This window comes from Kogia breviceps, chromosome 1, assembly GCF_026419965.1.
Source record: "Kogia breviceps isolate mKogBre1 chromosome 1, mKogBre1 haplotype 1, whole genome shotgun sequence".
Classification (NCBI taxonomy): domain Eukaryota; kingdom Metazoa; phylum Chordata; class Mammalia; order Artiodactyla; family Physeteridae; genus Kogia; species Kogia breviceps.
Window position 1 is genome coordinate 195,412,242 of NC_081310.1, and position 141,223 is coordinate 195,553,464.

The following is a 141,223-nucleotide window of genomic DNA, read 5'->3' on the forward strand; positions in this document are numbered from 1 at the left end:
CCCTGTGGCCTTCTGTGCTCCGTTTGAAGAGGCGGGCATCAGGTGGCCAAAGTGGGACCAGGACGCAAAAGCAGGGAAGAAAGGGTGAGGTCTGTGTCCACGCCTCCCAGGGGACAGCCCTGGCACTGGGGCCTGCTCCAAGGGACGCTCACTGCACAGCTGTGCTTGGGCTCTCGAGGTTGGGTTTAGACCCTGCCTATACCAGGGGAACATTCCACCAGCTTTGGGTGCCTGCAAGGTGCCCTGAAGTCAGGGCCACGCCGCCACCCCAGGTGGGCTGGATGCTTTGGAAATTGGACCCCCACTCCCGCTCCACTCAAGGAAGAGCAGGCCTGGGCTGCACGGGGGGAAGCGGCAAAGCCGCCGAACAAGGCCCGTGGGCCAGTGCCAGGGCCCCCGAACCCGCTGGGGCAAGATGAACTCCAGCGGGAGGCAGGCTGCTAACCAGTAAGAAAGTTGTAAAAACCCAACTCAGACACAACATCTGGCGCTGCTTCAAATAGTTCTCTGTCTGAAGCTGGAGTTGCTCGCAGCCCTCCAGTAAATCAAACCATGCGCAAAGAGGAGCCCCAGGCCGACCTGAGACACCCTGCTTGGCCCCGTCCCAGCCTCGCCCCCGTCTCTCTTGCTCTTTAAATAGCCCCGGGTTCGCATTCCATTTCCTTGTAGGATCAGCACAAGCGGGGCCTGGCTGGAGAGGCTGGAGGGATGCGAGCTGCCTCCCCGCCCCCCACCGCCGCCATCCCAGAGAAAGATGGAGGAAAGTGGGCAGTGAGACCCCACGGGGAACTTGGCACTGGGGCCTCCCATCCCTGGCTCGGTTTCCGATGACCCCTGAGCAATGTCCACACCTTTCCAGACCTTGCGACCCACCCGCTCACTGTAGCTGGTCAGAGGGAGACCCAGAGAGAGGGGCCACATCCTCTGTCTGTGGTCACGCTTCACGTTCTCTCCACATCCTCTGTGGTTTCCACACACAGCCTGGGCACCTACCTCACAGAAGACATCCATCAGTTCCAGAGCAGATCTGCTCTCGTGGGACTGGCCATCAGAGGCTGGGACAGGGGGGCCATGGTACCGTAGCTAATAATTCTGGGAATTCTTGCCTTTTTGGAAGCGCCCGTCACAGGTCTGACACTGGGCTGTGTTCCACCTTCATCATTGCATAAACCCCCATGGTCATCCTATGAGCGGGTATTATTATGAACTCTGTTCTAGAGAATGTGTGTAGACGGTTGAATGGTAGAAAGATAGGTCCGTGTCCCAACCCTGGAACCTGTGCATGTGACTTTATTTGGAAAAAGAGTCTTAGATGCCATCGACTTAAGGATCTGAAGATGATTTCATCCTGGATAATCCAGGTGGGCTCTAAATCCAGGGACAATTGTCCTTATAAGATAGATACGGAGACACAGAGGGGAGAAGGGCATGTGACAACGGGGACAGAGATTGGATGGATGCAGCCCCAAGCCAGGGAAAGCCTGAAGCCACCAGAAGCTGGGAGAGGCAGGAAGGCTTCTCCCCGAGAGCCTGCAGAGGGAACACGGCTCTGTCCACACCTTGATTTTAGACTTCTGGCTTCCAGAACTGTAAAAGAATAAATGTGTGCTGTTTTAAACCACCCAGTGTCTGGTGGAGTTTTGGAGGCTGTGGCAGCCTCCAAAAACTAATACAACGTGGACACTGGGGTCAGAGAGGGTGAGCGAGACCGCACAGCTCGTAACTGCTGGGAAGCCTGCCGCCCCGATTATGAGACTGGTTTTTACAAAAGTGACCTCACTTCCATCCCGAAGGACAGAAGCTCCCAGGCCCAGGCAATTTCCCTGCAAGATGCCCTCCCGGGGAAGTCTCGTTTCGGACAGCAGCTTCAGGAGATTCTGTAGCACAGACAAGTCTCTGGGTGCCCCAGGCAGTGCGCGAATAATCACATCCGTTGCTTTTACTGACCACTTACTATGGGCAGGGAGGGCCGTGCTCTAAGTTTTTTACAGACGCACTTTAAAATGGTGAATTTGGGACTTCCCTGGTGGCGCAGTGGTTGAGAGTCTGCCTGCCGACGCAGGGGACACGGGTTCGTGCCCCGGTCCGGGAAGATCCCACGTGCCGCGGAGCGGCTGGGCCCGTGAGCCGTGGCCGCTGGGCCTGCGCGTCCGGAGCCTGTGCTCTGCAACGGGAGAGGCCGCAACACTGAGAGGCCCGCGTACCGCAAAAAAAAAAAAAAAAAAAAAAAAAAAAAAAGGTGAATTTGATGTTATGTGTATTTCTCCTCAATTTTTTTTTTTTTTTTTGCGGTACGCGGGCCTCTCACTATTGTTGCTCCCCATACGCCGTGAAGAGACAGGGGTGGGTTGGGGGGTTGCCGGTCTGGGTGGGCGCTGAGCTTGTGGAGAGGAGCCGAGAGCATCTCTGGGGTGTCCAGCCCTTATGGAAGGCACAAGGGCAATGGCGCCTCTCAGCTCCCGATTCAGCTTTCCAGGGGCTGATTTCCCTGGGGAAACCGAGGCTCAGGGGCCGAGCCCGGGCCTGAGGTTTCCCCGCCCCCCACTCTGGTGCTGCCCCTTGGACCCACTCCGTTCACTCCCCAAGACAAGGGCCTCTGCGCCTGGGGGAGCTCTCCGGGGCTGTTGCTCCCCCTCTGAAACAGTGGGTGGAGCTGATTCCCATGGAACCTTCCACACCAGTGCTGGCCAGGCTTCTCTGGGTCACAGCCCCTTGCAGGTCTCTGAAGGAAATGAGGGCCAGCAGGGGGTTCTGTATGGGTCCAACTCTGCAGGAAACTCTGCGGCCCCAGGGGGACAACGTCTCAAAATCAGCTACAGGGTGTTTCAAGATGCAGATTCCCAGGCTCCACCTACTGCCTCAAAGTTTCTGAGATTTTTGCTTTCTCCCGAAGGTCACCTGGTGATTCAGATGCAGGAGGTACTTGAACTTCAAGTTAAGGTCCCCAGACTAGGTCTTCTTACTCTTGTGCTTCTCTAAAACACATTCTTAGGGGCAGCTGGAAGGTCCACCCTCAGAAGAGCCAGGGAAGGGATTCGTGAGGCCTTTGCCTTTTCTGCTTACAAAGTAGACCCCAACAGGCTGCCGCAGGGCTGGATGAGAAGACAGACCGGGGGCAAGGTCAGTGCCACCTTCCATCTAGCCAGCTGCCCTCGGCCTGGACTTTTCTGGCAGGAACATCCCCTCTGCCCAGAAATAGCATTATCAGACGAGCAGCTGTTCTCTGGTCCAGGAAGAAAAGTTCCAGAGAAGTGTTAGCTTTCTCTTTTAGAAAGAAAGAAAGAAAAGAAAGAAAGAAAGAAGGAAAGAAAGAGAGAGAGAGAGAAAGAAAGAAAGAAAGAGAGAGAAAGAAGAAAGAAAAAAAAGAAAAAGAAAGAAGGAAAGAAAGAGAGAGAAGGAAAGAGAGAAAGAAAGAAAGAAGAAAGGAAGGAAGGAAGAAAGAAAGAGAGAGAGAGGGAGGGAGGGAGGAAAGAAGGGAGGAAGGGAGGAAGGGAGGAAGGGAGGGAAAGAGGAAGGGAGGAAGGGAGGAGAGAGGAAGGGAGGAGGGAGGAAGGAAGGAAGAAAAGAAAGGAAGAAAGGAAGAAAGGAAGAAAGAGAGAAAGAAAGAAAGAAAGAAAAGAAAGGAAGGGAGGAAGGAAGGAAGAAAAGAAAGGAAGAAAAGAAAGAAAGAAAGAAAGAAAGAAAAAGAAAGAAAGAAAGAAAGAAAGAAAAAGAAAGAAAGAAGAAAGGAAGGAAGGAAGGAAGAAAGAAAGAAAGAAAGAAAAGAAAAAGTCAGAACCCCTTGGAGGGCTCGGAGGGCCGAAGCTGGGACAGGATTCTGCTGAGTACACCAGGAGGATGCTCGGGCAGTCCTGCCCGGCGGCAGCTGAACCCCAAGAAACCCTCGGAGTGTCCTGAGCGGCTTCCTCCAAGCTTGCTAGGCCAGGACATCATTTGTTGATTCTAGAGCCCAATCCCTAGCTCATGATTTCCTCCCTGGTTGCCATGGCCCCGTGCAGAAAACATAGCAAACTCCTGGCCCCAGGCAGCTCATTTATTTCAAATATTCCTTGCAGCTGGCCTCCAACCATGTTTGGGTGTCTGGACTGGAGCATGAACTAATTGCTCTGTCTTCGGCCCCCTCCCCAGCTCCCCCTGCATACTTTATGGTTCAGTAAATCCACATTCCTCATCTCGCCGCCGCAGCCGAGGAGCAGGAGGGAGGGCGGGTGGGAAGCCGCGTGCAGGGGATGGAAGGCAGAAGAAGGGGGCAAAGCCGAGAGCCTGCTACCTGCTCGAAGGCAGGCTATTAATTACAACCACATGGGCCAGTCTGCACGATGGTTTTATTAAGACCACTCCCTTCAACACAAAACCCTGCTCCCCGAGAAGTCTCCCGGCAGCACAAAGGCCCTTATTTTCCCTGTGCTTCTCCTACCGCCCCCCCGGCCCGCGCCCCCGCCTCACCCTTCTCCTCCCCCAGCCATCCCCTTGTAAGCGAGCCGGAGTTCCAACCCAGACATGAACTCCAACCTAAAAATAATTTCAGCCCCCGCTTTTCCTCCAGCTGCATCTGGGGAAGGCACCTAGGGGTCCCTTTTCTCAATACGCACCTTGATCTTTGGAGACTTTACCTGGGAAGAAAGAGTATTTGTCAGGAGGTTGGCTGAGGCATGTTCGGTTCATTCTCAGAGACCAGTTCCAATCCGGGAGCTGCCATTTTGCAGACGTGCAGGAGCTAGGAAGGCATTCGTTCGCATGCTTGCTTATAGGCCCGGCCCTGTTCTAGAGCTTTATTTCGCTCTTGCTACCCTCCTCCAAAGTGGGCTCTACGGTGACTGTCATTTTGCAGAGGCTCATCTCAGGTCACACCGCTGGTGAGGGTCAGAGCAACACTGGAGCCCAGGTCTGACTCAGGAGGCCACGTGCTCCTTGCAGGCCCAACCCAGCCACACGCCGAAAGAATTTCCCTTTACCCTGCAACTTTTCCAGAGACAGGGCTGACACAGTCGCCAACAGTGGTCTCCAAACCCTCGTACACAAGGTCACTTGGGGAGTTGGAGAAAACTGCACATTCCTGGGCCTGGCCCCAGAAATGTTGATGCGGTCCATCTCAGGCAGGGCACTGAGACGAGCATCTTAACAAAGATGCTGCTGGTGCAGGTGGCCTGAGGAAAGCTGGCCAGGAGGCTCCCAGAGGAAGGGACACGGGACCTTGGTGCCGGGGGTCCTGGGCCCTCAGACCAGGGTACTTTTCCCAGCACCACCAGAGCCTGACATGCCTTTACAATTTAAAGTGCCCACAGGGAGCTGAATGCAGAGCCTGACATGCCTTTAGAATTTAAAGTGCCCACAGGGAGCTGAATGCACTCGTTAATTCTTTGGAAACCAGTCATGGATCATATCTAGTAAACCTCTTGACTCTTCACTTTATCACTCGCCAATCCTCTAAGCCGGAATTTCCTGTCTTCTCTGCTGGGGTGTGGAGTGGGGGGACTCTGCCCACAGCAGCTGGCAGAACGGGTTCACTCAGCATCCTGTGCACTTGGCTCTGGGGACACAAAGACGAATGAAGGACCAGCTCCCCCCACTGAGTGCCCAGCGCTTGGGCTCCGAGCCCACATCTGGGCTCCAAAAAGCCCAGTCAACTCAACGACAAGCCAGAGGCGCTTGCTGAAGTGCAGAATCCTTTCTACTAGGCCAGCAGTTCCCTTACTCTGAGCTGCAGGCTCACAAACTTCTGAAAAAGGGTGGGGATGGTCTAGGATCACCCCTCGGGGATTCTCCTCCTCCTCCTTCTGGCATCCCACCCTCTGCTAAGGGCTCGGGGGGAACCACCCAATTCTCTGTTGAAAACCATGGACCCCTGGGCTTCCCTGGGGGCGCAGTGGTTGAGAGTCCGCCTGCCGATGCAGGGGACGCGGGTTCGTGCCCCGGTCTGGGAAGATCCCACGTGCCGCGGAGCGGCTGGGCCTGTGAGCCATGGCCGCCGGGTGGTCCTGCGCGTCCGGAGCCTGTGCTCCGCAACGGGAGAGGCCGCAACGGTGAGAGGCCTGCGTACCGCAAACAAAACCAAAACCAAAACCAAAACCAGAAAAAACCATGGACCCGCCCTTTTCCCTTCCCCCAAAGCATACAGAGGGATTTCAAAGTGGCTGTGTATTTTAATAAACTTTCCTTTATTAGGTTACTGACTATTATCAACCATCATAAAATAGAATGGGAGTTTCAAAACTGTACAGGCCACAAGGCTCTGGGCTGAGAGGAAAGAAGGGTGGGGTCGAGCGAGGTTCAGGGAGCTGGGGGGCAGGAGGTGCAGAGAGGTGACAAAGGAGCCTGGTGATTTGTCCAGCGTCTGTGGCAGACGGCTGGGTCAAGGCGATTAGGCTGGGATCTGTATAAGTGAGACCCTCTCATGTGTAACATTCATCAGAACATGACCCACCCCGAAACAGAAGTGAGGAAAATCTTTAAAAGTCTTACAGGTTAGGTTCCCCCCACCCGCTGGGGGAAACAAAACCTCCAAATAATAAGGGGGTAATTTACATTCCTCACCCAGTCTTGGCACCAATTTTGTGCTTTAAAAAATATACTCCACTGGAACTTTTTTTTTTTTTTTAAAGGTACCCTACAGCAGCTGTTTAAAACATAATTCTTACAGACAAATATATATGCATATATATTAAACATTTTAAACAAATAAAGTCATGTACTGTACCTGTACAGAAATGAACAAAAGGCAGATTCTAAGAGAGTCGACTTAAAGACATAAGAAACGGTGACTGTGGCGGCAGGTGCTGGGGTCTGCTACGTGGGGGAGTTGTGCATGGGAGGCTGCGTGCCTCTCCTGCTGGCTGCCCGCCCCGACCCTCTGCCCCACCTCACGGCTCTGGAGCACCGTGATGAACCCGGACAGGGGCACCAAGTGGAGACCTGCACTGGCTCCTAGGACGCGCAACTCCGCTCTGGTCTCCCCCACCCCGCCCTGCCCCCGGCCTCTCGGGATGGAGACTCACTCATCCTCCCGTCTCGGTTCGGGTGGTCCTCAGGGAAGCTAGAGCTTGCGAGGATGCACGTGGCAAATCTCAGGAAAGCAAAAACAAAACCCAACCCACACCGAAAATCCCCACAGAAGACTAAAGAAATAAAACCACGTGCAAAGACGGACGAGCCCTAGCGATGGGTGGCTGCCTGGAGAGATACGGGGAGCTGCCACTGCCCGTGCAGACGGGTCCCCCGAGGCACTCATATTGCACGTGAGGCTGATGTCCCCTCAGGGGCCCACTCGGAGCAGAGCCCCCGGGAAACTGTTAGGTCAGGGCACCCAAACAAAGACACCCCTGTGCCCACGCAGGGACACACGACAGACACGACCCAGCGAAAAGGTCAGGTGAGGCACACACATCCCAGGAGGGGCAGGTGGAAGGAAAGCGACAGAACACTCCAGAGAGCGGTGACCCGAACAAGGTGTCCTTTCTAAATGGAATAAATAAATGGCTTTTGTTATTGTTAACGGAATAAATACAGGGTACGGGGGCGCCGGCAGCCAGGACTAATGCTGGATGCTCACGGGCCTGGGGAGGGTCCAGGTTTGCTTTCTGCCTCGGTGGCCGCGGTGAGCTTCGGACGTCCTGAGCTTCGTCCGGCGCGGCTGCCCCGCCGGGCGGGCGCCGGCCCTCATCTAAGCACCCCCGGGACCTGCTCTCGGCGCCGCGGGAGCACCCAGGCCACCCCGAGAGCAGGTCGGCGCCCAGCGTAGGAGTTCATCCTGTGTGTCCTCTTCCCAGGAGGGGCTTCGATGCGGCGCGCGGGGAACTTGCGCCAGTGTCCTCAAGGGGGCCAGAGGGGCCCGTGTCCAGAGCAGTCTGTGTCCGGCGGGGCAGCCGGGGAGGCTGCGGAGGAAGAGCAGGACTCCCAGGCCGCAGACGCCGCTCCGGGGCGCGGGGCGCGGGGCGCGGCGGTGGCTCAGTGAATTGGCACCGGGGGTGGGGGTGCGGGACGGGGGCGGCCGCGCTGGCGGTCCGGCTGGGGCGTCACTGGTAGTGGAGGTAGGCCTTGAGGGAGGCAGGCAGCGGCAGCGCGTGGATCTCAGCCAGGCGCTCCTTCCCCAGGGCCAGGCGCACCGAGCGGCGGCAGAGATCCATGAGCGGCAGGGGCTCCGCTGCGGAGACCGAGGAGAGACAGAGGACGCTGGGTTAGCACAGCTCTAGGTGGCTCTAGAACGAACAGCACTGACAACGGCAATATAGCATCACTCAGACGAGTTCTAACGCCCAGATTAGATGACTCCAGACTGACTCATTTTACACTGTAAATGAATTATTAGTCGCTAGCACGGAGAACTCGCTGGACCAGGCCCCTCTGTAAGCCCTCATTTCATCCGCACAGTGGCTTGTTAGGAATGGCTTGATCATCACAGGGAGATATGCCATGACCATCATCCCCATTTTACCGATGAGGAAACTGAGGGACAGAATCCAAATAACTTGCCCGGGGCCACACGGCTGGTAGGACACAGAGCAAGCATTCCAAGCCAGGCCGTCCCTGCTCCAACCCATCAAACTAGCGGCCCCCTCAGTGCACGTCCATCCGGGGCACACAGGACGGGCTCTCCCCTGCACGTACCCCCAGCACCAGACCCCACGCGGGCCTCTAGGAGGGCGGTCGTGTTGTGTTCACGCAACTGCTCACGGGGGCTGTTCTCCAGTCCCTCTTACAGCTGCGGGCGCTCAGGCGCAGAGGAGACCGAATTGCCAGGGCTACAGGCTGGGATCCAAATCCCGGCAGAGCTGCTGCCTCAGGAATCTGGATTCGAGAAGGGCTTCTAGCTGCAGCCCGTAAGGGCACCTCTGTCCTTGTGTCCCGGAGGGCCTGGGGCCTAGCTTCCTGCAAGAGAGGCTCCGTGCAGCCCGCACCTCAGATAAATTCTCAGCTCCAGAAGGAACGGGAAAGTCATGCCCTCCAAGGCCCTGGAGGCTGCTGGGAGCACGGTGGGGCCCTGCTCACCCCGGACCTCTTGGAGCTGTGACTCCTCCTAGCCCTCGTACAGGTGAGCACACCGAAAGAGCCTGGGGTCCCCCCACGGCGTCCTGCACAGGCAAAGAGGTGAAATGAGGGCATCTGTGGCCCCATCCGCGGTCTCCCCCAGCTCCTTTGTGAACAAAATAACGGTCAGACCAAAAAACTGAGAAAGCCCCCACCATTTCCCTTGAGATCCCGTTCCACCAAGAAAAAGTGGACGAAAGTTCTGTAATATTCACCAGTGCGTCTCACAATATTCAAAATAACATTTAAAAATTCAGTTATTGGGAGATCCCTGACGGTCCAGTGGTTAGGACTTGGTGCTTTCACCGCCGAGGGCTTGCCTGGGTTCAACCCCTGGTCGGGGAACTAAGATCCCGCAAGCCACGTGGCTCAGCCATAAATAAATTAAATTAAATTAAATAATTAAAATTCGGGGACTGAAGACCAAATCCTAAGGCCGGGGGCGTTGGGGGAAATGGGGAGTGACTGAGTAGGGGTTCCCTTTGGGGTGACGAAAGCATTCTAAGATGGCCCGCGGCAATGGCTGCACAGCTGTGAGCATGCGGGAGACCACGGCATCGTGCGCTTTAGTGGGTGAAATGTAGGGCATGTGAGTTACATCGTAATAAAGCTGCCATTAAAAAAAAAAAAAAAGAATACATCTTAGGCTTGATAGTGCATTTACTAAATTCCAGGCTTTAAAAGAAGACAAACAATGGCTCTTCATCTCCCATGGGCAGTCACAGGAGATGGGATGGAAGTAGTAAGTGTTTTTCATGGAAAGCTTTGAAACGGGGCCTTCCCTGGAGGCAGGAGGATGAACTAAATGACCTTCCATCTTCGTGGGTCAAGGACTCCACAGACCTGGTGGGTTGGGCTGGGATCCTCCCACCTGCCAGCCCGCAGAGACCTGGGTCTCCTTCACTGGACCTCGACCTGCCTCGGCGGCCCCAGATCTGGCCCCCACTTTCACCCCGCCCAGCAGCCTGGCTGACCTCAAGCAGACGGCCCCCTCCACCCAGGCCTCAGTTTCCCCAGCTGGAAGATGAACGATGCGGACCAAATGCCCCCCGGAGTCCTACGGGCCGAGCTCCTGAAGGCCGGCGACGCCGCGCGGCTGCTCTCGGCCGGACCCGCGGTTGAGGAGTGAGTGGTCCTCTGAGCCAGGGAGGGGGCAATTCATCTCCTCTCCTCCACTCAGAAGCGCTCCTCCATCCTCCTCCGGCGCCTCCTCCCACGAGGATGTGGCCCAGCGCCCCCACTGGGAGGCAGAGGGGCTTCGCCTGGCGGCCGGAGGCACTTGAGAAAGCTTCAGGAGCCACTGCCTGTGGCCCCAGGGCCCTGCCGGGCTGGGGGAGGGAGGGCCGAGAGGGAGGGCCCATCACCGCCTCTTGGCTGAATGGCTTTCGGGTCAACTTACCAACACCCCCAGGTCATTCCCACCCCACCGCCACTGATCCTGTGGGGGGCAAAACAGCGATGGCCAGGGTCACGGTCTGATCGCAGGGGACCACGCGTGAGGCTACAGAAACGGACGTGGGCACGGTGCCAGGGAAACGGTCTGTCCCACAGATTGTGCTTGGTCGCTCACAGGACCCAGAAGGCCTCCCCGACGACCTCAGTCCTTTCGCCTGGGGGGCCGCAGGTTCTGCATCCGGCTCCATCCACGTGGCCGATGCCCGCCGCTCTTCCGCGGGGGCGCGAGGGGCCGCTGGCCGCCACGTCCACCTCTGGGAAGCCCGGGTGCCCGCCCCTGTGCACGTCTTATATGAACGAGAAGGGCTGGTGCTCGGGGACCAGGAAGCGAGGCCGGCGCTGTTCCTGGGAGAAGGTCGAGCAACTGCACGAGGCCACGCACCCGCGTCCACATCTCCCGGAGAAGCGGCCACCTGGTGGCCTGTTTGAACACGCACGGCCGGGGCCACCTCCCAGTTCTCCGAGAGACTGCAACCCAGCCGGAGCCCCAGAGCCCGGCGCTGGGTCCAGTTCACAGGCTGTGAATGAACTTCGGGTCTGTGAGGTCAAGGATGAACGGCTCAAGTCAGGCAGTGCCCGGTTCAGCGACGTTCACGCCCGCCGCCTTCACAGCGGCCGGGACTGGCCCTACGCTCCCTCCTGCAAGCAGCTTTTGCTGTGGAAACGCTCCAGCAGTGTTTTCTAGAAAGTCGCGGGTGGAGGATGACCATCCCGGGACCTGTGTGTATTTTCCCTTTACCTCAAGGCGTTTTTACAAAAAAGAAGCACAATAAAACACCAACTCCTTGTCTTTGCCAACTGGGGAAGGATGCCTGACACCCAGTCAGGTAACATGGGCACGCTTGGTTCTCCGCCCCCCAGTTCTGAGAACCTGCTGTCCTCATGTGACCTCCCCCCCCCCCACAAGGAAGCCCCTGCAGGTCAGCGTGATCAGTTCCCCCGACGAGGAGCTCGCCCAGAGCCCAGCTGGCATGGGGGAAGGAAGGAGCCGGCGTCAGGTGTGGGCATCCCAGGAGGCTGGGAGGACACCAGGAGGAGGTCACCGAGGCAAAAAGCAGGAAAAGAGGTGGGCCTTCCCTGAACCCGCAGTCACGGCAAACCACACCAAATGTATCTGGGAGCCAAAAAAAGGGAGAATTTGAAAATGCTGAACTGCAGGGCAATGCTTCCTTAGGGGGAGGCACCATTAAAAGAAGGAGGGAGCAGGGAGGGAGGACCCACGGGTCAGGGACTCTTCCTCGTGTGACGGCCAGTCTGTTGCTGGCAAATAGGCCTTTTCCCTCTTGCATCTCCAGGGAGTGTGCTGGGCAGACCTAGGGGCCAGGCTGGGCCGTGTCCCCCGCCTACAATGACCATCGCTGCCCCTTCACCCCAGAAAAGAGCAAGATGGCGCAGCAACCCCTCTGGTTGCAGCCTTAGCCCTGGAAGTCTTTTTTTTTTTTCCGGCGTTACGCGGGCCTCCCACCTCTGCGGCCTCTCCCGTTGCGGAGCACAGGCTCAGGACGCGCAAGGCTCAGCGGCCACGGCTCACGGGCCCCAGCTGCTCCGCGGCACGTGGGATCCTCCCGGACCGGGGCACGAACCCGCGCCCCCTGCATCGGCAGGCGGACGCCCAACCACTGCGCCCCCAGGGAAGCCCAGCCCTGGAAGTCTTGAGCCCCTAGAAAGAGTCAGAACAAGTAGCCTGTGATCAGAGGTGGTTGGACCGTGGTGGAGGTCACATAGGGACACGCTGCCTTTGCTCTGGCCTCGGCCAGCTCAGCCCGTGGCCCCAGCACTGGGGCAGAGACTCTGCGGGGGCGGGTACACCTGGTGTCCCGGGGAAGGCGGGCTGGGAGGACAAAACGCCCAGCGCAGCAACCGGGGTGGAGGGGAGGGGGCCAGGCACAGGCCTCTGGTGACTCCGGCTGACCTGCTCCGCGAACAGCTGCGCCCTGCTGAGGTCAGGACCTGGCAGCCGGCGTGGGGTGGGGCTGGGCCGGGAAGGAGGGAGCAGACTTTCCAGACGACGCACGGAGCACTAACAGGTCAGAATCACCTCCAAGGCTGTGAGAGCAAAGCCCGGCCCAGGCTGACACCAGGAAGATGTATCTGGCCAGACCTTCCGCCTGTCACGGCCTGCTCCCCCTGGGTGGACCCGGACATCCCTCCTTCCTCAGCTGCAGTGCAAAGCCAAGCAAACCCTCCCGGGCAGAGGGCTCGGGTGTCCACAGACACTCCGCCATCTGAGCGCTGGGCTCTGCCTGTCGCCGCCTCGTCTCCCCTGCGGGCGGTAGCACAGGGAGGGGGACGTGCTGTGGGCGAAGTGGCACCGCCCCTCCCCCCACCCACCAAATTCAGGACCATCTGGAACCTCAGAATGTGATCTTATTTGAAACAGGGTCCTTGCAGATGTGATTGGCTAAGCAGAGGTCACACTGGAGCAGGATGGGCCCTGCCTTATAAGAAGAGGACAGATACAGAGGAGGTCACGGGATGACGGAGGCAGAGACTGAGCGATGCGTCTACAAGCCAAGGCGTGCTGACGAGGGACGGACTCTCCTCCGAGCCCTCAGGACGAACCGACCCTGCCCGCGCCTTGGTTTCGGACACCTGAACTGGCACAGAACACAGTTCTGTTGCTTTAAGCTGCCCAGCCGGCGGTCGTCTGTTCCTGGGGCCCCAGGAAATGACCACACCACCCTCCGCCCTCCGCTCCTCTCTACACCAGCCCCTCCCTCGGGCTTCTGAGCCCACCCCATCCTGAAGACGCTTGTCAAGGTCACCAGTGATCGTCTCATCGCCAAAGCTGACGGACAAGTCTCAGCCGTGAGTGTACTTGCCCGGGCCTCACCGTGTCCCTCCGGAAGTATCCTTTCCTCCCTGGGTGCCCGGGCCACTACCCTCCCCTCTGGCCCCACGGCTATTCCACGTCTCCTTCCCCATCGTCCGCCCGGGGACGCGCCCCAGGGCTCGGCCACGGCCCTCTCCTCCTTCCTTTCCTTGGTGGCCTCATCCAGGGGTTGCAGGTTCTAGCTCCATCCCCGCTGACCAATGTCCTGGACCCCGTCTCCAGACCCGCAGGGCCACCAGGATGTCTCCCTTTCCCGCAGCCACGGCCCCCACCCTGGCCCTCACCCCCATCCCCTCTCCCCTGGACAACCGTCAGGGCTCCTCCCTGACCTCCCGGCGGCCACTCTTGCCCCACACTGTGCATTTCTACACAGGAGCCAGAGTGACCCTTCTAGGACATGAGATCTAACATCCCGAGTGGCTGGGGATCCTGCCTCACCCTCACGGGGTTTCCCGTCCGGATCCTCCAAAGTCCGCCAGCAGTGCACACTGGGGCTCTTTCATGTCTGACCAGGAGCGGGGAGGCGAGAAGCCAAGGGGGCCCCGGCACTGCCTGGCATTGTGGTGGGCAGAGAGGGGCGTCCTCGTCAGTAACCAAGACTGTCGAGGGGGCCCAAGCGTCTGGGCACTCCCAGGTCCCCCCGCCCCCCGGTCCAGCCCAGGGGTAGCCTCTCGTAGCGCAAGTCCATGCTACGCCCCTCCCCCTCAACCCCCCTTTAAGTTTCCCAAACAAGAAAAATTGCGAAAGCATCTGACCTCCCATCTTGTGCAGAGCTAACAGGGCATCTACTGATCACGTCGTTCTGGGCCTCCAGGACTGTTTCCACAGAACTGCTGCTGAACCTTGTCCTGACTCGGCAGGGGGACAGTTCTGCTTGCCCGTGCCCCGACGTGCCACGGGGATAACAGGCCCCAGCGCCCTCCTAGCCGCTCCGGGCTCTGTGTTCTGCCTTGGAGCTGGGCACGTACACAGGGAAGCCGTGTGAACCCCCGGCACGGATGGACTTGTTTCCGCAGGGGACGGGGTTGCCCTGTTCTCATAGAGGCCGACAGTCTCAGAGGCCAGGCAACGAGGCAGCGGGCCCAACAAGTCACCCATCTGTCGGCACACGATGGGCATTAGACTCCCTGAGGCCGTGGTCACTCTCTGTCGGGAAGAGGGAGACGGAGCTGCAGGCAGGGTCCCCTGAGACCCTAGGTCCTGGGGCTTCCAATCCCTGTCCATCCCCACACGGGGCACATGGGGCCGTGGACCTTCTACCCTGTTACCTGGAGAGACGAGACTCACAGCCCTCGCCCTGGGGGTCCCCTAGACCAGGTCTGAGGTTACTTCCCCAGAGAGGTTACCTGCCGGATGCACACCTAGCCGGCCTTGCCAGGAGTCCCAGGACCTAGGGGGCTGGCTGTACAGGTGAGGCAACACCCCGCCTGGCTGTGGGCTCACTGTCCACAGTGGGCTCACTGTCACGGCCCAGCCAAAGCCTGAGAGGGGCAGCGAGGGAAGGAGGGGCGGCGGAGGCCTCCAAATAACAACATTTTAAGAGTTCGCTCTGACTGATGGCCCTGGATGTTTTCTCTGGAATCTTCCTGAGACTAAAGCAGGGAAGAGGAAGAGTGGGGGAACCTGAAGGTTTGGAGGCTGCAAGACCAGAGGAAGCGTCTGTGCTCCTCGGCCTCCCCCATGGCTCACCTGGCCTACAGGTGGGGTTAGATCTCAGGTGCCAGGCCATATCCGCCCCTTAAAGAGGTCAGTGCATGGATGGACGAAGCTTTCCAGCCCACCCCCTTTGCAAGGCAAGATCTGCAGATGGTAGAAGCGACTCCTGAAGGAGTGGGGGTTGAGCATGGGTATGGACGGTTCTGGAACGCTGGGGCCTCCTGCCGCCATGGGCTCCCAGCCACAAAGTCACAAAGCCCTCCGCTTCCCAAACCGGGGCAGTGCTGCCACAGGTAGGCTATTTTCACACGTGGTCTGAGAAAGGCCACTCCCTTTTCCAAGGGGACAGGTGGAAATTGCTGCTGATTCAGCCTGTTTCTAATCCATGTTCTCCTCTCCGAAGGCCTCCTGACATCATAACTGAACAAACCCCAGGAAAGCACCTAAAAAAGGAAAGCACCAGGAAAGACCCTAAACCTGTCTAATGAATGAGAGGCCATTGGCTTTCATTTATGTGAGACGCCCTAGTACCCCCAAAGCTGCAAAACCCAGCTCAACAACATGCTGGTTACTGTGCTAGAATGTGGTCAACTGCAGATCAAACCTGGAGGCAGGTCAACCAGAAACAAACCATGTTTATCAAAGACCATCCATCCGCCCATCCACCCATTCATCCATCCATCCATCCATCCACCCACCCATCCATTCACTCCTTTAGTCATCCATCCACCCACCTATCCATCCATCCATCCATCCACCCACCCACATATCCACCCATCCATCCATTCATCCACAGGTGCTGCCATGTAATCTGCAGACTCTGGCTAGAAATCCTCACTTAACCAGAGGTAGGCAAGAGTCGCCTCTGAGGATCTGAACACTGGGATGTCTACTTAAAGACATTTGAATTTCAACAACTGTAAACTTCTAGCTGGGCCCAGCGAGGACCAAAGGGGACACAGGGAGTCCAGGGACACTGCCACCTCGGACAGAGCAGAGGACACTTACGGTCAAGTCCATTCAAGTAGCGCATGCGGATCTCACAGTGGCCCCAGACGGCACTCACTACGGGATAAAGTTTTTTGCCCTTGAGTCCCCGAAAAGCTACTCCCATGTACTGTCCATCCACAATGAAGCTCAGGGTCCCGTCGTCCATATCCAGGGCCACCAGGAAGGAGTCAGGGACAATGAACGTCTCGTCCGGCTCCAGAAAGGCTGGGTACGTTTTGCTCGGCTGGTTTTTGCCGTCATGGTAGAGCCGGTTGCGCCCCAAGTCCCAGCCCCAGGACTCGTGGTTATTCCCCACGAGCGTCGTGTACCCCACGGAGTGCAGGGGGGCGTCCGCCGTCGCCACCCCCACCACGGCGTGGGTGCCGCGCTGCCTCATGGCCCACGTGATCTGCCACACGTGCAGCCCGCGCGTGTACCCGACTTTGCCCCTGATGGCGTCCGTGCTCTGGGCCACCGGATGCCGGTGAAAGATCAGCTTGTCGTCCTCCTTCACAAAGACGTTGAGCGAGCGGTCATTGTTGTTCCAGGAGTGGAGCAGCTGGACGTCGTAGGACACGGGGGGCATGTCCAGCAGCAGGTCCAGGCGGGTGGGCTTGCAGTAGTCCAGACCCTGGAGCTCCTGCTTCAAGGGCCGGTACGTGGGGTCCCTCATGTCCACCGTCTTGATACCTCCAGTGACCTTCTGACCCATGTCGGCCTCCCGTTTCACCTGGTCACCAGCGCCCAAGGCAAACTCATCAATCACGGGACCTCGTCTCCAGTTTTCCAATCAGGCCCGGACGGCACTCCTAAGGGAGTTTGCTGGGCGGCCTCTGCCCGGTGTGGAGCATCTGGTACTGCCTAGTGGATGGAAGGAGAGACAGGAGGCCAAGTGAGCAGGAGGTGCGGAGAGAAGGGGAGAAAGTAACTGGGTTCGTATCACGCCGGCATGTCCCAGCGGTCTGCCTTCCGGGCAGGCCAGAGCCTTGGCACAGAGTGAAATTCCCTTCTGTCCCCGCAGCTGGGTTGGCACGGAGGAGGGAGGCCGTCCACCTGACGGTCTGCGTGGACACGCGGACTCGGGGCGGGCGCTATTCGTAACTGTGTCGGCTGCCCAGCCCCAGGCTCACCAAACACCTCCTCACGGTTTCTCAGGGCAGAAGGCCAAGGGGGCCCGATGCCGAAATCAGCCCCACGCGGTGGGCGTCTCTCCCGGTCGAAGCAAGGGGACGCTTACTCCCTGCACCCGCTGTCTGGAAGGACGGTGAACGCCCGAATGGCAGCATAAGCTGTCGGAGATGCCACCTCCCGGGCCCTCCCTCTTCCGGCGCGGCCACCTCCGAAGACGAGCCGCCGGTTCACACCCGGGAAGGGGACCCCGGTGCGCATAAAGCTCCCGAGCGGCCGTCCCTGAGGCCGCAGCAAAGCCCCCAGAGGGCCCCGCGCCGGGCGGGCACAGAGGCTCTCGGCCCCGGTAGCTCGGGACCAACTCGTAGGCGGCCACCCCTTCCGGCCCACGCTCTTCCGCTTCTCCTCAGCCCATCTGGGGAGGAAGTCCGACTCCAAGATGCCTCACTCCCGCCCTGGCTACGCCATCCCTTGGCTCCTTTAAGGGAAAGCGGAGCCTTGGGCTGGAGGAGAGATCTCAGCGCATCGTCCGTCGTCCTCTGCGTCAGCGGCACCAGGAGGAGGGGCTGAAACGTGCGACGGACAGGACTCCGGCCATCCCTGCACGCCTGTCCCCGGTGCCCGCCTTGGAGAAGGGACAATCACGAGCTACTTGGGTTTCCCGAGCCTCACTCGAGAGAGAAGGTGGTTCCCGCCGTCAGAACCCCAGCCCCGCCCCCGGCCCGCAGAAGGGACTCTTGGCTGCCTGGTCTTGGGGGGATGGGCTCCCAGGACCGACCAGACAAGGGAGCAGGCAGGCTCCTGGCTACATAAACACGACCAAACGAGGACACAGAAGAGCTGGGCGAGAGGCCATCGGTGCCTGGCCGCTGGAGAAGCATCACAGGGTCACTTGTTCCAAGGAGCACGATGGTGCCTGGGACACGGAGAACACAAAGGAGCCCAGTGTAGGGGCTGCGGTGGGCGTGTTGCTGTCCCACTGTGGCAGAAGACAGAGTGCCTGCCGGGGGACGAGGGCAGGGACGGGCTGCAGGAAATCTGGGAACCTGGGGCCCCTGGCCTCCCCGTGGGGCGCCCGGGCGCCCGCAGGGCCAGGAGGAGGGGCGGGACCTGCGCGGCGCCGGACGCCGGTCTGGTCTCTGGCTGCCCTGGAGACGCCTCCCTCTCGGCTGGGAAGAGACCCCGTGAGACGCCGTCCTCGGGGTGGCCAGGGCCCCTGGAGACTGGCTCTCGGCAGACACCCGAGCGGGAGCCCTTGGCGCGGACCCCCTTACCTCAGTGGCCGGTCACCCTTCTCGCCCTCCCCTTTGCGGTGTGGAACAAGAGGCTCCCTCATGGGCGCCGCTTCAGAGAGGGGCTGGGACCCCCCGTGTCAAATGTTTGCAAAGCTGTACAGAGCTGAGGGGTCCCTCGGCGGCCGGGAGACCACCCTGGTTCTGGAAAGTTCTGTGGATGTGGTGACCTCACGACCTAGAACTCCCAGAACAATCCCAATTTCAAGCCTTCGAGAGCCATCGAAACCTCCAGGACTCCCCCCGGGGTCCCGCTGAGCGAGCACCCACGGCTCTGGGGCCTGATTACCAGGACGCGGGGGGCCTGGGTTTTGGTGTGGAAACGCGGTCCTGGGAACTGCAGAGACTGGCTGCTTGGCCTTCCCCGGCCCCCCCTCTTCCACGCCTCCCCAACAGCATCTTTCTGAGCCGGGGGGAAAGCTGGTCCAGGGCAGATCTCAAAGTCAGAAGCACCCACACCCATCTCTGTCTGGATGCCCCCTCCGGCTGGTACCCAGCAACCTCTCTGTGCAGGACCCCGTGGGGACACAGGTCAGCTCTCTGGGAGGACAAGGAGAGAATTAATATCTGAAGAGAGTTCATTTCACCGCTTCCGGGAGTGAAGCGGTCTGTCGCCGTCCTGTCGGCTGGCTCTGGCCTCACAGCAGGAAGGACCTCTCTCTCTCTCTCTCTCTCTCTCTCGCTCGGGATCTCACGGCACTGAAGGTCCCACTCTCCCCACGACCCGTGGGAACAGATGGGAAAAGTGACGGGGAGGCTGGGGGTCGGGGGAGGGGAGACCCAGGGCAGGTGTGCTGCGTGTGAAGGGAAGGTGGTGGGGAAAAGTCCTGCTAACACATCAATTTAACATACCTGGAGAGAAATGGGTGGGGGCGGAGAAGGACTACCACAGGGAGGCTTGGGGACAAGTCAGAGGTTGGGGGCCGGAGGGTTGAAGGGGTGGGGGGGACGAGAAGGGACGAGAGGGAGAGAGGTGCTCGTGGGCCAGTAAATCTGGGCCTGTGCACACAAATAACTCCTGCTTCAGCTGGACCGGGACCAGTAAACTCTCCCTGTCAAGGGCTGGCTAGTAAACGCTTTAGGCTTTGCGGGCCCAACAGTCTCTGCGCAACTACTCAACTCTGCCTGTGGCACGAGAGCGGCCACAGACAATGCATAAATAAGCGAGGCTGGCTGAGTTCCAATAAAACTTTATTTACAAGAACAGACCAGCAGGTAGTCGGCCAACCCCTGAGCCAGACGAAGGGCCCTGCGCAGGGATCACTGCAGTGGGAAAGCAGAAGACGGAGGCGAAAAGGAATCTCATGGCAGCAAGGTCAGCCCAGCCTCAGAACAGGGGGTCAGAAAAGACAACGTAACCTCACGGTGACCTGTCGGCTGTCTGTCCAGGTCAGCTCCACCAGCTCTTCCCCTTCTGAGATTCTACCGCCTGGCTGCCAAGCACGTCTACTTACATGGCGCTTGTGTTAAGCTCCTACCCTCCTGGTCCCCCACGTTGGGAACCATCCAAGGCGGGGGAGCCCTTCTGGCCCCTGGACCACGTGACCTTGAGCACAGGGGGGTCCCCGGAGAGGGGGCGGAGAGGGCAGGCAAAGACGCCTGCAGCCTCTCGGGACCACTCCCGCACAAGGGCACCCTGGGGCCTAGCCGGGGACGCGAGCCAGCCCTTCTGCTGCTCCTGGGCCGTCCTGCCATCTGAGTCACCTCCCAGGCTGCCGATCACTGCGGCTGCCCTAGGGCCACTCTCGACTCACCTGTCACCTGCGCAACCCCACCCTGTGTCCAGGCCAACACCTCCTGCTGTCCACACACGGCCACCTCCTTGCCACGCGAGGCCACTAAAGCCATCCAGCTGCTCTCCACTTTCCGTCCACCTCCAAACGTGGCCGCAGGGATGCACTAGCCCTCTGTGTGGGGCCTGTAGCGCGGCGGGGCGCTCCCTTCCAGGCTCCGCCCCAACCTCGCCGCCTGCCTCTGCATCGTTCCCCCAACAGCCCTGCACCCCCAGCTTCCAGTCCTCGGCCTTCTCTGCCTAGGATTCGTCCTTAGCTTTCCTGAGCCTCAGCCTGCTCCTCTCTAAGACGGGTGTCCCACGCTTACCGGAGACTCAGCTGAGACAGGGTTCCAGAGAGGACCTGGAAAACTGGCATTTTCACTTTTTTGTTTTTATTTTTAGACCGTGCTCCGTACACCAAACGAAGATCACCGTTAGCCATCTTCTTAGTCACCATACCTGGTCCTACAGATGGACGCTGTCTTTGGGCCAGACCCAAGTGCTTGGAATGCTGAGCTAGAGCAGATCAAGTGTAGGGTCCCTTCTAAGCTGGGGCCAGCAAATAAGGCGCCAGATGGTAAATATTCTAGGCTTTCTAGACAATATGTAAGTGAATGGGCATGGCTGTGTTCCAATAAAACTTTATTTATAAAAACAGACAGTGGGACCGGATTTGGCCCAGGGGCCATAGCTTCCTGATCCCTGTTCTAAACCCCAGCAAAACTGCCGACACTCTCGCTAAAATACCTGGATGTGAAGGTTGGGGGGTGGGCAGGGGGGAGGGGAAGTGGGTTCCATCACCCAGAAGTGCCAAGTGATGGAGATGCTGTTTTGGCCCGTGCAGGTCCTGTTAATGCCGGGCCAAGGCGGGAGTCCCCGCTGGGCAACAAACTTCGGGTAGGAAGTGGGGGAAGCGGTACAGGCCCCGGCTCCGGGAGCAGCCCCCTTTCCTGCGTCTGAGCCACAAATGCGGGTGTCCAGGCTTTGCAGGGCCTAGAGTTGCTACAGGAGTGTCAGGGCCTGGGCTGGCTCAGCAGGTCCTTGGTGAGTCCCCAGGAGGTGGGGGGACCCAGCCCTCGTCCCCCCCACCGGGGGGGAAGCAAAGCCACAGAGGGGGCAGAGGGGGTGGCCGTGTATTGCCCTGCGGGGCTGGAAGAGAGAAGTGGGGGACAGAGGTGGCCTTGTGGCTGCCACCACTCCCCACCAGTCACGCACACACGCGCGCACACACACACACACACGTGTGCGTGTGCACAGTCAGAGCTCCAGCAGCTGTGGTAGCATCAGGACTAACGAGTGGGAGGGAGGCGAGGAGGCCCAGGCAGCGCCGTGGCCAGCGGCCCCCACTCCCCTTCAGTGCCTTGACGGCAGTGCTCTTTCCCAGAAAGCACTGCACGTTAGCCACATGTTCCTGAGATCACATCCACCCGTTCCCCCTCAAGGCTGCCTCAAGCCAACCCTCAGACAACAAAGTCCTGCCCCCCAACCTCTGATCGCCCCAATCAGACACTGTTCTCACTGTCCTCAGTCCCTGAGGCTGCAGGGACAGGTTGCTGCAAACAAGGTTCCAGCGCCTGGTGCTTCCCAAAGACCAATGACATACCCGGGAAGGGGTGAGAAGAGACACCAGCACGCCCCGGGCTCCGGCGGGACAGGGGACTCTCGTGCTTGGTGGGCGGGTCATTACCCTCGTCAAATACAGCAGGACGAGTATCTCAACCGGGACTAAGGCTACGTGTGTACAAATGAGTAACACACACACACACACACACACACACACACACACACACACACATCCTAGAAGCTTGGCAAGGCTTCTCCGATTTTGCATTTACTTTCAAAAGAGTGAATGCACACACATCCTCCTCGCCGGGTCAAAGGTCAGCCCCTGGTTCACTGTGAAAGGGGGCGCCACGTGGACCCTCTAACAGGCAAAAGCTTTCCATGCAGTGTTCCCAAGAATCCACCAGAGCCGCCCGTCCGTAAGGGAATTCTACGTGGATGAACCTCCTGCTGCTGCCACCGGCAGCCAGTTCAGTGCTCTCTGCTCAGGGTCCGGCGACCAGTGCCCCTACCCCAGAGCCCTGCTTCAGGGACGGTTTGTTGGGGGCCACAGCTCTCCACCGGAAGGAAGACCAAAGCCTCACAAACCACCTTCCCTCTAGTTTCTTGGGCTCCTCCAGGTGGCCTCTCTGTGCCCTTGGAGGGAGGGACAACCAGATCCAGAATTAGTAGCCGTGCAGGGAAGGAAGCCCAGGACTGGACAGTGATCCCCAGAGGGTGAGGAGGAGTAAGAAACACCCCCGAAGCGTACTGTTTGCGGGTCTGAACAGTGGGCTGGGTGAAGGGCACCCAGCTTTTAATGACCTAAGGCAGTGATTCTCTCTGAAGGGGGAGGGAAGGGCATGCTCCTATCCGTGTCTCCTGGGCACACGTGGTGGAGAACGCCTGTTGGATACACCCATGGCTTTCACTATGCAAGTCACAGAGAAAAGTGACGCTGGCAGAGTTCTATGGGTGACGGGGGACCAAGCAAGCCTTTTGGGATGCATAGGGTTAACAAAGGCTCAGGGGAACTGGAAAGGATGTTGGGAAAAGGCCATTTGTGTACAGGTGTGGGCGTGTACCCCAGACAGACCCCAACTGGGACATGCTTCTTGGCGTGCAGGTGCCAAGTGGAAGTTCCCCATCCAGGTGTAAAATACGCCGCGATCACCCACCGACCCGCTTCCCAGGGGTCTGGTCTACAAAACCCTACGGCCCTGCCCAGGGACATGTGGGCAAAGATGCTCACGGCACCATGAACTCCAGCAGCCTCGGAGAGAGGGAGGTAGCCCCTCAGATGTGCTGATGTAACACAAAATGTAACACGACGCTGTTAGATTTTAAAGAGCAAATCGGAGAACACCACGCAGAGCATGATCCCATGCCTGTAAGGACAGAATTTTTGAAAGATGCTATCTGTGCGCGTTTGTCTGTAGGCACAGAGAAAGGTTTAGAAGGATAAACACCAAACCTTCCACGACGGTTAGTCCTGGAGGGTGGGGCGGCCGGAAAGATGCGTTCACTTTAAGGACTTTTTGAAATGAAAAAAAAAAAATTTTAATGCACGTATTCCCTTTTGCAATGAAAATAACGTTTAAGCAAAGATAAAAGGCTGCAAAATACTGACTGCACGCGCTACAGTCACAAGCACAAGTTGTCCCCAGAGCAATTGTTCCTACAGACTCTCCACGTGTGTCACTTCTTATAAAGCAAGCACAGGATAAATGTTTAATCTACCCAGGAAGATACACATGGAGGCAGTAGGGCATTTGAAATAAAAGGACGAGAATTCCCAGCTACGGCTCTGGGGCCATCCCCAAAGGGGACAGTCTTTCTATAATGAGTTCTCCTAAGACTTCCAATTACACTGTTTCCACATCACAAATTTTTAATTTTCCCAGCAAAAATGGGGTAGCTATCTGTCTCCGTGGGCCCCAAGCAAGAAAAGAACTGCTCCGTGCTCAGACTGGAAACCCAGCCCTGGCAGCCGTATGTGATTCTGTGCCCCGCCAAGGCCAGGTGGGGAGGTGAGGAAGGAGGACCTCGGCAGGGGTGGGGCGGCGGGGGGAGCAGAGGCTGGAGAGGGCAAGAATGCCAACCTTGGCTCAGCCGGGACAGCTCACTCAGCACCTGCCTGTAACTTGACGCTGTCCCTTCAATTAAAGCCACAGCTCCGCAGTTCCGCCTTCCAGAAAAGCACGTTCGGATCAATCGGCCCTGGAACTACTAAAAATTATCCTTTTGTTTTGTTGTTTAAAAAAAAAAAAAAAAAAAAGTTTGTTGAACGAGCAATGCCCTCCGTTGGAGACACGTCCAAGGTGACCGGTGACAAATGGACGGAACAGGGGTGGGGGGCGGGGGACACACAGAGGCAGCCACTGAGGAAGGGCAGACGTACACTCAACCCCTTTCAGCTCAGCTCCCCCTCAGTGCGCCTGACTGACCCCAGAACAGTAAAACCATTGTTTTGACCCAAGATGGGGAAAGAACAAAATTCAGGATGTGGAACAAGGTGACCTATTTATAAAGCCTCCTTTCACCTGCAGATCAAATAAGCTCCCTCCCTCCCCGCCTCCCCACCTCACACATCGCTGGTCGCAGCCCAGGATTTTGCAAGAGAAGCAGGCCCGAGCGATGGGTTATTAGATCGGGATGCCACTTCTGCAGCCTGCATATTAGGGTTTTGTGCTTCATTAGCCGGGGCTCCGGAACACGTGTCGGCGGTGGGGGCGCCCAGGGTGGGCGTGCTCCGTGCAGCCTGGCCACGGAGCCCCGGCCAAGGTGTCACCAACCAGAGGACAAGAGCCGTGTGGTTACCCTAACCCTATCCATCCCACCTGCACCCTTGAGGAGGGATGCCCAGGAAGACCCAGGAAAGCTCTCTTCTTGCTCAAGCAGGGGCGTAAAAGTCAGTGTTTGGCCCGAGAATCAACCAAAAGTATTGGACCTTTCTGGAAAGTTCTGACGAGTGATTCTGGAGAGAAAATCCCACACGGGCCGGAGCTCTATCTAGCCTCTGACTTCAAAAGACCAAAAAATGCACCTGCTGTAAACACCTACGGAGGGACCCAGATTACTCACGGCACTTTCAGAAAGGGCTCGAATCGGTTGAGCCTTGTCCCTGGGAAATAGCATCAACATTCATTCAGAGACTAAAAATTTAAAAAAAAAAAAAAAAAAAAAAAAAAAGTCACGGCTGCAGCCGAGTCAAGGTTATAACGGCAACGGCCTGTGCTTTGTTCAGATGAGAAGCTCTGCTCTTTGGAGGGAGCTGAGTGACATACAATGACACACAGCGACCTTCCTGAAAGGTTTCTGAGACAGCAGCAGATGTGCCTTTGAGTAGAGGCAGTGGGAAGGAAGTCTAGACGGTGACCCCCAACCTTGCTCAGGCCGGGTGGTCCATCAAACTGGGCCTGCCTGGTGCACGCGGGGGCTGGGGGGCCCGTGCAAAGGGGGCAGGAGGGCAGCACGGAGGACAGTGCCACGGCCACCTCCGAGGGAGAGCCCACGGGTGCCCAAGGGGAAAGGCTCGGGGATGCGGGTGCTTCCTCACCCCACCTGGCTGGTGGCGGAAGCCTACGATCCCCGCGCGGCCTGGTGGCCCCAGTGAGCTCACTCCGGTCCCGAGAAAAGTGGGCCTCACCTTCCCCGAGGTGGGCACCTGGAGAAGGCTCTACAGGGCAAGGCTCTACGGGGTCCGCTCTGGAGGCCCTGGCCTCCCGCAGGACGCTTGCCTACCGGCTCACTCCTCTGGCCGCTGGCCTCCATCAGGGTCCCTGGAACAAAGTCTGGCCACGCCCAGGCTTTAGGGCCCGGAGGCCTGAGTGAGAGCAGGTGACACTCTGGCCGCTTTCCGCGGGATGTGCCAACTGGGAAAGGTCACCTCTGAGGGTGATCTTGTGGGTCACCGCACATCCCTTCAGGAAGAATGAGCAGGAGGGAGGCCAGGGAGAGATGTCAGGCCGCGAGAGGAATCAGCTCACAGGGAGGCAGAGGGGCCCGGGTCCCCTCATCCCACCCGGCAGACCCAGGTGACGCTCTCAAACCATGCGGGGGTGTAAAAGGAGGGGCGAGGGCAGCACGCAGGGTAGCTAAAGCACTCAACACAGCATCGGGCGCACACAGTAGGTGCTTAATACATGCTGCTCCCTGCCCCCCACCCCCGCCTCCTTTTAACATGAGGAGATTTAAAAAAAAAAAGGACAGAATCTTGAATGCCAAGTGCAAGACAGCACTCAGCCAGGGAATACCAAGACAGGTGCGAGTTAAGGCCTCACAGGGTGGCCCAAGTCCCATCGTGTGAGACCACCGCTCCAGCAAAGCCACCTGTGGTTGTACAACCTCTAAAACCCCATTAAATAACGTAAACGCTTTAGGTAGGTCAAGAGCAGGGGCGGAAGTCCCGTAAAATGTCTACAGTGGGGAGAGGCTGTAGGGATATGCTCTCTTGCAAACAGGTTCACGGGAGTGGTTCTCAAAGTGGGGTCCCCGGATCAGCAGATCAGCGTCACCTGTTAGAGACGCAAAGGCTTGGCCCCCACCCCTGACCTCCTGAATCAGGGATGCTGAGGATGGGGTCCGGCACTCTGCATACTAATGAGCCCTCCAGAGGATTAGGACGCTGCTGGTTTGAAGGAATTATAGCTCAACATTTTGGAATCGCAAATCCACATTAAGTGAGAACTGACAGGCTTGGATTGATGACCACAATTTTTAAAAATGTCTTGTTCTATCTTGATTTGAAATATTTCAAATGTTATACATGCTCATAAGAAATCTCTAAGAAATGTATACAGTATAAATTAAAGCGTCCGCCTCCCAGTCAAGTGCAGATACGGGGGCCGTCTACTTATAGCAAAGGATCACACCACACACACTTTTTCCAAGCCATAATATATCAGCTCCTACATCAATTTTATGCGTTAGTAGCTGCATAATATTCCATTATCACAATTTCGGTAACTTTCCCTTATAGAAGGACATCTGGGTTGTTTGACTGTAATGATGGTCATGTGTGGGAGGTTAAGAATTTCTCCCTAACGAGCTGGCCTTAGAGCCGTTTCTTTTTTCTTTTCTTTTCTTTTCTTTTCTTTTCTTTTCTTTTCTTTTTCTTTCTTTTGGCCACGCCGTGTGGCTTGCGGGATCTTAGTTCCCCGACCAGGGATTGAACCCGTGCCCCCTGCAACAGAAGCATGGTCCCGACCACTGGACCACCAGGGAAGTCCCGTGTTTCTTTTCATTTTCACAGCCACCTCTCCTCTCATCACCCTCAAAATCTTGGGCCCTCAGAACCCCCCGCCCCCACTGTCCATTTTTTGAAGAAGAAAATCAAACGTGAAAGGAACCTACCAAAAGGCTTCCCGACCTTGGAACTGACCGTGGCGTCTGAAGGCGCTCAGGAGTTTCTGCACAACTAGTTGGGCTGAAGGTTTGTCAACTGGACCTTGAATGGACCGCAGCCAATGAACTTGGACAGGATTCGAAAAGGAATGGGGCAGTGCGTCTCCTAGTGCAACCTAATCACCGCAACCTGGGTGGGATTTCACGGAACTCAACAGGATGCCAAGGGAGAGGTAAATCCCTGGGCCTCACAGGCCAGTTGGTGAAAAAAAGGACTTAAATATCCTTTAAAGTCACAACAGCCTGCAGGAACTTCCTCTTTTAGGTTGCTGGTCTTCCTCCTCCAATCCTGTCAACCTGGAAAGTCCTGAACACCTGGGCTGAGGACCCGACAAGGCGGGGAGGAGGGTGCTCAGCAAGCCCACAGGTGGCGGATAAATCCACCCCGAACCTCCAGGCAAGTGGAAGGGTCCGGGTGCTCGATTCCCACGGCACCAGCTGGTCACGTGGGGGTGACGCGAGGAGGCAGGAAGGGGGCTCCGCAGTCACATCTATGGAGATGGACACAGCCATCCAAGATGCTAGCTGAAAGGACCACTCTTTGAGAGGCACGGAAAAAGGTTTGCTATCTTAAGTAAAAGGAAGGACACAGCTGTATCTGCCCTAAGAGTAAAATCTAGAAAAAATTATACAGGCACATGCAGGAAAAGAGATGAAAAGGAGGGTGGAAACATGATGTTTCTCTGTTTAGAGTGATGAGCTTATGAGTTTCCCTTTCTTTCACATTTCCTTGCTGTTGTCCTATTGTTGTTACAAAACCATAAATGGACGAATCCAAACGTCCATCAATGCATGGCTGGATAAACCAATTGTGGAATACGTATTCAATGGAATATCATTCAGCCATGAACAAGAATAAAGGACTGATGACACCTGCCATAACATGGATGAACCTCAAACCCCGTATATGCTGGTGAAAGAAGGCAGATATAAAAGGTCACCTAGTGATGTTTCCACTTTTATGAAATAGCCAGAAGAGGTAAATCCATAGAGACAGAAAGCGGATTGGTGATTGCCAGGGGAGGGGGAATGGGGAGCGGTGGCCGATGGGTCAGGGTCTCTTTTGCAGGGGACGAAACCATTTCAGAACTGGATGGAGGTGGTGGCTGCAGGACATCGTGAATGTACTATATGCCACGGAAGCGTCCTCTTTAAAAAGGTCACTGTTATGTGAATTTCGCAACAAATAAAAAAACCTAAATGGACGAAAACCGTGCACTTCTCCAAAATCCACATGGCAGGAGGCAAGTGTGGAAAGCGGCTGCAGAGCAGAGAGGAGCCCAGAGCTTGCAGAGACCTGGCGGGCAGAGCCAGGCCCATCAGCCAGGCTTACACGCGGGAACACAGCTAACGATATTCATATGTGGGGAGCGTGGAGCCTTCTAGAGCTGAGTTCTCTGCTCCCCGCCCCACCCCCCTTGTCTTTCCTCTGACAGAAAAAGCGCAGAGCTGTGGTTTGGCAACGCTGCTGCCTTGAGACGGCACCTGTAGATCGAGTTTCTCTGGAGGAATCCGGAGCGCGGGCCTGCATCCTCACGCGTGCACCCGAAACGTGGTGCAGGCGGGGACTGACCGACACACCCGTGCACGCCCCCCCGACTCTGGGTACAAGGCAGGGCTAGGATTCCCAGGTCCCAGCTTTTTCACCGAGCAGGTCAACACCCCGAGGCCAAACTGGCAAAGGCCGCGCACTCCGTGTTATCAGGAAAGCATCCCAGACGCTTCAGCCCCTGCTCACGCCCTCTGTCAGTGCCCGTCTGCCAGCTAAGACACCACGCCACGGGGCTCTGGCTCGGGCCAGCCGGGCCCCAGGCTAACGCACAGTGTGACCGGACCTGCTGCCAAATGCAAATCTGTTCTAATGGGCGCAGCTTCTGTGTTCTCGTGAGGATCGTCGCTCAAGACCTGGACAGACCCCAGCTTCTCATGCCAGGTGCTACCATCTCCCACAGACCCCTTCTGGCCAGACTTGCTCGTGGAAAACATGGAAAGTGGGCCGCCCCAAAGGGCCATGCTCAAGGCCTATGTGTATACAGTAGGTGCTCATAAATACCTGAGTTGTTTACTTACCCGTCCCACAAGCACCTGCTAAACCCCAGTCGGGGAGCATGGGCTTCCCGAGATCCTTTCTTTGTTCCTTAGTCCCCGAGAACCTCAATGAAGTGGATGATTCTAAACTGTGGGCCACAGATGGTCGGTGTCTGGGAAAGTAGGAGAATGTTCCACCTACGCTCCCGGAATGCATCTTCCCCAGGTGGAAACCAGCAAAAACTGACAAAACCTACAAGATAGACACCTGCAGGAGTGATCCAATCTGAGAGGTGGTCTGTAAATGTTCAGCTGATGAGTGTTTGGAAAACAGCCAAGTCCAAATAAGGTGATTTAGGGCTGGAATTCATTCCAAAAATATTTATTAGGCACCTACTATATACCTTATGCACATACATACTCTATAGGTAGAAATCATTGTCCCCATGGAGCTTACAGTCGAGCGGGGGAGACATACAGTCATCGTAACAATCACTTGAACAATCAATGCAAGCTTCAGGGCAGAGATTTTTATCTGTGTGTTCACGGTGGGAGCCCCCATGCCTAGAATGTTGCCTGGAACAAAGCAGGTGCTCAAGAAACAAGTGTTGACTGAATGAATATCTAACATAGGGCCAGGTAATAAGTGTTAAAGAAAAATGAAGCAGAGTAGTGAGGACAGAGCAAGGGATGGGAGAAGGTGGTGAGGGAAGGCTTCTCTGATACAGTGATACATGGACAGAGACCTGGGGGAAGGGGAGGAGAAAAGCATGTGACTATTCAAAGGGAAGTGTGCTCTGGGCAGAGGGAACAGCATGTGCAAAGGCCCTGAGGTCTGAGCATGCGTGGCATGGCAGGGGAAAACCAGAGATGCGGTATGGCCAGAGCAGAGAGAGGAAGAGGCTGAGGAGACAGTGCAAGGTGTGCAGAGGACAGGCACACCAGGCCTTGAGGGCCACAAAGAAGGGCTTTGGATTTTGTCTTCAGTGTGACAAGAAACCGGCAGGGGGCTTTGTGCAGGCAGAGGGCGCAGTGCTTCCCTACTAACAGAATCCCTCTTAGCTGCTGTGTTGAGAAGAGGCTGTTGACAGCTGGAGACCAGCTAGGGAGTCAATGCAAGGATGCAGCTTGGACCAGGGGGTGGTGGAAGTGGTAGGATCCAGAACATTACCCGAACTAGCTATAATCCCATAGGTGAGATCATACCTTGCCTGAGCAAAGGACTGCTTAAGCTTAAAAGGCGGTGGTGGGGCTTCCCTGGTGGCGCCGTGGTTGAGAGTCCGCCTGCCGATGCAAGGGACGCGGGTTCGTGCCCCGGTCCAGGAAGATCCCACATGCCGCGGAGCGGCTAGGCCCGTGAGCCATGGCCGCTGAGCCTGTGCGTCCGGAGCCTGTGCTCCGCAACGGGAGAGGCCACAACAGTGAAAGTCCCGCGTACCGCAAAAAAAAAAAAAAAAAAAAAAAAAGGTGGCGGTGAGTGAGGACGCAGACACAGAGTCCGGGAAGATGGTGGCCTGATCCATGGACCAAGGACTCCAGCTCTTGTTCCATCTACTCCTGTGACAACAGGGGTATCGGGCTACAAAGCTTGAGGCGCAAATCCTGAGGGCCTCTTGCCCATTTCCCTGAGCTCTGGTTCAGTGCCTCCCATTTGCCCCTTTCAGGGGCAAACGCAAATCTTCAGTACACCGAGTGTCCCACCCCAGGTTTATACATCAGTCTCCTGTGAGTTTGGTAGATATCGCTAAACTGCGTCAATATTGGATACACCGGGGGAAAAAGTCCAGTTCTTGAACCTGCAAAATGTAGATGGGCCATTATGACCCCAAGGGCCCAGTCCATCCCTTTGGGATCCTCACCTGAGTAGCCCTGAGGCCCCTATCCAAGACTTCTTGGAACTGAAACATGGTGGATCAAGGAGAAGATGGAGAAGACTGCAGTCTGGGGTTAGGCTGCCTGGGCTTAACCTTTAGCTCCACAAGCTGGGCGACCTTGGGCAAGTGCTCCAACCTCTCTGAGCCTCAGGTCCCTCAGCCACCGAAATGGGGACAATGACTGTTCAACTCCACTGGTTTGCTTTAAGGATTAAGGGAGGATCCCACGAAAAGCTTAGCACTTAATAAAGAGCCAACACTGGCCATGTATTTGTAGTTTAGTGGTCTGAGGAGAAGGAAGGGAGGGAGGGAGGGAGGGCTTCTTGAGAAGGCGTCTCTGGTAGCTCCCCAACGGTAGAATGTAGCCATGCAAATCCTGACACCCATTCCCCACTGCAAACTCAGCAATCTCCCAGAGAACAGCCACCTCGGGGTGTCCGTGACCCAGCTCTGGGGCTGCCTCTCGCCATCTCAGCCTCACTAATGGCGACAGAGAGGTCTCCACGGGAAGCCCGAGGCTGGCAGTGGTTTTGTCTGCCTCTGCAGCACTCTCCCGACGCCTGCCCCTCATCCCCCGCTGTGCCTGCTCCGGGAAGGGGGTGATGGGGGTGGCAGCCCTGGCGGTGGGATGCCATGCCTCTGTGCTCTCTGGGGCCAGGCAGCCGGGACAGACACATCTGGAGAAGTTTCTTGGGAAAGCAACTTGGATCTGGGGTGAGCCTGGTCCATTTATCACATTTGAGAACACAAAAGGAAGAAAGGGGAAGTGGAAAAAGGGAAATTGGTCCAATATCCATTTAATGGGCTAGTCCGGGGTGACAATCAGGCCAGAGCGAGGCAGAAGCCAGACGCAGGCACTCGCCTGTCTGGAAAACTTGTCAGCCCCACTTTGGAACCAGGCAGGTCCAGGATGGGCCATTCGAGCTGGACCAGGGCCCCGGTACCTCGTAGGAGGCGTGCACGCGCCTCGGCCGGGCTGCCCTGCGACTCCATACAGACCGCGCTCAGAAAGGTATTTCCTCTGCGAGCTGGACTTTCCATAAAACACGACAACAGCGCGTCACCTTCACAGGCGACATGGGGAGCAGGGGACGTGTCCCCCACCCCTCGGTGTCAAGGAAGGCCAGCCTCGTCACAGCCGCGGGGGGCGCAGACCACAGACCCAGGGGTGGGGAGCCCTCCCCACCCCCAGGTGGGCAGCCAGGCAGTGCGGTCCCATAACTGCAGGAGGACCCCGGCCCCCTCCCGCCCAGCACACCGAGTGCTTCTAACGCTGTCCCAAGTTTCCGTTCCCATATCAAAAGCGCCTCTTTTCTGCTGAGGCGGCAAGACCTGCCAACAAAACAAGCCGCTGGGACCCGCGTTTCTGTAACACAACGCCTTCCCTTGAAACGCACTTCAATGAATCACTGAGGTTAAACAGTATCGACAGCTGGGCGGGTGGAAGGAATCCGTGTGAAAGTGGGACAGAGGCGCTCAGGCCCCGCCCCCTGCGCCGAGTCCCAGCCCCCGCCCGGATCGCCCCGCTCTTGATTGGCAGCACCCTCCCTCCGGGCCCCCAAACGGACAAGGAGACGCGCCGGAGATCCTGCCTGCGGAGCAGTCCGAGGCCCTCCTTGGGAAGTGATCCCCTTAGGAGCGAGGGAGCCGGTCACCACACGCGCCCTGCATCCGGCCACGCCCCGGGGAGCCTGCGGGGACGCAGCAGGGGCATCACCTGGGAGCCTGCTGGAAACGCAGCCTGCCTAACAAATGCAGAAGAACGGCCCTAACACAGGTGCCCTGGGCGCCCAGGTGGATGGGGGGCGTGCTGGGGGCCCTCCCCAAGGCAGAGGCCAGGAGGAAACACATCAGCAAGAAAGATAAACGGAGGCCCGTCCATCCCTCTTCAGGAAGCCAGTCCCGACAAGCCAAATCTAGAAGCCGACGAGTTTAACAGAAGTCACGGGCAGAGCCTGTCAGGGCACCGTCGGGTGCACAAAACAGGCTGTGGTTCCCTGGCCCAGACGTTCTGGAAGCCCCCGGTCACTCGGGGTCTGGGAAGACCAAGGTGGGGGCAACCCCACTTCCGGGCCCCCCTCTCCCTCCCTCTCCCCCAGCTCCTCTGAGCCCTTCTCACTCTCTCCGCTCCTCCAAATATCCCCGGTTCCCCCATCAGCCAAGCCAGTCCAGCCGCGTCCAGGAGCCTCGCGCTTCCTTGCAGCCACACCTGTTATAACGCCGTTCCTTTCACTTCAAACCACCCCACCCGGCCAGAATCCTGGCCATCCAGGATCGGTCCCTCTCGGCCACGGAGCCCTCCCTGGCTGGCCTCCACGACCTGGGCTGTTTCACAGCAGGTCTCCATTTCCCTGCAAAGTCTCCCCCAAGACTAGCTCAGGATCCTGGGTTCTGCCAGAATCTAGAATGAAGGTCACCCCTGGGCCCAAGCAGCATCCCGGCTGAGGTCCACAGCCCTGCCCTCGACCCAGCCCCACATGGCCTGCCAGCAAGTGGCCTCACGGTCTCCCAGACACCTACCGGAGGATCGGAGTTCTGGAATGTTTCGGGCCAGTGCCCAGGCAGTGTCGGTGGGGAACCGCAGGAGGGAAGCCCTTGGTCCTCAGGCCAGGGAGAAGGAAGCGGAGTGCAGGCGGCTCACTGGTGCCCCGGGAGCAGGGTGTCTCCCTGCCAGTGGCCGGGCCGTGCGGGTCCCCAGGCCTCCCTCGCCCGGGCTGGATCAGCCCTGGCCTGAGTGAGCTCCGCCGTCACCAAGGGGAAGCGGCCCTTGGTTACCGCTGGCCAGGAGAACACAGAAGGCAAAACAAACTCTGGACTCCCTCCTCACTGCTGGGAACAATTACAAGGTAACCGGCCAGTTCTGAAAAGGCCTCCAGAAGGGAGGCTGCAGGCCCGATGGGGGGCTGGTTTGTAACCCGTTCCCTTCCTGCTGCTGCTGCTGCATCCTCCCCGAGACCCAGGGACTGTCCCTCCACCCCACTCAGGGGACGCCCAGCAAAGCAAGGCTGGAGTCACAGAGGAAGCGGGGCAAACAGTCACGGGCAGGCAGTGCGCCCTTTCAGTGCCCAAGGCATGTTCCAGAACAACAGGTGGGCCCAGCCTGGCAGGTGTGGACCCCAGCTGGCACGCAGGGGCAGACTCATGACGGCACTCACCACTTCCCCCTTCCCGGCAACCACCAGCTGTCTGGTTCCCAAGCAACTTGTCATGGAACGAACAGAAACTCACCAGCGAAGAATAAAGTGCCTGCTTACCGGGCTCCCACCGGCGCTGGTGGGCCATCCACCAGGACTGCCCCCGGCCAAGGGCTGTCCCCCAGGAGGGGGCTTCAGGTACAGCCTGGGCTCTGATCCCCAACTGACGCCTGTCAGCAGACCTGAGACCCCCCCCAGCCAGTCACACACCTCCTCCTGGGAACAGAGGACACCCCCTGCGCCCAGGGCCTTGGCTGCGTCCAGACCCAGGAGCAGAAACAGTGGAAACGGGGGAGGGGGAGAGCTGAGTGACACCCCAGCCCCATCCCCAGGTCTCCCCCAGGTGGGGGGCACACGCAGAAGAGGTTTTCTTTCCCCCACCATGGACCTGCATCTGAGCCTCGAGGTCCTCCAGGCACCGGTTTCAAGCCTCCCTCTCTTCCCTGCTCCCTCACTGGGAAGGTGGGGCACCTTTTGGGGGGCCAGACTGCTGACCTTGGATGGGGAACGTGGCAGCAGGTCCAAACCCCCGACAAACAGGACCCGTCTCACCCTCTTGAATTCCCTCACCCCACCCCACGGGGCACACTGCTCAGTTTTCCATCCTGCTCAAGTCACACTGGTCTCGGCGAGAAGAGTCCAGCCTGGCTTCACTGGCCTCCCAGGGGACAGACAGAGATAGAGACAGACAGACAGACAGAGGCAGAGAAAAAGAGAGAGAGAGAGATTGAGGCAGAAAGAGAGACAGAGAAAGACAGAGACACAGAGAGAGAGACAGAGACAGAGGTAGAGATACAGAGGGACATGGATATAGAGAGACAGAGACACACACAAAGAGACAGAGAGAGAGAAAGAGATACAGAGAAAGACAAAGACACGGAAAGACAGAGAGACCCACACACAGAGACAGAAAGGCAGAGAGAGACAGAGACAGAGACACAGAGAAAGAAGTGCAAAGGAAGCAAGGGAATGGGAAGCAGGAGGGTGGAGACCCTGCAGCCTCAGCAAACTTGGGCTCTGCGCCGTCGCTGGCCAGTTCCCCGTCGGGAGGGCGGCGCCGAGGCTCTGAGTGGGAGCTGCCTCCCATGGGACGGGGGGGGGCGGGCAGGGACGGGGGGGGCAGGGCAGGAAGTGGGGGTACACCTCTGCCTACCCTCCAGCCTCACCCTGCTCCCCCGTCCCCGCAGAGAGGGTCTCCTGTCCGCAAACCGGGAAGGTCCTGAAGTTAAAACAAGTCAACGACCTCCCCGGCCAGGCAGGCCAGCGGCTCCAGGGTGAGAAGCTGGGCCCCTGTGGCTGCGAGGACCCGCCTGGACTGTGCTCTGCAACGGGGAGGGGAACCAACGGTGGCCACGGCGGCAGCGGCAGGTACCTTGAGGGGCCCCCCTTTATAAAAAATTCAAACCAGTACCTTTGGTGGTGAAGGCTGGGCTCACCTGAGTATCAGGTCCCCCGGCCCAGCCAGCCGAGTCCCTGCCCGTCTCAGAGGGACCTGGGGGCCGGCCCCGGCCGCCCCCGCCCCAGATGCGTAGAGCTATTCCTTAGGGGGCACTGGGCAGCGGGGGTTATACCGGGGTTAGAGCCTCAGACCTGGCTCTGGCGCGCTGGGAAGTGAAGTGGGGCATTTCTAGGACAACTGGACAGAAGCTGCCAGAAAGGCCCCCTCCACCTCTCACTTGAGTTGATGGAGAAGTTTCTTCCAGACCTTCAGGTGTTGACTTTGATGGTGAAGGGGGAAGAGAAGAAGCCAAGAATCACTGAACTAAGACGCCAGACCCTCCTTGGTGTGCCCCCCTCCACATCCCTGCCTCCCTTGGGGGACGTGGGCTAAGGCAACCGTTGTTGCTTTACCCACCAGGAGCCCAGCCAGGGAAGAAACCCCTTAGTGCTATTTTATGTTTGAACATCCATAAACTGGCTTTCTCTCTCTTTTTATTTTTGGCCGCGCCTCGCGGCAGGCAGGATCTCAGCTCCCAGACCAGGGATCGAACCCGTGCCCCCTGCAGTGGAAGCCTGGAGTCCTGACGACTGGGCCGCCAGGGAAGCCCCCCACAGACTGACTTTCTCCTTGCAGTCTTTCTCCTCATGCGGTGAAGGAAAATTTAAACCATCAGGAAAAAGTAAAAAGAGCCTTGACACAGCCTTGTTTCTTCTCTAACCACTAATGACCCCTTCGGCAAATTCGACGTCCTGTCCCGGGAGGCGGGGCCTGGGGTGGGGGGTGGGGCGCGTACGGAGACTGAGGCCAGCAAAGCCGCCTGATGCCCGCAGCCTCACAGGAGAGATGATGTCTTGGGAGAGCTACAGTAGAAGCAGGATGCACCACTTGGGGGGCTGCTGAGACGGGTGGCGGTGGAGGAAGGGTGGAGGAGGGGTGGGACCCTCAGGGAAGTCCCCCCTTTGAGGGGTCCTGAGCAAGGCTGGGGTTTCAGTAACAGAGATGAGCTGAGTGAAGAAGCAGGCAGACCCCCCCCACCCCCCGGTGAGAGAACCCCGCCCCCCATCAGAGGTGGGCAGCTGTCTTTGGGACCCGAAGGGTCGTCAAGTGATGAGAATGCCATTTGGAAAATTTGAGCGGTAACTGGAGAGAGGGAGAGAGAGGAACACGGTGCGGGCGGCAAGGGCCTTGAACATCACGACAGGGATTCAGGCCTCAGGCACTGGGGCCAGGTGGGGAGGTGACAGATCAGAAAGCCTGCTCCTAAAGTTCATCCAACACCCCGCTCCGCCGCCGGGTTTCCGGATGGAGCCAGAAAGCACTCAAAACGGAGAGATGACGTCCCCTCCTGGCACAGAGCATCTACCCTTGCATGGCTTAACAAAAAGTGCTGTGAGGGGTAGCAGTTCCATAAATATTTTGGGGGAGGCAGGCTAAGAACCAGCAAGAAAGAATTAGAACATTTCTTTTAGGTAAACAGAAAATTTGAAGTGTGTTAACAGCCCAAGAATACCACTTCAAACCAACTTCATGAGAAAGCATCACTAATTTTTCACCTGCGAGAATGAGAGAGAAGGACTTCCCTGGCGGTCCAGTAGTTAAGACTCCAGGCTTCCGCTGCCAGGGGCACGGGTTTGATCCCTGGTTGGGGAACTAAGATCCCGCATGTCGCAAGGCACGGCGCCCCCCTCCCCCCCAAAAAAAGGAATGAGAAAGGTAATAAATACCTATTCTGCAAAGACAATGAATATACTCAAAGAGGCCAAAAAGTTCCCAGCACATAGTAGGTCCTCAGACAATACCAGATGCTTACACGGCCCTCACGACACGTGAGGCACTTTTGGGCACCTTGCCTTTCGTATGTATTAATGGGTTAGGTGGTGGCTGCAATTATTACCGCCACATGACGTTCCGGTGAGCAAATCTTAACTGCAGAGGTCATCTTCTAACCACTGACCACAGAACCAGATAACCGCAACCTGCTTTTTAAAGCACAAAGATATCTTAAAGATCACCCAATAAAAATGCTTCATTTTATAAAATTACCATTCCCATAAGATCCAGCAATTCCACTTCTGGGTATAGAACCAAAAGATTTGGGAGCAGGGTCCCGAACAGATATGCGTATACCTGTGTTCACAGCAGCATTATTCGCAATAGCCAAAAGGAGGAAGGAGCCCAAGTGTCCACCGACAGACGAATGGATAAGCAGTGTGGAGTGTACACACACACTGGAATGTCATTAAGCCTTAAAAAGGAAGGTAATTGTGACACCCACTTCGACATGGACGCCCCCTGAGGCTGAGTGAAATCAGCCAGTCACAAAAAGACAAACACCGTGTGATTCCACTCATACAAGGCACTGAGAGTCGTCAAATTCACAGACAGAAAGTGGAAGGCTGGGTGCCGTGGGGAAAGAGAAGGGGAGTTAGTATCGAACGGGGACAGAGTTTCACGTTGGGAAGATGACGAAGTTCTGGAAATGGATGGTGGTGATGGTTGCTCAGCAACGTACTTAATGCCACTGGATTCTACTCTCAAAAATGGTTAAAATGGTAAATTTTATGTGTATTCTACCACAATAAAAAATGCTTCATTGTATATGAAAATAAGGAAAAAAAACCCTGAGGCATAGAAAGTGATGAAAGGGGGGTCCCTCTATCCTGATGCTACGGGAACAAACGCTGAACAAAGCTAAGGCATTTGGCAGCCATCCCTGGTCCCACCCCATCTGCATCTTTAAGCCAATGGCCAAGGAGGTTCAGACAAGGAGCTGTTTTCCCGGGAGTCATGCTGGAGAGGAAAATTGGCAGAGACAGAATTTACTTGGCTAATGCGTCCCTTCGACCTCCTGGCCAATCTCTCTTCTTTTCATTTGGAATACGAAAAAGAAGGACGTAAATACTCGCAGCCGTGCTCACATGCTGTTTCTCGCTGCAGGTGCTTCACAGACCCGACCAGGAGACAGACCTGGCAGGAAATGGAGGTGGACTTCAAAAGGAAGATAAATTTATGAGAGGCCAAGCCCAAAATGGCTAAGAAGCTGGGACAGGTTGCTGTCCAGGAAATGACTCATGTCTCCTCTGCTCCCTCGGGGCTGCTCTGGGAACAGACACTGAACAGTGTAGATCAAGGTTCCTGAGGTTCTCAAGAGGAAGGCGGCTTCTGGTGGATTCCCCTGCGGACCCTGAGCCTGTCAAGCCCGTCTTGGACACCTGTAGTGGCAGGTGCCTAGCATGGCCCCCAAGGGCAGCTCAATCCACAGTCGTGGGTGAAGAGAATTGAAACCAAGCCGGAATGCCACAGAGCCCGGTGACGGGGCACTCTTCTGCAGCCAGCCACACTTCCTGTGGCCTCGGTCACCCTCCCTGCACTCAGGCTACAGAACTCGGCGGGCTGACTTCGGGCCCCTTTAGGGAACGTGCTCTTCCAAGTTATGACCTGCTAATCGATAAACTGAACGGCCTAAAAAAAGCATCTTCTCTACCTCGCAACTACATTTGGAAACCCTGACTATGACCTTGACCTTGAAACACTGGTTTCCGTGATGGTGTACTCCCTGTTCTGCAAGGCTCCCATCCAGCTCCTTCGCCAGTTTTTCCTCCTCCCCTTAAACACAGATGTTCTTGAGGGGCCCTCTTTCCACGGGCTCCTCTGCTCTCGTGGCTCCAGGGAGCGTCTCTCCTTGAACTTGACACATCACCCATATGGCAACTGCATCATTGAACGGCATCACCCTTATGGCAACCCTGCCCCTCACTCCCACTCAGCTCTTCTCCAGACCCAAACACAGCCCCCTCCCAGCCTCCGCATCTCTGCCAAGTTCTGTCCTCGTTCTCCCGCTTGGTCATCCAGATTCAAACCCCTCATCTTCCTGGATTTCGTCTCTTCTTGGCTCCCCACATCATCACCAGTTGGTATAAATTCCCCTATAATTGCCCCAATCTGTCCCCACTCTCACAGTTCAATTCATCATCACCCGCAAAGTTACTGCAAGAGTCTCCAAATTGGTCTCCCTGCCCGCAGCACCTCTCTGACCCCCACCCCTCTCCCTAAAACACTTTCATTTAGGTACTGGTCTTTTTTTTCATTTTGGAAATTTGTAATTCAAACATGTACAAAAGAGACACATATTTTCAGCACCTAAAATGAACCACTGTCAACAGCTGGTCACATCTGCTTCTGGTCCTTTTATGGCACATTAGTCAAATGGTCAGAGGACTTGAAGAGGCAACTCAGAGGAAAAAAGTAAATGCAAATGGCAGACAAACTTGTACCCAAAGACGCCCAATCTGTCTAGTAAACAGGGAAACAAAACATTAAGCACTAATGAGCTATCTATTGCCTTGCGTCCCCCGGATTACTACACAGTCAGCAGACAGGTGGCGCCTACTGCTGGCGGGCAGGGGAGGGAGTGTGCACCCATGCGGCTGGTGGAATCTGAAATCTTGCAGCTTTGAGGAAGCAAACTGGGGATTGACCCAGCAATTCCACTCCTGGGGCTTGGGTCACAAGAATAAAAGCACCCGGGGACTTCCCTGGTGGCGCAGTGGTTAAGAATCCGCCTGCCAGTGAAGGGGACGCGGGTTCGAGCCCTGGTCTGGGAACATCCCACATGCCGCGGAGCACCTAAGCCTGCCCGTTGCAACTACTGAGCCCGTGCGCCGCAACTACTGAGCCCACGTGCTGCAACTACTGAAGCCCACGCACCTAGAGCCTGGGCCCTGCAACAAGAGAAGCCACCGCAATGAGAAGCCCGTGCACCGCAACGAAGAGTAGCCCCCGCTCACCGCAACTAGAGAAAGCCCGCGCGCAGCAACGAAGACCTAATGCAGCCAAAAATTAATTAATTATTTTTTTAAAAAAAAGAATAAAAGCACTTGTACCGAGAGTATCTGTACATGTGTTTATTACAGAGGCACTGCCATTTCCTGCCAGTCCAAATTAAGTGTTTCCATCATATCTGACTCATCAGGTGGACAGCTCTGGTGCCTCTGTGCCATGAACCATTCATCACACAGCAATGAAAAAACAAGGTAGAACCACACTGGAGCCTGGGGGCATTTCCACACGCATTCAGTGAGAAGAGCAGGGTAGAATATGAAAGCCAAGCCCATTTTAATCAAATAGCGGTGTCCCCAGAGATACCTACACATATATGCCTGGGCAGGCAGGAAGGTATGGAGCTACTCGGGGTATCTTACCCCTCAATAAAAGGTTGAGGTTAAAAAGAACTAGAAAAGAACAGATGTTGGAGAGGATGTGGAGAAACTGGAACCCTTGCGCACTGTTGGTGGGAATGTAAAATGGCGTGGCCACCGTGGAAAACAGTACGGCAGTTCCTCAAAAATCTAAAACTAGAATGACCGTATTTCATTTCTGGGTAAAGACCCCAAAGAATTGAAAGCAGGGCCTCGAACAGATATTTGTACACCTGTGTTCACAGCAGCATTATTCACAATAGGCAAAAGGTGGAAGCAACACACATGTCCACCAACCAATGACCGGATAAGCAAATTGTGTAAATCCATTTGACCTTAAATATCAATTGACCTTAAAAAGGAAGGAAGTCCTGTCATAGGCTACAACATGGATGAACCTTGAGAACATTATGCTAAGTGAAATAAGCCAGTCACAAGAAGACAAATACTGTGTGATTCCACTTATATGAGGTACCAAGAGTACCTCAAATTCATAGGAACAGGAAGTAGAATGGTGGATGCCAAAGGCTGGGGGAGGGGAAAATGGAGTTGCTGTTTAATGGGGACAGAGTTCCAGTTTTGCAAGATGAAAAGAGTTAGGGAGCTGGATGGTGGTGATAATTGCACAGCATCATGAATGTACTTAACACTAGTGTACACTTAAAAATGGTTAAGATGTTGTTATGTTCTAACTCAAAAAGATACACGCACCCCAATGTTCATAGCAGCACTATTCACAATAGACAGGACATGGAAGCAACCTAAATGTCCATCGACAGATGAATGGATAAAGATGTGAGATACACACACACACACACACACACACACACACACACACACACACACACACACAGGAATATTACTCAGCCATAAAAAAGAATGAAATAATGCCATTTGCAGCAACATGGATGGATCTAGAGATTATCATACTAAGTGAAGTAAGTCAGACAAATATCATATGATATCACTTATATGTGGCATCTTAAAAAACAAAACACATGAACTTATTTACAAAACAGAAACAGATTCACAGACATAGAAAACAAACATGGTTACTAAAGGGGAAAGGTGGGGAGGAGGGATAAATTAGGAGTTTGGGATTAACATATACACACGACTATATATAAAATAGATAAGCAACAAGGACCTACTGTATAGCCCATGGAACTATATTCAATATCTTGTAATAACCTATAATGGAAAAGAATCTAAGAAAGAATATATATATATATATTCTCTATATAGAGAGAATATATATATCTGAATCACTTTGCTTTATACCTGAAACTAACACAACAATGTAAATCAACTACACTTCAATTTAAATAAAAAAGAAAAAAAAAAGATGTACTGAATGTGTCTCCCTCAAAACTCATCTATTGAAATGCTAACCCCCAAGTGATGGTTTTAGGAGGTGGGTCTTTGAGAGGTGATTAGATCACGAGGGTGGAGCCCTCACAAATATAATTAGTGCCATTATAGAAGAAACGCGAGAGAGATTATCTCTTTTTTGCTGTCACGTGACTACACAATAAGACAGCTGTCTGCAAACCAGGAAGAGGGCTCTCATCAGACACCAGCTCTACCAGCTCCCTGATCTTGGGACTTCCCAGCCTCCAGAACTGTAAGAAATGTCTGCTGTTTAAGCAGCCTTGTCTAGAGCGTTCTGTTTTTTTCAGCCCAAGATCACGAAGACAAACTTCTGAGACAAGCACCAAAGACTGTTCCCACACTGACCTCAGCCCGCTTTGTCACAGAACGGCTTTCTCAAATGGTTCACGTGCTCCTGCAGCTGCTCCTGTCCCCCAGTTTGGCTCACACGCATGTCTGTGCTACTCCACGCCATCCACCCGCTTGGAACACCATCACTACAGAACCAGGCAGACCCTCCGGAGCCCTCTGCACGTCCTCCCTCACCTTAAACACCTCACTAAGCAACCACAGCGCGCAGTTCCTCACCTTTCCGTGAGCTCATGCTAGACTTTGAAACAAACCCTCCCCACGTGCCCGGCGCCCTAACGCAGACACCTAGCGACTGATACAAAACTTTGGGGAGAAAGGGCACCCCGTGTACCCCCAAACGGTGGCCTGAGACCCACGCAGCCTATCAGGTTTCTCTTTTTCTCTGCACAGATGTGTGGCCGCCTGCTCCTGGGCTACTCTGAACCAGCTGTCCATCATCCGGGGCAATTCTCCTCCCTGGACTCTGAAGGCAGCAGGCCCAGAAAAAACCCTAAAAGCTCCAGCGCATCAACGTTCCAAGAAGAAAATGTCTATAGCTGACACCAGCTGAATGTTCTCCACACCCCTCCCACTGCACACGTCCGCACTCAAGCCCACCATCCTCCAAGGCCGAGATCTTGGAGGTCTCCTGGACTGCGCCCTGACTTCTGGTTGGCTGTCAGGCTCACCTCCCAAGACAATCTCCACCCCACTGCCTTCCGCACCCTCTCACCTGTCCCCTCCACCACCCCCATCGCCTTTCCAGAACACTCCCCACCCACACGGTCGTTCCCCTCCTGGTCTGGCATGAAGTCCTCTGACCACGGGGCACATACCCTCCATCCATTCGGGATCTCACCTCTGCCTTCCTCTCCACCTGCATGCCCCCTCGCCCTGGGAACCCCTCAGCTGGGGCCACCCGACCCTAATGCAGAACTGAACCACCTCTGGTTCCCCCTGTCCTGCTTCTCACCCTCAGAACTCTTCCAGCAACCTGCCTGGGATGCCTCCCCCACCACCCCCGTGCCCCACCCCACCCCCCGAGAACTGTCCTGCACTCCATCAGTGCTTGGGCAAATCTTTCTACCATTCACCAACAACTCCAGGAAATGCAGGCTCCACACAGGCTGGCTTAAGATAGAAGAGTGGTTCTTAACACTTTACCCCCAGGGGATATTTGGCCAGGTCTGGGGACATTTTTGGTGGTCACAAGCGGGGTGACATCCAGTGGGTGGAGGCCTGGGGTGCTGCAAAAAAATTATCCTGCCCGTAAGGTCAACAGTGCAAGGTTGAGAAAGCTAGAGACAGAGTGGGCTTCGGATGAAAGGATGCGGTGCATCCCTGGGACGAAACCGCCTTCATGTGGCCAGAAGCCCCGGAGCCCCATATCTGTGACTCTGTGTCAGGGCGGGGCCACGCCTGCAGGGAGGTGGCTGAGCAGGAACTCAGTGCACATCCGGACACTGTCACCAGCCTCCTCTGTCATCCTGAGCAAGACGTTCGGCCTCTCGCATTCGGGCATGCGGTTTCCACGTCCATAAAACAAAGAGTTGAAGGAGATCAGCTCATCCCCAGAGTGGCCTGGACAGATCCTTAAGCACCTGAAAAACTGTTTCTGAGTTTGGGGAAATATTATACCCCCTCCTAGAGACTCCCAGGGCCCATCCGCGTCTTAAAGGCTCTGAGAAGTCCTGCAGGCGAGGAGCTTGGCAGATTTCAACTCGAGGGGTTCCCACCCTGGAAGAGAAGGGGACGTTCTTCCCACACATTTCCCTGCCACATCCCGAGGGACAGCAGCTTGGAGGGCCTCTGAATCTCTCTTGGCTCTGCTGCCTCTCGATTCTACAGCGTGCAGGGCCCCGCCTCCTCCCATAGCCATGTTTCTCTGGCTCTAAAGGCGGCGTGGAAGCGTGCTGCCGAGCTGCATTCTCTACAGGGTGACACAAGGGGCTGCTTCCTGCTCTGCCAACTCTGTGTGGGGCCACCCCTGCCCCCAAGGCCCCCGAGGGTAGTGGACCAAGGTCAGGGGCTTGCTTTTCGGTGGGTCACCTTGGCTGGTTCTGAGCAAACGATGATGCCATGGGCCAATCTGGCCCACGGCCTGTTTTTGTAAATAAAGTTTTATTGGCACACAGCCACTCCCTTTGGTTTACAGGTTGCCTCTGGCATTCCTTCTCGCCCGCTATACCAGCAGAGTCAAGCAGTTGCAACAGGCCTAAATATTTACTATCTGGCCCTTAGAGTTTGCGAACCCCTGATCTAGACCTTAAGAAATGGTGTCTACCATGGTGTCTACAGGGGCCAGACGTCCCCCCCGCCCAACTCCTCCGAGAGCCTGCTCTACCATCCCCAGGCCCCCGTGTCCACGTGTACCTGGATGACACACAGCGACCAAAGCCGGGAAAGCAGAGCCAGGATGATGCCGTCTGCCCACCCCACGCCCAGGCCTTCCGTAGCACCTGCACATCCCCCGCCACAGCCCCCCCCGGACCCCAGTGCTGCCCCTCCCTTCGCAAACCAGAGCTCATTTACAGCAGAATATATCAGCCTTTTCTGGTTATGCACCCCATTCGCAAACTTTTAAGCACGTATCCTCTGAAAGACGCATACTGTGCGTGCGTTATTCTCACATGCTTCTGTACCGATAGATGACACGCATTATGAAACACACAACCAAAAAGACAGAAATTAAACAGGAGGAAATAAAAGTAAACATAAAGCTACACATTTCTACCCACACCCTGGCAGACCATCTTAGAAGCAGCCGCTCTGGAGGCGGCCGGCTCCGGTGTCACCCAGCGCCCCCAGCTGCTCCGCACTCGGACGAGGGGGCTGTGCTCATCCCCAACCAGCGGCGGCGGCAGATAAGGATAAGGACTCACCCTGACACCCAGCCCTGAGCGTCTGCCCCAGAAGAGCCGGGTGGGGGGAGGCCTGGGATCTCAGGACCCAGGAGCCTCGCCCACCTGGCTGCCGCAGGAAGGGAAGGATTAAGGACCCCCCCAGAGAAGGCGCCAGCTGCTCCCAAGGCAGTGAACAGCACGGTGCATCCAGGGGGATTTTTATGTTTTGACTCAGACGCAGTAAGTCTTTCAAATTAAACCAACGCAGACTAAACTGCAGTAATGAGGAAAGCCCCTTCCAAACCGTCGGCTGGGGGTTACCACTGCCAGGCGAGTGGGAGGGAAGACGGCTGCCGGCGGGGCTGGGGAGCCGGGGGCAGGGGAGCAAGGGTGACCTTGCCCAGCGGCTCCTTTCTGGAAGGTGGGCACAGCAGCTGCAAGAGAGCCAGTGGGCATGGCAGCTTTGCGGGTCCTCAGACTCTCCCCCCCCCCCAGTTCCTGGGCTGGGGCCCCCTCCCCTCACTCCCATCCTTCCAGGCCAGCCCGCCCGCCAGGAAACCACTGGGCCAGAGGCAGGCAGTGACCCTCGAGGAGGGAGGTCCCGTCTCACCTTCTTAGCCACTGCTCAGGGGGCCAATTGGGGCACCATTCAGACCCCACCCACTGACTTTCTGCCGGCACGTCGGGCGGCTCCGAGGGGTGATGGATGCTTTCTTACCCGAGAAATCTCAGGAGCACCAAAGGCCTCCCACAGGCAACCAAAGGCAGGCAGAGCGAAGTCAGCCCCACAGAGAATATTCTGCTGGACCGCTCCAACGCCAGCTGCCGGCCCAGCCGTGCTCCTGGCGACCGACGGGACACAGGAGGTGCGGGGCGGGCGGGTTACTATGACCTCACGGACCTCAGACTCCTTGTAGCATCTTCTCTGCTTCTGGGAGGAGCCAGGGCAGCCGAGGGGATCCGGATACCTCTTCCCTCGAGTTTTTATGGAGAAAAAAAATTCAACCGCAGGGAGTTTTGTGCCAGCCCAGGAAGCAGGGCCACCCAAGTGAAAAGGCGGCCTCACCGGGCAGCCAGCTGCTTTTAGAAACACACCCTGCTCATCCGCCACAAACATTAGCCGGCAGCTAAAAGAGGGAAGTGAACAAAACAGCTCTCCGGATAAGACAAGGGCTGAGAGGACGCTGGGGGCAAAGCTAATGATAGGATCCAACTCCGCCGCCCAAATGTGTCCAGACAGCCTCATATGGAGAGGCCCTCGGGGGTGAGCATGCCAGGCTGTCACAGGAGGAAGAGGGAGGGGGAGGGGGCTCCCCCCACCCCACGCCCGGGGCCCGGGGCCCGGCTCTGCGCGCTGGGCCCGCCTGAGGTCCTGGCCCCAGGCCCCCTCCCAGCCGGCCTCCAGCCCAGCCCAGCCCAGGCTTCGCTAGGGGTCCTCCCAAGCGCTCATCGGATTGCACTGCTTCCCTGATTAAAACCATCACCTGGAGGGCACCCACGAGACATACAGGTCACCTAGGCAAGTTTACCGAGTGCCTGCTGTGTACCAGGCACGGGGCCACCTCAAGGATGATGGTCAAACTCTCACATATGAAGGCGTTTTATGACCCGGTTCTGACTGCCTTCCTGGCCTCATCCCGGCCCCCTTCCCCGCCCCTGCCCTTCCCGAGCACCCACCAGAAGAAAATAAGCACGCTGGCCCTAGCAAGTCAGGGTGGGCAGCTGAGCTGTCTGCCCAGCACCGGGCTTCTCTTGTGCTGGTGATGCAGCTCGATTCTGTCTTGGACTCCCTGACCCCACTCCTGGCCCCGGGCTCTAGGGGTGGGTACACAGCCTCGGTCTGCTGCATGAGGACATCACCCACCCTTGTGACAGTGAGAATGCAGGCCAGTCAGAGCCAGCCCCGAAACTTTTGCTTAAATGACCTTCCGAGAATGAGGCCAGGAAGAAAGAAAACAGATGCTTAAACAGAGAGAGAGGTAATTACTGATGCCAGGGTTTGAGCTTCTGGATCCAGCTGTGCCTGAAACCCCTTGACTTTTTAGCTGCTTACAGTTCAGCAAACCACTTGCCTTTTGCTTAGGCTGTGTGGTTTGAATTTTTTCATCTCTTGCAACTGGAAAGTTCTAACCGACCCAACAAGCCAAGCTTTTTAAAGACTCCACTTTTTTGCTCATGCTGTTTCTTCCACCTGGAGCGTCCAGGCTTTCTTATCAGGCTTTTCCCCATGTGTACTTTGAGATTGGTCTCAGATTCCCCCTGGAAAGCCTTCCCAAGCTCTCCCCAGTGTCATTTCGATGCCCCCGTGCTGTGTCTCACGCTGCTGTACCCATGTGTTCTTTCCGTCTGTTCATGTGTTCCTCAGATATGTGCCGCACAGCCAAGCCCTGGCCCTCAGTCAGCTCGGTCCAGGAGAGACGCTGTGACTACTGATTTTCTCACCTATGCCGCCCTCCTTGCAGGCAGGGACCAGGCTGCTCTCACCGGGCACACAGCAGGATAATGTCTGCAGGAGGGAGCAACCCTGCCTCTCGGTGGTGCACCTTATCCACGGCCACATTGTGTGTGACGAACGGCAGACATCCAAGCCCGTCCAGGAGCAAAGCCCGGGCCATCAATCTACCCAGAACCCAGCCACCCTCACCACCTCGCTGCTCCGTCCCTGGCCCCAGCACCAGCTTCCTCTGCCCTGACTGTCCTGTGGTTTTGCTCGGGGCGGGGGGTGGGGGTGCGGGGGAAGCAGGTGCCTCACAGCCCCGCCTCCTGCACCTCCTTGTTCCTCCCCCTGACCCTCCCACGCTGTGTCCCGCCTCACTGGCCTGCTGGCTGTTCCAGACACTCGCCAAGCTCCTACCTCAGGGCCTTTGCACCTCCCAAGCCCTCTGCCTGGTACACTGAGCCTGGGTACCCGGATGGCTAGTCCCTCACTTCCATCAGGCCTCTGCTCAGGTTGCCTCATCACGGAGATCTTTTCCAGCCGCCCTACTTTAAATGGCCACCGTTCTTTGCCCCCAGAACTCCTGCCTCCACAACTTTCCAATGACATCCACCTGTTTGTCTGCTTAGGACCTGTCCCCTTGTAAGAACACCTGCTTCATGAGGACAGGTGTCTTGTTCACTGCTGTGTCCCAGGGCCTGGAGCAGCGCCTGGCACATAGTAGGTGCTCAGGGAATACCTGGTGAATGAGAGTGGCTCTTTCCATTCTGAGAAGCCGCTTGCCCTCACCACCATGCTCCGCAGAAACAGGGTCTAGGGTCCCCTCCTATACCACTTCCCCAAAGGGGGTGGTCAGGTATCCATATATCCGCCCTCGACCTGCTCTGGAACCTTCCTCCAACTGACCTGCAGACCCCGTATTCCTTGAGAACTCAGTTCCCAAACACGGCAAGAGCTCATTCCTTCACAGCCCAAACCATCCTTCGTGTGCCCGGCCGGCTGGTACCCAGAGACAGGGGCAGCCTCGGTGCCTTCCCTCCTCCCGCACCGGCTCCCCTTTGCTGGAAAACCCGGGAACGGAAACAGCCCCGCCAGCTATATATCCCGAGCCCCGGGGCCCCAGCTTCCAGGGTCCACATAAGCCCTCCATTCAGGGGGCAGCAGCCGGCGGGGCGGGGGGCTGGCTCCCAGACGGGGCTCCCGCGGCCCCCCGCGGCCCGCTGGCACAGACCGGCTCACGAGATGCCTCCCATCACAGCCCCGTCCCTGCCGCCCTCAACCACTCGGTTTTCCGAGAAAGAATGTGTCTGGTCCGGGCCCGACAATGCCGGCCCCGAGACACGGAGAGCAGACTTGTCCCGAGCACGACTGTCTGGACATTGTCTGGCCCCATGTCGGCTCTAAGAGGTCAGGGGTCACAGGAGTTATCGTCCCAGAGAACTGTGGCTCCGAGGCGGTCACGCCCGTTCCCAGGGAGTGTCTGGGCGCCAGGCGCGATGCTGGCTGCCTCTCCACCGCCAGGAACCACACACAAAGTTCCCTTTATGGGAACAAGGCGGGCCCAGGCACTGGCAGTTTCGGCCTCAGGGAAACTCAGGTTTGGGTTTTCTCCGAGGGCACAACCGGGCCTTTGTCTTGACTTTGCCCATCCCAACCCGGGCTGGCCTCCTTGCTAGGTACACGGCATCCAGGACTCAAGCCCTTCCAAGCTGACCCTTCCGAGGCTGGGCACCGAGACACACCACCGAAGACGGCACAAGGCGTGTTCCCCACCAAACGCTCACCGAGGACCTACTACGCACAGAGCAACGGAACCGCAATGGAACCTGCTGCAGAGGAGGGTGGCCGATGGGACAAAGCTAATTAGGCCAATTCACTGACGCTAGGAATTGCTGAGAGCCCCACTACGCGCTGGTGCTGTAACTGCAAAGCGCCATCCACCTGGAGCCCATTTCAACTGCATCCGACACACCGACTAGTTAAGAAAAGCATGAACGTGTGATTATCCAGCAGGGATTCAGCCCCCTACTTTGGTACACAAAAAAGATATGGCCTAAAAACCTAGGAAAAAGGAAATGGAAAAAAACCCGGGAAGTATGACCGAACGGAGCAACCAGGATGCCCCGGGGAAGAATTCAGGCGGCCGAGGGGAGCTGGTATCCATCAAGCCTGCACGCGAACCCCTCTCTGGGGTCTATATCCTGGTTCTCCTTCTTGCAGGAAAAGTCCCCCCGAATTTCCCACTGGCCACAGGGAGGAAGAATCCGAGAGGAGGGAGGCAAGAGGTCCACAGTCCCGCAGTTCCGGGGTCCCACGGCTCCGAGGGCTGGCGCTCGGCCCCTGCCGTCCGCGAGCACTGCAGCGGAAGGGTGTTGCTCATCACCACGGGAGCCCCAGCCGCGGGATGTCGATGGTGTGTGTGGACGTCCTCAAGTGTCTTGTGAGGCCCGGGGTGCTTTAAGGACCTGCAAAGGCCACTTCCCCAGAATCTGCCCAGCTTGGGCTCCTGGTGCCCAAAGACACCAGGGGCGGCCAGGTGTGAGAAAGAAACCGCCTCCTTGGAGGGAGATGGGCCTGGCGGCGTTCTCCCTTCTCTGCTCTGTGCACATCTGGGTTCCGTGAAGCCTGAAAATTAAGCCCAAGTCAAGCCCTCTGCGGCAGACAGGGTTCCAGGCCCGGGGGAGGGGCAACGCTGCCCAGCACCGACTCTGGGCAAAACGTCGAAGTGCGGACCTTCGGGGTCAGCCTTGCGCCCGGGCCACCCAGCAAGCCTCTTCCAAGACCCACCGTGATCTCTGCCAGCAGGCCCTGAGGGATGGCTCCCCGGGCCGGCCGGGGGGAGAAACAGAAACACCCCGGCGATTCTGCGGAAGGAGCGTCCCCTCGGCTTCAGCCCAGCAGGAATTAGTCTGTTCCATCCAGACGGTCAAAGCTGCCGGCCCCGCTAGGGCACTTCAGGGCGCGGCAAAGGTCGGATGCTCAGACCGAGGGTCGGGAGTGTGGATTTCCTCTCTCTGATACGGCCAAGGGAAGGAGGGCCACTGGCAGGCGCATCCGGCAGGCGCTGCTGCGGGGGCGACGAGGTCCGCGAAGGCCAGAGGGGGAGGGGCAGCCACCCTGCCCCTGCACATGCACGGCCCCTCCACAGACAGCATCAAAGAATGACGGCCAGACACTGTCACCATGGGGAAGGTCACACGTGGGTCAGCGCCGGCAGCACGGGAAGGGAGTGACCTATTTCCAAGGCCCATTCAGGAACCTCCCTGCAAACCCAGACGTCTGACGCAGCCAGACAACAAAGGACAGGGGCCTGGCGGGGAGGGCTGGAGGTGTCTGATGGTCCAACGCGGCACGCCCCTCCATCACGGGGGCCCCCCACCGCTGCAGCTCGGCCTCCTGCTGACCATCGGAGCGGCCGGACCGCATGTACAGCCCCGCCTGCATTAGCTCTCCTGACCCTCTGGATTATTCTGTCACTTTTTATTTACACCCCGTGGAACCAGAGGTGGTCCTGGCCTCTCCAGAATTCGGCCCAGGACCTCATAAGCACATCTCTCCCCAGCAATTACGCCACTTCTCACAAGGCTTTGAGAAACACACGTCACCCTGGGTCTCAATCATAGAAACCCCTTCTCAACCAACATCAAGTCAGGACTTCGAAATCCCACTTTGCCAAGAGGTCAAATCACGATACAAACTGGGGAAGTGAGAGACAGGCACGGGCTTCGGAGCTGACAACCCGGAGTTCAGATCCCAGCTCTGACCCTTCCCGAGATGTTCTGGGCCTCAGTTTCCCCGACTGTAAAACAAGGACTGTAACCATCTGTGTCCCAGGGACGGTTGGAGGGTTGGTCGATGCTGGGACACACGCATCCCGGTGCCTGGTACACACCGAGAGCTCGCTAATGACAAGCTACAGAGATGAGGCCAGGACGAAGATGAAGGAGCCCAGGCACCGGGGACTGAGCCCCAAGGGTCTGGGTCTCTAGTCAAGAGCCACTCACGGCCCTCACAGGACGGGAGCTCAGGAAGAGCAGGTACTGAAATCCGCTGCCTCGTGCTATGCCTAGGTGTCAGTCACCCGGGCTGGCCTTTGCCCACCTGTGAAACAGACCCATCGTGGCTGCTCCCCCGGAGGGTGAGAGGCTGTCGTGAATAAATGAACAGTGAGGGCCCAGAACAGGGCCACACAGTGAGCACTTGGTCAGCAGCGCCCACCGGCACTGGTCTTGCTGCTGCTGTCACATCCCCAGCCCCGCTCTCTGCCCAGAGACTGTCCCCCAAGGTACCCGCTGCAGCTGAACAAACCTGCCCCATGAACTCGGCAATGCCCCCGGCCAGGACAATGCCCCCATTCCTGTCTCTCACGACTCAGCACGACTCACGTCGTAACGTCGCTGAAATCAGGCTGGTGTTGCAGTCCGTGGCTGGTTACGGGGAAGATCGGAAGCTCACTGCAGGATGGTGAATCTTCCTCTGGATGTGGGTCACAGATGTGATGAAAGACAGCATCAACGAGCGGCCCGTATCTGTCTCCCGCACTGGTTCGTGAGCTTCTAGAACAGCTCTCTTACCCATTTTTGGCTGAATAGTCAGTGTTCACTAAAGATCTGAGAACCGGACTGCTGCTGAAACACCTCTCTCTCGGGTACCAAGGTGATGCCTAACAGGTCAGAGGGCAGTTTAGATTGAGTGCAGGGCCTGCTCCCCCCACCGCCGCCCGAGAAAGGGCCCAGGTACTTGGAGGCCATTCTGTGCCATCCAGGATATTTGGAATTCCACCACACACACATGCTTGCTTTGTCAAGACTTCTGGCTTCACCCTCCATGTACCACTAACCCAGAAACTCGACACTCTAAAGAATCGGCTAAGCCCAAGGAATGCAAATGTTTAAGGTCCACCGCCTGTGATGCCTCTGCAGACTAAACTGAGGAGGTTTAAGAGCTTTTTTTCAGCTGTGTGTGTGTGTGTGTGTGTGTGTGTGCGCGCGCGCGTGTGTGTGTGTGTGTGTGTGTGTGTGTGTAGAAGAAGGTTCAAAAGAAAATAGGACCATTTCCAGTACCTGTAATTACACGGCTACCAGTCCCACTGCCTTGGCCTGGGGAGGGGGTCAGAGACTCAGGAATTGAGGTGTGAACGGAGCAGAGGAGAAGCAAGATGGCTATTTTTAAAGGTGAGGACGGTCTTCCCCTGGAGCCTGACCCCTCCCGGTCACGCCAATCTTTCGTGAGCAGAGCTTCCTGTAATTCCGTTCCACGAGAACCAGCCACGGTGGGAGGTGTGGCTTCAAAAACACCAGTGATATAAACGAAAAGTCCCCACAAGGAAACAAGAGACACGGAGCCCACCATCCAGGGCACCATCAAAAGGAAGGAGGTGATCAGTGGGAGTGGGGGGCGGCCACACAGGGGTGCAGTCAGACCCTACAGCCGGGATAAAGTGACGGCTGAAAACGAATCAGCTGATTCAGTCCCGTCGTGTTCCACGCACTGTCTCAGGTGCCGGGCTGCCTAACTAGGCAGATGGAGCCCCCGCCCTCGTGGAGACAGACAGTCCACAGAATCTGAGCTCGTATGAGCTGATCAGATCAAGGATGCTAACTTTCCCAAGGTCAGTGAAGAGGCTGGCTAGCTCATTCATTCATTCCTCCAACAAGTTCCCACTGAGGCCCCGCCAGCAGGTCCCAGCCAGTGCGCTAGGCAGGCACCAGGACCTGACCAAGATAACCAAGATCTCGCCCTGGAGGGTGTTTCAGGGGCTCCCACCACGTCCGCCAAGACTCCCCCGGCTCCTCCTGGATTCCTTACAAACCCCGAAGCCCAGCTCTGTATCACCAGTTCCCAGGGTGACGTGGGGTGAATCCACCTGGCTGGGGGAGGGAGGGAGGGAGGGAGGCAGGGAGGAGGTGTTATGGGTCGACCCTGAAGATAGAGATGCACCCAACATACAGAGGGCGGTCGTGGCCGTGGCCGGAGAAACAATAATGGTTAATTATCACCCTCCAAACTATCTTACTGCTGCTATAACCCCCCTGCCTAGAACAATGGCCAGGACATCGTGGGCGCTCAGTAAATATTTACAGAAAGAGGTTTCTGCCATGTCAATTGAAGAGGGAGGCAAAGAGAAACCAAAGATGGGTGGGGCTTGCCCAGAAACAGTGAGAAACAGACACCAACCTGGACATCTGGACGTCGTGGCGGGGGACTCTGGCCCTGTCCTGAGCACTTAAGTCTGGCTGTGTCCAAAAGAAGTCACCTGACCCAATGGGCTTAACGTACGGATTCCTCTCCACCCTTCTGAGAGTCCTACCTCCGACTCCAGGACCAAGCAGGCAGGTGGCCAGCGCAGGGCCAGGCCCGGCCAGCGTCCTCCCAGGAGGTCTGGGGGTGGATGCTTGGGGACAGGAAAGGCGGGGAGGCAGCCGCTCAGGTGGCCAAAGGACCAGTGGGTGTGGACCCAGGAGGTCGCTCCGACTGGGCTGTCCTGTCTCCGCCCACCAGGCTGGACGGTGCTTTGAGGCCCCGCTGTTTGAGAAGTGGCCCTACCAACATCACCCCTGACCCAAACCACACCAGACACGCCTGGGCCTGGGGGAAGCCTGCACGTCAAAGCCCCAGAAAATCCATCACCCGCTGCCGCTGAAATCCAGCTGTGCTCTGCCCCTTCCCAGCCCCTGCGACCCCCTCTCTCTGATCCGGGTGGACACCTGAGGCCTTCTCCCCACTCACAGTCAGCCTCGCAGGCCAGGACTTCACCAAGCTCCTCACCCCAGGAGCCCCCCACCTCCTCCCCAACTTCAGAGGGGGACGGCGTCAGCCCGGGATCCCGAGGGGGCAGGGGGGTGCACTGTCCTCGTCCTTCCAGGTGGCCTCCGCTCCTGCAGTCCAAGGCCCCAGATGAGGAGTGGCCACTGGGGTTGAAGCCCTGCCCTGAGGGAGGTGCGGCGTGTCCCACGGGCAACGTGAACGGCACCTGGTCGTGGTGGCCCCGTCCGTCTCTCTCGCCAGCCTGCCGGGTCCACGCTCTGCCTGCAGCCCACGTGCCGCTGCTGCTTGCTGACCTCCCTGCACTGTCCGCTCAGCTCCCACCTCCCAGTCCCTACCTACCCTCCAGGACGCGCTGCAGCCCACCCCGCCAGGGGCGGGGTCAGGCCCTGCCACCCACCCAGAGGCTCCAGGGCAGGCCCGGGGCACCGGGAAGTCCCAGAAGAGCCTGGGCGCAAAAACCCAGCAACGGTTGGGACTCCCCTCAGGCCTTCGCCTGTGTCCCTGCTTCCTGTCGGTGCAACCAGGGCAGGACGGAGCCCGGCACACGGACAGAGGCCGGAAGGTCAATGGAGAATAAAAAGCATCCACCCAAGAAGCCCGCAGATCTGTGAGGGCTCAAAACAACATCAGTCCCCTTTTGCCACAGGAAATCAGCTACGTGCGGCTTCTAAACCGTCGTTTCCCACACAGTGGCCTGAAAATCTCTACCCCACACATGCGCATGTGCACATGCGAGCGCGCGCGCACACACACACACTTCGCCCCTTCACCTCTTGACTCGCAAAGGCAATGAGTCTGTATTCTGCCTTCCACCCTGGATCCTGGACAAATTACTCAGCTTCTTTGAGCCTCAGTTCCCACAACCATAAAAACACCTAAACTGAAATACCAGACACCTAATACCGGACACCAAATACCAGACACCTAAAGTGAAAAGCCTGGAGTCCTGTTGATTTTGATGATGGTATTTATTAAGCGCTTACTGCACACTGGGGACCGTCTAAGCTCCTAAGCATAGGCACATCCCGAGCCACCAATGAAAGATCACTTCCCTTCTTCCCTTCCTTCTGTCTCTCTAGTTCCTACACATCTGAAGGGCCAGCTTCAGTGTCACCTCCTCCAGGAAGCCTTCCTGGATTCACCTTCTGACCTCATCAAAATCCTCCAGAACTCCACTCACCTCTCATTGCCTTTATTACCCGCTACCTAACATGATATAGTTTGACGGTTATCAGTATATTTGCCCTTTTTCCCTTCCAGAAAGCACACGAAGCAAGCTCTCAAAGGCCAGGATTAAGGATTGTAAATTCCAAGGCATGTTCCCTTCTCGGAGCAGGAAAGGCCATGGGTGGTAAGGCCCCACCCCACCTCAGGCCTTGGAGCCCAGTTATAGAAAGGACAGCACCTGGCAGTTCATCCATGTCAACCCATTCCATCCATGGGGTCCTCTGACACCCTCCTTTCACAGATGGGAAACTGAGGGCCAGGTCAGAGAGGCAGGAAGTACCCCAGCAGGACTCTGGCCACCTCCATCTGACTCCGAAGCCAGGTTCATAACTGCTCCAGGCCCTGCATCCAGACTAGACACGGCTTCTGTGGCGGCATCCTCCAGAGAAGAAACCGTGGGCCAGAGACACCAGCCAGCAGAGCACCTGCGTTTGTGCTGAGGCACAGGGACACGTGTGGGCTCTGAGATCCCCAAACACTCCCAGACCTGTTGGCGAACAGCGACTTCTCTGAGGCCCTGGATGCCCCCTACATTGATCGGCCCCTTTGCCACAGCCCATGCCCCCTCACCATCTGGCATGGCAGGAGCCCCAGGACCTAACCTCAACGCCAAGTCTGCTCTGCTTGGCCAGTGCCCACGCCAAACCAGCATGCAGACATGACACGGTGGGGCCTGTGTGGGCAGACACACACAGACACACAGACACACACACAACCCCTTGCCCCTGGGGGCTGCCCCTCACCCCTTCCCCAGCAGAATCTACTGTGACTGGGTACATCACCATCTCCAACTCACCTGAAGCAGGTGGCCTGGCCATCTGGGCAGCGTCTCTTTCCCAGGCCCAGTCCCTTGGGAGATGCAGCCAGCCCCAGGGCAGGCGAGGATGGCTTTCTCAACTGGCACCTTCCCCAGGTCCCCCTCCCTGACCCTGCGGGACAGGGCTGAACGGGGGGGAAGAGCCTGCAGGACCCGGCGGCCGCTGCACCTCCCTGACCTCCCGCACCTGGTCCCCACTGGTAAATGACTAAGCGATTTCCACCTCGGAGCCCGCCTGGCGAGAGTCCCCGCTGGCTGCGGATCGGCACCAGGAGGCCCGGAGCCACACGCAGTGAACCCATAATTGGCGAGTCCTCTTCTTGGGAAAGAAAACCCCCTCCATGTTTTGTTTTGTTTTGTTTTCCCCTTAAATGAAACAAATCCACCCACGTAGTTACTGGAAACTCAAGCATGTGAAACTGAACCGTTTGCAAAGAGAATTAGTCAGCAACCTTGTGAGCAGAGGAGCCGTCCCTCTGTGGGTGGAACTGCCTGTGCTCTCCAGGTTCCTGTCCAGCAGGGGAGCAGGGCAGCACTGACCTCCATGCCAGGTTCTCCAAAGTCCGGGTGATGCCCTGGGGGGTGGGGGGTGAGCATGAGAATGCCTCGCCTTCCGAGGGTGAGTCCACTGGCACCGGGTGGAGGGTGAAATGTACTTCTCACTACTGTACACGGGCAACGGTGATAAGCCCAGGCTCAGGGTCAGGCTCACTTCCAAATCCTACCCCCTCCAGTGAGTTGAACCTCTGGGTCTCAGTTTCCTCATCTGTAAAATGAGGATTACAGAACGTGCCAGGTGCATTATCAGATCACCGGAGACAATCTAGGGGAAGTTCTTTGTGCCTGGCGCTAGAGAGGCAGCCATAAATGCTGACTCTTGAGAAGGTGCCTTTCGTTGGGGAGCTAAGGAGGGCACCGATGTGACTGTCTTAGGGTTCTGTCCCTTGGAGCTCTGTCCCTCTTGGTGCAGTGGAATTTGCTGAGCTAGTTCCCAGCCCTGCTGCTTTATACAGGCTGTGGCACAGCCAAGCGGGAACTGGGACAGGCCAGGTACCAGCAGGTACAGGTCTAGCCCCAGCGTTCCAAGCCCCAAGCTGGGGGCTTCCCTGGTGGTGCAGTGGCTAAGAATCCGCCTGCCAATGCACGGGACACGGGTTCAAGTCCCGGTCCGGGAAGATCCCACATGCCACAGAGCAGCTGAGCCCATGCACCACAACTACTGAGCCTGCCCTCTAGAGCCTGCGAGCCACAACTACTGAAGCCTGTGTGCCTAGAGCCTGTGCTCCGCAGCAAGAAAAGCCACCGCGATGAGAAGCCCACGCACTGCAACAAAGAGTAGCTCCCGCTCTCTGCAACTAGAGAAAGCCCGCGCGCAGCAACGAAGACCCAATGCAGCCAAAAATAAGTAAATAAATAAGGACCCAAGCTGTGTGACTCCACTGGGTTCCTTGGCCCCGCCCCTCTCATCTGTAGAGAAAGGGCACAAACATTCTATTCTGTGTTGTTGCTTTAAGAACAAACAAACAAAAAACCCACTAAGTTATTTAAGTTATTTGCCTACTTAAAAAAAAAAAAAAATCTGGATTCCTGGCTTCTCTTAGGGGAGAAAGAAGTGGACGCTATAGTGCCCTGGCCTCCACATCTCTGGGTAGGAGAGGCCCCCGCTTCTACAGGGCACATGCATGCTCTTTGCCAGTCCTCATTCCGTCCTATAGCCTTCCGCTGGCTGCTTCATTTGCACCTCCTTCCTGGTCCCTGGGGCCTTCTGAGTTTGTGACCCAGTTTAAAACCCTAATTTTATTTAGGAGCACAACCTCAGCCGCTTGTCACTGGAAATATCCACAGGAAGTGTCCCTTGGGAAGGTAATTAAAGTGTGATGCTTAAGGCTGATTTTTTTTTTTTTTTCTTTTTTTTGCGGTACGCGGGCCTCTCACTGTTGTGGCCTCTCCCTTTGCAGAGCACAGGCTCCGGACGCACAGGCTCAGCGGCCATGGCTCACGGGCTTAGTTGCTCCGCGGCATGTGGGATCTTCCCGGACCGGGGCACGAACCCGTGTCTCCTGCATCGGCAGGCGGATTCTCAACCACTGCGCCACCAGGGAAGCCCAAGGCTGATTTTTCTCAGAGGAAAACATGACAGTGTCAGAAGACTTACGCCCCACTGTGGCCAGGGGAAACCCAGGAAGGCGGCAGTAGTTTGGTGGGATTCTTTACGGGATTTACTAGAAAAAGAGCAGAGCCTGCTCTCAGGACCCTGTGTCCAGGGTCCTGTCCTTCACTGCCCGGGCTTCCCTCCCTCTCCTTTGGCTTCTGAAGCCAAAGAGGGGTCACTCTTCGGATCTCGCCCCTCTAGATGTGTGGAAGGTGGGCAGAGGGTTCCAGACGGGGAGCCCCAGCTTGCCGAGCTGGGTGGCCATTTCGTTTATTTAAGGGGGCAGGAGGGGGAGGATTCAGCAGACACGGCTGAGCCTACTCACAGCTCAGCAGAGATACTGAAACTGTCTAGTGGACGTTGGAGGATATTTTCAAGTTGCCTGGGTCCCTCCTGAAGGGAGAAGCCAAGACTCAGGATCTCCCGTTGCCCTGCCTCACCAATGACACTTGGCAAATTCAGCCTCCACTGCGAAGGGCCGGCCATGGCGACACAGCAGCGCGAGGCTGGAGCTGCCTCCACGCCGCACTGCGGCATCACGCGAACCCGTCCTCCCCTCCTTGTCTTGGCTCTCGTGCCTCCTCCGCCTGGGGCACCCTTCGTGGGCCCGCTCCTTTGCTTGGCTAAGGCTTCTCTCCTCCAGAAAGGTCTCTCCCCCACCATCCCCCCGGAGCAGCCCAGGCACACCCGTTATCACAGAACGGCCACTGTGCGGCCTCCCAGTGACTGCTGCCACCTGACCCACTCCCCGTCCCCGCCAGATCATGAGCCTCCCCATGCCCTGAGGCCACGTGGGGCAGTGATTCAGAGCAGAGCACAGACGGGGTCTGCGTCCAGCTCGACTTCTTGGCTCGGTGTGATCCCAGGCAAATGATCCGATGTTTTTGGTGTGCTTCAGTTTTCCCATCTGTAAAATGGGCATAATAACCCCCACTCAACGGGGTTCTTGGGAGCAGTATAAGTTAATGCATGGAAAGTGCCGAGGACGATGCCTGGAACATAGCAGGTGCTCAGTAAACATTAAGCAAACCGGTCTAAACCCAGGAGGAAAGAGTGGTCCATGGGGGATACGCACAGCCTCGAGCCCGGTTTGAGCAACTGGCACTCACTGTCCCTGGTCACCTCACCTTGGCATTCTCCACACAGCCCCAAACTCCACCTGAGCAGCCTTCAGTGGGTTCTTTCCAAAACCGCACTGCTTCCGTGAGATGACAAGACGTGAGGTCGTCCAGTCCTCAAAACTCAGCTCATGAGCTGCTTGCCCAAGAAACCTCCATGATCGTACCTGCCTACATCGCTACCAGCACTCACGGACTCAGGAAAACTGCAATCCCCCTACCTCGGTTCCCAGCTGCAGAGAAATGAATCCTGCAGTGGCCCCTACAGTTTACACTCGGAGCCTCGAAGAGACAGCCTCCCACCGCTACAATATCCAGAAAGGTTGGGTACTACCTGCTTTGTCTTATAAAAAAATTCCGGGGAAGCAGTTCCACCAACACAACATCTGGTCCTCAAGAGGCTCCCCGTGACTGAAGACGGGAAAGCCAGCCCCACTTTTCTACTTTGTCTGAACACAGCTATTTTATCTGGCTAGGATCGAAGTGTGGTTCAATCCAGGGAGAAAAGTCCCCATAGAGGCTCCAAACCCACCTTCCTGGGGAGAAAACAGAGATCCCATCCCCAAATCCATAACACGGGGGATAAAACCACATCTTGCGCCCAACACGCGGTAACTCGGGAAGAACCACCTTGGGTCCTGCAGCTCACCCTGGTCCCGACCTTGATCTAGTCCTACAGGTTTACTGACGCATGTTGTGGGGAGGGCAGAGGCAGCCGTGGGTGGGAGAAGACCACCCCTAATCTGCCTCTAGGAGAGTGGCCCCCAAAATTATTTTTCGCAGCTCCAATGATTTTCCCCCCAAATTAAGCCTTGTACAAAACTCCACCCCGCTCAAGAAAAACGAAAAGAAAAAAGTTGAAGCGCTCTGTTCACATGGCCTGTCTTCCTGCTCTGTGTGGCAACCCTGAGGCTCTGCGGGAAATTGGGGGCTGGGGAGGTGGTGTCCACACAGGCATGGGACAGATCCCTGTACGGCCCTCCGAGCAGGGGGTCCCAGGATGCCCAGGGCCCCTTGTCAGAGCCGCCGAGGAAACAAGAGCACAGTTTTCACACCCCAAAGCACGAGAGCCCCACGTGACCCTCCTGGGGCTTCGTTGTCACGCCTCAGCCCAATCTGTCCAGAAAGGAGGATGTATCCTGCGCGCAGCTGAGCCGAATTGATTGGGTGGTGTCCACTGCCAGTGTGATGCAGAAGGGGGGCTCCAGACACTGGCCTCTGCTCTTGCCTGTGTTCAAATTTTTGCATTAGGACTGCCCTGGTGGTGCAGTGGTTAAGAATCCCCCTGTCAATGCAGGGGACATGGGTTCAAGCCCTGGTCCGGAAAGATCTCACATGCCGCGGAGCAACTAAGCCCGTGCGCCACAACTACTGAGCCTACGCTCTAGAGCCCGCATGCCACAACTACTGAGCCCGTGTGCCACAACTTCTGAGCCCACGTGCCACAACTACTGAGCCCACGTGCTGCAACTACTGAAGCCCGCACGCCTAGAGCCCATGCTCCGCAGCAAGAGAAGCCACTGCAATGAGAAGCCCGCGCACCGCAACTAAGAGCAGCCCCCGCTCGCTGCAACTAGAGAAAGCCCACGCGCAGCAACGAAGACCCAACGCAGCCAGAATTTAATAAATAAATGAATTTATTTAAACAAAATTTTTTCCATTAAAAAATACATGTCAAGACTGACTGCAAAGCAAAAACCTCAGCAGAGTGAGACACCCTGGGGGTGAGGAGGGGGCGACATCCCGGGGGTGAGGAGGGGGCGACACCCCAGTCAGGGCTCGGGACTCAGCTCAGACACTGCTTCTGGGTCGGCTCTGTCTGGACACCTTCCAGTGCGGGCACCGTGGCAGCCGAGACAGAGGGGGCATTCAGGGAAGACTGGTGAATGAGGAAGGAATTTTAAAACCCTTTATCCCAAGCTGTCTAGACGCCCCTGAGAGTGACACAGTGGGGAGGAGGATGGGCTTTCTGGGGCCTTGGAGGGCACAAGGCGGGGGGTGCGGGGCAAAGAGACAGAGATATAAAACATACAAAACGGCTCAAAATTGGCCCAGCACGCTGGAACTGCAAGGAACGGGTGGGGTGGGGGAAAGCCCTATCTTTTGAACCTCACACTTCTCCAGAGATGAGGAAGATTCTTTAAAGGGACCCTGACATTTATATATAATTTATACGTAATTAGAACAGATTTCACGTTGGTGTTGCCCCTAAGGATGATCCTGCCAAGCTTCACAAAGCCGGGCGACTGGTCTCATTATAGCTTCTTAAAAGCTCCAAACTGGGCTTCCCTGGTGGCGCAGTGGTTGGGAGTCCGCCTGCCGATGCAGGGGACGCGGGTTCGTGTCCCGGTCCGGGAAGATCCCACGTGCCGCGGAGCGGCTGGGCCCGTGAGCCGTGGCCGCTGAGCCTGCGCGTCCGGAGCCTGTGCTCCGCGACGGGAGAGGCCACAACAGTGAGAGGCCTCCGTACAGAAAAAAAAAAAAAAAAAAAAAAAAAAAAGGCTCCAAACTGAGACACTCAGACAAGCAACCCCCCCCACCCCTCGTCCAGAAATCCACAGAGGTGACCCCAGCACTCGGCAGGGCCCCATCGCTCTGAAACTCTGCCTTCCTCTGAATCCTCTGCTTAATCTCGGGGTCGCATGAGGCTCCCTGGCATCAACCCAACAGGCAGATCCACCATCGAGGCCCGTTTCCCGTGTGGCCTTCCCACCGTGGGTGTGGGAGCTCACAGGGTCTCCCCATCAGCCCCCATCCCCGAGGGAAGGTGCAGGGCCACAGAGGAGCAATACCACCCCAGCCAGAAACCCCACCCTCAGTCAGACCTGCAGCCAATCACCAAGCAGACGGTTAATGATCTGCCCGGTGGGTGCCCAGCACGTCCGGGCAAAAGGACTGGGGCACCGAACTGACGCTTCTAAGAGGCCCTGGCCAGAGTGCTGGCCCCACGGCAAATGGAGACAAAGTGTCTTGTTTATGCACGCTTCACAGGAGCAACGTTTGGGGCAAATGGGGGCGGGGATGCAAGGTCACCTCGCACCCACTGACAACCCCTGGACCCGGCATTCAGGGCTCCCTCCCACACGACAGCCTTCCCGTGATCCTCCTCGTGACGGCCAGTCCGTCCTCCTCGGGGTCACTCTGTGAGAACCCCCAGCCTAGAGCAAACCCTTCTGGACAGCCACGGGAGGCCCTCTGCGCCCACTCAGCACACCTGGCAACAAGCCAGTGTTTCCCGCACACACCTGTCATCTCTACCTGCTCAACCCCGGACTCTCGAGAGCCCGGGGCCGCGTCCCACACCTCCAGCGTGATATCTGGCAAAGATGAAGCGCCCAGTAAACGACGCGGTGTGTTTAGCAGGCACAGTAGAAAGAACACAGCTGTGGACGAGGCCTTCCTTCTATCATCCACGGAGCGCTGTCAACCTCCGGCGGCACAGAAAATGTCTCTGACGCTCACTTTTCTCACCTGTAAATCGGGAGGTCATACCTGCTCCCAGGTTGTTTGAAGGATGAGAAATCTGTCTATGGCAGAAAGTACAGTGCCTGGCACACGGGAGGCATTCGATATAAACTAAGACCATTGCTGGTAGAGTCATACACAGAGCAGACGGGAGTCAAGATACCCTCAGCTAGGTGTTGTCCCAAGAATGGGAGGAAACGGCAGGAAAATGTTGTCAGAGGGCTCCTCCAACTACAGGGCCAGTGCACTCTCGGGCAGTGACAGCGCAAGTTTCCCTCCCCCTGCCCCCGCCCGGCCTCTGTGCCTGTCTACAAAGTGTCTCCTCACCCACAGTCATGGCGCCATGGCCGAGGACCTAGTCAAGGGTGGACATACAGCAAACGGCCCCACTGTTCATGGACACTGGCCAGGCCATCACTGCCCCAAAGCAGGGCAGGAAGCTCTTGGTCACACCGCAGATGAGACAGAGACAGTCAGGTCTCAGAAAACTGGAAGAAAAGGGGAAGAGAAAGTGCCTGGCTAAAGCTGAAGCTCTGCTCCCAGACGGGCCAACAGGATTTGAAAGTGGCACCAAATTGCAACGCTGCCAGAGACCAAGCCTGCAAACAGCTTCCACCCGGGGGAGAAGGAGTGCCACGCCCCCCAGCCTCTGAGCTGGTCCACAAAGACACATGTGGCATCGCTGCCTGAGATGGGGTGGGGGTGGGGAGGGGGAGGTGCACAAAGTGAGCTTGAGACCAGGTCACTCCCTGAAGGCCACGTCATGGGTTTGGGGATTCACCCTAAGAGCAATGGATGCTGTTGATGGGCTTTAAGAAGGAAGTTGACATTGTCAGGTGCTCACTTTTAAAAGATCACTGGAGGGGGGCTTCCCTGGTGGTGCAGAGGTTGAGGGTCCGCCTGCCGATGCAGGGGACACGGGTTCGTGCCCCGGTCCGGGAAGATCCCACGTGCCGCGGAGCGGCTGAGCCCGTGAGCCATGGCCGCTGAGCCTGCGCGTCCGGAGCCTGTGCTCCGCAACGGGAGAGGCCACAACATTGAGAGGCCCGCGTACCGCAAAAAAAAAAAAAGATCACTGGAGGGACTTCCCTGGTGGTGCAGTGGTTAAGAATCCACCTGCCAATGCAGGGGACACGGGTTCAATCCCTGGTCCAGGAAGATCCCACATGCCGCAAAGCAACTAAGCCTGTGTGCCACAACTACTGAGCCTGTGTGTCGCAACTACTGAGCCCACATGCCGCAACTACTGAAGCCCACACGCCTAGAGCCCGTGCTCTGCAACAAGAGAAGCCACCACAATGAGAAGCCCGCATGCCACAACAAAGAGAAGCCCCTGCTCGCCGCAACTATGGAAAGCCTGCGCGCAGCAACAAAGACCCAATGCAGCCAAATAAATAAATTAAAATAAATAAATACCTGGTTTTAAAAAAATGGAAAAAATGAGGAACAATGAAAAAGTTCGCTGGCTGCAAGAGGACAATGGCTGGGTCTTTGGTGGCTATGGATACAGGGGGAAAGGCAGGTATCTGCAGTTTCCTGCTTTTTCCAGGTGAATGCTTGTGTTTTTTTTGCGGTACACGGGCCTCTCACTGTTGTGGCCTCTCCCGTTGCGGAGCACAGGCTCCAGACGCGCAGGCTCAGCGGCCACGGCTCACGGGCCCAGCCGCTCCGCGGCACGTGGGATCTTCCCGGACCGGGGCACGAACCCGCGTCCCCTGCATCGGCAGGCGGACTCTCAACCACTGCGCCACCAGGGAAGCCTTCCAGGTGAATGTTTTAACACAAGCTCTTATTTCCACCTTCGAGTAGCCCCCAAGTGAGTCAGGAGGGGAAACCCAGCTTCCTTCTAGGGAAACACTTCAACGTGCTGTGCCCAACATAATTAGCCAGAAGCCAGACACAAAAGGTCCCAGAGTGGATGATTCCATTTATAGGAAATGTACGGAATCGCCAAATCCATAGAGACACTACACAGACTGGTGCTTGCCAGGGACTGGGGGAGGGGCACCGGAAGTGACTGCTTAATGGGTACAAGGTTTCTGTTTGGAGTGAGAAAAACGTTCTGGAACTAGATGGAGGTGGGTGCACAGCATGGTGAATGTACTAAATGCCACTGAATTGCTCGCTTTAAAATGGTTAATTTTATGTTATGTGGACTTCACCTCAATTAAAAAAAAAAAAAACCCATAGGGGCTTCTCTGTGGGCTCAGTGGTGAAGAATCTGCCTGCCAATGCAGGGGACATGGGTCCAGGAAGATCCCACAGGCCATGGAGCAACTAAGCCCGTACACCACAACTGCTGAGCCTGTGCTCTAGAGCCCGTGAGCCACAGCTACTGAGCCCGCGATCCACAACTACAGAAGCCTGCATGCCCAGAGCCCGTGCTCCGCAATAAGAGAAGCCACCGCAATGAGAAGCTTGTCCACTGCAATGAAGAGTAGCCCCCGCTCGCCGCAACTAAAGCCCTCGCACAGCAACAAAGACCCAACGCAGCCAAAAATAAATAAATAAATAAATTTTAAAAACAAACCAAAAAAAACCCCCACAGTCAGCCAATATCACAGAGCACATCAGCATACGGAGACCTCCTGGAGTCTGGAGACACCAACCCCATTTCTGTTGGGGGGGGTGTCACCATTTCCCCTCAAACCTGGAGCCACTTCTGACTCTCATCAGCCCCCTACACCCTATGTATCAGGCCACAGGAAACATCTGACCCTCTGGCCTGTCTCTCAGCTCACTCGTTTCTGCTGCTTTCCTTCTTTGTGGCAGAGCTTGGTGATGAAGAGTGTAGACCCGGGAGAGCCAAGCTGCAGGCTTCAGCTCCCAGCTCCTGGGCAGCCCTGAACTCATCTCAGTTTCCTCATCTGTAAAATGGGGCAGCACCTACCTGCGCTCCAGGCCTCACCGACGTTATGAAGACTGGGCGACTTCACGCACACACAGCCCCCGGGAGTGCTCCTGCACAAGCCAGCCTCCACTAGGTGGCTGCTGTGACTGCGCTCCGAGCCCAGCCTATGCCTGCATTACGCTGCCCCTTCTCTACCTGATCTCTTGCGTGTGGCTCTTCTTCCTACATTGGTGACTCCACCCCATCCAAAGTGTCCAGCTTGGTGTTCAAGGGTCCCTAAGCCCATCCTGCCCATCCACCTACCCTCACATCTCCCACACTCCCTCCCACCTCCACCTCCACCTCCACCTCCCGCATCTGGGCTACAGGGCAGGAGGCATCCTGCAGGAAAACGGGGTGTCTTCAGACACACGCACCCGCTCTGCTGTGCCCAGAGTCCTCTCCACGGGCAAAGCTGGCCTATTTATAGTGAAGACCTAATGAGCAACCTGCAGCGGGAGGTAGCATCTGCCATGAGAGTCACAGCCATGCTGCTCCAGGGGCCCAAGGCCAAGAAGGTGAAGACAGCCAACAGGAAGCAGGCATTGCCCTGAGGTGCTCAGTCAGTGCCCTGAGGCGAGTCAGAGCACACCCTCCCAGTGCCTCTCCTGGGCCCCAGCCCCTCGATGGGAGCATCCCCCCATGTCCTCCCCCTCCCCATGGGAGCATCCTCCCACGTGCTCCCCCTCCCCGTGGGAGCATCCCCCAATGTCCTCCCCCTCCCCATGGGAGCATCCCCCAACGTGCTGGCCCCTCTCCCCAGGGCCCATCTCCTGGTGCTCTCCAGCCTCTCTGCCCACATTCAGCCCCGCTCCAGCCACACGCTGGTCCGTGCTCACCTCCCACGCCTGCCAGCCCCCGACCTGACACACCCACCTGCCTCCCAGCCACCTTCCCCCTGTCAGTGTCTCCCGACATCCTGGCGTCAGGTCACCACGGGAGACAGGCCTACATCTCCCACTAGACAGACAGGTCTCTGAGAGCGAGATTCCGCCCCTCCATCCTTTGTATCCTCAGCCCCAGCAGACTGGCTGCATCCTGCAGGTGCTCAGAAAATGTCGGAATGAAAGAATGAACAGCAGCGGTCCAGGAACAGCTCCCGAGAAGAGACCTGTTTTGGAGCTCCTGACCTTCCACAGAGCCGTGGGGGAAATTCTGGTCTGTGAATGGAAAACTTGGCAGTCAGGCCCCGTGACGAGAGTCCAGGAGGGGTCAACAGGATACTGATGCAGGTGACGAGGCTGGGAGGGGCGCGCGGGACCTGCGCGAGGAGGTGGGCGGCCTGAGGGAGGTGAGAGGAGGGGCGTGCGTGCGGGTGGGAGGGGTCTGCGAGGGCCGCGGGCAGGAAGCGCCGGGAGGCAGCCGCAGTGGCCGGGCGGGGGAAGAGCTCTCTCTACGCAGGAAAGAGGGGCGACAGCACCAAAGCAGCAGGGGTGGCGAGTGGACGGGAACTGAGAGGGCCTCGCGAGCGAGGGCAGTTAGGACGGTGACCTCCAGGGGCTGCTGGGAACACCTGGAAGTGCCGAGGAAGCAAGGAAGTGGAAGCCAGGTGTGCGTTGCCCTGGGAACGAGAGGCTGGATGGCGGCTGCAGGGGCCGCTTCTCCCACCCTGATGGCACCTCTGGGGTCTCCCGGCCAAGTGAAGCCTGAGCCCTGGGGCCCCTCCCTGCTGCAACCCTGGCTCCCCGGTCCCTGCAAGTCCCCACAAGGGGCCTCACTTTACCTCTGACCAGCTGGAGGGGGCAGCAGGCTGTCAGGCTGGGCCAGTCACATCGTGGCGGCTCAAGAACCCCAAAGCCCACCATCAGAGCCCCTCCTTCCTCATCCCCACAGGGACCCCAAAGGTCCATGATGAGGCCCCTCCCTGGAGCCTGTAACTCTCAGGGAGAGCAAAGAAAAACCAGAGACCAAGTGTCCACTGCAGATGAATGGATAAGCAAGACGTGGTCCATCCGTACAGTGGAATGTTATTCAGCCTTAAAAAAGCAGGAGATTCTGACACGGGCTGCAGCACAGATGAACCTTGAAGACATCATGCTAAGTGAAATAAGCCAGTCACAAAGGGCGATCCTGTATGATGCCAGTTATATGACGGACCTAAAGTAGTCAAGTTCACAGAGACAGAAGGTAGAAGGGTCATTGCCAGGGGCTGGAGAGAGAGGGGGAGATGGGAAGTTAGTGTTTAATGGGGACAGAGTTTTACTTTTGCAAGATGAAAAGAGTTCTGGAGGTGGTGATCGCTGCAGAACAAAGTGAAGGTACTTAATCCCACTGAACTACACACTTCAAAATGGTTAGGATGTAATTTTGATGTCACGTGTATTTTACCATGATTAAGAAAAGAGAGAGAGAAGCATCAAACCCCTAAGCCAAGAGAAAGCTCCCCAGATGGCCTTTGGGCACCCTGACACCCACTGTGGAGACCCCAGCACACACCCTTTGTCCGAGGCGGACTCTCCCAGGACATGGCAGGCCCAGACAGGAACGCTAGGCTGAGGGCTCTAGCGCCAGGGTCTCTTCCCTGGTTCTAGGTGGAAATGCCAGCAGTGAGGGTTCCATGCCCTCTGCATGCCTCATCTCATGCCAAATGCTCTCTTGCTGATGGCATTAACCCCCCTTAAAAGAAGGTTCCAAAGTTTCTATCTCCAGCTCAGGCCTCTCTCTCGAGCCCCAGGCCTAGCTGCCATCTGGACACATCGGCACAGACCATTTCCACCTGGGACAGGTTCAAGGCACATTGGTGTCCTTAGCCCCCAGCCCTCGCTATAGGGTCACGGTCCACTCTGACCCCCCAACAGACATCCGCAATTCTTCACCCTTCTTTAACATCCCACGTCCAACTAGTTACCAAACCTGCCAGCTCCACCCTGAAAACGCCACCTCCACCCCGCCGGGCAGGAAAACAGACGCAACGTAACCCAAGGAAACATTTTTAACAGTCAGAGGCCCTGAGAGCAGAGCCACGGGCAGCCTGTCTGGCGAGGGCTGTTCACAGCTGCAGCAGCTGTTGAGACCCTGTCACCAGGTCGACCCTAGATTCCTGCTCAGCCGGCACTACGCCCTCAGCCTTGGGCGCACGTGGCCCGCTGCCTCTTTCATTTCCCCAGAGGCACCCGGAGGGCGGCCAATGCTCCCACACGCCCCCCACCCACCATCATCCACAGGGGGAGTTGAAGACGGTCAGCTTGGGTTTACGTTGGGGGCAGCGCTTGTGCACCGACCATTTCCGCATCCCTGACGCCCGGCCCCGCCTGGAAGCCCATGCCCGCCTTGCAAGGGCCCAGCCTCTGTGGGGGGACACGGACGACACACAGCCTTGGTGGCTTCTCCAAGGGAGGCCCAGGGAGCCTGCGAGCTCTGTCTTCTGACCTCTGACCGGGAGACTCATTTATTTGTTATGTTGGGCAACGAAGAGAATTTTTAAAACACCAAACAGCAGGAAGCTTCCCAAAGGCTTTGGGGGTGGGTGGGAGCTTTGGTGGCAACAAGACAGATCCCCTGCCGTGAGCCACCCTCCCCTCGGCACTGCCAGGAAGGACCCTCAGCTCCAAGAACGGAAGAGTACGCTTGCCCCGACTCACCCTCCAAAGTCTACCTCTTGGAGACTTAATGCTTCCCCTAAATGCTTTTCAGAAAGTACTCACAGGTGACTGACATCACGTCTGAGATTTGCTTCCAAATAACCCAGGATGAGTGTGTGCATGTGTGTGTATGTGTGGGCATGGGCATGTGTGTATGCACGTACGTATGTGTGTATGCGTGCTGACACTTGAAGCTGGTGAGGGAACCTTTTGTTTCTCACAACTTTGGTATATGTTTGAAATTTTCCATTAAAAAATTAACAAATGCTTCCTGAAGAAAAGGCTAAGCTGATGGAGGTGGGAGACTACGGGTTAAGGGTCTGGGTGGCAAAATCTGGTTTAGGGTTTTCCTCCACCGAACGGTAGCAAAACTCTAACCTTGGCCAAGTCACGTGGCTGTTCCAGCCTCAGCAGAAGGTGGACGACGGGAAAACCCACTCACTGCCCTGGGTTCTTAGGAAGAGGACAAGGGTTAAGGACTCGGATCAGAGTCTGCTACTAGTGCAGGGTATAACACTGTTTCCCTCTGCCCTTATTATTATTTTATCATCATCATCATCACCAAACAAGGTCGTACCCACAAAGCACTTACAGCACAGTGCCTGGCACTTACTGAAGCAGAATTCTCACTCTTAGATTGGGAGGGATGCTATCAGATAACAGGGAAATGGGAGAGCACCCGGCTGAAAGTCCAAAATAAAGGTCCTTTTAAGTCTGGATTTCATCGGTCAGGCTCGTGGGGGAAGGACGAGGTCCACCTCTAGGTGGACCGAGGCGCACCTATACCTGCTCTGTGCTTCTGTCTGATAAAGATGCTCAATTCTCAGACTTTTCAGGAAAGATAAATCGGTCATGAAAATCAGCCACCACCCAGTTCTTGGGAACAACTGTTGCAAAATTCCCAGACTAAGCTCTTGAACACCGTAAGAATCACAGGTTTTGCTAAGTGTGAAAAGGCACGAGCAGGCAAGTCTCTGCTCACCCAGGAGGAGGAGGAAGGTGCGAGAAAGGACAGGCGCGGCACGGGGGGAGCACAGCGTCCTTCATCCTCAGCGAGCAGCGGGAAGCGCGGGCCTCCCCCCGCTGGACACCCTCCACGCTCCCCCGACCCATAGGGAGACGATTCCCCAGGGCGTGTCAGAGTTTTACCAGGCAACCCAAGGGAGTCCACTGAAGGGCGGTCTCAGCCTTACTGGAGCGGCCCAAGGAACGCAGCCTCGCCCAGCGCCAAAGTGACACCACCCGGGACTCCAGGCAGGACCACGTCTCCCTAACAGGCCTGGAGCCCCCAGAACCCACTGATTGATTCTTCCTAGAGCCCCGAGCTCCCCGAAGCCAGGCCTGCCCCTGCTCTTGACTGTCAGAGCCACTGTGGTCAACGTGCCTCTGCTTTTATTCTCTCTGCTTCCCTGGTGGTAGCCAGACCGGGAAAGAAAAGGAAGTTTGTGAAGTTATTGCATTTGCCACTCCACACCTCCCCATCTATCTCTCTTGCTTTCTCTCTCTCTCCATCTACTGGGTAAAGCACTCCCTGCAGAAAACAAAGCAGTAAGGGAACAAGAGAAGTGTTTAAGATGATCTAATCCAGCCCATCACTTTACAGCTGGGGAGATAAGAAGTGTCTGGCCCGTGACCTCAGCACTGGTGACAGTAACCAAACTTGGTCCACAGCCCCTGGCTGCACTGGATGGGTAAGCCAGCCACCCTCTCTGGGCCCCTGCAGGGAAAGGAAGGGTTCGCCCAGATGGATGCCCTGTAAGTAACATAGGGCTTCCCTAGCCCCATGACTCCTCAGTGGCAGAGAAGTCTGCCTACACCCCTAACACCTAATCGAGCACGCTTTCCACAGTGGGAGTGGGGGGAGTGCCAGGAAGGGGTGCAGCAGAGGAGGTAGGGGCAGCCCCGCCCCCTTCCTTGCTTGCGGTCCACACACCCAGACCAAGGTTACAGGTCTGCCTCCCCCCAGAATGTTCTGCCCAGGAGAGAATTCTTCCAAGGATACCAACCTTTAGTCAGCAGAGATGGCATTTTTACCATCAACACCTGTTAAAACTCAACTCATGACCAGTTTCTAATGCTACTGGCTGGAGCATTTACTTAAATATTACTCACTCAGGAAGCAGCCCCTGCCAACTCACCTCCAAACCGTACAGTTCATTCTCAGAGAAAAAGAGAGAGGGAGGGAGGAGCCTGAACCCTCCTCAGCTGGTACCCGCAGAACTGCCCGAGTCCCCTGTTCCCCTGCTCCCGGGTCCAGCGCGGCGCTCTTTTGAGAACCAAGCAGGGAAAGTCAAGGTAAGCAGATCTCAGGAGCCAGCAGTCCCACTGCCAGATTACCATGGATGGCTGGCACACACACACACACACACACACACACACTCACCACACACAGACACACACACAGAGGCACTCAGAGGTGCACACCAACTCACACAAGGACACACTCACACATGCACTCAGACACACACACACACTAGCACATATACATTCATACACTTATTCATGCACACACACACAGAGACGGGCTCACACACACACACACACACACACACTCTCTCACAGCCCTCCCACACACAGACGTACACTCAGCACACACCATACACGCACACACACAACTCGCAGTCTCTCCCCGCAGACCAAGCCACCGCGCCGCCAGGGCCGTGAGCATTCCGAGGAGCCTTTGCCTTGAACTTGAACAGGACAATTACCGCCGACGGCCCCAGGCTGCTACGGTTTTTCCGTTTTAATCGATTTCCTGACAGAACTCTTCGGCTCTCCCTTGGTGGCCGGGAGAAGCCGCGGCGGCTCCGGGGAGGCGGGGAGGGCGGCACCGCCCGGGGTGTTGCCCGGCGGGCTCCCCGGGGGAAGCGCTGCGGGCAGAGCTGGGGAGCCCCGAGCGGGCTCATCGGGCTGCGCTGCGACGCCGGAGGGCGGGAAAAGCGAAAGTAAACTTCGCGGAGCGGGGTCGCGCTGCCCCCCGCCTCGGCCGCAGGGATGGTCCCGGGAACGGAGGCCCCCGGCAGCGCCGGCACCTACAACTCGGCGGGGGCCGCCGCGCGTCCCGAGCCCCTTCCTGGGTCTGCAGCTGCCGAGGCTCAATCCCGGGTGCGACGGTCGCCGGGGCCGCCGGGACTCCCGCCGCGTCTCGTCCCCCCCAGGTGGGACCCGGGGCCGCACGACCTGCCCGCGCCTGCGGCGACAGCGGCGTTGGGCGGCGCCCCGGCCCCATCTCCCGGGACCCGCGGCGAGAGAAGGGCTCCCCGCGCACCCCTACCGGGTCCCCAGCCGGGACCCCACCCAGTCCCCACTGCCCGGCCCCGCGCCCGGGTGCCCACTCGGTCCCCAAGTGCGATCCCCGCGCGCACCCGGCCCGGCCCCCTATCCACCCACCCAGTCCCCGTGCCTGGCCCTGCCTACCGTTCCGGGGAGGCCGCCACCGCCGCCGCCTACTCTCCGGGGCCAAGGAGGCTCCCGCCGCCGGGAGAGAAGCCGTCTCCTCCCCGCGGCCCCGGCGCCAGCGCCTGGAGCCTGGTTCCTGCGAGCGCGCGGGCTACCGAACGCGACTTCTGTGCGAAGAAGGAAAAGCACCCGTAGCCTTTAAAGTGAAAAAAAGGAAAGCGCCGGGGGGCGGGGCCGGGCCGCCCCCGCCCCTCCCCCGCCCCGCCCCGCCCCCCGGCTCCGGCTCGGGCTCCGGCTCCGGCTCCGGCTCCGGCTCCGGCTCGGGCTGCGGCGCGCTGGGCGCTGCGCGCGGCAGCGGGGGCGGCTGCGGGGGCGCGGGGCGGGCGGTGTGTCACGTGCCCGGCGCTCGCCTCGGCCGCCCCCGCCGCCGCCCCACCCGGAGGCCATCGGGGCGCGCGGGGCTGCGGCCGAGCTGCCGCGCGGGGCGGCGCCGAAGCTGTGGTCCCTCCGGAGGCGTCTTTGGGAAACGCCGGGCAGCCTCCGCTGGGCAAGAGGCCGGAGTTGCAACACCCGGAGGGCCGCGGCGGCGCTGGGCCCGGAGTGGGGGCGGGGGGCTTACTAATAATAATTTTTGTAATCTCTTGGGAGGATCCGTGTTGTTTCAATAACCTCGGGAGCAAGGCCTTGCTTGCCTCATTTCAAATTCCCAGCAGCTTAAAGTTCCGTAATTCTAAGGCACAGGAGAGGAGTTCCTGGGCCGACAGATAACCCAGGGACTCCCTGCCCTGCTGGAGCCCCCGGACGCATTTCCGTCTCGGTGCCCACAAGGACTGGGGTCTTGGGACTTCCAGACCCTGGGGGCCCGGCACCTTGGCATCCCCAGCTCCCTGATGGCTCTGGGCATACAGCAGGCGGCTCCGCCTGAGTGTTTGTTGATTGAATGAAGGAAGGAAGGAGAGAATGCCTGGTAGGTACCCCCCACCCCCCACCCCTCCAAGACTTCTCTAGGTCACCAAAGAAATTCCTCTCCTGCCCTCAACAGTGCAGGCGGTTGCACCCTAGAACTGGGAAGATTGTAAGGAAAGAAGGTTTCAAAGACCAAAATCTCTTTACATTCCTCCACCCCTCGTTGTGTGTAGTGTCCCTGGAAGGGAATGGAGAATTCACATTGTTGGAGAAGCTGTTGGGAAGAACACGGCTCCATAGTTATTTCATCTCTACCGTAACTATGAGGGCGGGACTGTCACGCCGATTGCAAAGATGAAGCAGTGAAACCGAGCAGGACCCTGTAGGGGCTCCTGGGCGTAGGGAGCCTTTCTGTGCAGCCTCCATGACCTTCTCTGAGCTCCAAAGGGCAGATCTGAACAGTTGCTAATCCGGGAAGAGAAGGCATGCAGAGTCAAGGAACGAACAGCCAAGAAATAGTCGTACAGCCTTGGGGCAGGGTCCTGGTTCCACCTCCCTCAAGGGACACACAGAATAATATCTTTAAACCCTTTTTATGGAATTAAAACCCCAAAAATGGAAGATGTCAGCATTCTCCATACCAGAGAAGACCACCTGAGGCCAGGCTAAAGGAACCAGAGAAGCTCATCAAGAAGATTACCTGAGGGGCTTCCCTGGCTGTCCAGAGGTTAAGACTCGCTCTTCCACTGCAGGGGGTGTGGATGCGATCCCTGGTCAGGAAACTGAGATCCCACCTGCCTTGCGGCCAAAAAATTTAAAAATAAATAAATAAAAGATTACCTGAGACCAGACTAAAGGAGTGCAGGTCCTGCACAGACCCTCATCTTATCAGCGACCTCACCCTTTGAACTATTGCTCTAAAACTCCTCGCCGAATCCTCCCGGGTCCGGGCACATATTTTTCGAGGGCAGGAGCCTGCTGTGTCCCCCTTTGCCTGGCAAAGCAATAAAGCTATTCTCTTCTACTGCACCCAGAACTCTGTCTCGGAGATTCATTTCGGCACCAGTGTACAGAGGCTGAGCTTTCGGCATCAGCAGCAGTAACCGGTGAAAGGCCCCGCTGTAGCAGAGCTTGGGGCGCAGCTGGACTCTGTGAGAGCCCAGAGTTTGTTGTCTTCTCACCTCACTGGTGCTGAAAGTCAGTTCTGTTTTGTTTTGAATTTAAAAAATACTGAGGCTCAAGTAGCGCTAAGTCATGGGCAGGGCGGTTCTGTGTTCTGGCCTTGGTTAACACTCGTCTGAGTTGTCTAGTATGTTGAACCCAGGTGTGGCATTGAGAGTCCGCCTGCCGATGCAGGGGACGCGGGTTCGTGCCCCGGTCCGGGAAGATCCCACATGCTGCGGAGCGGCTGGGCCCGTGAGCCATGGCCGCTGAGCCTGCGCGTCCGGAGCCTGTGCCCCGCAACGGGAGAGGCCACAGCAGTGAGAGGCCCGCGTACCGCAAAAAAAAAGAAATAAAAGAGCACCGGACTCCCTTTAGCCGTTTGCAATGTGAGAACTGTTAGTTGTCCTAAGAGGAAATGGGACTTGGGAGAACCATGAAAATGAAACCTTGTAATTCAGATTGGGACTTGAACCCACGGTCTTTTAACTGAGATCGCACCTGCTCTCAGGACTTAATGAAGCTCAGGTTCTTGATGTCTCATCACAGAAGGAATTCAGTGAGAGACAAAGTGATAGCTAAGAAGTGGTTTTATTTAGAGAGAAACACACTCCACACACAGAGTGTGGGCCGTCTCAGAAGGCGAGAGCCGCCCCAGGGTACCGGGTTGTGAGCTTTTATAGGGGTGGGTAATTTCATAGGCTAATGAGTGGGCGGAGCATTCCAGCTATTTGGGGGAGGGGTGGGGATTTCCAGAAATTGGGCCACCGCCCTCTTTTTGACCTTTACGGTCAGCCTTGGAACTGTCATGGCGTCTGTGGGTGTGTCATTTAGCTTGCTGATGCGTTACAGTGAGTGTATGATGAGAATCAAGGTCTAGTGGAAGTGGTCTCGTCCACCATCTTGGACCTAGTTGGTTCTAACCAGTTTATACCGTGCCCTATGGCTATGTCATTCTTTTAAAGGTTGTGCCCTGCCCCCCTTCTCCCCTGTTTCAAAAACATCCAGGGTGGCTGGAAGTCTTTCCGAGTTCCTGGTGTACCCCCAGAGTAGCCGAATCCCTGCAAAGTACCGCTGCCTCTATGGCCTCTGTGCTTTATTCCTCCCCCTCTAAAGAATAACCATAGTCAGCGTGTTATGCGGCAACAGGGCACCTCTCGCTAGGAGCTGTCCCGGCCGGACAGGCGGTAGGGGGAGGCCGGCGCTTCAGCCACGTAACCTGGGACAGTGATGCTGCCAGCCTTCCTGAGGGGAGCTCCTCCAGGCCTCGCCCTTAGCCTGGATGATATTTAGATGTTATTACTGACCTTCCAGGGCAGACCAAGTGTAATTCAAGTGGCGGAGCCCGTCCGTTTGGGACCAGAGCCCCACTTCCGATGTGAGGGCCCTGAAACAGACCGTTCCCAATCAGAAGTCCACAGCGCTCCCACCCCACCCTCCTTCAGCATTCATCTGGACCTCTCAGCTCTGATCCAGTTGGGAAATTAGCTCCTGCTGACCTAAATTTCCCAGAGCAATCCCTGCGGAAGGAGCCTCTCTCTCCGCCAGGGCATGAGCAGGTAAGCCTATCGTTGCTGGGAAGCTGGTCAACCAGCAGTGACCTGCAACAGTGTTGCGCAATTGTGGAGACCAGATTGTGTGCAAGGGGTGTATGCTCATGCTATCAGCACTGATACTATTGTTAAAAAGATACATAAACTTGTCATATTGTGACATCAGCTGATAAAACACCATCCAGGAGTTTGAAGACTGAGTCAAGTCTTAAACCAAGTATCTGTGTTCCACAGGGGTGAGTAGGGAGGGGGGGTAGCTGTGGCTCCTGGTGGTGTCATCTCCCCCCAGCTCCTCCACCTCCACTCAACATTTCATCACTTACATCAGCACCGTTTGCTCACTTCTCTAATCTGTTTCAGGAAAAGGATGGGGAGAAATTCGTAGATAGCAAATTAGCTATCAGCTGCTTTTTCTGATGATGAAAAGTCTGCCCAGAGATGATGTCTCAGACACACTTTGAGCCTTCAGGAGAGAATCCTGCTGCCCTCACAAGCTCCTGCCTCCTGGGGGCTCCCATTGTCTTTGAGTCCCCTTTGCTGATTGGAGTGAATGGGCAAGGGATTTGGGATTAGACAAGCCTAGGGCAAGCCCCGCGCTGCCATTCACCAGCTGTGTGAGCTTGGGCAAGTTACTCAATCTTTCTGGGACCCAGTCTTCTCACCTGTAGAATAGCTCTACACGTTTTCCAGGATTCGGTGGTGGGGGAGGAGTAGCAGTCATTCCACAAATATTCATTGAGTACAATATGTGCAAGGTATCGTGCTAAAATGAAATCCAGAGGGTTTAGAGGAATGTCAAGAAAATAGACACATTTTAGATATTATTGTTGACAATAAGAAAAAGAGGTTTCCTAAAAAAGCATGGGATCCGTAACACAAAGTGTGGCAAGATACACCGAAACAGAAAGAACACTGAAGCATAGTTTTAAAAATTTAAGCCCATTCTGCATCCGTAACACGACATATACCTAGCTCATGAAGTGAAACTGAAGTAGAATAGACCTTATCTTTCAGAACTTTGATCTTCAAGCATTCATGAATTTAGTACACGGATTCTTTTCTTAGACTCTTCTCGGCCTTAAAGGTCTGTGGGTTTCACTCTTGATCACATAATTAGTCGACAGGGACACCTGCTGGCAGAGTGTGATATTGCAGTGTAGCTCTATCAGACATTGCCGGTCGTCAGAACCAAGGGGCGATGCTGAGCAAAGTTTCAGACGCTTTAAATGAGACACTGGGGGGCAACCAGGCTTGAGGAGAGTTCCTACGGCCTTGAGAAGAAATTAATAAAGAGACGACCTTGGACTTGTGACAATAATTATTGTAAAGTTATTCAAAAACACTCTCAGTGACTTAAAAGTGAGCCAGCTGAGACCTCCATGCCTGTCTTCACTCTACACCAGAGGTTTTCACTAGCCCTTCAGTGTATTTTTTTCCCAGTGGGAATATCTTCAGTATTATAGTAAAACTCCAGTACAAGTGAAGCACCCCTCCAAGTATTTATTTTATTTTATTTTTTACTAAATATTGAGGGACTGAATGAATAAATATCGAACAGCACTGTTCTGCAGGCTGGAGAGAAAGTAGTAAACAAAATGGACCAGACTCCTGGCCATTTCCATGTAAGTGACGGAGACGGACAATAAACAGTAAATGAGATCATTTCAGAGAGTAACAAGTGATAATAAAGAATCATTTTATGGGCTTCCCTGGTGGTGCAGTGATTAAGAATCCGCCTGCCAATGCAGGGGACACGGGTTCGAGCCCTGGTCCGGGAAGATCCCACGTGCCGCAGAGCAAGTAAGCCCGTGCGCCCCAACTACTGAGCCTGCGCTCTAGAGTCCGTGAGCCACAACTACTGAGCCTGAGTGCCACAACTACTGAAGCCCGTACACCTGGAGCCCGTGCTCTGCAGCAAGAGAAGCCACCGCAATGAGAAGCCCGTGAACCGCAGCAGAGAGCAGTCCCCGCTCGCCGCAACTAGAGAAAGCCTGTGCGCAGCAATGAAGATGGAGCGCAGCCAAAAATTAATTAATTTTTTTTTAAAAAAGACTCTAGGTAAAGATTCTAGAAAGGGAACGCTTCTCTTCCAAATGACAATTCAGAGACCTCCGATAGTCAGGGACCCATATATCCTTCCTATCTCCCACAGAAGTCTGCCATGTTTGGTAGACACCTTGAAAATTAGTCCAAACTCACAGGTCTTCTGGCCTCTCTACTCCATCCTCATCACAGGATGCTCCATCTTCCAGCCAGGGGGTCAGCTGCCACATTCATTAATCAAACATTTAGTGGGAGTGAGCTCCCATTCTGTGCTGGGAGCTTCTAAGGTTAGCAATGATCCCACAGGGACCAGTTTGGAGAATGAGATGAATCAGCTCCCATTCTGAATCAGCTCCCGCTCTGCCTCACTCCTGGAAAATACCTCCAAGAGCTTAGAGCATCGGGCCAGCTGCCTGGACTGCTTGCTTGACGCCTGCAATAAACGTTGCACTTTCCTTCACCACGACCTGGTGTCAGTAGGCGGGCTTTACTGCGAGCAGGCAGGCGAGTGAAGCCAGGTTTGGTTTGGTAACAGTGGGACCCCTGCCCCCTTCACCAGCTCCCGGGGCACTGGTGACCAAGGTTTTTCCCCACAGACAAGACACTAGAGGCAGCTTTTTTGGGGGGAAACTAACCTGTCCAAGAGCAAAGACCTGCAGATCCTCACATGTGAGGGTCCCCAACAAACAAGGGCGCTGCCTTGTCGGTGAGCGCACCGCCTCCGCAATCCCATCCCCCCACCCACACATACGCCGCGTTTCCATCAGCTTTCTAAGCCTCGCTTTCAAACAGGAAGGGGAGCCAAGGATGACAGGCATCTGAGCAGAGTCTCTGAGTGGGTCAGGAGAGGTGAGGTTAGGATGGTACCCAGCTCCCCGCAGCTCAGGGCATTGATTTCTCGTCCACACTCCCTGTTCGTCTCACTGTCGGGAAGCTCTGCTCCATGTAGCCCTCACTAAGGCACCCAGCGCAGCGGGGCCTCCATCACCTGTGGGCTGCTGTAGCAAAGAGAAGGCACGGTCACTTCTGCAATGACTCTCTACCCTTATCGATAATTTTCGTTGTTGTTTTCCAAAGACCCGAAACTTACCGGAAAGTTGCAGGAACAGTGTAAAGAATTTTTTCTCTTGAACCACTTGAGAGTTCTGACATGATGCCTCATTACCCCCCAAACGAGGCTTCTCCCCTGCCTTAACCACAAGACATCCACCCAGATCAGGAACCTCACTTTGGGACGTGAGCACATCTAATCCTCAGACCCTACAAGCTCTGCCAGTTGGCCCCATAATGGCCTTCAGAGCAGAAATCCCAGTTCATAATTACGTGTCACCCTTAGTGGTTGCATCTCTTTGGCTCCCTTCTATCTCTCCTTGAGTCTCATGACCTGGCCCCTTTGGAAGGTGACAGGCCAGTTATTTTGCAGATGTCCCTCCATCTGGGTCTGTCCGTTTCCTCACGGCGAAATTCAAGTTGGGCCTCTTCGCCAGGAAGATCACAGACATGATGCTGGCTTCCTCTCATGGCCTCCCGTCACGTGGTGCTTGGTTTTTATTTGTCCCATTACTGGTGACATTAACTTTGACCATGTAATTAAGGTAGTGTCTGCCAGACTTTTCTATTGTAAAGTTACTCTTTCCCCCTTTGGAATTAACACATATTTTGTGGGTAGGCGCTTTGAGACAATGTAAAGATTCTATTTCTGGTCAAACTTCCATTTTATTTCTCTGTTTATACTGGTATGAACTCATGGATTCCTACTTCAAAGGATTACAATCCATTACTATCATGATTTATTTTAATGCTCAAAGTGTGCCTTTTTGGCCAGTGGGACCCCCATCAAGCTGTCTTCTGTTATTTTTTTTATTTTATTTTATTTTTTTTTTGCGGTATGCGGGCCTCTCACTGTTGTGGCCTCTCCCGTTGTGGAGCACAGGCTCCGGACGCGCAGGCCTAGCGGCCATGGCTCACGGGCTTAGTTGCTCCGCGGCATGTGGGATCTTCCCGGACCAGGGCACGAACCCGTGTCTCCTGCATCGGCAGGCGGACTCTCAACCACTGCGCCACCAGGGAAGCCCTGTTATGTTGTTTTGACGAATCTCCACCGTTCTCTGAACATTTCCTTTCCTACGAGCTAGATGTTCCAGGCTCATTTTATGCTTACCCTGCGACCAGCCATTTCTCCAAGGAGCCCTGATTCCCTTTGCAGGAGAGGGATATTTAGAACCCAGGATCTGGGTGTCATTCTCATGGGCCCTTGCCCGTGCTGGACCCCTGCTCAGGGAGGAACAATTCTGGCTTGCAGCAGGAGGCTGTAAGGCTCCGGAAGTGGAGCTGATGGAAGACCGTACTGGGAGGAGAGTCACAGTTTTCTCAGGGATTTGAAGGGAAGAATTAGTGATAGGAAATTCAAAGACAAGGCAATAATCAACTACAGGAAAAACATAACAAAATACATACCAGAAAGGAAATTTAATTGTAGTATACAATGTGGCTCAGCTGTAAATGATATTTGGATACTCATTACAATAGATACAATACATGTTTATTTAATCAAAATGGTGATATAACTAAACTATGAAGTTGGAAGGAAAAGAATGTGGATTCTCCTCTCTCATAGATGGACGATAATAATAACAGTAAAAATGATGACAGTGTTGATGGCCGACACTTATTGAGAGAATGTTACGTGCCGGGCCCCAAGTACATGTGTTGGTCCATTTCTCCCTCCCATGAGCCCCATGGGGTAGGTACTAGTATCCCACATTATAGATAAGGAAACTGAGGCATGATGAGATAAATAACTTGTTCATGGTTGTTCTACTAGTAAGTGCAGAGCCTGGATTTGAACCCAGGTAATCTGGCTCAAAAGTCAGCATCTTAACCATTATTCTGTGTATTTTCTTAGATTTTAGACATTTGGATGATGTTATAAGTGAAAAAAGAAATGAAACAATAGTATTAGCAAGCTGTTGAGAAATACAGCTCCAAGTATCAGAAGAAACAGCTAAAAATAATTGCAGGTAGCCACCTCTTGGGTGTAGCAGCTGGGCCTGGGGAGAGGCAGGACAGGAAATTGCTGGGGATTTTTTGTTTTTGTTTTTGTTTTGCAGAACACGGGCCTCTCACCGCTGTGGCCTCTCCCTTTGCGGAGCACAGGCCCCGGACGCACAGGCTCAGCGGCCACGGCTCACGGGCCCAGCCGCTCCGCGGCACGTGGGATCTTCCCGGACCGGGGCACGAACCCGCGTCCCCTGCATCGGCAGGCGGACTCTCAACCACTGCGCCCCCAGGGGAGCCCCACTCCAATATTTTAAAAACGATTTGCATGCATTATTTTGATTAAAATACAAATCAAGTCCAAAAAAGGAGCTTCAAACGGTACAAAAGGGACCCGCAGTCTCCCACCCCCCCCCCAAGGCAACCCTCTGGCCAGCTTCCTGTGCGTCATCCAGACCTGTCTGTGCTCTAACCTGGGGGCTGTATGCCACACACGGCTCTCTCCCTTCGCTTCTCTCTCTCGGGAGATGGTCCAGTCCAGGCACTAGCATCTCTCCGTTGTGTTCCATGGTGGCTTGGAATCAAGACAGGTGTCCCGGCCGGAGGGGGCCCCGGGAGAGCTCTTCCCCGCGGGCCTGAGGACCCACACGAAGCCAGCCACCCAGACGTGGGAGCGGGGCTGTCAGGTCCAGGCAGAGCTCAGAGCCCCGGTGTCTGACACGGAGGGGGGGCTCCTGCCCGGCCTCCAGGGCCATGGAGGATCTAGGGGAGGTGAGGTCAGTAAGCCAGGTGGCCGGGGCATCAGAGCCGCCTTTGCATTTTATGGGTCGTCTGGTTGCCTTTGTCCTCTGATTTCTAGGTGCCACAGAGACGCCCAGTGGGTCCGCCCTGTCCCAGGAATCTGCCCTCGGGAGTGGGTGGGCCCCTCCCCCCTCCCCTCCCCCTCCCCTCCCCTCCCCCTCCCCTCCCCCTCCCCTCCCCTCCCCCTCCCCTCCCCCTCCCCTCCCCTCCCCCTCCCCTCCCCTCCCCCTCCCCTCCCCCTCCCTTCCTCCTCCCCTCCCCCTCCCCTCCCCCTCCCCCTCCCCCTCCCCGTCCCTTTTCCATCCCCCTGACGGCTCAGTGCTGGGGAAGCTGAGTCTGGGTGAGGTCCCCAGGGTGCCCACTCACCACCCAGGAGGAGGAGGACTGGGGTGGAGTGAGTTGAGTTTCCTTTTCTATTTAAAGAAAAAAACCCAAGTCAATATTTTTAGGTGCCAGCTAAGAAGTTGCTTCCTCCGAACAGGGTCTTTGTCTGCTGTGCGGCGGGGAGGTGGCTGACCCAGCCTGCAGAGCTGGGATGGGGAGAGGAAGGCAGGCTGGTGTCCGGCTTCCTGGGCTGGTTCACGACAGATGCTGACATCTGGTTTTACGTGAAGGGTCTCTTTTTTCCCCACTCAGCCAGTGGGTTTGTCTGGAGCTCCAGAAGGAACTTTCAGGAAATTAGTGGCAATCTGAACCCAGGCTCCTTCTGGCCTCTGGATTTCATTCTGATACCAGACCACCCAGGCGGCTGGCACGTACCAAGAGTGAGCTGAGCTGTCTGGAAGCCACATCTGGGAGACACTCTGCTGCGGACGCCTGAAGCCAGGGCCATCTGCGGGATTGTCAACCTGCGTTTCTCTGCGCCCAGCAGGGCCAGTTGCAAGAAGGTTCTCCAAAGACTGTAGCTCGTGCACACGTGGAGGTCTCCTCTGTCCCCGGGGTGGCTGGGAAGGACACAGGGACAACAGCCAAGGCCCCAGAGAGAAGATCAGTGTCCCCTTAGGGGCTTCTGGCCTCTGGGTGCCCCCGGGGAGGTGAAGGCCCGGGCACATGGGCAAGGCAGCTGCTGAGGGGGGTGCTGGGTGCCCCCCCACACACCGGGCTGGGTTGCTGGATGGACAGATTTGCTGGTAAATCGGCCTCCATAGCCACATCCTGTGAAGGCCCTGTGCTTTCCAAGGGCTTCCAGGTCATAAGTAGGAGTAGGTCCTCCAGGACCCTGGAGAGGCCTGGGGGTCACATCCCATCAGGGCTGCCAGGACCCGAGAGAGAACCATTCTCTGGGGTTCTGGCAGCTCCAACACCCTTGGCTGGCGGACCATGAGACCGAGGCCCAGAGACGGCAAGGGGCTGAGCCTGCGTCCCACAGCAGCCTTTCCTCTCCTGCCTCCGAGCGCCTGTGAGACCCCCCCTGGGGAGGGTAGGCACCCCTGCCGTGCGCTCCCACAGTTCCCAGCCAGGCTGCTGTCGCCTGGGCCTTGTCTCTCTCCCCCACCAGGCAGGGAGTCCCGGGGAGGGTCCGTCTCGCCCTGTGCCCCGTTTATCCAACACCACGCACAGCGCCTGGCACACACTAGGCGCTCAACAAATGCGGGTGGGTGACCGTGACACCGGCTGTCGGCATTTCCTGAAGACGTCGTTTGTGACCCCAACCTGTGGAGCTGCTTCCTGACTCCCTGGCCTGCTCCCCGGAACCCCGGAACTGCCATCTTTCCCAGAGCCTTGCTGCTCCAGGCCGAGTTCAGCGCCTGAGAGCCTGCTCTGTGTAAGACAGAGGCCCTGGCGCCCAAGAGACCCCAACTGTCGGAAGAGTAGGCATGGCGCAGGACGCGCGACCCGCTCTCGCTGGGGCCCGTGCCTCCGGGCCGTGGGCCTCTCCTGACCCGGGGCCGTGCTGAGCGCCTGGCCCTGTGCCTCCTTCCCACAAAGCCGGCTTCATCTTCCCGGTTAGCAGAGGAGGAGACCAAAGTTCATAGGGGTGAGACTGGGCCATCGCTCTGCAACTAAGCAGCGGGGCCAGGATTTGAAGGCAGCTATGACCGACGCCAGGGCCTAACTCTCAAGCCCGCAAAGCGCTGTCTTCTCCCAGGGATCCTGGAGAGGCCCAGGACGGCAGGACCCGCATCCTTGCTCCCAGCGTCCTAGTGAGGGGCGGAGACTGTGCCACGGGGTCCTTGAGCACCCTCGCTCTTTGGACAGGCCTCAGGCCCGAAAGGAAATCGCTCTTGGCAGGAGCGCTTCTGGAGCGGGAGCCTCTGTGTGGACAGAGCCGGAGCGGGGACCTCGTGGAGGCAGCGCACGCGGCCCCTCTGCGGATCCAACACACACGGCCGCACAATCTGACGAGCTGGTCCTGAAGCCGTCGCTGACCCCATCGACGAGCGCTGACCGGGCGCCGGCTGTGTGTGTGCCGGACAGCGGGGCCCCAGAGACGAGCGGTCGGCCGGGCTAGCGGGGAGGGTGCGTCACCAGACAAATCACAGGTCGCTGTGGAAGGGGGGGCCCTGCCTGCCTCGCTCAGGGCTGTGTCCCCAGCACTTGCCACGGTGATGAGTTATCTGTGGAACGGCTGGACGCACGCACGCACGCACCCGTGCTTTTGCACGCACGCGTGGATGACTCCAGGCACGGACAGTCTGGCCGACCCCCGTCTTGCTGAGCCCTCACACCACAGCCAGACCTGGCTGGACCCCTCCCCAGTTAGCAGCCCCCTTGACAACCCCACCTTCCCGGGAAGGGATGCTCCAGCTTTCCCTAACCCAACACTAGTGGGAAGATCTTTGGTATCTTGAGTTTTATGTTGGAAAGGGGATAGAATTTTACTTTCTGCCTCAGCTTTGTTTTAGCCTAAGAATGTTGGCCTTCAACTCTTGGAGCACAGATTCTGTCCTAGGATGTGGTGCTTTGTTTTTCCTGTGGCTTCAAGTCCCCCCACCTCTGCGTAGTGAAGTTTTTGAGAAGTTTGAGAAGCTGGGACAGACCCGGGTTAACGTCCGCACTCCTTGGCTTGCCTTCAAGGCCCTGAGGTCCGGCCTCTGTCGCCTCTGCTGCCCTCAACGGCCACTTGGACTGTCCCCCCCGGCAGCACAGGACTGTGTGTGCCCCCCCCCCACCAACCAACACAGGCTGCTTCAGGCCCCCACCCTCCTCTTCTGGTTGATGTCTACTCACCCTTCAGGACTTGACTCGGCACCTTCTCCTCCAGGAAGCCCTCCTGGCCCCCAGGTGGGGCTCAGCACTCTGCTGTGTCCTCCCTCACCCCCTTGTTTATCACACTGCCAGTGTAGTGTTAGAATAACGCTCCACATCTGTCCACTGTACAATCCAGTGGATGACAAAAATCCAATCCAAATTATTTTAAGTTGGAAAAAGAGGTGGGATGGATTGATTCACTAAACTGGGAAGGCATGGGCGGGGCAAACCTGGGAGTGACGGGGAGGGTTGGAACCCTCTGTGCCTCTTGTCTAAGTGGCTTCTTTCTCTGGGACAGGAGGCCTGGCTGCCTGCTTCCCAGGCAAACACACAAACAGGTCTGAATCACAGAAAAAAAACACTCTTTTCCACCAGTTCCAGGTAGAAAATTCCAGGGAAGCTGTATCGGTCTGGACCCCAGCCTGCTGGCTCACACAAATTAGGCTAATTTGAGGAGAGCCGCAAAGGGGACTCTACAGAGGCCTGGGCCCATTAGGGAAACCAGGGGGGACAGCACAGCCCTCGGGATGGGGTGGGGGGGCTATTCCCACCCCCAGGTCTGAAGGGCCCGTGCGAGGGAACAAAAGCCCTGGAACCCCAAGGGAGAGACACACAGGGAGTCCGGCTGCACAAGCGCCGTCACCTTCCTTCAAGGACATGGCCAGCCCAGGGGACCCTTCACAGCTGGGGTGACAAATTACCCTCCTCACTCTTGTCCCATCGATGGATCCGACTGGAACCCGGGGCCGAGGGAGCCTGAGATGTGGCCCATGCGGACCAGCCAGCTGGGACCCAGTCGGGGGTGAGGGGTGGCAGGACGGAGTGGGGCACCCGGAAGAGCCCAGTGCATCACCCTCTCTCCGTGGACCTCTCTGCGGCCGGGGAGGGAGCCTGGCCAGTCCGGCCTCGGGCATCTGCCCTCCTCGGGGGGGGCGGGGGGGCAGGGGGCGCAGAGGAAGGAAAGCGTGTGGGAAGGTGACACCCACTCAGCACACCGGGCCCCAGGGGTCAGGGCCTGTGATGGGCCTCCTCCTCTCTGCGGGGCTCAACACCGATCAATAAATGTTGAAACGGATGAAAGAGGCTGTCCCAAAGCCTGGCGCTCAGGGGCTGCTGGGCACAGATGTGTTCGGCCGCCTCCTGGGCAGCGAGCGAGGCCCCCCAGGTTCCAGCCTGGGGCTCAGGCTGCGGGGACAGCGGGAGGACGGGCTTTGGGCTCCTTGGCTGCCACGCTCACACCGCACAAATGGCTTCTCCAGGGCGTGGCGGGCAGGCCGGGTGTCCTCCAGATCAGGCCTGGGAAGAGGCCCAGAGGGGCGGCCTCCCTGCTGGACCAGGCTGAGCGGGTACAGCAGGCATCCCTGAGCGGAGCTGCTGGGCGGATTCTGGGGCGCTGGGGTGTGGGGGCGGGGAGGCCTGGAGAGCGAGGGGGAGAGAAGGCACGGCCTACGAGAGCCCCTTTCTGGGAACAACCGAGCCTGTTTGTGACGCAGTCGCCAGGGTGGCCGTCCCAGGATGGGGACACATAGACGCAACCCTCACAGGGGAGGCTGCAGCGGGACCCCGGCCCCAAACTGCTTCCGGGTCACCTGAGGTCCAGCCCGGGGACCTTCCCGCCTCAGGTGACCAGCGCACGGCACCTGCAGCCGCTCGCGGCCCGTCTGTTGGGTTCAGCCAGCTTGCAGCGTCGCTCAAAGGCAAGACGCGGGCAGCTGCGCCTCTGCCGTCCCTGGCCGTCTACCCCGCCTTTTCGGATTTGGGGACAACCCCCCACGGAAGCGCAAGAAGTGATAATATTTGCCAAGCATCAAACCACGGCTGCAGTGGGAGAGGTCGTTGTTGCCCCGGCCTTTCTGAGGCATCGGGAGTAATTTTTGCATTTGCTCAGGAGGAGGCACGGAAAGGGCCGTGGCTGTGCTGACCTTGAAGAGCACGGAGACCCCCGTGGACTCTCCCTCCCGCCTCCCCTTCCAGCTTTGCTCCCGGACACGGTGGGCGTCCGAGCAGGTGACCTGAAAACTGGTTGTAAACATCACCCTCAGTTTGGGCTTCTCGGCGGATGCCTTGATCCCGAAACAGCTCTATGATTAGAAAAACTTTGGGGTGGATGTTCCGTTCTCCGGAACACGGAATAACAACTGCTCAAATGGTTCTTTCTACTCGCCAGGCGGCCCCGATTTCTGAGGACCGGAAGGCACCTCGTGAAAAGCTTGAAGCTCTCCAGCGTGCGTTCCGCCTGCGTGAGGGGTCCACGTGGGTCTGGGCGCGTCTGCTTCTCCTCTGGGAGCGACCCACCTGATGATGGCAACACCCCAGGGATGTGCAGCTGCCCCCCCCACCCCCGTCCAGTGATCAAGTCAGAGACGGGTGCCACCCGAATTCCCATGAGGAGGGGCTTTGGGGCAGGAAGCTGATTAAAAAGGGGAGCCCAGTACTTGCCTTCGGGCTGCACTGATCGCCCAGAACTTGACAAACATTGAGAAAGCCTCAACTGTTCACATCCAAGAATTTTCGGGGTGCTCTGATGGGGCGGGAAGTGAGAGGGTTCTCCAGGCACCTCCTGGTGCCGCCACCACAGTGACCCTTGCTGGACCCAACCAAGTCCTCCCCAGGGTGTCCCAGGCAGAGCCTTGAGCCCGAGGCCCTCTCTCCCTTGGGCATCCCAGGGCCATCGAGATGCCGTGAGCTGCCAGCAACCACCATCCCTCCCAGGAAAGGCCGGGTCCCTGAGGCAGGAATGAAGCCAGCATGCACAGTAGGCTCCCCAGATTAAACGCAGGCCACCCAGGTAAATCTGCATTTCGAATGAACAACAAATAATGTTTTAGTCTAAGTCTGTCCCAAACGTTGCCTCGGACATACCGCCACTAAAATCGTATTTGTTCTTTACCTGAAACTCAACCTTAACTGGGCGCCCTGTAGATTTATTTGCTAAATCTGGCAGCCCTAATGAAAGGAGAGCCTAACAGCTTCCTGGCGACACTGGCTGACTTCCCTGAGTCCAGCCGGGCTGAAGCTGCTCCCACCCTGGGCTTTCCAAGGAGAGGAGCCGGCCACTTCCTTCTTCTTTCAGATCTAGCTTGAGATGGGTTTCTGTCACTGGCGACCAAAGGAGTCTGGGTTAACATAGCAAGTGATGGCCCCCATTCAGCAACAAAGTAGCAAGTGGCCTGGGAATCCAGGGGCTTGGAAACCCAAAGTGTAGCACCAGGGGCTCAAGAACTCTTGAAGGAGGATTTCTGGACCTGGCACCCTGGCCTGCAGCCTCTTCTCACTTCTCTTTCAGGGGTCGTGCTCCCGACACAGCCTGTGACCGTGCCAGCCCCATGGTTCCCTCCTCTCTCTTCCGACCTAGAGGTTTCCAGCCTCCTCCTGTGTCTTCAGATTCTCCCCTCCTTTCCTTCCTAGGCCACTGATTATTCTTGTGGTTATAATTATTGTCGTGTCAGGGTTTGTTTCTCGATTACAAAGTAGTTCACGTGTACCGCGTCCTTTTAAACCTCACATTTCTGTAATTTTAAAAGAATAAAAAGGGTTTTTGCCTTCTTAGTACGCTTTGTTGCAGCATTACCTTCCAACAGGTAAAAGCTAGACATAACCTAAGTGTTCAACCACAGAGGACAGGACCTGTCAACGGGATGCTGTCAGTTGATGGATCTCATGCTTGCATGGAAACAAAGCATGAAGACCATGAGGACGCGTGGAGAATGTTCACAATGAGATGAACATGAAATAAAGCAGGACACAGAAGTGTGACAACAGAGACCGCTGAGATGAGAGTCTCGTGGGCGAGGGAGGTGGCCGGACACGATGACGATTACTAGGCAGGGTGGCAGGCGCTGCGGACAATTTTCCTCTCTTTCATGTTTTTCCTGGTGTCTTTTTTATACGTTAACAGAAATCCAAACGGGAGAAAATTCACCTTTTCCAAACTGCCTCCCCTCTTGACTGGAAGTGAGAAGGGGCACAGAGCTCAGCTTTGGGGGCCACGTAATGAAATTCACAAAGAGAATCAAGAAAGAGGACAAGACAGCGGTGAGAGCAGGAGCCCCCCGACCCCGACCAGGGCTTCACTCTCAGGGTCGGCGGACACTGCCCTGGTCCCCCCGATGCAGGGTCAGCCGGCAGGTCTTGACGATGGTCACCTCTTGATGACCGTCCGAGAAACGAGGTCTCTCGCCTGGGCTGCGTTGGCTGCCGCTGTGGAGGCCACTGAGAAATCTGCTAGTGAAGAGGGCACGGAGGAGAAAGAGGAACTCGAAGAGGGATGGACGGACGGACGGACCACCCAAAATAAAGGGCAGATGGAGGGGTCAAGGGGACGGGGAACAGAGGCTCCAGGAGGACACGAGTTTGGTTCACCTTTTGCTAATATTGCTAATTTCTGCAGCGGAGGGGACTGGACTAGAGTGATTTTTTTTTTTGAACATTTCATTTGTGTACTTTTTGGCACTCTGTGAATTCACTTAAAATAAGTAAGCCTTATTTTACCAAAATATCTGTGATGTTTTTCCTTCAAGAAAGACAGCAGGCAAAGATCGTACAGTGGTTCTGCTGGGTGGAAGTAATCTGGATGGATTCGTAGTCTTGTCTTTGCACTTTTTTCCTTTTTTTTTTTTTTCTGTAATCGAAAAATACAGGTTTATGGAACAGGTGTGTGTGGGCGGGGGGCGCTGAGCTTAGTTTTATGGTTTTTATTTCCAGGAATGCTTCTTCAAGCAAAAAATGTGATGATGGGTTCCCACAAGCCAGGGGCTTGGGACAGGAGAGAGGACGACAGAGCAGAGGGTGAGGCAGGGAGGCGGACAGACGAGCAGAGCCGGGGCTCCGAGGCCCTCACCCCCAGAGCCCGGCAGCTGGCCCCGACCTCCCAGCCCTGCTCTCCACCTGCAGCAAGTGGGAAAACCGCCACGCGTGGAGCTCAGACCTTGCCTCCCTTTTGTCACGCATCCCGCTAGGGCCGACAAGGCGCTGGCCCCCGACATGGATGGACCACCTCTCATCGCCCCCTCTGCCCCAGTGCCCTGTGAAGGCCGGAGATCCAGTGTCCCCTAGAGATGGTCACCCAAGGCCAGGCTCCCCTCTGGCTGCCACCCCTGCCTCGTCCTCCACCTGTCCTGTCCCGCCTCTCCGCTGGCCGCCCCGGCTCTGAGAAGCTCCTGCTCCGAGGGGCCGGCTCCCATTCTCCTCTCCTTAGCCACAGACGCCGGGCCTGGGGCCTGCACGCCCATCTTGGGTCCTGCTGGTGGGCCCTCCTGAGCCTCTCTTGGTGACTCACCCCAGGCCCCGAGCCCTGGCTGCCGGGGCCACCTCTGTGCATTTCCAGGCAGGGCCCTGCTCAGCATCTCCTTCAGCAGCAAAGGGCACAGCAAGTGTCCAGGTGGCCTGGACCATGACACCTGGGCCGTCCAAGAGCTCCACCCGCTGCAGCTGACGCTTCCTCTCCTGCTTTCATGACTGTCCTTCATTCACTCACACATTTACCGCAGGGCACTAAGTACCCGAAATGCAAGAGACACTGGAGCCTGCAGGCTCGGTCCTCAGCCAGACAGGTGAGGGGTGGATGGCGTGGAGTGGGGGCGGGGAGCTGGAGCCGCGCTGTCCCCTTGCGTTGGGAGCTGGGGCAGGCGGGCTGACACCCTCTGGCACAGCCAGAGGCCGTCAGCAGAGAACCGGGCTCGCTCCCCCGCTCTGGGCGCCCTCCCCGAGGGCGTGCGTGCTCCGCGCGTTCCCAGGCCAAGGCTCCATCAAGGATGTGGCCGCAGCCTTCATTACTGCCCACGGGCCTTCCCTTCCTCCCGGGGGGTGGGGGGGGGAGGCGGGGGCTCTGGGTGTGTCTGTCGCCTGTGCCTCTCGGTCCCTCGGGGTCCCAGCCCCTCTGGATGTGCACGCTGCTCCCGTCCCCGCCTTGTGAGGCCTCCAGGTCTGCTGGGGTCCTGCACACCGTGGACGACAAGCAACAAATCCCTGGCTCGTGCACCCCCAGTGGCCCTGCAGTTTTATTCGACTCCCCCAGAGCCCCGTGTTCCTGGGATCGTGACACGGGCTGCAGGGACGGCCGAGAACGCAAGAGAAGATAAACGATGGCATCAGGCGCTGCTGCTCCAAAGGTGCTCCGCCCCGACCCCCCCCCCCCCGCCGCCGCGCCACAGTAAGCACCCTCTGGGTGAGGCTCTGTCCGTCGGTGGGCTGCCAGCTGGGTTGAAGGGGGTGGGGGGACAGCTCTCCTCAGACCGCTTGGGAACCCATGAGACCCCGTCGTCTTGCCCTCCACTGTCTCTCCCAGGAGCCCAGGGGCCCTCAAGCAAGTGGGAGGCCAGCTGGCTGCTCAGACGTGCCACCTGTGACGGGCACGGGGGTAACTGGCTCTCCCTCCCCACCCCCTACCCCAAGCACACACACAACCGTCACACTCCATCTCCCAGAGAAAATGAAAGCATGAATTTTGGCAAAACGATTTCATTGTTTAAAAAAATAAATGGTACATGTGACATGCAAAAAGGCATTTTAAAAACTCTGTTCTGAACATGTCTCATTGTCAGAGGCATCGTTAAAAGTGTGCAGTATTTCCATAAAAACCAGGGGCGGTTTCTGTCTCTGCAGAAAGGCATGGCATGTTCTTGCCATTGGCGGCGGGGGGTGGGGGGTGGGGTGGAGGTGTTCACGTCCACGGTCTCCCAGCACGTGAGGGAACAGACAGGCCCTCTGAGAAAAGAGTCTTCCTGTCTCCCTTCTCTCCCAACAAAAGTCCGCGCTGTGCTGGCTTTCCCAGCACGGGACAGAACGCACGGACACGGCCCAGATTGCAACATGCCCTGACTTCAGTGCCCACACACCCACCCCCCGCCCTAATCTAGGTCTCATTCTGGCGCCCGCTGCTAAGCACAGCGCCAGCGTGCTGCAAGCGAGGCCCTTCACTCCGCCACGGGCAGCAACGGCTCTTGGACCCAGCAGAGGGTCCATGCTGTTCTCAGCCCGTTCTCCCACATGAAGGACCAGGAGGAGCAGACTGCACAGGCCACACCTCGGAGAAGTGGGTGCAGCTGGGCCCTTGATGACCAGCTACCCCGGGGTCCTTTCCTCTTATACTCAAGTGTCTCATACCGTTTATAACCGACACTTCTAGACTTCTGTGGGGTACAGCTGAAGACCCAAACTGACAAAGATATGTAGTTCTGTTTACACTTCCACTTTCAAAGCTACTAGCCATTCACACATACTCCATGCAGCTTTCGGTGAATGAAAACGTGTTTATCCCTTCCCACGCTGGAGGGACAGAAAAGATGCAGAGACTTCCTTTAAAACACCTGAGAGGAAGGTAAGAGTTTTAAACAAAGACCATCCTGGGGATCAAGAATAAAAGCAGCATACTTCGTCTAGATCTCCGCCCTTCCCCTTCTCTGGGTCACACACACGCAGACACAGCGCTGGGGACCTGCTTTGCCAACAGATGGGCTCCCGAAAGTTGGCTGCAGAGGAAGTTTCATCAAAGGGATCGTTTTCCCTGGCTTGCTGTGCTATCAGAAGTGCCTCCTCAAATCTCCGGCTACTCCTCTCCGGTGCTGACAGCTTTAGTTAAGTCTGCGCCTTGCTTCGCCACGAGCCTCGGAATCCTGGGAGTTTCTCACTCCGGCCCCACGTCGAGCTGCTGACCGTGCGAGGCTGGAGTGCGCGCCTCCAGAGGAGGGTCCTGGGGTGTCCTGGAAGACGCACGTCCTCCAGAAGCACAGGCTGGAGCGTGTGGCTGGCTTCCTCCGGCGAAGGCTCAGCTACACAGGAGGCAGCAGCCTGCTCTAGAGCAGGAAGGGTGGGAAGCGAGACTTCCATCTCACGTGGACACAGGAGCACAGGCGCCCAGCCCCAAGCCTCAAGTGACCAACGGAAGATGGACCTCGGACCGCAGGCTGACACCTGGGCCGACACTGGCCGGTCAACGGGGGCAGAGGGGTGGGTTATTAGAGGATCGAATCCATGACTAAGACCAAGATGCTCGGGGCCTCCGAGAGCTCTTCGTGCCAGGCTCTGACCAGCTGCCAAATGCGGAAGAGGTTGGAGGAACCACCCTCCTCCTCATGGAAATCTCCCCGAACAACGTGAGCACCTCGAGTGCCACGTGCTCAGCTGCAGCCCCGAGGTCTGCGGTGCCCAGAGCAGCGCCGTGGGAGGGCCGAGGGCATGGCGCTGCTCTTCAGCTCAGCAGGCAGGGCGGGGTGGGGGGAGAGGGCATGGACCCTGGTTGGCCACGTGGGCCACACAGGCAGCCTCCCAAGGCCTCCCCGCTCCCCGGAGTCTATGTTTGCGGGGCAGGCAGGCGCTGATCACGTGGGCCTGCCACCACGGCCCAACTCCCCTCGTGTCACCACTGGCCTTTCCTGTGACTTGCTCATTCTCTGACACGGACACGCTGCCCGGCAGCCTCTCTACCAATGGACTGAGGTCCGCAGGGCCCGTCTCCTAAGGGTAAAAATAGAGCTGGTAGGGGCTTCCCTGGTGGCGCAGTGGTTGAGAATCCGCCTGCCGATGCAGGGGACGCGGGTTCGTGCCCTGGTCCGGGAGGATCCCACGTGCCGCGGGGCGGCTGGGCCCGTGAGCCGTGGCCGCTGAGCCTACGCGTCCGGAGCCTGTGCTCCGCAGCGGGAGAGGCCACAGCAGTGAGAGGTCCGCGTACCACAAAAAAAAAAAAAAAAAAAAAGAGCTGGTAAAGCTGATGCAGAAGCTGCTCCTGCGAGGTTGCACGTATTTTTGTCGAGGGGGGAAAAAAAACTCGTTTCTGAAAACTTGTAGGAAACTGCCACCTGAGGTTCTGTAGAAGTGTCTCCCTCCCTTTCTCAGTCACACCGTCCCCAGCTCTCTGTACAAATGGGGAGGAGAAAGCCCCCAGACCAGGGAGACCAAGCCCTGTGTTCTGGAACAGCGCCTGCTGGCATAGAGCTTGGGCTGTGCTGCTCTGCGGGAGGCCCAGGACTGGGAAGAAAGCACTGTCTGCAGAGAAATGAGAAGCCGGGCAGGTCAACAGGACTGTTCACACTTGTGGTTAAGTTAAACTTTGCTCCCGGAGCAAAATCAGAATCTAGCTTACAGCAATCCGGAAAGTCCCAAATTCTTTCCCTACAGCTAATGGTAGTAATGCCTGCTCGAGAGACGGGGATTTGAGCCGGCTTCCGGGAGGAGGGGTCCTGCTGCCTTTCACAGGCCCACAGGGCCTCTGACGTGGGGTCTGCTCCGAGAGCCTGGGTTCTGGGAACAGCGGCTGCACCGAGCTCCCTGGGGAGGTGGTGGCAGCGCAGGGTGGCTGGGAGCACACGTCTAGAACCCTGAAGGCTTGGGGTCCACGTCTGGCTTACAACAACTGGCCTGTCGTCATTAGACAACTCCAGTTTCAGTTTCAAAATCATCGGTAAATCAGGATTCCGCCGCCTCCTCACAGGATTGTCGTAAAGATTAAACAAGGCCACACAGGGCAAAGCGTTTAGTACTGAGCCTGGAACGTGTCACCCTTCTGTAAAGGGCACACTGTCATCGCTCCCACAAGCTCCAGGGTTCTGGTCACCTCGTCTTCAACACCTACCCCTCCCCTCCCTCATGACGGAGGAAGCAAGCATCCCACCACAGAGGCTGGAGCAGCGTCACCTGGGACTGGTCCGAGGCGTGACGCTGCAAGAACGGCAAGCCTGGGTACGAGTCCCAGCGCGGCCATGAGCATTCCCTGTGTGAGCTGGGTTCCTGGGCTCCCTTCCAAACCCTGGGGCCTCCGCTTATCCAACAGGGTGAAGTCAGATTAGAGCAGCACTTCTCAAACCACGTATCAACTCAATTTAGCAAATTACAAGCAGCATTTTTAAAAATAAAAATTAGAGAAGGTATCCTGAATTCTCACAGTGATAATTCCTTCATGAAACTTTTGCTTGAGACGTAGATTCATGCATGACTGTGATCACTGACTCATGACGGAAAGTGTGTCTTCGGCTGTGGATCATGATCCAGAAAGTTTGAAAACCACCGTCACAGGGCAAGGGAGGGAAAGGGGAAAGGGAGCAGGTGGAAGCAGGGATACGACAGTGTCTGCCAGTGGATCTTCCTGGTGTGACTTTAAGACGGCACTTGATTCCGGAAAGGAAACCCGCCCCTGCCCCTAGAGGCGCTCTCCACAGATGAAAATAGGACGTGCCAGCCTCAGGCCCGCAATGACTCACTATTATTCAGAAATGGTCTTGCAGTGACACTCAGGTACGTGGAGGTCCCCTTCTTTCTTGCAGAGGAAGAAGTTCCTAAAGAACAACGGCGGGGGTGGGGGGCTGGGGGCGTTGCTCAGAGCCAAGGGGCCGGGGAAGCGTAGGAACCTGCGCGGAGGGGAAACGCCTCCGCGCTCCAGACGGCAGGGATGGTGCGTGGGCGCCCCCACGTGGCCAGAGGCGGCACTCGGCCGACAACCACGCGTCTGTCCGCTCCTGCAGGCCGGCCCACCAGGTGCATCAAAGCTAAAATGCTGACTCTTCAGAAAGGGAGGGGACTTCCTGCCCCCGGCACTGTGCTCTTTTGGGCCAAGGTGAGCTCTCTTGGCCTAAAGAGACATGTCCTGTCTGGACCGGGTCGTTGGAGACCGGGGGAAGCCAAATTTCAACAGGTGCAGGGCCCCCCGCCAGAGCCCACCTCACATGCACACATCTCACATCACAGCAAGAACTCTTTTAAATTCTTGAAGAAGTGTAAACTGCCTTGAAGAAAGTGTAAACAATCAAATGTAGAGAAACAGATTTCATGATGCTTCTTCTCACCCAGGTAAGCCCTTGTTGTGACCTTGACACTTTGTATCTTGCCTGATCAGATGTATCTGCCTGATACAAAATATGACTATAAGATGGGGAAGGGCTTCCCTGGTGGCGCAGTGGTTGAGAGTCCGCCTGCCGATGCAGGGGACACGGGTTCGTGCCCCGGTCCGGGAGGATCTCACATGCCGCGGAGCGGCTGGGCCCGTGAGCCGTGGCCGCTGGGCCTGCGCGTCCGGAGCCTGTGCTCCGCAGCGGGAGAGGCCACAACAGTGAGAGGCCCGCATACCGCGAAAAAAAAAAAAAAAAAAAAAAAAAGATGGGGAAACAGTTACACGGAAATACCTGTCTTATCCTTTATTGACATATCTTGGGGACATGGCTACATTGGAAGTTGAAATAAAACTTAAATGTGTCCTGAGAGGGCTCCCCTGGTGGCTCAGTGGCTAAGAAGCTGCCTGCCAATGGAAGGAACTCGAGCCCTGGTCCAGGAAGATCCCACGTGCTGCGGAGCAACTAAGCCTGTGCGTCACAACTACTGAGCGTGCGCTCTAGAGCCTGTGAGCCACAACTACTGAGCCCACGTGCCACAACTACTGAAGCCCACGCACCTAGAGCCCCTGCTCCGCGACAAGAGAAGCCTGCACACCACAACGAAGAGTAGTTCCCCGCTCGCCCCAACTAGAGAAAGACCGAGCAGCAATGAAGACCCAGCGCAGCCAAAAAAAAAAAAAGTGTCCTGAGAATTTTGATTTTTAAAAAAGAATTTTGGAGACGCCCCTGCCTTGGGGGTTTCAGAAAAAGAGGTATTACTGACCCATGGCTTCTCAGGAGCGGAGTACCCACCTACTCTTAACGAGAAGCTTGTTGGTTTCCCCCAGAGCTTCAGCAACGTGTTAGTGGTGAGGTGAGCGCTGGCAGGAGGGACCAGCAGACGGGAGGCCGATGCCGCCACGAGGTAGTATGAGAAGGGCAGGTGGCAGCCCCCCTCGGCGCCGACCGTCACTCAAGTCCCTGAGACGGTGGTGGGCAGCCGGTGCTGACATGAGCTGCGGGGCCCCACCAGGGAGGCCTGGCTCAGCCTGGTCAGATCAGAGCACCTGGACGGTCGCGATCACCTGACGTCACCTCTCTCCCCCCAAATGAGATGTCACTGTCAGAGAAAGGTTTAACTGGATCTTCCCAGGTAAAACAAGACGGGTCACCGAGAGTGTCCCCTGAGACACAAAGGACCCTCTTAAATGTGGGGTCCCCGGAATGGCCTGATCATCTATCTGCAGTGTGCTTCACGCAGGGGTGGCTGGGGACAGGAGCGCAAGCGTGGGGCAGGGGTCTTCCCTGACAGAGCTGGGGGACCAGAGCCTCCTGCCGTCAGAGGAACCCACCTACCGAGAAAAGGAGCTGCAAACCACAGTCACACCACCTCTGGGTCCATCTTAGCATCTTGTTTGTCACTGTGTCACCGTCATCATCATCTGGCCATAAACGGGGCGTCTGAGATGGGCAAAGAAACAGAGGGGGGGTGGGAAGGTCTCCAAGTTCGGGACTGAAAAGAAAGAGACCCGAGATGCAGAGCGGGCGGAGGTGGCCCCGGAGGAGACAGGACAGCAGGCTGAGCCAGAGGCTCAGGAAGAAGGGGATGGAGGAGAGGTGAGGGCTCCCAGCAGCCTGCTCTGTGGGGGGCACAGGGCCACCACTGGTGCCTGGGCTCCTGCTCTCTACCATCCACGTTCTGCTTTTCCACCAGAGCTGGTCGAAGGGTCCCGGCCCGCAGGAAACCCCCCATTAACCTCGGCCCACCACATTCCTGCCCAAGCGGGGAGCTCTCAGACCGTCCTGTTTGGCGCTGGTTGGTGTTCACAGGTAACTGCTGCAGGTCTTTTCTTAAGGTGGACGGTTCTCTCCTGACTTGGATTTGAAGCTTCTCACGAGCAGAGATTCCATTTCTTCCTTGTTCCGGTGTGTGCCCACCCCCACCAGGCAGGGACGGTCACGGGGGCTGGGGAAGGGCTTTTTGTCCTTCCCTGACCACGAGGCATCAGATTCCAGAGAGCAGGGCACGCGGGCCGGGGCAGGACTGAGAGGCCGCAGAGAGGGTGGGTGAAGGAAAGCGCGGCGGTGAGCGAAGGGCAGAGGCACGGTCACCCCAGAAACGCGTCATAGTCCATGTACCACACCAGCTGGCCAGAGTCGGGCAGGACGCCCGAGATGGGCCACTTCTTGGGCTCGCAGCCCACGCGGCTCACCAGCATGGCGATCTCGCGCTTCATCCGACCCAGGACCAGCACCGCCACCTGGCGGGCACGGTTGATGGCGGGCAGGCTGAGGCTCATGCGCCGGCGCGGGCCGGAGGGGCTCGTGGTCAGCACCACGAGCTGCTTGCCGTCCAGGCCGACGGGTGACTGAGGGAAGAGGGAGGCCGTGTGCCCGTCTGTGCCCATGCCCAGCAGCAGCAGGTCGAAGCTGCTGTTGGTCACCAGGGCGGAGATCTCCTCGGCATAGGCCTGGGCGCCCTGGTCCTCCTCGGCACAGAGCCGCTGGCGCCGGTGCACGGGCATGGGGTGGACGTTGTAGTAGGGGACACGCACGTGCTGCAGCAGGTGAGCCTGCAGGCCCTGGAAGTTGGACTCGGGGTCCCAGAGCGGGACGCAGCGCTCGTCCACCAGCCACAGGTGCGTGTGGGCCCAGGGGAAGCCGTAGTGCCCCACGGCCAGCTGCTGGAACAGGGCCACGGGGCTCGAGCCGCCCGAGAGTGCCAGGTGGAACCGGCCGAAGCGCCTCACAGCCTGCACAGCCGCAGCCTCGATGTCGCCGGCCAGCCTGGCGATCAGCTCCTCCGGCCAGGCCGATATCAGCGGGCTGTCTCGGTACTTGGCCCTGAGAACCTGGAAGTCGCTGGGCATCGGAGCGGAACCCGGCCCCGGCACCAGCTGCTCCAGTGGCGGCTGGGAGAAGGACAGGTGGCTGCCGCTGAACTCAAAGTCCAACAGGTGTCCATTCTCTGCTCCTCCTGGGTAGAGGCGTGGGACCTCGTGGGCCAGGCTGTCCAGCAAGGGCGTCCAGAAGACCCAGGAAGCCAGCAAGTTGTCCATGGTGATGAAGGAGTCCTTCCGGCGGTGGAAGATATGAGAGATGAGGATGGAGTAGGCGTCCTGCTCCCTCACAGGGCTGTAGGCGTAGTAATCAGACAGAGGGCGGCCAAAGAGGTGAAGCCCAGGCTGGCCCTCCACTTCCTTCCAGCCGGCGGAGGGCAGGGAGGGCCTGAACAGGTTCCTGCTGACCAGCACGGCGGGGCCGCCCAGCTCACCGTGGCCGATGTAGAAGATGATCTGCTGAGGAAGGCAGTGGCTCTGCGCCGGGACCCAGCGCTTCTCGCTCTGGGCACAGTACGCCTGGTCCTTGAACAAGATCCGAACGTAGCCCACTCTCTCGTCCAAGGCTTTGCCGGACATCAGGATGAAAGGGACACCCTCCCAGCGAAGGTTGTCTATGTGCACGAGGATGCCTGGGGTGACAGGGGGACAGTGGAGGTGATGCTCCAGCATGAGAACCAGGTCCGCTCGGCCCACTCGCCTTCCTCTCCTTTCCTTCCTGCCGGCAGGCCTTCCCCTCTCCAAGCCCTCCTCTGGGCACCCCTGGCCTCGCTGGCCTCACCCCCATCTTTCACCTCTTCTGTTACCTTCTCTGCCCAGTCGGTGCCTGAAAAGCAGCCTCTGGGGCCACCTCGGACACCCAGCTCCCTGAGGCCCCTCTCAGAGTCATCGTCCCCAAGCAGAGGGGAACTGGGCTGAGAGGCTCCAACCCAGAGGCTCTGAGAAGAGTCTCAAGGAGGGTGGGGCAAGGCAGCGGCGATCCTGACTGAGGGGGTGTGGGTTCCTAGCGAAACGGACCTCCTTCCTGTTTGCAGAGCGCTCAGGACGCGCTGAGGCCGTCACATACAGGGAGAAGGGGAGGGTGGACAGGGCTCTCAGCCACAGGCCAGTGGGGGACTGCCGTGCAGGAGGAGGCCCGCAGCGGGGACCGCGGCGGGAAGAGCCGGACGCCGAGTTCCAAGCCTGGTTTTTCCACGTACTAACTCCGCGTGACCTTGGGCAAGTTTTGGCAACTTGACTGAGCCTCACGGTTCCTCACCTCTAGAGGGGCACGATAATCACACCTGCCTGATGCGTCCGTACACGTGAGGATTAAATGAGATAATGTACATAAAGTGCCAGGCACGTGGTCAGTGCCCGACGAGGAGCTGCTGCTCTGGCTGTGGCGGCTGTTATCTCAGTGGCAGGGAGCCAGCTTCCCCCAGAAAGCTCTGAGCCTGTGGAAGTGTCCAGAGGCTGGCCCCGCTGGGCACCTGCCTGACCAGCGTGGTGCCTGCCCGCTGGGGGTGCCCCCGGCTGCAGCAGGCAGGCCGGCAGCCTCTCTGGGGGCTGCTGTGAGCTCCACAAGGGCAAAGCCAGGTCTGAGCCCCGACTGGTGAGCCCCGGCAGGATCCGTGGACGTGGACTGAGTGGAGACCGCCACTGAGGTGTCCTCCTCCCAGAGGGAGTCAGCAGGTGACCCGCTGCTCTGAGCTGGTGGGAGGTCAGAGAGGCAGGGGCACTTCTTCCTCGCCACTGAGCACCCTTATGAAAACCCCACTTCAAGTCCCTTCCAACCCAACCTGAAGGGCGTCCGGGTTGGCAGCACTGCTTCCGTCTGGGGGATATGGGTGGGGGCGGCCCAGCAGCCCGTGCCCGGCCCCGGAGCCCACCTGCAAAGGTCGGCGTCAGGCTGTGGAAGCTGTCTGGCTTCTGCAGCTCTCTGCGCACCTGCCCGCGGTAAGCCTGGTACTGGCCCACGACGGCACTGCCCCTCTGCAGGCCCCGCAGGGCCCGGAATGCCTGGAGCTTGTGCCCCAGCACCGCCTCCGAGCTGCTGATGTTGAGGGGTAGCTCCATGGCCACCAGCATGAGGATCTCGGTCAGGTGGTTCTGCAGGACGTCGCCGATGACGCCGTACTCCTCGTAGAAGCTGGTGCGACCTGGGCGGGAGGAGGGCGAAGGTCGTAAGCAGCGGCTCCCTGACGAGAGCCCGGAGCCCGCCTGTGCTTCGGGTCCCTGCAGCCACACCCCCCAGTGCGGAGAGCGGGCCGCAGGGCAGCACGGGGCAAGGAAGGAGGGCGGGCGTCACTGAGCCACCTCCCTTCAACGAGAACCGTTCTTCCAGAAGGTGTCAGACCCCCTGGGCGTCTCCAGGCACCTGCCTGGGGAAGGCTCTGGTCCCCGCAGAGGCCAGACGGCATGCGCGGATCCTGGGCCCCGGCCAGCAGGTCTGGCCCTGCGCGTTACAGCGAGGCCCTGGGCGGCCTGCTAGCGCACGTCCCGTCCCTGACGAGTTACCTGACTTCTGAGTCTCTGCTCTGCAGCCTGCCATCAAATGGGGCTCACTGCCACCCCCTGCCAAGCGCACGAGGCACCGGGCAACAGACAGGTCCTTGCCCGCGGCTTACAGTGAGTGGGAGGGAGGGAAGATGGGAGGGAGAAACACCGACAAAGACATTACAGACTGAGCTCATGACAGAGGGGAACGGGCGGGCCCCTCGGAGGGGAACAGGGCAGCCCTGCAAGAAGCTGGGAAGAACATTCCGGATGAAGGGGGGGCTTCGAGAGGAAAAGCCTTGAGGCAGGAACAAGCTCGGCTGCCAGGCGTCCAGGAGGAGGTGAGCGGGAGAGAGCAGGCACGAGGGCAGGGCTCGTAGCACCAGGGGACGAGGCTGGACTTGTTTCTAAGCTCCGGGGAAGCCGCTGGAGGGTCTGAAGCAGCAAACGTCAAGATCTTCCGTACATTCATGGATGCCCGGCCTGCTGCGGGGAGAGCGGCTACAGAAAGAGGAGACCGAGGAGGAGGCTGTGCGGTTGCCCGGGGGAGACAGTGGGGCCTGGACTAAAGTGGCATCAAAAAGGCAGCTGGAGGGAGCAGACGATCCTTTCTGGGGTCAGAACTGACTGGACCCGCTGACCGATGCGGGTAAGCACGGGCAAGGGAGGGGCCAAAGACAACTCCTAGGACTCGGGCCTGAGCAAAGGCGGCAGCGGCCGCATCTACCGAGATGAGGAGACTAGGAGAGGCAGGGTCTGGCGGAGGGGAAGCCAGGAGGTCCGTTTTAGGTGTGTTTAAGCTTAGACATACAGGTGGAGACGGCAAGTTGCCCGGTGGACAGTTACTGAGAGGCTAAAAGAGGGTGACACATAGAACACTGATCACAGAGCCCGGCAGTGACAACACCGACGCCTGCTGTGCCTGGGACAGTGCGGAGATGCTAGGCACCCGCCCCCCCGTCACACCCACGAGATCCTGCACGGCGGGTACCAGGACTGTCCCCGTCACACCCACAAGATCCCGCACGGCGGGTACCAGGACTGTCCCCGTCACACCCACGAGATCCCGCACGGCGGGTACCAGGACTGTCCCCGTCACAACCACGAGATCCCACACGGCGGGTACCAGGACTGTCCTGGCTCCAGGCAAGAGGAAAGAATCAGAGGCCCGGGGCCAGGACGAGTCAGGAACTGGTTAACCACACACATTACTCTCCCTCCTCCAGACCTCGGCATGGACTCTGATTATCAGTGACTCAAATACATACAACGCAATGGTCTAAAGGCTTAGGGTTCAAATGCACAACAGCTCAGACGACATGTTCGCATTCAGCTGACTTGCCAAGATTTGGGCCAATCACAGCCTTACATACAGAAAAAGGTGACATCACAATAGGAAGAGCAGTCATTTATCCAAGGTTCACGAGCATCACCTATAAGACGGGATCAGCTCTCCCACCCAGCCACTCCTACTCTTCCTTCAGGTCTCAGCTTCTAGGAGACTTTTACCGACCTCTTGGCCTCCCCTCCTGCGGGTCCTGTCTTTGGCCAGTTCACCTGACTAACTTGGTGCCTGTTTACCTCTCTTCCCTGGAGTCCCTGAAGCTCCATCAAAGTAGGACTGCACCTGTCTGCTCCCTGCTGCGGCCCGAGCGCCAGACGCACGGCTACGGTCGCACTGCAGAGCGCCGGACGGCTGAGAGAGTGAGCACACACACGTCGTCAGGAATCGACCTCAAAGGCACAAGGCTGAGAGAAAGAAATCTATTGCTTTGATAGAAATTAAATTTGAAAATATGACATAAAATGACCAGAATAAACAGAATTTCAATCAACGAAAAATATAAGGGGAAATCAGAAATTCCATACATGGGTTTTATGGATTAGGAACAGTTGGAAATAAAGTCCGTTATTAGAAGACAGATCTGGAGAGATTATGGTGAATGCAGGTTAAAGGGACAGAAACACTCACCTCTCTCACACACACACGGTGTGACGGCTCTTCGAAATGAACCAGCACGTTGTTTAGGGAACCGGACACACACAGAAACAATAAAGAGAAGCAAGGGGAAAGTCCACCTGAAACCTGGAACGCAAAGGACAGGGGCTGGGATAGAATCTGGGGGAGGGACGCAAGGCTGGCAGGTACCCTGGCATTCGTCACATCATAGTTCTGCATGTGTTGCCTAGATAGTGTAAGCGTTCTTTGTCATCCGGTCAATGTTTAATTCAAACAAACAAAAAGCAGTGGCTCCCGGTTCAGACCTGCCCGGCCCCCCTGCCCCGACCCGGCTCGCCATCTCTCCTGAGCCGGCTGGACGGTGAGCAGGGACCACCTGCCCTGAGTCCAGCCCCGCAGGCCAGGCCTGGGGGCGGCACCAGCGCTGCGGGGCGGGAAGTGAGGCCCACGGCCGGCTCGTGGGAAGGTGCCCTCGTCCTCAGGGGTGGGGCGAGAGGCTGCGGCTCTGGCCAAGGAGGCAGAACCCCAGACGCACAGGACAACCAGCCCGGCGTGTGTGCCGCTGAGAAGCCATGGCTGAGCTCCCCGCCCCGCCGCGGTCTGGTCTCCAAAGTGCGCACGCCATCACTGAGAAGACATCAGGAAAAAGACAGTAACGAGAATATTGATAATGACAGATGTATATCAGTCCATTGACCCCCCCTCACAGTAACGACAGATAAAGGGGTCCTACTGCTACTCCCATCTTAAAATGTAAGGAAACTGAGGTTCACAGATGTCAGGGAACTGGCCCAAGGTCACACAGCTGGTATAAGGGGGTAAAAATGAGACATGAACCCAGGCTGCTGGCCCCAGAGCCTGCAATTCTTGGTGCTGTCACAGCTCCCCTGTAGCTGCCCAGCGCTCCCATCTGAACAGCCTCCTGTGTGGAGCTTTTCGGAAGTGCAGCACGATGGTCCAAGTAGCAAGCCGAGCGGGGTCTTGGAGGGCTGCGTCTAGGTAAGAGGTCAGGGACCCCAGCACCTAGCAGGCCAGGAAAGGTGCGAGAAGGACAAGGCAGGGCTGTGTCGTCCCTCAGCTGCAGTCGGGCGGGGGGTACCTCACAGGCATGTGGGCCCACGGTGACCAAATCTTGCAATTTTTAGAGAACATGGAAATCTGGATCATTAAGTATAATCTCACTCGCACACATAATTCAGATTTTTTAAACTGCTGTGTGTCTCAAAGAAATATATATGTGGGCTGACTCTGCCCCTGCACCACGTCCCAGTTGGGGTGAGAAGCGTGAGCCGGAGATCAGAGGCCCCGACACGCAGGTCAGACGATGAGGGAGAGCCTGGTCTGGTAGGAGCAGCCAGGTTGTGATTCGGAATAGCAGATATCGAGAACAGATGGAAAGGGCTTTGGAAACTAGACGGAGGGGTTTGAGGAGCTATTAAAAGTTCCTGACCTCACCAGTTAAACAGAGTTACTGTATGACCCAGCAATTCCACTCCTAGGTACATAACCCCAGAGAAAAGAAAACATATCTCCACGTAAAAACTTGTACATGAATGTTCAGAGCAGCATTATTCACAATAGCCAAGGGCTTCCCTGGTGGCGCAGTGGTTACGAATCCGCCTGCCAATGCAGGGGACACGGGTTGGAGGCCCAGTCCAGGAAGATCCCACATGCCACAGAGCAACTAAGCCCGTGCGCCACAACTACTGAGCCCGCGCTCTAGAGCCCATGAGTCACAACTACTGAAGCCCGCGCGCCTAGAGCCGGTGCTCTGCAACAAGAGAAGCCACTGCAATGAGAAGCCCGCGCACCGCAACAAAAACTAGCCCCCGCTCGCCGCAAATAGAGAAAGCCTGCGCGCAGCAACGAAGACCCAACACAGCCATAAATAAACAAAATAAACAAAAATAAAGTTCCCTTCACAATAGCCAAAAAGTAGAAACAACCCAAATGTCCACCAACTGATAAATGGATAAAATGTGGTACATCCATCCACACAACAGAATGTTATTCAGCAAGAAAAAGAAATGAAGCACTGACACAGAGAACCTTGAAAACATTACGCTTAGTGAGAGAAGTTAGACACAGAAAGTCACACATTGTACATTCTATTTACATGAAATGTCCAGAATAGGCAAATCCATAGAGACAGAGAGTAAGTTAACAGCTGCCAGGGGCTGGGGGCAGGGGGAAATCAGAGGTACAGAGCTTCTTTTGCGGGGTGATAAAAATGTTCTAAAATTGATTGCGTTGATGGACGCACAGCTCTGTGAATACACCGAAACCCACTGAATTGTAAACTTTAAATAAGTGAACTGTATGGTATGTGAGTTGTATATCAATAAAACTTCTTCTAAAAAGGTGTTAAGAGTAGGGAAGTGGAACCCTGACGGAGGTGCTGTGGGAAGACTAAGCCGTCTCTGATTGGCAAGATGAACAGAGACGGGACTGGTGGAAACGAAATCAACGGGGAAGCTTTTGCTGCAATCAGAGGAAGTAACGGGGCCAGAGCAAACAGTGAAACACAGACATTATTCAGTGCATGAGTGAAGACTGCACGGTCCCTGGCTGGATCCATGAAAGGCAGTGCAAGAGTTGCGATCTGGAGCCTCTGGAACCAGGCTGCTCGCGTTCAAGTACCCACTCGGCCACCTTTCAGCCCCGTGGCCCCGGGGCGAGTGGCTCTGCATCACACAGAAAAGAGGACTGGTCACCGTACCTGCCTTGTGGGGCTGCCGTGAGGATTAGTGGGGCTCGGAACCGTGCCTGGCATGCAGGAAACACTAATAAACACTGGCCAGCGTTATTATTACAGGGACTGTGAGAGAAAGGCTACCAGCTGGGCAACTCAGAGGATGGTCACCATTTGAAGATAAAGAAGTCAGAGAAAGCAGACGGTATTTCATGGGGAAAATGCAATGACGGTGTAAGTTCTAAATCTGCTGGGTCTGACGTGGTGATACGCATCCAGTGAAAATACCTCAAGGGTAGCTGCAGGTATGATCCTAGGGCTTGGGAAGGCAATGAATGCCGGAGACAGACTAAATCTCATCACATCAAAGATGCCACTGATGGCGAAAGCATCACTGTTTTGTCACCACTAAGAAACAGGCTGCCAATTCAACGATATCACCCCATCAATGGTAAACCCAGCTTTAGAGAGGTTCAAATATGTAAAAACGTGTGTCTTAGAATCGATGAAATACAGGAGATTAAAGAGTGTAAAGAGGATAATTCAAGCTTTGAGAACAGATGAATTCTTTATGGAGAGAACACAGCAGTCTTAAAAAGCCCTGTTATCTGCTTACTAGTCATTAGTTCAGCAAATCCCTAAGTGGCCCCCTTCCTATTTCTATCCTCTCTCACCCCTGGGGAGAACGCAGTCATAGGTTTACTACCCGCTGTGTAAAAGAGAGCTTCCTTCATTCCTTACTCTCGAGCTTTGGGATGGGGTGGAGGTGCGCCTGTGTTTCGCACAGCCCGTACGTTTGTGGACTTTGATCCTTTCCCGCTTAGCTGTGCTTCCAGTTCACGTGGAGTGATCAGGCCCAGGGCAGGCACCTCACGGGGGAGAGGACAGGCAGGGAGAGGAAGGCAGCGGCTGGTCCTCCTGACAGCACCCGACAATGTGATTTCTTCTGGTTACCACCAGCTATTGTGGACTGATTTTTCCTGAAAATGATCCATGATGACTCCTAGCATCCTTCCTAGGTTGAAAGCGGAGGCGCAAAAACCCATCAATACATGAACAAGGACAGAATCAAGTATGACCGGGTGGGACGACAGGAACAAAGACCCCTATGCACTTGGCTCCCAAACTGTAGAAAGCCAGAGCTCGTCCACGTCACGGGAGACCCGTCACTTTGCCCCTTGGTGGTGCCGCCCTCCGAAACCTCACAGGGCAGCACCCCATGCGAGGCAGAGGCAGCTGTGTCCCACACGCCTGAGAAGAGCTGCTGCAAACCTACCAAACCAGCAGGAACAGGGGAGACAGGGTCACCCGATGTGGGCAAAGCTGTCGGAATACCACTAGTGACGGACGCTGCTGTTGCGAATTTTCTGGAAAACAGTCTGATAAGATGTAATAGCCGCCGTGAAGTCGTTCTCACACTTCTGGCCTAGTCATTCCACTTCAGAAGTATACTTTAAGAGGAAATACTTTTTTTTTTTTTTTTTTTTTTTTTTTTTTTTTTTGCGTTACGCGGGCCTCTCACTGTTGTGGCCTCTCCCGTTGCGGAGCACAGGCTCCGGACGCGCAGGCGCAGCGGCCACGGCTCACGGGCCCAGCCGCTCCGCGGCACGTGGGATCCTCCCGGACCGGGGCACGAACCCGTGTCCCCTGCATCGGCAGGCGGACTCTCAACCACTGCGCCACCAGGGAAGCCCCAGAAGAAATACTTTTTAGAACACTCATAAATGTTCTAGAATTAGATAATGGTTGCGTGACTGTGTAAATATATTAAAAACTACTGAATTGTATGCTTTAAAAAAGGGTAAATTTTATGGCATGTCAATCATACCTTAATTTTTTTTAAGCGTGCAAAGTACTATTTAAAATAGCAAAACGTGGAAACTGAGATACCTAATAATAGCATAATTCATATTCTGTGATATAAACAGAATTGAACAGAAACACAGAGCTACTGAAAGGTATATATTACACAAATTGTCAATACATGGAAATTTAAATACATATGTAAGTGAGAGAGAGGGATAATATTATGTGAAAAATGGACATAAGAGAGAATTGCAGATCAATTACGGGTCTTTATACAACCCAACACAAGTCACCTACAAGCCACGTGGAGCCCAGAGAGACGGAGAACACTGCTGCTTCCCCTCCCTGCCAACCCGGAAGGAGAACAGCATCTCCATTTCTAGAGTATTTCCATGCACATTATCTGCTTTAATCCTTACAACAATCCCAAGAGAGACGTAACAGGGGTTACCATCATTATGTAGAGATTGTGCTGAAGATGCAGCCTTCAGATCTGGGACCAGAAACCCCCGCCTCATTGCCTCCACACCGTGGGAGGTCCGGATTTTCCGAGCAAAACAAAAAAAACCTAAAAGCCAGCTGCCATCTCTACCAGTAGCTTCTGGGACCGCTAAAAATAAAAAGGCGGAGGGCCAAGGAGAGTGAGGGTCCACGGGCTGGAGGCCCGGCAGCTGCCCTGGGCTCACCTTGCAGACAGCTCTACAGACGGCTGGAAGGGGAGCTGAGCGACCTCTCAGCCCCTCCTCACACACCAGGTTGGGAGGCGGAGGACGCTGGCTGCCTTGGTCCCTCAGCGAGGGGTACGGAACGATCATTCCAACCCTCGGAGGTCAACGTGCATCACGCCAATGTCAGAACAGGGACCCTCCCAGAGCAGTGACAGCTACACTGTCCTCAGCAAGTCTCCCTCCTTTCTCCTGCCCCCCCCCAAAAAAAAAGAGCCTTCCAGCCAGAGGGGAATCTAGGGCAGCAAAGAGACGGCCCGAGCACATCCTGGCAGGAAGGCCAACTGCCAATGGCCTGGACAGACTGAGGCTGCAGGCGCAAGGGTTAGGAGCTTGGGTTCTGAGGGGCCACCGACCTGGGACCACATCCCAGCACCCCCGGAAGAAAGGGCAGCCTGGCCCGCACTGCTGCACCTCAGTCCATGAGCAACCAGCCCCCGTGTCAGCAGAGCCCTTCCCAGTGGCCGCGATGAGGGCCGGCAGGGGTCACCACCACACACAGGCTAGTGGCCCAGCCAAGGTCACTCTGTAGACGGCCCGGAGTGATGCTTCAGGAGACCCCGGCAGGTACCCAGGGTTTCTGTGACTCTCAGGGGCTCACTGGACGGGGACTCCCCAGAGGGGTACCCGATGAGGCTGTGAGCGAGCTGGGCGCTGGGGCTGCAGAAGGACCACTTCCCCTCCCGCCTCCCCTTTGCTCTCTCCCCCTCCTGCCTATGCAGCAGCCTTGACTGTGGCAAACTCCTCTGGGCCAGGGGCTACGGCAGAAAAGGAGAAAAAAACCTCTCCGACGGCCGCGGAGCCGGGGAGCTGGGGGCCTGGATGGTGGGGCTGGGGGTCGGGGAGACATCCAAACCACCTTGCAGCTCAGAAGCCCCCGTGCCAGCGCCCGCAGCCCCTCCCTTTCCAGAACTCAGGCCACAGTCTAGGCTGCCGCCAGGAGCCGGGCCCTCCGGGGCCTCCTGGCACAGGAGTCAGTGAGGGGGAGGGGGGAGGGGGAGTGCCGCCACACTCTGTCCTTCTGCTTAACGGTCAGACCACGCGGCTCGGAACCCTGCCTGGACGCTTGCTGGCCATGCTCAGTCCTGCTGCGGCAGCTCGCCTGCTGAGCTCATCAAACGACATCAAGACACTGTGACCTCTGGCGGGGAGGGCAGTCTTTCCTCCTGCAGCCTCCCACCCCCAGCCCCACGAGGAGGCACAGCCGAGGCCCTGATGTGCTGGCACAGGGCCTACTGGCCATGGTGGGGCAGCTGCAGGGTCCCCAGCTCCTGCAGGATCTCCCTGGGGGATGGGCTCCAAAACAGGACCCACAGGGGAGAGCAAGGATCCGTGCTGGGGCCACAGCGCTGTACCCGGCCGCTTCCTCGGGATGCAGAGAACCCTGTCATTCTGGGTCCCCGAGCCGCAGGGGAAACAGAGACAGGCAGACAGAAGGCGGTGGGGAGGGAGGGAAAGAGACAGACGCAGACGCAGACACAGAGGAGAACCCTGTGTTCTGTTACCGAGGACCCAGGTCCACAGCCCACCCTGCGGGGATGGGCACAGAGGCAGGAAGTCACCCCAGCATACACACTACCAACGCCTGTGTATCCAGCCAGCAGGTAAACGCACCGACCGGGGAGACCCGGCACCCAGGACAGCTGCAGTCCTGCTGGCCACCCCTGGCAAGGACAACGGGCTGAACTATCCCCCTCTGGCTGCAAGCCTCAGGGCTGGCGGCCCCCTGCTCTGTCTCTCTCTGCCTCTGGGCCAAGTGAAGCAGCACGTGCTCTGGGGTTAGCAGCAGCGAGATCCCCTGCTCAGAGCCCACACCCCGAAGGCGACGGGGCCTGAGCTCTGGTCACACACAGCAGCCCTGAAGACAGAGGGGCGGCGCCACCCTCCTTCCTGGACCTCGGCTGGTACATTGTCGTTCAAACCCGAGACTCTCCCTGCCATAGGCCTGCCGTGGCAAACAGACCTGCCCAGACCTCTCCCTGCCTTTCTGTTTTGCCTTCTGTTTTCCTTTCTCCAACATCCAAAGGTACCTTCACAAGGATAAGCAGGCCTGCAGTCTGCCTAGCCCCTGGCTCCGCAGGGATCCTGCAAATGACATCAGATAGCAAGAAGGATGGGGTGGCAGGGTTGGACGAAATAAGAGGCAACAACGTCAACTGGTAACTCCAGACATCACGGCTTTTCCCCAACCCGGGGTGGGCCCGGGAAGGAGTTGCCAGAAGTGGGCTAGGAGAGAAGACCCCACGTCAAGCCCAGGCAGAGAGCTGCTGGCCCCTGCCCCTAGCCCACAGCTGGGGTGACAGAGGCCTCCTCCCATCCCGCCCCACACCCTCAGCGCCGGATCTATAGCTCATCTCTCTGCAGATGAAGCCAGGGCACAGCCCAGCCCTCACTCCCGCCAGGACTCCCAACACACACACGGGCACAAGGAGGAAACCCACGGCCTGAGCCCTTGCTGAGGACAGGAAGGGAAACGTGGGAGGCTTGGGAAGGATCCCCGAGACCCATGAAGGCTCACTGGGAAAGTGAGAAGAGCACCTCTTTTCTCATATGGGTTCCAGATGGAGAAACCCAGCTCCCCTAAAGGACAGCAAAGCCCTTCGAGGCCTGCCTCCTGCCTGGCACCCCAGCCCACTGTTGCTCCCCTCCCCGCCCCCCGGCCCCAAAGCACCACCTGCATCATTCACTGTGGAGCCTGTCCTGATATATTACCTGCCCCAGTGAACCCCTGAGCTATCAGGGCACTGAGGCTGGGTTTCACACCTCTCCATCACTGCAGCCCCCAGAGAGCTTCTACAGCACCAAACACACGTTCAGAGACAAAGGGGAGAAAGCTGAAGAGAGTCACCAAGGGAAAGAGAAAGAGACAGACCTCCTGGTCCCCCATCCAGGCCCGAGGGGCCCTCCCCTCCGCCAAGGCACGCACTGTGGGTGGGGACGGCGGCCTCTGGCACCGCCGCTCAGGCTGCGGGACACAGCAGTGGGGACAAGCTGACCGCAGTGGTGCGGAGCCCGGGGCCGGAGCCAGACGGCCCGCACCGGGACCCGCTCCACCACTTCCGGCCATGACCTTGGGCTCGTCACCAAAGCTCGTCTGTAGGTGGAAGCTAAGAACAGTGCCCATCTCATATGGCTACTGGGGGCATCCGCAAACAGTAAGAATTAGCTTTGATGATCTGGGGTAAGAACCGATGCTCTGAACACACACAGTCAGCGCTCACAAGACGTGGTGGAATCACGGAACGCTGGAGCTCAAAGGGGCCTCAGCTGCTGTTGTCGACACAACCCGCTGGCCTCACCGATGAGGGACAGGAATGGACGTGCTGAGGTCGCTCGGATGCAGAGACGGGCCTGACACTCAGCTGTCCCTACTCCCAGGTCAACACCTCTCATTCCTGCGGTGTTTGGTCAGCACTTCCCAGGTGTGTGCCGGGTGCCAGCGAGGAGCTGGGAAAGGCAGACGGGGCGGGGATGAGATGAGGCCAGGAGCACAGGGGGGCAGGGGAGGGAGGCGCGTGCGCTCTGAGCGTGCGGTAAGCAGAGGCTCCCCAACAGAGTGACCAGTGAGCTGAGAAGGGATGCACAGGCGCGACAGGAGGTGAGCAGGGGGCAGGGGAGGAGGAGGCAGAGGGGACCGCCGGCGCTGGTGCCAGGACTGAACACACAAGCCCAGGAGCCCTCGTGCTGGCCGCCGGTCTCCACCACACTCACGGGAAAGCTGGCTCACCTCCCAGGGTTCACTGCCAGCCAGCGTTTCAGCACCTGGGCCAAGTCTACTTAAAAGGACTGCATGCTCCCTAAGGGTGGCAACGACCACGTGGGTCTCGCCCGCAGGCACCCTGGGGCGTAGTATGACCCAGCGCTGGGCCCACGGCAGGCCCTGGAGGGAGACCACACTCCAGCAAAGGCTTCCCTCTGAGCAGCACGGGCCAAGGCGCGGGGGCCAGGCAGACCCTCCAGTCCTGCGGGCCGATGCCCCACAGCGGACGCGGGGCAGCGACCACTCACACACCTTCTGCGTCCACGGCCTCCTTCATGATGATCTCCACCCGCTCCACGTGGTGCCGGTTCCAGAGGCCGTCCAGGGCCTTGCGGTTCTGGTCTCGGAAAGGCAGGATCTGGGCCACCACCTGACGGGGAAGGAGACTGTGGTGCTGTGCTTCCTCTCAGGACGAAGAGGGACTCCTGACCCAAGGAAGGGCCCCCAGCCTCTCCACCCCCCGCTCAGAAGAGACGCTCTCGGGAGCAACGGTCCCTGGACGCCAGGGCGTCACAGCCCAGGAAGGACTCCAGAAACCTCTCAGTAACCTATACAGGGTTACCGGCTTTTTATTTTGCAAAGAAAGAAAATATTTAAGGATTCTCTATCTTCTGTTACCATCAATTTTTAATAAAAGAGATATTTTAACATGAAAAATGGAGCAAGAAAAGCTTCAAATTGAATACCATCCAGTTTTGTTTTGTTTTTTTCCCTAATTTTTCCCATAAACAAGTGAAAAAACCTACCAGGATGGGCAAGTGGCCTGAGGCCCTGTCTTTGGAATACTGCAGCTCCAAACATGGCTGGTCGGAGGCGACGCCTCTGCCCCAGGGGGCTGTGTGGTGCCCCCGCTGCGGCCCTGGGCCCACGTCCTGGGCAGCACCAGAGAACAGAGGTGTTCGTGTATCCTCTGCTGCGGTTTCCGGGAAGAGGTGTCCCGAAGGGGCCCTGAAGGTAGGTTCAGAGGGAGCTGGCCGGCTGACGAGCATCAGCCAGGAGGCCAGCCCCTCGCTCCGCCACGGGGCCTGGGTGAGGAGCATGGACTTAGGGTCCCCATTACATTTTAAGACCTCGCTACCAGCCTTCTGGTTCAAAACAGAACTCAGGAAGAAAAAGGTACTGAGAAAGAGCCGATGGGTGTGGAGTAAGGTGGTCAATTCTAATTCCCCTGGCATGCCCAGCTGGAAGCCAGGTCCAGACCCCAGAGTCTCAGGGCCCCCTCTGCAGGGAATGCAGGGCAACGCGGAGACATCAGAGCCCAAACCCTGGCTGGGAAACAAAGAGGACAGGATACACTAAAGAACAGGCGGCTGGACACGTGGACATGGGCCAAGCGGTCCTGCCCTTGCCACTCACCGCCTTTCCTCCGGCCTCTTACCTCCTGCCCACCGTCAAGATGACCATGGGAGCCCAGATTTTGCGACGCCTTCAGGCCCAATTCTGCCATCGGTGTGGCCCTGTGGACAGGGTCTACCTGCACCAGCTCCCTCCACCCCAGAGGGCTCCTAGCTGCAGGCTCACCTGCTTGCCCAGGTAATGGTCCACCCGGTACATCTCCTCCTCTTGGAAAAAGCTCCCAAGCTCTGTGGCCAGCTGCTGGGCTGAGCGGTAGTCACGGCCAAAGGGTTTCTCAAGGACAACGCGCAGCCAGGCACCTGGGCCTGGACGGCAGCTGCTGTTGACGTTGCGGGCAATTTCTGCATAGGCGAAGGGTGGCACCGAGAAGTAGAAAATCCTGCCGGCCTCCTGGAGGCCTTCCTGCCGGACCCGGGCCTCAATGTCCTTGCTCAAGGCCAGATAGTCCTCAGGCGTCTTCAGGCGGCGGTACTCGCTCAGCTGCTGGAACTGAGCCTTGAGTTCAGCACAGCGACCGGGAGCTGTGTCCCTGGGGCAGGAGAGGGACCTCAGGACCTTGGCTATGACCTCCTGGCCCTGCTCGGTGCTCGTCAGAGCAGTCCCGTGGAAGCGAAGACTCTGGCTCTTCCCCGCCTCCTCCAGGTACAGCTGGAACAGCCCCTGCCATAGGTATTTTCTGGCCAGGTCCCCGGTGGCTCCCAGCAGGATTATGGAGACGTGTCCCTGGAGCTCCTGGGCCTGCAGGCAGCCCAGCAGGGCCATGCACACGGCCGCCGTGAGCATATTCCAAGCGCCTGCGTGCCTGGGGCACATGGGGAAGACAGACAAGGAACAAGGAAGGATCAGACACGGCTCAGGCGGCTGTGATGCAGGAGGGAAACACACTTCTAGGTTATCAAACACTTCCTGCCTGGCAAGAAACAGCCACCTGGTTCTCAGGGAAATGTTACAGTCCCACAGCTTCCCTCTCCCTCCTCAGCAGCTTGGCTTCTCTGCCTCAGTGGGTCAGGAGCCTGCCCCGTACGCAAGGACGACACCACTTGCTAGAGGTGGGCCATTCTGCGGCAGGAGCAGGGCAAGGTGGCACCAGCCGTCAGGGAGGTCCCAGTGCTGCCGTGTGCTTGGAGCTGTCCACTCTACGACCGAGGCCAGTCTTGTCCACAAGCACGGGTGGCCGGGACCATCGGAGCAGCAAGCAGGCCTTGGTCTTGGATGATGGCTGGAACTTTGGGAGGAGACATCACTGCCCCCTCACTTCCTCCTCTGCTCTTCTCTTGTCTACTGGGCTCCAAGCACAAAATGATCACTAATCACTGCTACAGCACAGTGACCAAAAACACGGACTCCGGAACCAACTGGCTGAGTTTGAATCCCAGCTCAGCCCTTACTCTGAACAATTATTTAACCTCTCTGGGACTTCCCTGGAGGTCCAGTGAGTAAGACTCTGTGCTCCCAATGCAAGGGGCCTGGGTTTGATCCCTGGTCAGGGAACTAGATCCCGTATGCATGCCACAACTAAAAGATTCTGCGTGTCGCAACTAAGACCCAGTGCAGCCAAAATAAATAAACAAAATAACATTTTCAAAAAAATTATTTAACCTCTCTATACCTCCGTTTCCTCATCAGAAACAGGGGTATTAGTGGTACCTACATCATAGGGCTGTTAAAAGGATAAAATGAGTTAACATTGAAAACATGTTTAGGACAATGCCTATCTCCTATGATGCACTATATAAGTGTAGCTATCATTATGGAATATTGTTAATAGCAGCAAACACTGAAAGCTACCATGTGTCCAACACGGAGCTAAGCACTTCTGTGCATTGGCTCTCACTGAATCCAGACAAGAGCCCTGAAAAGAACCAGTGGAGAGGGTACTATCATAGCCCCCCCCCCCCGCGCCACTTTGCAGATAGACAAGCTGAGGCTCAGGGAGGTGAAGGTCCCGTGGTGGGAAAGCGGGGAGCCAGGCAGGCACCGGGCTCCTTGGCTCCAGAGCTGATGGACAGCAATTACACACTGCAGCCTCTCCAAGGTTAGCCTAACTTCTTGGCTAGTTTTCAGCCTCAAATTTGAAGCAGCTGACATGCAGGAAAGGCGAGAGGCCTTGGACCTGTCACAAATGCACCAGAGGGTTTAATTTCTCTGGGCTTCTGCTCTGACCAAAGCTGTAGGGCTTGATACGCTCAATTCCTACTCCATGGCTCTCCCATTCTCCAGTTTCCTGCCAAGGCCAATGCTTTGAAGGAAAGGCAGAGGAAGTGGGAGGAAAGCAACACGGGTTCTCAGACATAGGTGGGGGGACCGGGGCCCAGCCTGGGGTGCGGGAAGACTGAAGAAGGAACAATAATAATTATTATATGGCACTTATTATATGGCAAGTATTCTACCGATAAAGGATCAACAAAATCCTCAACAATGAGGCTACAGTCTAGTTACACAGATAGGGACACTGAGGTTTAAAGAAATAGCAGGACTTCTGAAAAGGCCCTGCAGACCTTCCCACATCCCTTTACCATCCCCTATATCAAGGGACCAGACCTGCCCGTGACTCTGACATCAACCCCCTCCTCTCACTTTGCACTTTGCCTCTTCCACATCTTTCTTGAGATCCAGCTCCAAGATGGCCCTGGTTAGTGGCCAAACCAAGATGAGGTTCCAGCAACAGTGTCTGCACCAGAATCTATAGGACACCAGACATTCCCATCATTGGAGATTTAACTGAAGGACCAAGGGACCACATGAGCAGCCCCCCAGCTTCCTCTTCCACTGTCCCTTTATCTGCACTCGCGCCCAAATCCACAGATGGCCCGGAGAACCATTCCACTTTCTTCTCCTGCTTTCCTGTCCTTGGCCCTTCAAGCATTTCTTTCTCACCTGGCAACCGCCCCTGTCTGGAGGGAAGGAAAAGCTGCAAGGTCAGTGCAGGAAAGAGGCAGCGAGAAATCTGAAGCCCAGAGAACAGCCTAGAGAAGGAGGAGCCGCCAGCTGGCAGCTGTGTCTCAGAGCTCCTGACCAGATACTGGTAGCCAGAGGTCTGGACGTGCCTGGACGGGCAGGTGAGGGAGCCCCGAGGGCCGGCACCTCTACCCCACCCCCAGAAACTGCAGAAAGCCGTGCCGCTTGGCCGCTTGGCCTGAGCTGACCCTTGGGCCTCGATTTAACCCTGTTCTGACTCTGAAGTCCGCTGCGGTCTTCCCTGCCCAGCCCTGTCCAGGCTCCCAGTTCTCAGGTTAGCCGCCCTCATCTCTTGCTTACCTCCCCAGCCTCCTTTAAACAAACACAGATCAGAAATATCAGTCACCGCAACATGGTTGCTTACTCTGTGGTTGCTGAACAACCAGGGAACCGCCCTTTCCTTAACAAGTAAGGGGGTGTGGCTCTGTGTTTGTTTTTCTTATCACCATGTTTTCTAACCTTAACAGAGTTTCTCAAACTTATATGTGCTTATGAATCTCTTGCGGAGCTTTTTTTTTCTTTTCTTTTTTTATTTTTGCGGTACGCGGGCCTCTCACTGTTGTGGCCTCTCCCATTGCGGAGCACAGGCTCCGGACGCGCAGGCTCAGCGGCCACGGCTCACGGGCCCAGCCGCTCCGCGGCACGTGGGATCTTCCCGGACCAGGGCACGAACCCGTGTCCCCTGCATCGGCAGGCGGACTCTCAACCACTGCGCCACCAGGGAAGCCCTCTTGCGGAGCTTTTTAAAATGCAGATTCTGATGCAGAGGAGCCAGGGGTGGGGCCTACAGTGCTGAAAGCTGGTCCAAAGAGCCCAGGAGAAGGACTCTGGAATACTGAGTGGTGAAGCCCAGAGCCAGGGCTGTTGTCAGAGGAGCATCAGATGAGCTGGAGGGTTTTCAACCTGCCTCCTACTCCCTTCACCAAGGCAATGAACCTCTGATCCAGCAGGCCCAGGGCAGGTACAAACATGGGTATTTCAAAGCAGCCTCGAATGGCTGAGACTTGCCCATCCCCCTGCAAAACCTGGTTGCTAACGACCTGGAGCCTAATACCTGACGTTTACCAAGCAGTCAGCGTGTGCCAGAGGACGTAAATGCACTATCTCAACCTTCCCTCAAAACACTGTAGGGAAGGAGTTCTGCAAGGATGCCCATTTTACGGATGAGGAAACGGTAGGTGAAGTCAACCGTTGAGTCCCAGAGCCTGAGGCCCCCACTCACTGTGTTAAATAGCTCCCTTAGTCGAGTGGAGGAAGGTGGCCTTTGGGTAAGAGGATGGGCTCAAGGCCACCTCTGAGCTGTGTGACCCAATTAAGTCACCTAGTCAGTCCTCACCTTACAAGTGGGCTAATACCCCCAAACTAATGGAGGCTTGCGAAGAGGAGCTGAGACGGTAAAAGCCTTGCCGTTTCCTCCTCTCAGGGTCTACAGAGCCCAGCCCTGCAGACGGCACAGGACACACGCCAGCATCTGCTGGTCCTTACACCCTGAGAGGAGGAAGACGGGTGCACAGGTGCCCTCCCTGCTGCCCCGACAGAGAATAAACAGGCTCAGAGAAGCCCAATTACGTCAAAGTCAAGGTCAGGGTCCCCGCCCTGGAACAGAGGGGAGGTAACAGGGAACCAGATGGCTCTACACCCACCTGTGGCCCAAACTGCTCTTGGGCTGCGAGGCTCTGCTTTTGAAGGACTTTCTGAAGCACCTCCTCCTGCCTCCCTGCCTACTCTGAGAGGAACGGGCTGTAATACAACTCCTAAGATTACATCCTTGAACTTAGCCAAAAAGCACGGAAGTGGCATTCCCATGGCCGCTCCTGCTATGCATTGCTTCTGTTTTTAATTAATAAATAAGAAAACTATTAGTGCAAAGTTTGAGCCGCTCCAGGACAGGAGGACAGTGTATTAGACTGTGGATTGGAACACACGATGATCCTTCCCCAGAGAAATCTAAACACCACGTAACCTTGAACATGCATGTACCCTGGTGCGCCTCAGTTTCCCCATCTGTGAAGAGATGGAGCTAAAGGACCTCTACAGCACTTTCCTGCTCCTAAACTCTGTTTTCCAAGGAAAGGAGATAACATCTCTATTATCAGGGAGACGGCCACAGCCTTTCTGTAAGGGCAGTTTAGTGCTTGCAGCCTTAGGCCAACGGAGCAGGGCCGGGAAATACAGGACTGAAACAGGAAGCATGGAGCCGATAACTGAGTGTCACCCAGAAGTTAAGGCCAAACTCTTCGAAGCTATAACTTCAGCGTGTGGAGGATGCAGTTTCATTTACGACAATTATTATTCAAGATACTTGCCAGAAACACACTACGCTACCAAGTGAGGTGCCGCGGAGACATCCTCTGGGGGTGACAACGCTCATCCCAGAGTCGGGGCTGACCGGGCCCACGTCCAGAGTCCAGGGCACCTCTGGCTGCCCCCAGCTCCAGGGTGAGGGGTTCCTACCAGGCATCCTAGGAGACTCACCTTTTCAAGTGCGGCTCTGCTAACATCCCCAAAGCTGCGAGCACTGACATGGCCAGCCAGAGGGCATGGACCAGAAGCGGGGTTCCTGTCTGTTCTGCCCAAAGTGAAAGAGGCAGATGTGGGGTGCACCCAGGACCAGTCCCGGCACAGCCCCGGCCTGAGCGGGCGCTCCAGCGGCAGAGCCGTTTCTGGGAAACCACAGGCTGAAGCACCTCTGATCCCGCGGTCCCAGCAGACAAGCGGCAGGAGAAAGGAGCTGGGAGGCGAATGCCAGTGGCTGCTGCCGCTCTGATCCCTTTCACAATGCCACGTTGACACCTTTGACCTCTACCTTCTGTTTGCCCAGCAGGAGGAAGGGGGATCTCCTTCAAATCACAGCTCAGGAGCTTGGAATGTTTAAAAGAATGCATGGGAGTAAAACAAGAGTTCAAAGTGAAGGTGACTTTTAGCTAAAGTACAAGGGCAAGTGCCCAGTCCCTTCTACACTCGCCAACTCCAGTATGTTTCCTGCACTCTCTCCTTTGCGTTCTGGGTTCTCCGTACATCCCCAAGCAGATGCCAGCTGGACCCTTCGCGATGAACTGTGACCTGCATGTGTCCCCCTCAGGGCTGGACAGGGGATGGAATCCATAAGGTCAGCTCTGCGGCTTTTTCCTCCCTAATCTCAGAGAACCCTTATTCCCTTCAAACTCATGAGGTATCCATCCTGGGTCCCTGTGACCCAGATGGTAATGCTGGAGCCACCGCATACCTGCACTCAGGATGCCATTGCTAAATCTTCAGGCATCTGTCAGGTCAGTTGTTAAACACAGCCATTATTAAAAACTGAATTACACAAATTTATAACCAAAGAAGTTATATTAAAAACAAAGGGATTAGGGGAATTCTTTGGTGGTCCAGCGGTTAGGACTCCAAGCTTTCACTGCAAAGGGCCCGGGTTCAATCCCTGGTCAGGGAACTAAGATCCCACAAGCCGTGTGGCTCAGCCAAAGAAAAAAATAAATAAATAAAACTCTTAAAGCAAAAACAAAACAAAGGTATTAAATACTCAAAACTCAACACTCCCTAATTGATTTACTTCATTTTACTATTACCTATGCTCTTGACATTATTTAACCTATTGTGTCCATAAGGTGAAGATAGATACTCTGTAGCGGTGTGCTTGAGGCTGGCCCGCGTGGGAACATTTACACAGCAGGTGTCTGTCGGCAAATGCCATCAACCTGCCTCCCCACCGCCAACTGCCACCCTTTCAGAGGTTGTTAAACATTCACCAGCACACAGATGCCCATACACCAAGGGGTTACTCCCAGTCTGGACTTTCTCCCCCTAAACTCCCTTCTCCTACAGTCAACTACTGCTCTGACACCAACAGCTGGATGCCCGCAAGACTTAACCACGTTCAAAACTGAACTGACTTATCTCCCAAATGCTCCAAATGCAGGCCTTCCCCATCCCTGGCAAATGGCACCTCAAACCTTCCAGGGGCCAGAAACCCTGGGGTCACCGGATCTGTCAGCAAGTCCTATAGTTTCTGCGACCAGCACTTACCTGGCCACTTCCCACCGTTCTCACCTCCCTCCACCTCTGCACTCTGGCCCCAGCCACCATCGCCTCTGTCTGGACCACTGTAGGAACCAGCGCACTGGCCTCCCGTTTCTATCTTCGCCCAAACCCAGCACAGTGATCTGTTTATAGCATCAGTCAGATAGCGTCATTCTTCTGTGTGGTGGCCTGCGGGGTCTACACATTCTGGTCTCCCATCTAGTACCTCTTTGATCTTTTCTCCTATTCTCTGCCCCTCTCTGGGCTCCAGCCACCCATCCTCCTGCCTCAGGGCCTTTGTACTTGCTGTTCCCGCTGCCTGACCTACTTTTCCCTGCAGACATCCACGTGGTCCACTCCCTCACTAACTGCAATTCTTTGCTGAAATGTCACCTTCTCAGTGAGGCTTTCTCAGCCGACTCTGAGTAAAATCATAAACCTCCAACCCTCATCTCATCCCCTGCTTTATTTCTCCCCCTAGTACATATCTGTATGTGATAAGTATATTTATTTTGTTTATTGTCTGTCACCCCTCCGCTCAAAAACATAAGTGCCAATGAGGACAGGGGTTTTGTGTTTTGTTCACCGCCCACCCCCAGGGCCTGGCACACACTATAAATATCTGCTGAGTGAACAAGAGAATTCCTATCGCCCAAGACCACCAGCACCTGTGTGTGAGCACCTGCGTGTGAACGATGGCACGAAGGAATAAATCTCTAATGGTGACTTCAAGCACTGTGACACAGCACACAACAGCAGCAGCTCACTACTTGAAATGATAATATGAACAATAAAAGGGAATATAGAGTATTTAACTAAATGCCAAATACTGGGCTAAGAGCTTCACAGACACCATGCCATTTAATTCTCGCCACAGCTTATGAGATAGGTACTATTTTTTTTTCTTTTTTTTTTTGTGGTACGTGGGCCTCTCACTGTTGTGGCCTCTCCCATTGTGGAGCACAGGCTCCGGACGCGCAGGCTCAGCGGCCATGGCTCACGGGCCCAGCCGCTCCGCGGCATGTGGGATCTTCCCGGACCGGGGCACGAACCCGTGTCCCCTGCATCGGCAGGCGGACTCTCAACCACTGCGCCACCAGGGAAGCCCCGACAGGTACTATTATTATCCCCATTTTTAGAATGAGTAGAGAGAAAACTAAGGTGCAGAGAGATAAAATAACTTACTGAGGGTCAGGCAGCTCAGAGGTGAGAGGATTTGAATACAGGCAGCCTGGTTCCAGCACTTACTTCCCACCTACCTGTAAAACGTGTGACTACAACCCCAAATAGGAAATTTAAAACACTGTTTTAGGGATGTTTCTGGTGGGGCAGTGGTTGAAAATCCGCCTGCCAATGCAGGGGACACGGGTTCGAGCCCTGGTCCGGGAAGAGCCCACATGCCACGGCAACTAAGCCCACACGCCACAACTACTGAGCCTGCGCTCTAGAGCCCTTGAGCCACAACTGCTGAATCCCGCACACCACAACTACTGAAGCCCGCGCGCCTAGAGTCCGTGCTCCGCAACAAGAGAAGCCACCGCAGTGAGAAGCCCGCGCACCGCAACGAGGAGTAGCCCCCGCCTGCCGCAACTAGAGAAAGCCCGCGCGCAGCAACAAAGACCCAATGCAGCCAAAAATAAATAAATAAATTTTAAAAACCCAAAAACAAAGAAAACCCACTGTTTCAGTGTGGACACTGACTCTGCTCCCCTCCAAGACTGGAATGACTGGTCTAAACACTGACGTAAGCGACCCGGGCTGGTCGGCAGCTCTGCTTCCCTGCTGTGAATGGCCGTGGCCTCCCGTGTCCACTCCAACAGCGATTCACTCACCTCCGCTCTGACATCATGAAAACGCTGTATTTAAGCCTGAGTTGCCTTCTCTAAACCCGGAAGGCCCTTTGCCGGGGAAGGGCTCCTTTCTGGACTCCTTAGCCACTCAGTAGCTGTGTGAGCTCACACAAGTTATTTACCCTCTCCCAGCCTTGACCACAGAGTGGGAAAACAAGTTGACGAGAAGCACAAAAGGAGACGATCCATATAAAGCGCTTGGCACGATGCTTGGCACGCAGTAAGCACCCGAGAAATGTTGGCCTCTGTCTTTATTAAACCAAGAACATCATGAGGAAAGCGAATTCTCTTGCTTGTCTCTTGGAACTCTGCTGCAGAACCAATTAACTTCCCACAACAGAAGAAAATGCCAAGGAACAGCACATCGACAACTCTGTGACCTTCCAGTCATACTGATGAAAAATCAAAGGGATATAATGCTGAGATGGTTAAAAAAAAGTCCCCACCCCAGCCCATGAGGGGTTTATAATCTGGCCCAAAGAATACAGGAGTAGAGTAAACCTCTAACTCTGCAGCCTTGGGCCTTTCACTTAACTACTCAGGGCCTTTTCTCCAGCTGGAAAATGGGGATCACCCACCTCATTTAATGTCTGGGGGAAAACCCCCCGGAATCATGACAGTGAAAATACTTTGAGAGGTAACGGTGGTAAGAGGTCTCCTAGACAGAGAGCCACCCAGCTCCCAGCTCAGGGCAACCAAAAGCAAAACCAGACATCCTGCTCTGTCCACGGGTTAGGGCCTGGCAGAGTCCATGGTGAAATTTGGCAACAAGCAATGACATTTTGCCTCGTTCCATCAATAAAGTGAGAAGTGGGTAGGCCACAGATGACCAGAGGTGCCTCTTGGTTTCCCTCTGTCTGCCCACAGATTTGACTGTTTCTCTTTTAAACAGCCTAAAACCAACCATCTGACAATAAGAGTCACTTAGTAAATTCTAGTCTTTGGATAAAAATAACTTTGAATGTTTGCCTGGAGTGGTTATTTGATGAGCAGTTATGTACCTCAAAGAAACATGTACACAAAATACTGCCTACAAACGAGCTCTGTGCAGGCCAAACACTGAGCCTTTTTATCTCAGGTGCTGCTAAAACTTGCCAAAAGATTAGCCTCAAAAGCTGATCGCTGTACAAAATGTACAACATAATTTAAAATACACCCAGCCTGCTGGATGCTGGTGGGGGACCTCGAAGCCCAAGAAGACAGGAGGAACCCCCAAACGAACCGGTAGGACGTGGGGGGACTTGAGCGGGGAGGAGAAGTGGAGGCCGGAGGGCGCCACTGAGGGGTGGCTGAGAGCAGGGGGGGGCTCCCACGCCTGGAGGGACCGTTGGGGGCTCGGATCGGGGGGGGGAGTATGCCCAGCATTTCCTCTGCTCAATCGTCTGGGGAAGCCTGCCCAGTTATCGGGCTGGGTCCTACGCCTGCCCTCAGAGCCCCCCCCCCCTCAGGGCCCTGTTTGTCCTGGGGGCGTAAGAGGGAGGCCTGGGGAGAACAGGAAAGGCAGGCGGGAGGGGCACTCCATGACCAGAGGAGCAGAGCGGGAGAGGAGCAGAGGGTGTTGGCCCCGCCCACTCGACCCTGGGAAGCATTCTGGGCTCCCAGGTAGGGTTCCCCCGCCCCCTGAGAACAGAGGCGGGAGGCACACCTGGGTCCCTTCTGTTCCACTGAGCCTAAGCCCCATCCCCCATCCCTGTCGGGGGCCTTTTCCAGCCCTGTGGTCCCAAGCATAGGCACCGCCCACCACCCAACCCCCACCCCTGTTTAGGCCCTGCCCTTCACAGCCAAGGTCTTTTCCACCTTTATTTTTTTCCTCCTCCTCTTTACTATTGCAGTTCTGTTTTACCTTCCGGTTGTTGTTTCATCTGTATTTTTATTTTTATATTCTTTCTAACATATCTGTTCATATCCTAGTCTAATTTTTTTACTTTGTTATTGTTCTCTTTTTTTTTTTTTTTTGCCACCCCACACGGCATGCTGGACCTTGGTTCACAAGTCGGGTGTTGGGCGGAAGCTCCTGAGATGGGAGCTCCAAATATGAACCCTGGACAAACAGAGAACCTCAGACCCTAGGGAATATTCATCAGAGTGAGGTCTCCCAGAGGTCCTCATCTTAGCACCAAGACCAGCTCTACCCAAGAGCCTACAAGCTCCAGTGTTGGAAGCCTCAGGCCAAACAACCAGTACGACAGGAACACAACACAATCCAACTCATCAAAAAAAAAAAAAAAAAAAAAAATGAGATGGCAAAAAAATATGTCACAGGTGAAGGAGCAAGGTAAAAAACCTATAAGACCAAATAAATGAAGAGGAAATAGGCAATCTACCTGAAAAAGAATTCAGAGTAATGATAGTAAAGATGATCCAGAATCTTAGAAATAGAATGGAGGCATGGAATGAGAAAATACAAGAAATGTTTAACAAAGATCTAGAAGAACTAAAAAACAAACAGAGATGAACAACACAATAACTGAAATGAAAAATACCCTAGAAGGAATCCATAACAGAATAATGGAGGGAGAAGAACGAATAAGTGAGCTGGAAGACAAAATGGCAGAAATAACTGCCGAGGAGCAGAATAAAGAAAAAAGAATGAAAATACTGAGGACAGTCTCAGAGACCTCTGGGACAACACTAAACTCACCAACGTTCGAATTATAGGGGTCCCACAAGAAGAAGAGAAAAAGAAAGGGTCTGAGAAAATATTTGAAGAGATTATAATGGAAAAGTTCCCTAACATGGGAAAGGAAATAGTCACTCAAGTCCAGGAAGCACAGAGTCCCATACAGGATAATCCCTAGGAGAAACACACCAAGACACATATTAATCAAACTAACAAAAATTAACTTCAAAGAAAAAATATTAAAAGCAGCAAAGGAAAAACACAAAATAACATACAAAGGAATCCCATAAGGTTATCAGCTGATTTTTCAGTGGAAACCCTGCAGGCCAGAAGGGAGTGGCAGGATATACTTAAAGTGATGAAAGAGAGAAACCTACAACCAAGATTACTCTACCCAGCAAGGATCTCATTCAGATTCAACGGAGAAATCAAAAGCTTTTCAGATAAGCAAAAGCTCAGAGAATTCAGCACCACCAAACCAGCTTTACAACAAACGCTAAAGGAACTTCTCTAGGTGGGAAACACAAGAGAAGAAAAAGACCCACAAAAACAATCCAAAAACAATTAAGAAAATGGTAATAGGAACATACATATCAATAATAACCTTGAATGTAAATGGATTAAATGCCCCAACCAAAAGATACAGACTGGCTGAATAGATACAAAAACAAGACCCATATATATGCTATCTACAAGAGACCAACTTCAGACCTAGGAACGCATACACACTGAAAGTGAAGGAGGCGGGGTGGAAAAAGATATTGCACGCAAATGGAAATCAAAAGAAAGCTGTGGTAGCAATACTCGTATCAGATTAAATAGACTTTAAAATACTGTTGCAAGAGATAAGGAAGGACACTACATAATGATCAAGGGATCAATCCAAGAAGATATTAACAATTATAAATGTTTATGCACCCAACATAGGAGCACCTCAATACATAAGGCAAATGCTAACAACCATGAAAGGGGAAATCGACAGTAACACAGTTAACAGTAGGGGACTTTAACACCCCACTTACACAAATGGACAGACCATCCAAACAGAAAATAAATAAGGAAACACAAGCTTTAAATGACACAATACACCAGATGGATTTGATATTTATAGAACATTCCACCTGAAAGTGGCAGAATACACTTTCTTCTCAAGTGCACATGGAACATTCTTCAGGATAGATCACATCTTGGGTCACAAATCAAGTCTCGGAAAATTTAAGAAAATTGAAATCGTATCAAGCATCTTTTCTCACCAAAACGCTATGAGATTGGAAATCAATTACAGGAAAAAAAACTGAAAAAAAAAACACAAATAAATGGAGGCTAAACAGTGCACTACTAAATAACCAAGAGATCACTGAAGAAATCGAAGAAGAAATAAAAAATACATAGAAACAAATGACAACGACAACCCAAAACTTATGGGACACAGCAAAAACAATTCTAAGAGAGAAGTTTATAGCATTTCAATCTCACCTCAAGAAACAAGAAAAATCTCAAAAAAAAATCCAACCCTACACGTAAAGCAACTAGAGACAGAAGAACAAAGAAAATCCAAAGTCAGTAGAAAGAAAGAAGTCATAAAGATCAGAGCAGAAATAAATGAAATACAAACGAAGAAAACAATAGCAAAGATCAATAAAACTAAAAGCTGGTTCTTTGAGAAGATAAACAAAATTGATAAACGCTTAGCCAGCCTCATCAAGAAAAAAAGGGAGAAGAGGCAAATCAATAAAATTAGAAATGAAAAAGGAGAAATCACAACTGATACTGCAGAAATACAAAGGATTATAAGAGACTACTACAAAGAAGTATATGCCAATAAAATGCACAACCATGAAGAAATGGACAAATACTTGGCAAGGGACAATTTTCCAAGACTGAACCAGGAAGAATTAGAAAATATAAACAGACCTATCACAAGTAATGAAATTGAAACTGTAATTAAAAATCTTCCAACAAAGAGAAGTCCAGGACCAGATGGCTTCACAGGCAAATTCTACCAAACATTTAGAGAAGAGCTAACACTGATCCTTCTCAAACTCTTCCAAAAAATTGCAGAGGGAGGAACACTCCCTAATTCATTCTATGAAGCCACCATCTCCCTGATACCAAAACCAGAAGATATCACAAAAAAAGAAAATTATACACCAACATTACTGATGAACATAGATGCAAAAATCCTGAACAAAATACTAGCAAACAGAATCCAACAACATATTAAAAGGATCATACAGCATGATCAAGTGGTACTTATCCCAGGGATGCAAGGATTCTTCAATATACACAAATCAATCACTGTAATACAACACATTAACAAATCATTGAACATCTCAATATATGCAGAAAAAGCTTTTAGCAAAATTCAACACCCATTTATGATAAAAACTCTCCAGAAAATGGGCATAGAGGGAAACTACCTCCACATAATAAAGGCCATATATGACAAACCCACAGCAAACATCATACTCAGTGGTGAAAAACTGAAAGCATTTCCACATGATCAGGAACAAGACAAGATTCCACTCTTGCCACTCTTATTCAACATAGTTTTGGAAATCCTAGCCATGGCAATCAGAGAAGAAAAAGAAATAAAAGGAATAGAAACTGGAAAAGAAGTACAACTGTCACTGTTTGCAGATGACATGATACTATACATAGAAAATCCTAAAGATGCCACCAGAAAACTACTAGAACTAATCAATGAATTTGGTAAGGTTGCAAGATACAAAATTAATGCAAAGAAATCTCTGACATTCCTATACACTAACAACGAAAAATCAGAAAGAGAAATTAAGGAAACAATCCCATTTACCATCACAACAGAAAAAATAAAATATTTAGGAATAAACCTATCTAAGAAGGTGAAAGATGTGCACTCAGAAAACTATAAAACACTGATGAAAGAAATCAAAGATGACATAAACAGATGGAAAAATATACCATGTTCTTGGATTGGAAGAATCAATATCATGAAAATGACTATACTATCCAAGCAATCTACAGATTCAATGCAATCCCTATCAAACTACCAATGGCATTCTTCACAGAATTAGACAAAAAAGTTTACAATTCATATGGAAACACAAAAGTCCCCAAATAGTCAAAGCAATCTTGAGAAAGAAAAACAGAGCGGGAGGATTCAGGCTCCCCAACTTCAAACTATACTACAAAGCTACAGTAATCAAGACAGTATTGTACTGGCACAAAAACAGAAATATAGATCAATGGTACAAGATAGAAAGCCCAGAGATAGACCCACGCACATATGGTCACCTAATTTACAACAAAGGAGGCAGGAACATACAACGGAGAAAAGACAGCCTCTTCAATAAGTGGTGCTGGGAAAACTGGACAACTACATGTAAAAGAATGAAATTAGAACACTACCTAACACCATACACAAAAATAAGCTCCAAATGGATTAAAGACCTAAATGTAAGACCAGACACTACAAAACTCTTAGAAGACTTCCCTGGTGGCACAGTGGTTAAGAATCTGCCTGCCAATGCAGGAGACACGGGTTCGAGCCCTGTTCCGGGAAGATCCCACATGCCGAGAAGCAACTAAGCCCTTGTGCCACAACTACTGCGCCTGTGTGCTAGAGCCCATGAGCCACGACTACTGAGCCCGCGTGCCACAACTACTGAAGCCGTCGCACCTAGAGCCTGTGCTCTGCAACAAGAGAAGCCACCGTAATGAGAAGCCCATGCACTGCAACGAAGAGTAGCCCCCGCTCGCCACGACTAGAGAAAGCCCACGTGCAGCAGCAAAGACCCAATGCACCCAAAAATAAATAAATAAGTACATATATTAAAAAAAAAAAAAAAACTCATAGGAAAACATAGGAAAAACACTCTTTGACATAAACCACAGCAAGATCTTTTTTGGCCCACCTCCTAGAGTAATGAAAATTAAAACAAAAATAAACAAATGGGACCTAATGAAGCTTAAAAGCTTTTGCACAGCAAAAGAAACCATAAGCAAGCCGAAAAGACAACCCTCAGAATGGGAGAAAATATTTGCAAATGAAACAACGGACAAAGGATTAATCTCCAAAATAAACAAACAGCTCATGGAGCTCAATATCAAAAAAACAAACAGTCCAATTAAAATATGGGCGGAAGACCTAAATAGACATTTCACCAAAGAAGACATACAGATGTCCAAGAGGCACATGAAAAGATGCTCAACATCACTAATTATTAGAGAAATGCAAATCAAAACTACAATGAGGTATCACCTCACACTGGTCAGAACGGCCATTATCAAAAAATCTAGAAACAATAAATGCTGGAGAGGGTGTGAAGAAAAGGGAACCCTCTTGCACTGTTGGTGGGAATGTAAATTGATACAGCCACTATGGAGAACAGTATGGAGGTTCCTTAAAAAACTACAAATAGAACTACCATATGACCCAGCAATCCCACTACTGGGCATATACCCTGAGAAAACCATAATTCAAAAAGACACATGCACCCCAGTGTTCACTGCAGCTCTATTTACACTAGCCAGGACATGGAAGCAACCTAAATGTCCATCATCAGATGAATGGATAAAGAAGATGTGGCACATGTATACAATGGAATATCACTCAGCCATAAAAAGGAATGAAACTGAGTTATTTGTAGTGAGGTGGATGGACCTGGAGTCTGTCATACAGCGTGAAGTAAGTCAGAAAGGGAAAAACAAATACCGTATGCTAACGCATATATATGGAATCTTAAAAAAAAAAATGGTACTGATGAACCTAGTGGCAGGGCAGGAATAAAGACGCAGACGTAGAGAGTGGACTTGAGGACACGGGGTGGGGGGGGAAGCTGGGGTGAAGTGAGAGCGGCATTGACACATATACGCTACCAAATGTAAAATAATAGATGGCTAGTGGGAAGCAGCGGCATAGACAGGGAGATCAGCTCTGTGCTCTGCGAGGTCTTAGAGAGGTGGGACAGGGAGGGTGGGAGGGAGGCTCAAGAGGGAGGGGATATATGTATACATATGGCTGATTCACTTTGTCGTACAACAGAAACTAACACAGTATTGTGAAGCAAAATTATACTCCAGTAAAGATCTATAAAAATAAATAAATAAAAATATAATATACATGGAAAAAAAATACACCCGGTCTACCCAGGTTTCCCTCATTGGCTACCTTTCAAGAGCTACGGGCCTGGTGGGGGGAGGGGACAGAGCGTTGGGGGACAAGCAATTTCGGCTTATTTTTCCAGAAGTTCTCACTTCCAGCTACACATTCAAGTTTGAGTGAGCAGATTTTCAGAGACCCAGATAGGTTTACTTCTGCAAAACCATTCACTGGATGGATGTGTTTGAAACGCTGATCGAAACCTGAGCGCTAATGCCAAAGATTAAGCAGATTCCGGGGTGGGGGAGTGGGGAAGCCGCAAGTTCCTCCTCTCAGTGAACTGAACTGCAGAAACCCTTGGGAAAGGGGACGCCGTCGGCCCCTCCGGACCAGCCTCGACCGCGCCTGGCTGCCTCCTGCCCACTCGTCACCAAACACAACTGCCGCGTCAGGGGATCTACGGAGGCGGAAGCGAACAATAATTTATTTCGCGGAAGGAAGGCGGGGAAGGGAATTCGGGCGGGTGGGTGGTGGCTGGGGTGACTCTTCCCATCTGACGCCCAAGGATTTCACAGCCACGCGGGGCCGGCCTCCCGGGCCTGAGGGTTCGGCTGGGCGCGAGCACGCGGTCGCCCTCCGGCTGTAAATAATTCCTGCGGCCAAAGGAGCCGGAGAGAAAGCGGGGGATGCAGCTTACTTCATCTCGCCCGTCAGAGCCGCTTCTCCGGGAAACGTCGGGGGCTGCGCAGGGGGCCCGGTGCTGCGGGCCAAGCCCAGGCCAGGCCGGGGCCCCGCAATTCCTCTTCCGCCCTCCGGGCCCACCCTAACAGGGGCGCGTCACGCGGCCGCGCGCTCGGGTTTCGCCAGCGGCGCCGGGGGCGGTGAGCGGGGAGGGCGCGAGGCCAGGTCCGGCCCGACCCAAGGCGAGACGCGTCAGTGTCCGCGAGGGCTGTGCACCCGCGGGACCTGGGCCTCAGACCACTGCGGCCTCGGCGCGCGCGCGCGCGCAAAAGGCCACCCCACCCCCGGGCCAGGGACGCGCACGCGCAGTGGAACCAGGCGAGGGGCGCGCGCAGTGGGGCCGAACCAGGGGCGAGCGGCGGAGGCGCAGGCGAGGCCACGCCCCCTAGCTCCGGTCGCTCGGAGTAGGGGAGCCGGGGCGGGGGCGGGGGCTGGGGCCCTCCTGCATGATTCCTTGGTTCCCGTGGATGGGCTGGACGTAAGAACGAAGTGAGCGGACCCTTCTGTGTCGCCCTGGGTTCTCTTGTGCATCGTAGGGGCCGCCTTCTGGGCCACACGAGGGCCGAGGGAAGTGGTTGTGTCGAGGAGCCGGGTTGCCCACGATTTGGCACAAGCTGTGGGACCTGGAACAGGTCACTTGACCTCGCTTTTCTCCATCTATGGAACGAGCGGCTTGGTGCATCCCATTTTTAGTATCCAGAAGTAGTGATTTAGGGGTGGGAGAGCAGGCTATGGGCCGTGTCTCCACCAGACAGCTTCAACTCTGCCTACACTCGTGTGACCTTGAAGACACTAACCTGTGATAAGTGCCCAGGAAGTGGTAGCTTGCACCTGTGTGGCTTTATTAGCAAGATCGTGCGTGGATGGGAAGAAGGCCTCTCTGAGGGGTGACGGCGAGGTTATAAAGAGATGACAGGGTGAGCTACCGCTCTGAGCACTCAGTGCGTGGTATGCCGGTCCTCTGCCCCGCTCTTCACCGTTGTCACGCAGTACCTGACCCGCACTTTCACCTTCATGCCCGCTTTCCTCCCAGCCCTGTGGGGCCACAGCCACCAGAGAAGCTGCTGCTCCTTCCTGCTTCTCAGCAGACCCTGGGTGACCTTCAGTTAAATAAGGCAGGGCTGCTGCTACATTGACCAGCCAGACCACCCAGGACCACCTCCGGGATGGTCTCATCCCTACTCCTGAGCATCTTAGCTCTTTCCCTTCTTCAGACCCACCTTCCTCCCATCCCAGAGACAGGAGAATGCCTGGTCACCTGTGCTGCAGAGCGCTTGACCACCCAACAGAGGGCATTTCTGACCAGAGCAAGAAAACTTTTAGCAGCTTTTGATTCCATGAACGTTCCCTTAGAGGTAGGAATGTCAGGAACTTGCAGAAGGAACTTGGCAGTGGCCAGCAGGACTAAGCAGGGGCCAGCAAGCGTGATTACCACACAGGATATTAAGCAAGAGGGTTCCAGGAAGGCTGGGGAGCCAAGGGGGGCTGGGCTCCACTGTCAGGGGCCATCTGGGGGCCTGCACGGAGCTGCTGGGCCTCAGCAAGGATTTGGCCATACTGGGTGGGACCTGAGGGGAGAGTCAAGGAGCCAGGTCCCTGCCCAGCTGCCCGCATAGCTGGAAGTGGGTGGGAGGGTGTAGGGCAGCGGCCAGCCAAACCGTGCTGGACGATGCCGGGACTTGGCCAAGAGCCCTTCCCATGTTCGTAACTCTGGGTGCACTGTGCACTCGCATAGCATGTAAACTGGGGCCATAGGAGGCACAGATGGGAGAAGGCAGTGCTCAGAGACTGATATGAGCGGAGGGGACGTTTCCCAGATCCCTGTACAGCCAACGTCCGTTACCTCGAGGGCACCTTTCAAAACATCCCAAAGCCAAGTCAGCAGTGACCAGCTTATTAAGAACATGCATGTGCCCACTTAGGTGTCAGTGGGGTGGGGACTGGGGAGTGACGTGAAATGAGCCTAGGGTGTCACAGCTGTTCACCCTGCCAGTACTTCCATGCCCACACATAGTTGAGATGTTTTCATTTCTCTACCCTCCTCCCTCACTCTTAGTCCTTATCTCGGTCTCCTCCTGACTCTGTACCTTCTAGTCTGATCTGGACCATTACTTTGCTTTCTTTCCATCATGAAAACAGTTTGGTTTCATCCAGATGTGAGAGCATTGCCCCCCAAAATCTCAAAGCTTGTCCATGGGGCTTTATGATGAGCTTTAGCACCTTTGCATACCTAAAGCTTTTCTCATTTCTTTGCTAACAGCAGCTGCAAGGCCACATCACAAGGTACTCCACATCCCATGGGACCAGGTATGCCCAAAACCCTCTGAAGGAAGCCGGAAGGAAGGAGTGATGTCCTGTGGTGGTGATGGAGGGTGTCCTGTGACCTGAACTGTGTCTGCAAGGAGCGCCCTGGATCTCTGTTGGAAGCTGACTTTTTTTGTCTTCCTAAACTGTGGGGTAGGCAGAAGTCAGGGTTAATTCAGTCTGCTTCCCAGATGTGGAAAGTGAGATCTAGAGAGATGAATGACTCACAAGAGAGGGCAGTGGAGTTAGAAGTAAAATCATGTTGCAGTTTCTATTTTGGGGCAGCAGTCACTAAGTCAGTTCTACTCCTTCACTCTGCTCTTTGTACAGGGTGGGGAGGAAAGAACAGGTGTCATGGATTTTCAACCACCAGTACATCTTTTCATCCCCAGGCATGAGACAGCCTAGCTCGCTCTCTCTCTCTCTCTCTCTCTCTCTCTCTCTCTCTCTCTCTCTCTCTCTCTCTCTCTCTCTCTCTTTTAAGATTAGCTTCATAAAGTCTACATAAAGTAGCTACATATTGGTTTTCTATTGTGGCCATAACAGTTGACTACCATTTAGTGGCTCAAACAAAGGAAATATATTATCTTACAGCCCTTTAGGTCAGAAGTCTAATGTGGGTCTCACCGGACTAAAACCAAGGGGTGGCAGGGCTGCTGGGTTCCTCTCAAGGGGAGCCCTTTTCTTGCTCATTTGGGTGTTGGCAGAATTCAGATCCTTGTGGTTTTAGGACTGAGTTCCCTGTTCCCTTGCTGGCTATCAGCTGAGGGCCATTCCCAGCTTCTAGAGGCTAGCACATTCCCTGCCTTGTGGCCTCCTTCCTCAATCTTCATAGCCAGCAATGGCAGGTCAAGTGCTTTGTATCTCTCGTCATTATTTTCAGGTTCATCTCTCTGATGCATCTGGGAAAGGACCTCTGCTCTTAAGGACTCATGATTAGACTGGGCACACTTGTGCACACCAGGATCATCTCCCCATCTCAGAGTCCATGTGTTTATTCACAGCTACAAAGTCCCTTTTGCCATATAAGGTGACATACTCACAGGTTCCAGACATTAGGGCCTGGACATCCTTAGGGAGTCATTATTCTGCCTACCACAAATTATAAATTTCCAGACTCTCAAACCCTCTTGATTGTCCAGGATCTTTATCACATGATTTTTTTGGTAATAGCTTTACTGAGATATAATTCACATAATACACAATTCATCTATTTAAAGTGTACAATTCAGTGTATTTTAATATAGCCACAGAGTTGTGCAACCATCACCACAATCAATTAAAAACATTTTAATCACCCCAGCAAGAAACCATGTACCTATTAGCACTTGCTCCCTATTTTCCCTGAACACTCCCAGTCCTAGGGAACCACTAATCTACCTTCTATCTCTGTGGATTTGCCTATGCTGTATATTTCATATAAATGGAATCTTATAATATGTAGCCTTGTGTGTATATATAGTATGTTAGATAGACACATATATATAATGTGTATCTACGTAATGTTTTCAAGGTTCATCCATGTTGTAGTATGTATCAGTGCTTCATTCCTTTTTATTGCTAAATAGCATTTGATTGTACAGATATACCACATTTTGTTTATCCATTCATCAGTTCATGGACATTTGGGTTATTTTCACTTTTGAGCTATGATGAATAATGCTGCTATGAACATATACCTGTTTTTATGTGGACATAATGTTTTCGTTCTCTTGGGTATATACCTAGGAGTGGAATTGCTGGGTCATATGGTAACTCTGTGTTTAACTTTTTGAGCAACTGTCAGATTATTTTCCACAGTGGCTGCACCAGTCTGCACTCCCCCCAACAATGGATGACCCTATTTCTCACATCCTCGCCAACACTTGTTATTATCTGACTTTTTGATTCTAGCCATCCTTGTGGGTGTGAAGTGGATCTGATTGTGTTTTTTTGATTTGCATTTTCCTGATGGCTCATGGCATTGAGCATCTTTTCAGGTGCTTATTGGCTGACTGTATATCTTCTCTGGAGAAATATCTAGTCAGATTATTTGCCCATTTTTCAAGTGAGTTATCTTTTTATTATTGAATTGCTAGAATTATTTATATATTCTAGATACAGGCCCCTTACCAGATTTGCAAAAATTTTCTCCCATTCTGTGGGTTGTCTTTTCACTTTCTTGATGGTATCTTTTGTAGCATAAGAATTTTTTATTCTGATGTCCAGTTTATCTTTTTTTTCTTTTGTTGCTTGTGCTTTTGGAATCATATCTAAGAAGGCTTTGCCTAATCCGATATCATGAAAATTTATGCTTGCATTTTCTTCTAAGAGTTTGTTTTAGCTCGTACGTGTAGGCTTTTGATTCTTTTTTTTTTTGGTTAATTTTTATGTATGATGTGAGAGGTAGGAGGTCCAACTTTATTCTTTTTTAAAAAAAATTTAATTATTTATTTATTTATATTTTGGCTGCATTGGGTCCTCGTTGTTGCACACGGGCTTTCTCCAGTTGGGGCGAGGAGGGGCTACTCTTCATTGTGGTTCACGGGCTTCTCATTGGGGTGGCTTGTCTTTGTTTCAGAGCACGGGCTCTAGGCGCACGGATTTCAGTAGTTGTGGCTCGTGGGCTCTAGAGCGCAGGCCCAGCAGTTGTGGCGCACGGGCCCAGCCGCTCCGTGGCACGTGGGATCTTCCCGGACCAGGGCTCGAACCCGCATCCCCTGCATCGGCAGGCGGACTCCCAACCACTGCGCCACCAGGGAAGCCCCCCAACTTTATTCTTTTGCATGTGACTATCCAGTTGTCCCAGAATGCTTTGTTGAACTGTCACATAATGTGCCCCAAACACATATGCTTGGATTTCTATGCAACACTGACATGACCAAAGTCCCTACCCGGTCCAGTAGAACTAGACCCCAGCAGACCAATGCCTGACAAGCAGCAGATCCTCAAAAAATGTTTGTCGGATGAATGCCCCCGAGTTCGGGGGTTGGAGTCCCCACTCACTCTGCGCATGACTCTGGAAATATTTCCTCCAAGCAGCCACCGGGCCACAGTCTAAAGAGGTGCCTTAGTACTCTTGAGTAATGGGGGCAGGCTAGCAGTGCTCCTGCTTCCTGAACCAGATCTCAGGAGAAAAATCCCCAATTTTGTTTTGAGGCTGCCAGGGAACAGGGCGGGTCGAGGGAAAGGAAGAGAGAGGATTGGGGAGCAGCTGGCTTGGATGTGAACCAGGACAGGGAACCTTGAGTGACAAATTAAGAAGCACCTGTACTCAAGGTCAACATTTCTTGCCTTAAGCTTCAAGAGGCAAAAGCAGGGGAAGGCTCTTGGCTGGCAGATGAAATGAAAAGATAAAAGTGCTGGCAGCCACCCCAGACATCTCTGCACTGGCAAAAGCTGCATCATATCCTTTGGGCCGAGTGGAGACGCAGCCCGGGGACAGCCAAGCTTCTGGAGCAGGGGACAGATGAACGTGGGGTCTGCGGAAGGAGAAGGCACCCTTGCAGGGGAAATGTGCTGGTCAGCAGGACCTCACGAGACAGAGGCTGGCTTCCCGTTGGCTTCTCCAGGAAGCAGGCACTGTCTGTCTCTCCCAGCCCTGACACTGCAGTAGCCTGATACGAGGCCAGGAGCTGGGGAGCCTCTGGTGAGCCAGCAGCTTCCAAGTGGCTGCAGGGTCACAGCAGGGGACAACTCCTTACTCCTCAGCCCCTTCCACTCCCCTCTCCAGTCCCGGAAACACAGGTAAGGTACCCCTCATTCGTTCATCCAGTACGACATGCCAGGCTGTCTAGGCTCAGGGAACACAGCCATGAACAGGCTCCCGTTCTCAAGGAGCTTATGTGCTACTCCATGTCGGGGCGTGTGGCAGAGAGATGGACCTTAAAGCAGTAAAAGAATAATTACAGAGTGACAAGTGAGATGAAGAAAATAAAACAGAATAATGGAACAGGATGTCTGACTGTACAGTTAAGGAAGGCCTCTCCAGGGGTGATATTTGACTGAGACTAGAGGGAGAAGGGCCAGTCACACACAAGCTAGGGGAAGAGTGTTCCAGGCAGAGAGAACAGCACGTACAAAGGCCCCAAGGCAGGAAATAGTTTGGCATCCCTGCAGAACTGAAAGGAGGCCAGTGTGGCTGGAGCATTGAGCAAGGGGAGACCTAAGAACAGGTTGTAGAAGCTGGGACACGTGGTGCCTTCCAGGCTACGGAAAGGAATGTGGATTTCATTCTGATTTGTAGTGGAAGCCCCTAGGGAATTTTAAAGAAGAGAAGGACACAATCAGTTTTCATTCTGGAAAGTCCCTGGGCTGCTGGCCTGGAGGAGAAGCCCATTGAGTGGGTAGGGGTTATTGCGGGGTCCAGACAGGCTAGGGGCACAACTCCAGGATGTATTAAAATGTAGATGTTATTACTATTCGGGTTCGGCAAGGCCAACAGATCAGGAGACGACTGCCATTGAGAAGGCAGTTTGTTACAGTTCCCAAGAGGAGTGGGCACGGCCTGCCGCCTCCCCGTGGAGATGCACCAGAGTCAGCCAGGAGACAGAGGGAGTGAGGGAAAATGTGTACAAGGGCCTTTAGAGTGGTTTCCAAGGGAAACATGGGCAAGGCAGGGTCAGCAGGCTTAGGACTGGCCAGTTTGAAGAGGTTCAGCAGGCTCTGGGGCGCAGGGGCTGTCCCCTAGTGGTCTGTATCTGGTCCAGGGTAATCAGGGCAGGTAGATAGTGGCCCTGAGTCTGAGAGCCTGATAAAGAAGGAGGTTGGAGCTTAGGGATCTGGATGGGTTTGTTTGCATATGAAAGGCACGCGCCAGAGTGAATCACAGACTATTTCTAGGAATTGGCTAGCCCTGGGAGGGGCAGTCCCTCCAGGGTCAGCAAGACCCTGGATGTCAAAGCATCAGAAACACATGGTTGGCATACAAGGGACATCTGTATTCTGTGGAGAGAGGTTTCCGGAGAGGAAATTGATGGGATTTGCTGATGCGTTAGACGTAGGTGATAAGGGAGGAGGAATAATGAAGGATGCTGCTTGGCCTTTTGGCTTAAGCAATTGGGTCCCCCCACTCTCAAGCAAGTCTCTCTCTCTTTTTTTAAAAATACTTTATTATTTTGGCCACACTGCACGGCATGAGGGATCTCAGTTCCCTGACCAGGAATCGAACCCGTGCCCCCTGCAGTGGAAGTGTGGAGTCTTACTTCACTGGACCGCCAGGGAAGTCCCTCTCAAGCAAGTCTTTGAGGGTCCAGGAGACACAGCTACCCTCAAGGAGCTTAAATTCTCATAGGGGAGCCAGGTTTCGGGTGGGGACAGTTGGCAAGTCAAGTCAGTGCCATTAGGCTCCCTGAGATATGAGTGTACCTTGCCTTAAGGAACAAAAATGTTGCTGGAAGACATGTCATTCCGATACAATATTTCCCTCATGTACCTGTATTACCATTTCAGCAACCATAATTTCTGATTGGCTTTCACTTGTCCAAGGCCCAGGTCTCGTGATGAGGGTCTCTGCTGATATTGTCCAGAGATTTAATGCTTCTATAAACCCATCTTATCTGTGCCAGGAAACCTCTTCATAAGAATTTAAGATGAGGGCTTTCAAAGCTACAGACTCCTTTGATTATATAAGTGATTTCCTTTTAACTTTTTTGGTTTTGTAAGATCTACTTCTGGTAAACTCAATGATATATAACAGTAAATAACTTTTATTATTATTTTAAAATCAAGATTAAGAAAACAGGGCACCCGTGACATAAATTAGGTGCTCAGTAAAAAACGTTCCTGTATCTTTGATGATGTAGCCTCCATGAAAGTTGGGGCTGCTGATGTATTTATATGTTTCAAAGCTACAAAGGAGCTCTTTCCCCAGAATATAATAATCCTGACCTCGTTAGGGACCAGCTGAGCTGGGAATGCTGTAACACCTAAAGTTAATGTTCTCAAGTTCTTGCTAGTTTAGATGCCATACAGTGTAATGGCATACGGTACAGATGCCGCACTGTGAGGATGGCAATATTCACCACTGGTGATAAATGTGATCGTGCGGTTTGGGGCAGGTGATGCCGCGTCGTGTGGCTTTCCCCGACCAACCTCCCTTGGTGTGGGGGGCACTTCCCGTCACATCTGATTGGAATTCACACATTTGAAATGATCGTATGTCAGTTGCCAATGTCCACTGCGGTTGTTTTTCAGCCTCTCTGTTTTACGGAAAGTGTCTTGTTAACTAGACTATAAATCCTTTGAAGGGGAGCTGTCTGGTGGCTACTACACCTTGTGACCATAAACCCCAGAACGAGGGTCTCCTTAATACATGCTTGTGGGTTAAATAGATGAATTAATTAACATTACATAGCGGTCAGCTGGCAGATCTTTGTCAGATCAACTTTTTTTTTCAACGTATGCAAAAAGTCCCATCTGACTGCGCATCAAAGGACCCTAGAGAGTGAAAAGATAACCCACAAAATAGGAGAAAATATTCGTAACTTTGTAGTGTTTAGAATATATAAAGAACTGCCACAATTCAGCAACAAAAGAGACCAAACAACCCAATTCAAAAATGGCCAACGGATTTGAATAGACATCTTTCTAAAGAAGATATGCAAATGACCAAAAAGCACATAAAAAGATGCTCAGCGTCATTAGTCATCAGGGAAACGCGAGTCAAACCACAGTGAGACACCACTTCGCACCCACTGGGATGGCTGTACTTAAACAACCAAACAAAGAAGGGAAAATAACAAGTGTTGGGGAGGACGTGAAGAAATCGGACCGCTCATGCACTGCTTGTGGGAATGTAAAATGGTGCAGCTGCTATAGGGAAAACAGGTTAGAGGTTCCTCAGAAAGTTAGACACAGAATTACTGTATGATCCAGCAATTCCATTCCGAGTTACATACCCAAAAGAACGGAAAGCTGGGACCCAGGTACTTGTTCACCAACATTCGTGGAAGCATTATTCACAATAGTCAGAAGGTGGAAACAAGCCAAGTATCAGTGAACAGATGAACAGATAAATAACATGTGGTACATCCACACCATGAGATATTATTCAGCCACGAAAAGGAACGAAACTCTGATACATGCCACGACATGGATGAACCTTGAAAACATTATGCTAAGTGCAAGAAGCCAGACACAAAAGGACAAATGTTGTACAGTTCCATTTATCTGTGATGCCTAAAACTGGTGCGTTCATAGAGACAGAAAGTAGAATGGTGGTTTGCCAGGGGCAGGAGGAGTGGAGAAACGGGAGTTGGTGTTTATTGGGTGCAGAGTTTCTGTTTGGGAAGATGGAAAACGTTGTGGCAACGATGGCTACTCGGCACTGTGAATACTTAATGCC

The 141,223-nt window shown here is 55.3% G+C and overlaps 2 protein-coding genes and 1 long non-coding RNA gene across 15 annotated transcripts; 1 reads left to right on the forward strand and 2 right to left on the reverse strand.

The window, feature by feature from the left end:
- Positions 1 to 6,137: 6,137 nt before the first annotated feature.
- On the reverse strand, positions 6,138 to 73,474 carry SPSB1 (splA/ryanodine receptor domain and SOCS box containing 1). Of its 10 annotated transcripts, none has more exons than XM_059052471.2 (3): positions 73,273 to 73,474; positions 15,977 to 16,819; positions 6,138 to 8,140 (listed from the first exon to the last, which is right to left on the reverse strand). In XM_059052471.2, exons 2-3 carry the CDS (start codon positions 16,668 to 16,670, stop codon positions 8,013 to 8,015), a joined length of 822 nt encoding a protein of 273 aa, XP_058908454.1. In that variant the 5' UTR covers positions 16,671 to 16,819; positions 73,273 to 73,474; the 3' UTR covers positions 6,138 to 8,012. The 10 variants fall into 10 exon arrangements, with proteins under 10 accessions (XP_058908454.1, XP_066874147.1, XP_066874136.1 ...); XM_067018046.1 differs by lacking the exon at positions 73,273 to 73,474 and adding an exon at positions 56,629 to 56,824; XM_067018035.1 differs by lacking the exon at positions 73,273 to 73,474 and adding an exon at positions 46,119 to 46,563.
- LOC136792948 (uncharacterized) lies at positions 12,471 to 15,409 on the forward strand. The gene is made up of 3 exons (XR_010837591.1): positions 12,471 to 12,506; positions 12,860 to 15,261; positions 15,372 to 15,409. It is a non-coding gene; the product is annotated as an uncharacterized lncRNA (long non-coding RNA).
- An 18,876-nt stretch (positions 73,475 to 92,350) lies between the features above and the next one.
- H6PD (hexose-6-phosphate dehydrogenase/glucose 1-dehydrogenase) lies at positions 92,351 to 131,902 on the reverse strand. 4 transcript variants are annotated; one of them, XM_059052281.2, is made up of 5 exons: positions 131,552 to 131,902; positions 114,489 to 115,125; positions 113,220 to 113,337; positions 101,418 to 101,687; positions 92,351 to 100,178 (listed from the first exon to the last, which is right to left on the reverse strand). In XM_059052281.2, exons 1-5 carry the CDS (start codon positions 131,554 to 131,556, stop codon positions 98,815 to 98,817), a joined length of 2,394 nt encoding a protein of 797 aa, XP_058908264.1. In that variant the 5' UTR covers positions 131,557 to 131,902; the 3' UTR covers positions 92,351 to 98,814. The 4 variants fall into 4 exon arrangements, with proteins under 4 accessions (XP_058908264.1, XP_066874158.1, XP_058908294.2 ...); XM_067018057.1 differs by having other exon boundaries at positions 113,220 to 113,353; positions 131,552 to 131,882; XM_059052311.2 differs by lacking the exon at positions 131,552 to 131,902 and adding an exon at positions 123,134 to 123,266.
- Positions 131,903 to 141,223: the final 9,321 nt, after the last annotated feature.

What these genes read in the sequence shown, in the direction of transcription:
- SPSB1 (XM_067017993.1), bottom strand. Translation starts at nt 16,670, where the DNA reads ATGGGTCAGAAGGTCACTGGAGGTATCAAGACGGTGGACATGAGGGAC. An exon ending in CTACTTGAATGGACTTGACC is followed by an intron (nt 12,140 to 15,976) that starts GTAAGTGTCCTC and finishes GACTCTTTCTAG; the next exon opens with GGGCTCAAGACTTCCAGGGC.
- H6PD (XM_059052311.2), bottom strand. An exon ending in GGAGGCCGTGGACGCAGAAG is followed by an intron (nt 101,688 to 113,219) that starts GTGTGTGAGTGG and finishes CCTCCCGCCCAG; the next exon opens with GTCGCACCAGCTTCTACGAG. An exon ending in CCTGACGCCGACCTTTGCAG is followed by an intron (nt 100,179 to 101,417) that starts GTGGGCTCCGGG and finishes CTGTCACCCCAG; the next exon opens with GCATCCTCGTGCACATAGAC.